General features: G+C 52.1%; 4 protein-coding genes and 1 long non-coding RNA gene across 8 annotated transcripts in view; 3 read left to right on the plus strand and 2 right to left on the minus strand.

Annotated features, from left to right (window-relative positions):
• Nucleotides 1–10150: 10150 nt before the first annotated feature.
• On the minus strand, nt 10151–46442 carry BCL2L1 (BCL2 like 1). 2 transcript variants are annotated; one of them, XM_007439311.4, is made up of 3 exons: nt 46234–46442; nt 41494–42160; nt 10151–12544 (listed from the first exon to the last, which is right to left on the minus strand). In XM_007439311.4, exons 2-3 carry the CDS (start codon nt 42100–42102, stop codon nt 12407–12409), a joined length of 747 nt encoding a protein of 248 aa, XP_007439373.1. In that variant the 5' UTR covers nt 42103–42160; nt 46234–46442; the 3' UTR covers nt 10151–12406. The 2 variants fall into 2 exon arrangements, with proteins under 2 accessions (XP_007439373.1, XP_088009570.1); XM_088153444.1 differs by lacking the exon at nt 46234–46442 and adding an exon at nt 43386–43538.
• A 3974-nt stretch (nt 46443–50416) lies between these two features.
• TPX2 (TPX2 microtubule nucleation factor) lies at nt 50417–80850 on the plus strand. 2 transcript variants are annotated; one of them, XM_088153581.1, is made up of 18 exons: nt 50417–50510; nt 51350–51455; nt 60927–61078; nt 61300–61422; nt 61984–62113; nt 63539–63667; nt 64980–65072; nt 66698–66831; nt 68267–68421; nt 68842–69013; nt 70027–70165; nt 72138–72357; nt 73664–73768; nt 74060–74236; nt 76473–76619; nt 77482–77593; nt 78660–78826; nt 80249–80850. In XM_088153581.1, the coding sequence occupies exons 3-18, from the start codon at nt 60982–60984 to the stop codon at nt 80357–80359; spliced, it is 2211 nt and encodes a 736-aa protein (XP_088009707.1). In that variant the 5' UTR covers nt 50417–50510; nt 51350–51455; nt 60927–60981; the 3' UTR covers nt 80360–80850. The 2 variants fall into 2 exon arrangements, with proteins under 2 accessions (XP_088009707.1, XP_088009708.1); XM_088153582.1 differs by lacking the exon at nt 51350–51455 and having other exon boundaries at nt 50468–50510.
• Nucleotides 80851–83139: 2289 nt separating this feature from the next.
• MYLK2 (myosin light chain kinase 2) lies at nt 83140–118776 on the plus strand. 2 transcript variants are annotated; one of them, XM_088153362.1, is made up of 12 exons: nt 83140–83425; nt 94337–94659; nt 99607–99932; nt 107073–107178; nt 107819–107912; nt 108886–108995; nt 109775–109916; nt 111958–112028; nt 112636–112764; nt 113188–113340; nt 114947–115079; nt 116305–118776. In XM_088153362.1, the coding sequence occupies exons 2-12, from the start codon at nt 94382–94384 to the stop codon at nt 116383–116385; spliced, it is 1623 nt and encodes a 540-aa protein (XP_088009488.1). In that variant the 5' UTR covers nt 83140–83425; nt 94337–94381; the 3' UTR covers nt 116386–118776. The 2 variants fall into 2 exon arrangements, with proteins under 2 accessions (XP_088009488.1, XP_088009490.1); XM_088153364.1 differs by lacking the exon at nt 83140–83425 and adding an exon at nt 83657–83798.
• LOC148214299 (uncharacterized) lies at nt 100026–103283 on the plus strand. The gene is made up of 2 exons (XR_015798353.1): nt 100026–101858; nt 101976–103283. It is a non-coding gene; the product is annotated as an uncharacterized LOC148214299 (long non-coding RNA).
• A 17842-nt stretch (nt 118777–136618) lies between the features above and the next one.
• The window catches only part of FOXS1 (forkhead box S1), a 6604-nt gene continuing 4150 nt past the window's right edge, over nt 136619–139072 (minus strand). The window contains exon 2 of the mRNA XM_088153741.1: nt 136619–139072. This exon is cut by the window's right edge and continues 40 nt beyond it. The gene's annotated coding sequence lies outside the window, so the exon portion shown is untranslated.

Here is a 139072-nt window from a genome sequence, read left to right on the forward strand (position 1 = left end):
CGGCCAGCAAAGCCCCGGGGTCCCTCCCTGCGGCGCCCCCCCCGCGCCCCGGAGGAAGGGAGGGAGCGAGGGAGAGGGGGAGAGAGAGAGAGGGCGACGTCGCGCCCTTTGCCCGGGCCGGAGCTCCACGCCCACCGGCTTCGCCAAGCGGACGCCCACTCGCCTCGCGGCGGCTTCCTCGCCCCAGAAGCGGGGGCGAGGAGCCCGGCGGGCTTCGGCGGGGCAGGGCGCGAGCGAGGGGAGGGGAGGGGAGGGGGGAAGGGGGGTCCGCCTGGCCGGCCAGCCGGCGACAGGTCGGGCTGGGGGACGAGGCGCAGGAGCGGCTGGCGGAGGAGGACCCCGGCAGCGGATCATCGCCAGCCGCGGGGTGAACTTTTCGTCGTTTTCGAGCGTCTTAACTTTCAGTCGAGGTAGATGGTGTCTAAATACGGAGGCTCCATTTGGGGCCACAGCCCTCATGAGGACCAGCTTCTTGCACCAAACCTTCGCGTGTTGCCCCCCCTCGACTGAAGGGGGAGCCGGGCTGAACCTGCCTTCCACAAGCGAGTGAAGGGCGCAGAACGGGTTCATCATTCCTGCAGCCTTCCCTCCGTGCAAAGAAGGAAGCCTTTTGGACAACCCCGTTCCCCCCACTCCTCCATTCCCATGTTCAGGGGTCCAATGTGAACAGTTCGCCTGTGCAAGAAGCAAAGAGAAGCCCCACCAGCAGCTCATGAGCTGCAAGTGACCTTGGTTGCCTTCAAGAAGCTAAATGGAGTCGGGTCTGAGTAGAACTTGGATGGGAGACCACTAGGAAATCATTCTAGAGAAGTGGAAAGAAAGTGTTCTAGAAGAAAGCAGTGGAAAGTCGCCGTCCTTCTGCCATGGGGTTGTTCATGAAATCACCAGTGGTCAAGCTTTAGATTTGCTTTTGGCTCCTCTCTGAGTGAGAGACCTTCTCTGACCTGCCCCCCTCAGAGGCCACGTTCACATGGTTACCCAGGTTGCATAAAGACCTAGTGGCTGCATTCATACACAGGCTGGGCTGGGCTGGGGGTGGTGGTAGTATGAACCTTCACGTTTGCTAGATCCATGGCCATCATACTATGTGAAGCCCAAAATCTGGTTTACTTAGCAATTGGGTTAAGTGCGCTTGTGAAGGCAGCTGCCGAGAAGCCTAACCAAGGGTTACCCTGGGATGCGATGCAGTCACTGAATCTCTCCCAGACGGAGAAACGTCTTGTGTGAACCCAGCCAGTGTGTGAGAACAAAGCTTGTGCCATCCTTTAGGTCAGTGTTTCTCAACCTTGGCCGCTTTAAGAGGGGTGGACTTCATGGCTGGCTGGGGAATTCTGGGAGTTGAAGTCCACCCCTCTTCAAGTGGCCAAGGCTGAGAAACAACGCTCTAAGGGCTTCATCGATAATGCCATGCAGCTTCATCCTCCTGGAATAATTGCGCCATTCTTTGTGGATGTATGGAGTCTCCTTGTCCTGTGGCAGAGACCCTGTTTTGCCCACGAGAGACGCAAGCAGATTTGAGGCTTCCTATCCCCCAGGAAGCTGGGGAAGACCTCAGCCTGGAAAGCTGGCAAGAGTGGGCTGATACGGGATAGGCGTCTTCACAAGCATGGGCTAGGAGCCCCACCAATGTCACCCCCATCCTAGCATCACTGTGCAGAAATGACATCACGTCACGGGGAGCTCCGTCTGAGGACCACCACGTTCTGCAGCTGGAAAAGCTCCCTATTTTCCTCCTCTTCCAGAATGCCAAGGCTTTGTGGGTTCTGGAACGAGGTTGTGGCGACGGACGGAAGAATGGCCCGACCAAATTATTATGCATTTGTGAGATCTTTTCTTCTACCCCAGGGCTTACTCCCTAGAGACAAGTCAAGATGAGAAGCAAGGGCCCGGTCCCCAGAAAATGTAACTAACTCTTTTCTGAAATAATTAGAAGTGATTTTCAGCCAGAAGTCAGCTGGCTTAGAAGCCCCGGGGGGACCCTGCAGCTCCGGTTGGATCTCTCTTAGCAACACAGTGGGAAGGGGCGAAAATGCGAGGCCCTGAGCTGCAAGTGTAGATTAATCCGCAGCAGGACACAAGGACTTTTTTTTTCTTTTTTGGCAAACTTTCCAAGTAGGTGAGGGGTCAAAGGCAGCCAAGAACCCTCCTTCCCTCCCCCTCAATTCCCACGGCGGTTGGACTGCTGTGGTCCTTGATGAAAAGGCACCGGTTGACCTAGAGTTTATATATTAACACTGTCGGGCGTTTTAAACATCGGTAACCCTGGCCGTATGGACTTGGATGGTAACTCATTGAAATGAAGAGTGCGCGGCTGCAGGGAGGATTCATGGCAATGAAAATCAGGGGTTGCAAAGGGGGCTGGGGGAAACGGTTGCTCTGCAGAAGGTGGGCTCTTCAAGGCGCCCTCCGCCCAGCCCCGGCCTCTCCAGGAGATCTTGTCAGCCTCCTTCCCAAGATTTCTGACCCCTCCGGGGCAGCCTTCTGTGGCTGTTTGGAAAGCTGAGCCCACACTGGATTGCAATTTCCCCTCCCCTCAAGTCTCTTGGTATCTGTCAGCTGTGCATGAAAAGTGCTGCTTTGAGCCCATAAAACTCGCTTTTAAAGAATGAGGACGCTATACTTGCTTAAGATTTATTTGCCAGATCCAAGGCTTGTAAAATTCACACTGCTGCTCCTTTTGTCCCCCCCCCCCATCCATTTCTCCTAATGCTTCTGCTGCAGCGGGATCTACCCTCCCGTCGTCTGAGTTGCTGCCTCTAATGTGACTGTGCCGGTTTAGAAACAGCGATGGTCGTGATGCTCACGGGGGAATGAGAATCCTGAACCATACATAGAAATATACATACCGAAAGGAGGGTCAGGTGATTCTGTAGAAACAGGATCCGTCCTTTTTGCCTAAAGAAATGGAATTTGCTGCATTTCCAGAAAGAATCAGCAGGTAGCAATGCTGAGCCGAGCTTGGAGGAGCCTGGTTGGACCAATTCACCCCTTGGGATGGAGCACCTTCAGGAAATCCCGGCACCCAAAAGGATTCCAGAAGGAGGCAAATCAGTTCTGCGCTTCTGCCAAGAAAATGGCAAAGTGGTCTGTGGAATCACCAGGGGCAAAGCCGGATTTCAGGCCATTTCTTCTCCTTTACCGTACATTTCCAAAATTGAAATTACGGTACCTGCCAGTCATCTTTCCAAGTTTGGGTCAGGTCCTGCTGCTGCTGCTAAGATCCCCTCAAACGGGGCCATTCTACACTGACGTCCCAGAAGTATAAAAGGGAAAAAAGAGTCAGCAAAAGAGTATGAGTGTGGGGTGTCTTTTGCTCCAATGTAGCCATTCCAAGTGCCACGAGTGTGCAAAGGGGCATTGCTCGAAGACCCCTTCTTCCTTTAAAGCAGTGTTTCTCAACCTTGGCGAGTTTAAGATGGGTGGACCTCAATTCCCAGAATTCCCCAGCCAGCTTTGCTTTGCTGGCTGGGGAATTCTGGGAATTGAGGTCCACCCATCTTAAACTCGCCAAGGTTGAGAAACACTGCCTTAAAGCGTTTAGGCAAAGTCAGGTCCCCAATCAGCCTCTGTTCCTGGTTTGGCCGCAAGAGGTCGCCAGTGCCCGGCCAGTTGTTTAGGGCCGGTGCAGATGTGACTCTTGGCCTCTTCTGGCATCCGTTAAAATTAATAGAAAAATTGGGGAGCGAGAGTGAGAAAAACCGCATCGGGAACAAAAGTGGAGGAACAAAGGAGGAAAGCTCACCCATGCTGGGGAGCAAATTACTGTAATAACAAAGACAGGAGCTCTATATTGACACAATATAATTAGCCAAACGAGCTACTCGGATCACACGTTCCTGAAGGCAGGACGGAACAGAGCCCCTGATGCAAATGTGCCATCCTGGTAATCACAGCCTGTAAGATTCAACACTGAGAGCAGGGACAGGCTGGTAATACTTCTTCGCATAATTAAGTCGTAACCAAGAATGACGATGAAACACAGACCGAGGGCCATACGCTGCGTTCTTGGCATTGTATTGATTTCCCCTTACGGTCGGGCGGATTTAGAATAGCCTAAAGTTGAAAGGGGCCATTTAGGTTATGAGTCTAACCCTCTGCTCCATGCAGGAATCTAAATTAAGCCTCACCCCCCCACCCCCCCCATGGCTGCTGTGATTGAAAAAATCAGGATTGTTCTCCAGGTTAACTGGCTGGCAGCACCCAGCCCCTCTTGGCTGAACTTGGAAAGCTAAGCAGGGACAGGTGGGGTTAGCCTTTGGATGGGAGGCCACTAGGACACGGAAGCTGCATCCTAGAAGAAAGCATGTTGAAATCTGGGGCGAGTAGAATTGGGAAGTTCTGTGAATGGAAATAGTTAGGAGAGAGGGGATAAGAGGCGGAAAGGGCGTTGGGTGGAAGACAGAGCATGCTCAACTTGATTTTGGAATGAATTTGTTTCAAAGCACTGAACTGAACCTTGAACTAATCCCGTGGGTTCCGCTTGCACTGTGTGCCAGGTCACAGAAGGAAACAATCATGCTTAGCCTGAGCAGGAATGCATCTGCTAGATCAGTGTTTCTCAACCTCGGCAACCTTAAGATGTGTGGACTTCAACTCCCAGAATTCCCCAGCCAGCTGGGAGTTGAAGTCCACACATCTTCAAGTCACCAGGGTTGAGAAACACTGATCTAGATCTTTCCCTAATTAAGCGTGCAGTGAACTCAGTCATAGAGAGACGGTGCCCCGAAGACCACTGTTTTTTCTTAATGGCATGGTTGGTTTGGAAGATCTCTCTTCTTCCCCATGGAACAATTCTTGAGGCAGCTGGCAAAAGAACCATGTTCTCCAACCCCAGAGGTCCACCTGAGATAGCCTAGTAGCCTCTCCTTCCCTGGCTGATGGGTGGAGGCTGAGCATCCTTCTCCTTCTCCTTGCTTCTGCATCCTCAAGGTGCTGTCCAGGACAAGTCTCTGGGCCTTCCTGCAGGGAGGGGGGCGTGACACCCCTACAGCCAGCTCTTTCTTGGCTGACCAGGCAAAGGTTCTCCCCTCCCTTGCTAGGATACTACAGTCCCACCAGAGAACCTGCAGGTGTGAACCAGCGCATCACAGATCATCCCACCGGTCACTTGCTGGGTGGGGAGATTTGCAGAGGGAGAGGGAGACAGCAAGAAGGCCATCTCCCAGGCCATCTCCCATCACCAGCAATCCTACAGAAGAACCTTCCTCTTCTGAAAAAGGTCCTGTTGCTTCAGAGCAAAGGCCTTTGGAGTCCAGCATCCCCAGTGGCTAAGCAGGTGCCTCCTGGAGGCCTTCAAGCACAACTCAAGGTCTGTGGCCCTCTCCAACCACTGCCGCCCAACAGCTGGGGTTTAATGCTGCTCCACCTGTTCACTCCATCACCATCAACAGCCTTGGTGGCCTTAGGTTCCCAACAGAGTTTGGCCAACAAAGGCAATCCCAAGTGGAGTATCTACAACCAGCGCTTGGGGGAAGTTGGAGTCCCAACCAGGTTTCTGGTTGGAGGCAGCAGCATCAGGGTCAGACTGAGGGTGCTTAACTGAGTGCTTCCCCACGAGGTGTGGCATTTAGATGCTTTGGTTCAGTCACATTTTCTGGAGCATCCATACAGCCCTCTCATCTGGGCACTGCCAGCCTCACTTTTCCCACAGTGTATTTTTGGAGGCCAGAAGAGATTCTTCCAAAAAATATCTCCTAGTACTTCCTGTTTAGCTCCTTAACTTGCTTGGCTTGGTGGTGAAAAGAAGAAAAGGGGAGAAGAGGTCAGAAAACACTGGAAGCGGCAAGGAGAAATTGACTTCCTGCAAAATTCCCCCAACGAGGTAGACCAAGCTCAACCACGCAAAGTCCTACAGAGAAGTAACCCGTGGCCTACAAATTTAGACCCTTCCGTGTCTAACTTTCTTTTTAGTAGATGGGGCTCTGAAATATCGTGAAGCTAAAACAAATCAGCGAGCATCCTTTTATTTATTTAATTATAAATCAAATTTATACGTCGCCCATCTCACTATCAGTGACTCTAGGCGGCTCGCAAATAAAAAACATAAAAACATTTAAAAATTATGATAACTTGCTTTCACATAACCATTCGACTGAAAAAAACATAAAAACGTTTAAAAATGTGCTTTCGCATAACCATAAGATTGGGAAGGGTTGCCTTAGTTTCACCCGTGTCACGTGCAGCATTTCCTGCTAATGGTAAGGACAGAGGGACATTTGCACCAGTGTGCCACAAGTGCAACTTAAAAGTGTTAACCTGAGTGTATGCACACTCTTCTGTGCAAGCTGGGATCTCTCATCCAGGAATTCCTTTGCATTTGGCTTTAATGGTGGCTTTTCTTCCAGGATTTGGTGGTGGTGGTGGTTTTAACTCTATCGTGTGACTGTTTTGATTGCAGGCCACCTAGAATCATTGTGGAGTTGGGCTGCCTTAAACATTTCTAAAATAAAGACAGTAAAGACAGACAGACAGACAGACAGACCTTGCAAGCCAACATAGAAATGCCACGATATACTGACACACGTACACAGACAGAGAGGGCACTAATTGTGCATTTCTGTAAGTGTAACCTAGATTTAGCTATAGTTCTTTTTCCTTATATCTTTAATTTCTTTTGGTTATTGTAGTGTTTCTCATCCTCGGCAACTTTAAGATGTGTGGGCTTCAACTCCCAGAATTCCCCTGGCTGGGGAATTCTGGGAGTTGAAGTCCACACATCTTAAGGTTGCTGAGGATGAGAAACACTGGCTACGGCAGCAGCAGATCAGGGAGAATCTGGTAGCCCCTTTTCCGACTAACACGATTCTATTAAAAATCATAAGCCGCAGCTCACGAAAGCTTCTGCCTTTTAATAAAAATGGTTCGTTGGAAAAGGGGCTGCCGGACTCTCCCGTGATTTTTTTGATCCTGTTAAGGAGAAAAATATGCAAAGTTATCTCAGCGTTCGTTGCAAAAAGGGGACTTGAGCATGAAATCTTTCCAGGGCTTCAGGTATTATGCCCGCTGGTGGGAATGGCAGCCAGGAAATGCAGCATTTTCAGGAGCACGGGAGGGCCATCGGAAGGGCCGGGCACAGCTCCCTGCCCGCTTCATGGCAGCTGGAGCAAAGCCATAAAGGCTCAACCATCGCTCCATAGTTGGGGGCAGCTGTGGGGAGCCTGGCGCTGCCCTTGTGTTGCAACAGGGCCAAGGAGGGCCACTGAGCCTTCGGGCAGGCCATTTCCCTGGGTGGGGTTCACCGCCTGGGCAGAAATCCAACAGGTGGTGCTTCTCTGCCCCTAAGTTGCTGTGCCTGGCGTCTGCTTCCCCGAAATGATTCCCCAATGATAGCTACATTAATGTATTGAAACTACATATGCCTCTGAATAATATTTCCCTTAGATAAAGATACATAGATCTGTAACTATTTCCTGTTATAATGATATATCACGCTAAGTTTTTAATTTTTTTTGTTGCATTTTTGTCCCTTTTATTTGGGGTTTTGGTTTTCTTTTCTTGTTATTGATTAAAAAGCAATTAAAAACGTATAGCTATAAAAAAGGGTCACCTCGCGTGGGAGGACGACAGCCACCGGGGAGCCCCGCTGCCCAGCAGGAGAGCAGCGGCCCTGGGCTGCATCGACCAAGCGGCGGCTGGGTCCATAACCCGGCTTGGCCCTGAGCCGGACCGGGGGCCCACCCCGATCCGGCCCCCGCGGGAGCCGCGCCCCTTTCGAGAAATGCGCGGCTGCAGCGGGAGAGCACCCCGGCCGGCCCAATCGAAGCCGGCGCCGCGCACCGCCCTGGCAGCGCCGGGGCACCGCTGCGCCGGAAGATGCTTTCCAGCAGGGGGCGCGCGCGCTGCGCCCAGCTGCCCCCCGCCCCCGCCCCCGGGCCAGGCCTCTGCCCGCAGCTGATGGATGGCCCGGAGCTGCGGGGAGTAAACAAGCCCCGGCCGGCCCTGTCGGCTCGCGGGGGGAACAAAGGGCTGCTGTTCGGCTCGCCTGGGCCGGTGCCCGCGGAGCTGTTTGCCCGGCGCGCAGGAACAGCCCCTCTGCCAAGGGAGGGGCGCGCGGAGGCGGCGAGCCGGCACGGAGAGCGAGGCGGGCGCGGGCGGTCTGCGCGGCTCTCTGCTCCGCGCTTCCCGGCTCGGGCGGTCCCTGGAGCCCGCGGGGCCCGGGGAAGCGCCAGGCAGGCGGCTAGCCCGCGGGGTCGGGAAGCCCGCCTTGGGCAAGCTCGGCTCCCGGGGACGCGCCCGCGCGCTGTCCTTGGCACGGGGCCCGCGCGGCCCTGGCCCAAGGCGAAGCGGTCCGGTCCGGCCCTGGAGCTTTGGGATGGGCCGAGGCCGGTTGCGGGATTCTCGGATGCAGACGCGACGGGGGCCGGGCCCCATGTGCCGGGGTTCCAGGCTCCCTGCCAAGCTTGCTTAAACAGGCATGCGGGAAATCCGCTCTTCTGCGGCAACGCGCGGGCTTTCTCGCGGTTCAGTTTTGGGCGAGAGCAGAGATCGGAGACCTCCCGCCACTTACCTGAAAGGACGCGGGAGCGCCCATTTGCACTTTTATGCACACGTGATGGAGCCCCCCCCCATAACCTCCTCCAGAGTGATGCCGCCTCTGGCCCCCCAGCCAGAGCAATTCCCGTCACCCAGCAGCCATCCCCAGGCTGGGATCTTTCTTACGCTGCTCCGAAGACTCTTAAGCGAGGGAGCCCAGAGGTCAAGCCGCTCTCCTGTGATGTGCCAGGCGTGCCCGGCCCAGCTTGACCACAAGCGCGAGACAGACATGAGACCTCCAATAATGGCCCTTTCCGGCTTCGGAGCGCATCCCCCTTTGGTGCCCATTAGAATCCTGATCTCTGGAGTCGTCCAGTGGAGGGCAAGCTCAGGTGGGGATTATTTGTCCCTTTTGACAAGCCGGCATGAATGGACACCGAGTCCTTTGCCAGTCCATTTCGTGCAAGCACGGGGCCTCTGCACCTGCATGGATCCCAGCTGTACAATTTGTTAATGCACACATGCTTCATTTCCCGTCAAGGGTCTCCAATCAAGGCTGTAACTTTTTAATAACCTTTCGAGATCCACTATCAGGAACAGCGTGACTTGGCCAAGGCTGTGGGGTGCCTCGTGCCCAAGGGTGAGAGGCAGGGTGGCTTTCTGGGTTACAAACCCAGTGTCCTGATGGAGCACCTGCAAGTCTGACCCACGCTGGCACATGCAGCCTCCCTCCTCCCTTGGTCCCTGTCCCCGCTTCCCCCAAAGTCACCTATGAAGAGTGAAAGGCAGGGAAAGATCTTGACTCCTTGGGGGACTCAGAAGACAAAGTAAGGTTGAGCAAACAAGAAGGTTCAGGCCTCCCTCCTGCACGACCTTCTTCCCACCCTTCCTTTTGGTCATCTTCCCCAGCCTGGATCCAACCCACGTGCCTTTGCCCACATCCACAGAAGACGCGAGACGTTTCCTTGGCCCCATTTAAGCTGTTTGAGCCTTTTCTGCCCAGAATAAAGCAAGAGTTCAGACTGTGCGCGTTCCTGGAATAGCTGCAGAGAAGAGCTTGGGCAACCAAATGCTTCTGCCCTAATTTTCACCGGCAGCTCCACATGAGATGTCCCTGCAGCTTAGCAGAGCTACCTGGAGACCTTCTCCAGAGCCTTAACTCGGTGCTCCAAGCCCTTCGAGGGCCTCAAATGCCCTCGGCTTCCGTGAGGCGAGAGGAGCGCTGAGATCCTGGTGCTCCCTGCTGTCTGAGCGCAGGGCTTAAGATGGAAACATCTCTTTTCTGCTCCAGGGAGGAGAGGCAGCCCAAGACGGCCCTTTGCGTAACCAGCTTGTGCTCGTCTGTTGGCGATTCCACAGAACTGCCTCCCCCAACCCGGCGCCCACCAGGCCTATTGACTACAACATCCACTCTCTCTGGCTATCATGGCCCAAAGCTGGAGGTGACGGGTGCTGTAGTTAAAAGCATCTGGGGAGCACTGGGCTGGGGAGAACTGCCCGTGGCCCCTGCAGAGTTCCTCTACCTTTGCCAACCCCGCTGCATCTGGCCTTCCCCATTACCCACGAAACCAGAGTTGGCCCAGCCAGCGCTTCTGCACGGAGAGCCAAGGGAGTGGCCTTGGAGAGCCCACTGCTCGCCCTGAGAAAGGAAGAGGACCCAAGAACCAGACCAGGAAGCACCGCTCAAACACCACAGTTTTATTAAGGATCGAACTTCCACCTTCAAATCCACCTTCTTTTCTCTTCTCTAATAATGGGCTTGTGTGAGCCTGAACACAAAGGGAGGGCGGGCAAACTCAAGGCGCAACATCCAAGCTTGGGCCCCAAGGACTGGCGGGGGCGAGCTGGGCCCCCTCTGGGCTGGGTCCCCGTCAGGCTGCCTTTGCCATTGCTTGGGCTGGGTCACAAGAGGGGGATTAGGGGGGCGCAGGGCTGGAGAGGGAGAGCACAGCCAAAACACATAAATACAGACATACAGTTAACAAAAATAGTATTATTGTATTCACAACTGAATAAAAACTACTCTTCAATATATACAGCTGATCTTGTATATCTTCAGGAAGGGGCAGGCAAGCTGCAAGGACTCCCTGGTCTTTCTGTGGGGGGGGGGCTGGGCCGGGGAAGGGGGTCATCTGAATCTGCAGGGGGTGGAATGGGGCCCCTTGCTGAGGAAAGCTGGACTGGAGCCCCCCCTAGACACAGACCTGGCTGCCCTCTCCCCAACAATGCCCCATGCCCTTGGCTGCTGCAGAGACCAAGGGAGACGCAGACGCTGCCTCTTCCTCACGCTTCCAGCTCTGCCCACGGCTTGGAGGCTGGTTCCTCTGCCCTACCCTGGCAACCTTCCCTCTCCACACGTCTCCTCTACTATCCCTTCACTCCAACAGACCTGATATGCCGCCCCCTCCCACATCCTCAGATCCCACAACTCTGTCCACGATCTAACACTTGCAAGAAAACCCCAAAGTATAGTCCTCCCCCCGACTGCCAAGAAAGTAGCTTCTGACCCCCGGCTTCCTCCGCAGAGCCTCAGAAACCACAGACCTGCCCGTTCCTGCCCCACTCCTTTCTCCCCAGCACAGGGAGCCCCTCTTCCCCCCTTGCAGGGACCGCCGAGGTCTGCTCTTCCTGGAAGTTCCTTGGGCAAATGCCAGGGAGGGTCCCCAGAGGGCCAACACTGCAATTAGCAGCTGACGGTAAACACCTTCCAGAGGCTGCTCCAGATAACACAGCACAGCTGACCCCCATCCCCACCCCCCCACAGCCTGCCATGCGCCTGCTCTTTTCCGCAGCCTGTCAGGGAGGGGAACCACCGCCACATCCCAGATAACACCAGCGCTGGGGCAGGGAATTCAGGATCCCCCCCCAGGGCAAATGGGCTTGAGGGTCTGCCTCAAGGGGACTGGCCCGTGGCCGTTCCGGGGCTGCCACTGAGGGAAACGGCAACTGGTCCAGCCACCATTCCTGGCCAACAAGGACACACAACTGCAGGCACACACGCGGGGGCCAGATGGGCAGAGCCAGGGAGGCTCAGCAGGCTCCTCGGGCCTCCCAAGAAAACTGGAAGCTGGCGCCTCTTTCCCACTGGCCATCCTGGGGCTCCCCCCACACTGGCACGGAGAGTCCTTAGCAAGCCAAGGCCACGGCCGCCGACGCAGCGCTGGAAGGGGCAGCCCCGGCCCCCGTGGGCAGACAGCAAGCCGGGCGTCAGCAAATCGCCCTGCCACGGCCAGGACCCGGTAGGGTGGGCTCTGGGGCAGAGGAAGTCGGGGCACAGGCTTTGCAAGGCACGGGGCGCCTGCCTCTTCCTCTCCTCCTAGTGAAGTGCTGCCCCCTGGAAGGAGCCCCTATCCCCTACAATCACCGGATTCACGCCCACGGGCTGCGTAGTTGTCAGTGTGTTTCCGAGTTGCGGTGCTCCCCACAGGGAGATGCATAAGGAAAGTCTGAGGTTAACGGTGAGTTGGGGGAAGCCATGCGAGGGGTGCCTGCGAGGCATTTCCTCCCTTGCCAAAGCCTTGGGCGGCAGCCCCTCCCCTCCCCTCCCCAAAGCAACCCCCCCAAGGGCTTGGCCTGTGGGAGAGCAGGGCAGGGAGCGGCTTTCACCACCACTGCAACTGCAGCGACTCCTTGCCGTGAAGTCGAGCAGAGGAGCCTCCTGGGGACACGGGAGGATCAGGGGCCGCCCCCTCCGAGGTGTGTGCGCGGGGTCTGGGAAGCGGTCCCTCGACTAGGGACTGTAGGCCTTGGGGGGAGGGGGCAGGAGGCACCAGAAAGAGGTCTGTGAGTTGCGTGGAGGGGGGTGAGCCTGGGGTCGGAGTGGGGACTGGCACTGCAGACCCCTCCTCCCCACCCCCTGGAATGATTACAAGGCCGAGGTCAGAGTGCTGGAGCAGGGCCGGCTGGTCGAGACGGGCAGGTGGGCAGTCTCTAGCTATTTGCGGCTCAGCAGGGAGCCGAGGAGGACCACGCCGGCCACGGTCGCCCCCGTCCAGAGCCACTTGTTGAAGCGCTCCTGGCCTTTCCGGCTCTTGGCGGCCGCGTCATTCCCGTAGAGGTCCACAAAGCGCTCCTGGAAGGAAGAAGAAAAAGGAGGGTGAGGCGAGACGGGATTCGGATCACGGTGGGAGGCGAACAGGAGGGCACACGGAGGACCCCTCTCGCTTGAGTTTCTGCAAGAGGCCTCGATCAAGACTCTTTGGGGAGGGGGGCTCTCTTTGCTGGGGTGCAGCTGTCAGAAGCAGAGAGTGTCAAGCACCCCCTCTGCACACAGCTCCTCCCATGTGCTAATGGTGCAGGAATGAGACGTTGAAGCGTCCCACGCGGGCACCTTCAGAGCCCTACTCAGCGCTGGGCAGGGGGCTGAGGACTTCTCCCTCTGTGCTCTCAGATCCTCTGAGATATCACATGAGGTTCGGGGACTGGACTGTTCAAACCTGGATGGTGGACATGGGCTTCTTAACATACTCCATTGGTTTCCCTCCACGCGATGATCAGAGGTGAAAGCAGCCTTGAGAGAACCTCTTGGGTGTTCTGAAGGGCAGAGGATGCCCTCGAGGCCAACCCAGTGCCCAGAACACGGTGTTCAGGAGACAGGCCTGGGGCACTTCAGGGCTGTCATTCATGGTCCCCCCACAGCCAGTCCTGAGCGCAGGCAGCTTCCTGCCCACATCGAGCGGAAGGAAGGAAAGGCCCTGGGGGGGAGGAATCGCTTTCGGCTGTTTTGCCACTCACGGAAACGCCGACAATTTACTGCCTCGATGCCACTTTCCCAACAGTTAAATGGCCCCATGCACTTTGCATTCCAGGATCCTCCCTAGGAAGGGAAGTGTGAGGGCTGGAAAAACAGCAGATCTAAAGATACCCGGTGAGTTCATGCTGAAAGGAATGTTTTTCTTTGTCGGGGGAGGACACCTCTGCCCTAGAGCTCAGGCCTTTCGCCACGATGCCAGCGCAGAAAAGAACCCCAGAGGTGCTGTCTGGTTCACCCTCTGCATCAATGCCCCGATAGAAGGGACTGGGTGGGCTCATCCAAGGCTCTCCCGGAAAATGAGGAGAGCCTAGAGCTCGTGAGCTTCCCCCCCCCCTTTTACCTTATTTTTGCTGAGTGAACGGGCTCAAGAGAAGAGGGGCTTTTCGGGGCCGCGCTCCCTCTCGGCAGGCCCTCCCCAGGCAGGCTCCCCTGGCGACTTCCCTGCAGGCCGTTCCAAGCAGCCAGAGAACCCTCCTGAGGTTCCCGAGAAGCCCACCGGCTGATTTTCTGGCGGATTTTGCTCAGGAACGCCAGCATCGCTTTTACTCCTGCTGCTGTTTTTCTTACCATTTGCTGTCTTGTATTTTATGTTTTTAATTTATCTAAACGTTACCCAGAGACCTCTGGTTATTGGATGACACGAACATGTAATAAAATGAATAAATTTGCAGAGCCTCCGTGTTTACCATTTGGCAGTGACAGAAAAGGCCTTCCATTTTCTTTTTAAAATCACGCCAGACGTTGCCGGGAGAGAACGGCCGTTTTTCTGAAGCATCGAGGCTGCCAAAGAAGTATACCACCACCAAATGGCCACCACCTCCCACCAAATTTTTGGCATCTTCTCCATTCCCTCCACTCAGACCTTGCGGAAATATCCTTCCAAGTCATCATCTGAGAAGGGGTGGGCGAGATTTCCTTCAGCTCTAGTTCAAGGTAAGGGGATATTTGGTCCCCATTCCGTCCCTTCTGGAGCTTCTTCCTAAGCGCTGTTGGGTCAGTGTGCCAAGCCATTCCAGATTTTCCTGTCTTTTCCCCCAAGCCTTCCAATATCCCACCCCAGGGTCCAATTTCACAGCCCTGTCTCCTTATTTTCCTCCCCTAGCCCGGATTCCCCCACTCTGAATGCCATTCTTCCCAAACACTTCACAATCCTCCCTGGGTACAAGGTTCTGCCTCAACGTTCTTCTCGGGCATAATGTTCCTCTTCCCCACAGAAGTCTGACTGTGAACATCCTAACAACGTTTGCCCCTTGGATGCTGGGAAGATCGGTGAAGACTCAGCCACTCTGGGAGTCCCACCCGGCACTTCACCACAAGTGCCGTGCAGTGTCAATGGTGCGTGTGAAAGAATGCAAACGCCATGCTTTCCAAAACTGGCATCGCTTTCAGAACTTCTGTGGACACAGAGAGAGCGGCAGAGAAGAGGTCCAGGCCTGTGCCCATGCTGGGTGACCTAGCAAGCAGGGCTGCAACACTCGGAGCACAAGATTTATGACGAAGGGGGGCAGAGGGAGGAAAAGGCGCGTGGCAAAGGCAGGAGGCAAACACGAGCCTCACCACAAGGCTGCCGGGCGAGAAAGGAGAACTTCATTCTGAAAGCACCCAGCCCAGTTGCCAAGCGTGCCCAAGGACAAACATCCTGTGACCCCAAGATTCGGGCCCAGAACAGAAGGGCCAAATGGAGGAGGCATGGAGAACCAGCCAGCATGCAGAATGACACCTCTGAGTCGGGGGCCACCCCCTTGAGGGCCATCTTTAGAAACAGGGACCGACACATGGCGAGTGCAATGGCATTTGCTGCAGGGACCCCCAATTTCTCCAACAGCTCTCAATGCCACCTTTTTAAAGCTTCCTCTTCCAAGTCTAACAGCATTTGGGAAATCCAGATCAACGTGGCCACCCCATTTTTCAAGGAAGGAGATGAGCTCTTGCTTAGTATCCAAACACCATGATGGGGCAACCCTAAGAAAACAAGCCATTGCCTCATCAACTGCTGATATATTGCTTCTCGGGCCGCAACCAATAGCCAAGTCTCTGTCCTGTCCTCCCATCTCTGTGTCACATGCACACCACACACACAGCCTGCGAAAAGACCCCCCTCCGCCCCCGCCCCGGCTCATGATTCCCTTGTGATGTTTTAGGGCCACGGAATCCCTCCCCCTCCCCTGCTGGCTCATCGGCTGCACGTTGGGTAACGCCACCCAGCCCGTCCCTTAGCAGCCCTGCTGTCCACAATGGGGGGGGGGTGGTCCTGCAAGCGGGGATCAGCAGGACAAGCTCAACTTGAGCCTGGCTTCCAATCCAGCCTCAGAGAGATGGTTTCAAGGCAGGGACCCAAACCTGAGCAATGAAGGGAGCTGGCAGCAGGGCTTGGCAACCACAGACACAAACTATGGGCTCTGGAGGCCCGGGATGTGGGTGGGCATGGAGGCCATGAGTTCAACTCCCTATTAGGCGGAAGAGCCCAAATAAAGCATCCCAAACTTAGAGGAGTCTGTGCTCTATTTGGACACATTTAACGAAGGGAGCCTAACGTCTCTTGAGCTAACTGGGACCACTGCCAAGGGTCTTCTCCTGACTGCCCCCCAAGTCTACCTTGGAGCTTGCAGTGCCAACCCTCGGCTGGGCGGGCTGGCTGGCTTCCTGCAGGGTCACCAAAGAGCACGGCAAGACCACCAGTGGCATCAGGAGCCAAGCGGGGGCTCTTCTCAGGGAGGCTGGCAAGGCCTCCTTCCTGACGGCTTCCTTGCCCAAGGATCTGTGCCCGGGGCTTCTGCTCCAGCTGCAGAACACACCTGCCCTCCCACCATCACGGCCCCTCCCCCCTTCCTGCCTGCTCCAGGCCTTGGCCACCGTCCAGGTTGGCAGCGCAAAGAAAGGAGGCCTGCAGCAAGGGGCGGGGGATGGGGAAAGGGAGGCTGCCCGGCAGCAGCAAATTCCCTGGTCCTGCTGCCACGGTCCCTGGACTCCCGCAAGGGCCTGGTGCCTTTCTGGGCTGAGAAGAGAGCCAGCTGCTTCCTCTGCTGTGGGGTGGAGTCCCACCCGGCCAGGTTGGGGCCTTCCCGGGAAGGAAAGGCAAAGGCGTGGGCGGCTTGTCAGTTTACCCATGCAACCTCAGGAGGAGGGGAGACCCAGGCCCCCCAGCTGTGTCGGGCTACAACTCCCAGCCCGGGCTCTAGGCTGCAGGCCACCCGTCCCTGCCAGAAAAATTAAAAAATGAGGAATGCTGTGCAGGAAGTGGAAATGTTCCTTTTCCTTCCCAGCGCCCAGCCCAAATTGGGTGGAGCGGATTCTTCCTTTGTTGGCAGCCCTCCTGCCAGTCATTTCCTCCGGATGAGCCCATGTCCCAAGACCCGGGACGCTCGGGCCCATTCGTCTACCCTCCCCAGAACCACTGGGTTGCCCCTCCTTCCATGGAGCTGCTCCTCAGCCGTCCTCATCAAGCGCAGCCCCGGTTTTCCGAGGGTCGCCATGCAGGGATCTGGCTCCAACAGGAATGACCACGGGCCCCGTGCCGCTCTGACCATCTGCCTCTGGTTGTCAGAGCGGCACTTGGCTGCCTTGGCGCTTCCCTCTCCTGTCCTCTGCGCTCGGCGCTCCTCGACTGCCAAGGCCCCGACGGCCTTGGTGAGGTTCTTCACGAGAGCCACCCAGCAAGGCGAGCTCTGCCATTCCTGGTCTGTGGAAAGTAATGGGAGGACTTGCCGGTCCCTCAGCTCAGGGGCGCCTTTTACCCGCTGTGCTCTGTGAAAGTTCACAAGGGGGGCTGGATGGAAGGAACTGGCCCATTGTTTTGTCTCCAGCAGGTGAGAAGACAAGGAAGAGTGGTGCGTTTGGGGCCCAGGGCCCTTCAGGGACTCAAAGGCAGGAGTAGGACTCTGTCCCACAAAGCTATCCCTGTCCCACTGAGCTGCTTCCATGCCCACTTTCCTTCTAATTTGTGGGGAGCGCATCGCCTGCCACTGAGTAGGACACCTGCAGGGATGGGGGTCTGCTTCTAAGAATGGCTGGCTTGTACTTTCAGGCCGTGGAAGAGGACAACAACACAGGGAAGCCACTGGCAGTGAATCGGCAGGAGTCCAGTTTTGAGCAAACTGGGATGATGCTGAGTATAAAAGTTTTGGAGAAATATTTCTGCAGGACCTACATTTTCATCCAGCTGCCTGCCAAGGTGAGCCAGCTGAGTTGAAAAGCAGGTTCTGGTCCAGGGCCCCAATCGAAAACAAGAAGGCATTCAGAAGATGGGGAAGGGGCATGGAAAGGGAGGGAGGGAGGGACCTGGTTCCTCATGGGCAGAAATCACAGGCTGGGCTGATCGTCCCTTCCAGGAGCTCTTTCTCCATCTCCAGCAACAGAGCGCCAGTCAGCAGCAGGAGCCGGAGAAGTTCTTCCCTGTTGCCCCTCTTTACCTGCCTGTGGAAGGGTGACATCCCAGGATGTCCCCCCTCTACCAGCCTTGGTCCTCCAGGACCCCAGTTCTCTGGAGGAACCAACTGAAAAGCTGGCAGTCCAAGGCAAAGCTTAGGTGCTTTTCCTGGCAGGGCCCAGCTGCAATCGAGGTGGGGGAGGGTATCGCAGGGAGGTGTCGTTCCAGCCACTGGAGGTACGAGATAGTGAGGAACATCCATGTGGCTCCTAGTTCCCTCCCTCCTTCCCTCCCTCCCCAGGCCGGATTTCAGCCAACAACAGGAGGGGCAGAAGGCACCACCCGGTGTCTGTAGGCCACCCAGCATGCAGGACCGCCCGCCTACCAAGTGGGGGGGGGGAGGCGGACCTTTCAACGAAGCAGGGAGAGAGATGCTGTGCTCGGAAAGGCAGATGTTGGAGATGACGAACCCTTTGGACAGAAACTCCCCAGATTTCAAAGAGAAACTGAGCACGAAACCTTGCAGACAGAAACGGGGGTGCTTCTAAAAGCAGCTCTCGCGATCCCTCCCATTCATCCATCGCATGGGTTTTCCCTCTGCCAGCAGGGCTGGTAAAGTGGGGTAATGGCACAGCAATGCCAAGGTGGAGAGAAGGGCTGTGCTTTTTGAGGGAGCACTGACCCTGAGACGCACAGGCATCTATTAAACCGAGACCTCAAAACCAATGCCGGTCCCTGGGTTGCCCTAACACACATGTTGCCTTGTGAGGATCTGCTGAAATCCTTCAAAACAGCTTTGAAGTTTGCAGGTCCAAGAGAGCAGAGAGGATGGCCCCCCTGCAGTGCTACCAACCATGGCCAGAGAGAACGAAGTCCTTGTCTGGTCTCCACCCTTTCGTTGTTCTTTTTTTGTTACAACAACTATTATTTCAGACAGGAAGCGTATCTAAAATGCAGAATTTTGCCTGCAAGGAAATTTAATGAAGTTAATGGAAACTGAGAAAGCAACGTTTCCATCAAGGAGCCGCTGCCCTTCTTATGTGTGGACATTCTGAGACCCAGCCTTGAATCTCTTGGGGCAACTGAACATGATGCTCAAATTCTGGGGTGCTACATCCACAGGCCCATGTCAGGAGGACCTCCAAAGTGGCCTCCCCCTGGAAGCAGCTCCACCATGTTCGCAAGGAGAAGCATGGTTACAAGTTACCGGCTGCGAATGTCTGCAAGTAGAACCTGTGGATGAAAAACGGGGCTGGGGGAGTCTGGGAGGTGCACGAGCAAGGAAGTGCCAGCTTCACCTTTGTGGTGCTCTTTAATGGAGAGCTACCAGAACTGGGGCACCCCCACTGAACTGAGAGGGATACTTCTGAAAGAATACCCTAGGGCGGTGTTTCTCAACCTTGGCAACTTGAAGATGTGTGGACTTCAACTCCCAGAATCCCCCAGCCAGCACAGCTGGCTGGGGAATTCTGGGAGTTGAAGTCCACGCATCTTCAAGTTGCCAAGGTTGAGAAACACCGCCTTAGGGCCTCTTCTACCCTGAAGGTGTAGAGCAGGCAACCCTTCAGGGCCAATGTCTTATTTATGTGGGCTATGATTAAAAAGATGGTTTGAGGAAAACAATACTGGAGCCTTGAAGCCTGGCCACGCCGATGACAAGCAATAGGCAACCCAGAAACAATCACATTCATTGCGTCACCAACTACCTCCACTGTCATACACAAGGGCTTACTTTGTATAGAGGAATAATACATCTCACTTCCGCAAGTCATAAATTGCCTTTCTTAGGAAACACCGACTGGATGCCAAGGAACTGATGTAACTGCCACAGACGCGCTTACCAAACATGTACGGAAAGACGCGAAACCCACGAAAAGGGGGCCAACTCTTCATCACTGTGTTCGAGAAGGTTTTCGAGCTCATCGTGAAGAATGGCATGAACGAGAAGGGAAGTGACTGACATCATCAGGGGAGTCAAAATTGTAGCTCTTCTAAAGGGAAAAGAACTGTGTTCTTCAAAGGGTGAAGGCAATTTCTTAATTAAGGAAGAAACCACCTTATTGAAATCTGGAAGCAGCTGATACTGTATACACAATCTTACAAAACAATGGTGCTTAATACTCTACTAAGTATGATGCTACCTTTCTTCTACCAATGTATTCTTCTCATTCCAACCAGAGGCTCATTATAGGTAAGGGAATAAGACAGCTAAGAAACTTGATTAACATGACCTACATAACTGCACCAGGTACAGCCAGGAAAACGCTGCTAGTCTGCAGCCCCTTAGTTAAAATGTATTGAAGGACAGAAGGAAGGATGGTTGATTCAATTTAGTGAAGAATAATTACAGAACTGCAAGGTCCTTCCATTTGATTAGGACTATTCTACAGACAGTGTGCTAAGAAAGACGCCAACAAAATCTGGAGAAATTGTCATTATGGGTGGAGGGGGAAATATCGAGGACCCTTCCAGATTTCGTGGATAAAACGGGAATGTGACCAACAAATGGCTTCAAAGACTGCATCTCAATTACCTTGGTCTGGAGAGCCATTCGGAGACCACGGGCATTATGAAGAAAGCAGAAAAGCTGTTCTGTTCGTAATGTTAGCAGAGCGAAAGAGATTGGAGCAAAACAATTATGATGCAATGCAGCCTTCCCCAACCTGGTGCTCTCCAGATGTCCGGCCCTTCTTTTTGAAAGCTGCTTTGTTAAAGATGGGTATGAGCCAGAATGACCAAAGCAATCTGCACTTCTTTATGCAAGGGATCCATTGATGCTGCATCTTCTCTTCCCTCCGAAAAGGCAAATAATTTAGAAGCATGGGTGTCTGGATCCAGACCCTGAGTATCGAATGTGATGAAGGCCCATCCCTCGCAAGGTTGGCTTCCCTTGTGCAAGGATTGACAGGACTCGAGGAGGCAAAGTGACTCACGCCCTGAGCCTTCTCAGCCCGTCAGTCTCCTATGTGGCTCTTTATGGTGGAAAAGTATCTGGACCAGCTTCTTCGTAGCTGCCTCCAGACTGCTGAGTCACACGTAAAGGGGGAAGAATCGGGATTCTCCCAACCATGCCAATACCTGGGGGGGGGGATTAATGCTCACCTCTTAGCAAGCCAGAGGCTACCTCTGCACAACAACTTGGTAACCGATTTAATCCAGTGTTCTGGAACTGCATGATACAGCAAACCACTGACTCATAAAACAAGCTGGGTTTGCACTAAAGACTAAAGGTAGTGTGAACCACAAAACCAAGGTTCATGCTACCTCAGTTGAGCATGTTGTACAACCCCCCACACGGGCTTCCTTGCTAGCCAGACCTAAACCCTCTGCCTGGAGATGGCTTTGGGATGGAGTGGCTTCTGAGGAGGGCGCCCTGCACTGGCTGGCCAACACAAGCAAACACAGCCAACCGAATGGGGCCTGGTGGTCCATTCCATGTGCCTCCCCAGCTCTGAGTACGCAGAGCGCAACCTCGCCAACGGGCCCCCTCTAGAAACGGGGAGCTGGGGTAAGTTTCTGCCCTTCAGAGCATGTAGTCCTGTCAGCAAGGAAAAGAAGGAGAAAGATCCCATTATTGGGCAATCTGGAAATACTGGCAAGAGCGCGGCTCCTCCCCTGCCAAAGGCTCTCCTTCTAGGAGAGATCCAGGCCCTTGATTGTGCAAAACAGATTTCTTAAGGACAACTGTTTCCCTCCTGCCTCCCTGCCCGCAACTGCCCCCTCCCTGCTTCCTGAAGGGAAGCTCCCATCCTTTGTCCTCCGCAAGACCAAGAGACAATAGCCGAGGGGCGGGGCGGGGAGGGAGAGGCTCCGGATCCGAGAGAGCAACCCTCTTGTGCCCAGGGCCCACCGCACCTGCCACAGAGGCGTCACCCGGGGCTGCTTCCTCTGATGCCCCCCTGGGAACATCATGTGCCCTCCTAGCATGGGCCGGGGGACACGATCACAACCACCTCCAGGCTGCCAGAGGAGGAAGGAAGCCCTTCGGCTCTCCTGGTCCTGCTCCTCCAAGGGGAGCCTCACCGGCAGGCAAACATTTTATGCAGCTCTCCACCAGCCTCGCTTCCTTTCCCCGGGAAATCTGCTGCACGCAAGAGGCACCAGAGACCATCTTGGCGCATTTAAAGATCAAGCCAGCAGTGTAATCGCTCGCAAGGGTATCCCATCGGACGGCCACGGGAGTCGTAGCTGGCGGGCAGGGACGGACACTGAGTTGTCCAGGTGTCGCTCACAAAAGCTTCTGCCTTTTAATAACATCTGTTAGTCAGAAAAGGTGCGACAGATTCCTCCGGATTTGGGGCTATTAGAGACTAACACGGCTCTCCTCCCAGAAAAGAGATGAATGGAAGATGAAGGCAGACTAGGGCGGATTCAAACCACCGTGACTTGCACCCTGTGACATGACAGCCCAGCGATCTGAAACTCTTGTCAGGCAGGGTCTCATAACTGAAAGCTCTTGTGTGGAAAACATAAAGTCCCCTCAGACCAGTCGCTTAAAGCGGGTTCCTCAACCTTGGCAACTTGAAGATACGTGGACTTCAACTCCCAGAATTCCCCAGCTGGCTGGCTGGGGAATTCTGGAAGTTGTCCACCTGTCTTAAAGTTGCCAAGGTTTAGGAACCCTGGCTTAAAGGCTGTCTGAATCCACGGGCCAGGTGGGGAGATGTAAAGGTTTCTCTGCTAAAAAGCTGGAAAGTGCTGTGAGGCATTGTGGAGGACAAGGAGGTTCAGGAGTTTAGCTGAAAGAAGACTAGGGGTGTGGGTCTACAGTCCTGTAGGCCTGCAATTTCCCATTGCTGGGGATGATGGGGGTAGGAATACAATACCTCAAGCACGCCTCAAGTTGCAGAAGGCTATAGACTACGGTAAAGAAAAGTCGGTTGCTTTGAGTGGTTTTGATGGTCCTATCCAGTGTCTCTCTCTGTGCAGGCGCTAAAGAAAGGTCAGAAACTTGTGGCTGCTTGAGCAAAGTGGCTGCGCGCCTGTGTGTGCACATGGAGGGGTGGGGGCGGTCAGATGCACCAACTTAGAGGCACAAAGACAAGCTCTGAACTAGGCGGCGGGATGGGTTTCCGACTCTTTGTTCCACGTGGTCTCCGGCTCGTGGAAATCAAATTCTAAGAAAGCCCTGCTCGTCAGCTGGAGATAAACCTCTCCTGCCAAGAGCGCAGAGCTATCAGGGGCTGCAAGCTGTTGGGAGGGACTGCGCCAGAGTCAGGCCTGCTCCAGCTGCAAAACGGGGATGTGTGTGGAAAGCGGCCATGGCTAGTTCTCTGCCCTGGGGCAGAACCGAGCATGTCCGGTGCTCCTTTCTGTGGGACTGGGGAAGAAGAGACCCGTTTCTTAAGCACCTTTCTCTTGCCTCGTCTGTCGACACTGCATTGGGCGATGCCGAGGGTGCAAAGCCTCACGCTAAGGAATGTGCCGTGGACCTCTTCGAAAGCACCTGGCCCATCAAAAATGTTCTCTCTAGCAATCCTGCCACAGCGCCCTCCTGCCAAAAGAGAAAGAGGCCTCGATCCCAAACCAAGGCAGAGCAGCTTATGGGCACACACAAGTCACCTGCAGTTACAGTGCAAGGTTGGCGCGGGGTCACTTGCGTCCAAGCACACTTTTATAGAGGAGCAGAACTAGAGCCAAGCAGACAGCGCCAGTCTCAACCAGGGCCGCTTCCAGCGCAGGCTAACCAGCCACCCAAACCCAGAGAAGCGGGCTAGCGAAAATCAGGTGGGCACTGGGCAGCCTGGCAAAGGAGAAAGCACTCCACGCTCTCCTCCTCTGCCAGGAGCTCTCGCTTGCTGCAACGCCGGGGAGACCAGGTACTTAAAGACACCGCTGAGGGGAATGGAGATGCTCTCTGCAGCCAACTGTTTTTCTTCTAGAGAAGGCACGTTTCGAGCGTGTAGGTTGATCTGCAGTGATTGGCTGGGGAGCACTCAGCTCTGGACACTCTTATCTTCCTATTCAAGGATGCCCAAGCACACTGGCTGCTAATGTCTGTTAAAAGGCTTAATAAAAGAAACAAGGAGGACCCAAATGCCCACGGCAGCTGTTTATTTCAAAAGGCCAAAAGTGCACATCTGCTCTCACCCCACCACAGCCGAGGAAGGTGGGAGAAAGTCACTCTTGGAGAGTCCTTTTGGGAAGCCAAATCCGAGCTAAGTGGGACTTTGGTCTGATCGGAAACATTCTTATGCTGCTCCTCTTAAACCACACAAACATTTAAACATATCCTGACCCCTGGAAATATGAAGCCTGGGGCAAGGAGGACAGGCAGCTTCTCTAACAGCACTGTTCTGGAGTGCCAAGTGAACCGTGCGCGAACTGTGGCCAAGCATTTGGACCCGAGACGTGCCTGGACGTGTCTACGTTCTGAGAGGAAATGTTTGGAATTCCTGAGTTACTCAACCAACCCTTTGAGGTAGCAACAGCCTGTCTTGGTACACAGGGTGACTAACCCACATGCTTATTTGCACGCCCACTGAGAAGGGTTAGGACATTCTGCAATCAGCTGCAATTCAAGTGGCTTCATATGACTGTGTGGTCATCTCATGACAGCACAGAAGAGGCCTTGCTGGAGAAGATCAAAGGGTCAGCATCCTGTTTCTATCGTGGCCAGTGGGATGTCTACAGGAAGCCTCTAAGCAACGTATTCAAGTCCCCCGCCTGCATCGGGACTGGTGTTTACCACTTCGAGTGCCAATCATTCTGCATAGCCATCTTCACCAGCAGGCCCCGATGGCCTGATATTAATTTGTTCAACCCCTTCTCAGAGCTGCATAAATTGGCAGTCATCGCTCCGTCACTGGCAGCCAATTTCACAATTTAACTATGTGCTCCCTTCTGCCTGTCCTGGATTTCCTATATTCAGCTTCACAGAAAGATTCTGCAGGTACTATTAAGTATTAAGAGAGGGGAAATCTCCCCATAAATGTTTACAGGTCACGCATGTGAGTGAGTTGGGTTTCCTTGGCAAATTTCCCTTTAGATACAAAATTGATTCTGATCACCCTATGGTGCCACAACTTCCACAGCTTAAACAGGCCTGAAATCCCTGTTACTCATTAAGGATTAAACCTAGGATTGCCTCCTACCTGTTTAGCTTAGGGACTCACCTTTTTAAGGGACAGCTGTTTAGGTTAGTGAGAATTTTACTTCTTTGCTGTGACTGGGGACACGTCTTTAACTGGACTATGTGAATGGCCCCGTGCTGTTGGCCTTTGGACTTTGAACCTGCTTGTTCTAACAAGTATTTCAGTCACCAGCCTCTCCGAGTTCAGCTTGTCCGCTGCAGGCTGCCTCCTTGCAGAAGAACTCTGGGCTGGATTTCTGAGGAAGAGCAGATGCCACCTCCAGCTCCCCACAGAAGTGACAGAAGCAGCACAATAAATCAAAATATCACAGGGCAAAGCAATGGCCTTACCCCAATCTATTTTGCCTCCAGAGGAAAATAGCCACATCTTTCTGGAACATGTTGCTTCCTGGATTCACCAGATTCCCATACTGTAGCTCAATGTTTCTCAACCTTGGCAACTTTAAGATGGGTGGACTTGAACTCCCAGAATTCCCTGGCCAGCATTCTGGGAGAATTCTGGGAGTTGAAGTCCAGGAGAGAAACACTGCCATAGTTCACCTCTTTTTCTAACTTGTCCCAGTATCATGAACATCTTTGGGGACACAGCAAGAGTGTCTTGTCTTTGCATTTTCAAGCACTCTTTGGAACCACCTTGTCAACCGGAGGGCAGCTGTGAGACGACTGGGGATGTGAGGAGAATGTGAGCCGGATACAGCCTCTGTTGCAATGAAGGGTGTGAAGGGTGTGGAATGGGTGCAGGCGCCTGGTATTGCAAGGAGGAGTGCTTCAAGCAAGCGTGGAGCGCAAGAACGAGGCCCCTCCTGCAGAGGAGGGAACGCCAGCCACGGACAGGAAGAAGGAGGCTTGAGCACAGGCTGCGGGCCAAAAGCAAACGGCACTTGGAACATTCTCTCCCGAGAAAACAGGCCACCCTGCCGCCACCCCTTGGCCCATCGGCCCTCTGACCTCCTGCTTCCCGCTCAGGCTCCTTGCGGGAAGGAGCCACTGCCCAGTTTCCTCCGGCTCCCGACTTGGAGGCCGAGCCACTGACGGGCAACCCCAAAGCAATCGTGAGAGCGCACAGGCCCCTGGCAGCTGCTGTGCTCGTGTAACAATCTGCAGAGACTCTGCCTCTAGCTCTAGCAACCTCTCCCCACCAGCTGGGAAGCCTACGTTTTGGGCTGACCCTCGTAAACGCAAACGGTCCGTTATACTGTTCTCTGTGCGCTTCTATTGAAAGCGTTTCCCTGCCTTCTTTCAAGGAACTGGATGGCCTTGACTTGCAATCACAACTCATGGCTACAGAAGCACGCCGAAGCACATCAAACTAAACATGAGAGACCCTTCCAAAAGCTCACCTATCCTGGAAAGACTGCTCCGGAGCAAAGGTCTATCACTGGACAGAAACTGGATCAACTTTTCCCAAAAACTGTCGGGCACAGCAGGCCCTCCCACCACTGTCCCCCTGGCTGACTTGGCTGAAGAACACTTGATGCACCAGAGCCTCTCCACGGCACTCCTTTTAAATTTAAAGAATCAAATGCCTCTAAAGTCCACGAAGGGAAAGGTATGAGGAACAGGCTCCTGGCTGCATATGTTGGGCTTCTGTTTGCAACCAGGGATGGAACTGGTAACTCCGCCTGTGGACAGCGCTGGCAACCAGGGTGCCCCCAGGAGCCAAACCAGCATCAGGCCAAGCCTGCTGGGCAAAGTCAAAGTGAAAATGAATTTCTAGGAACAGCAAAAGACAAGACAGTTTCAGGACTACAGATATTAATGTGCAAACATCACCCCGAGTGAGCAGCTAGGAGTCCAAGATTCTCCCTGCTCCCTTCTTCTGGCTCTTCTAACCCATCTGGATTAGATTTCTAGCCTGCCTTTCTTTCAAGAACGCAAGTATTTGCACCCTGCTCCCACTTCCAGTGTTCTGCACAACAGCCAACTGGTGAGGTTGCTTGGTTTGAGACCGTGACTGGCTCCAAATCACCCAGGGCACTTCCACGGCTAAGGGCACCTTTGCACCTGGGTGTCCCCTGGGAACCTACAGCACTTTATAGAAAGCAAGCCAAAATGGGGCTCCAGAGCAAGCTTGGCACTTGCACCATGCCCGTTGGCACCTCCTTAAGGAGTCTGCATCTTTTCCTGGGCTCACACATGCAGGAACACACACTCTTCATTTAAGGATTTGCCGCAGGACACAGCTAGGTGTTCTGGAGACTCCTTAACTCATTGGCCTGAAATTGCGCAGGTACCGTTGAGACTCCCCCTCAAAAGACAGCTTTAAAACACACCAACAGGTACAGCAGGTGCACGCAAAGCACTTTTTTGGCTTCATATCCGGAGAGTGCCCCAGCCCCAGCCCTGCGCTGTACCGCAACAGTTAGGATCCAGCTGTGATCTCCCAAATTTAAAACTTTCTGCAGGTATGAAATGCAGGCACATCCCCACCTTTCAGGTTTGATCTCTCTCCCTCCCCTGCCCTTTGCAACATGGCCCACCTTACAGGGTGGTTGTGGGCTCAGAAACAAAGCATGGTAAAGACGGGGAGAACTGTCAAATAAGTTTCGTTACCCCATTAGGCAAGGTTGGCTGATCTCGAAAAACTATGCAAGTTGGGCCTGGTTTGTACTCAGCCTGAACACCACAGGGAGATCCCAGGGCTGTGGGTGGTTAAAAAGTTAACATGGGGGGTGGGGGGTAATGTCCGCTAGGAGTTTCCAGATGGCCACATCTATTTTTTCCTCTGTGATACTGGGTTGGGGGGGAGGAGTCCAAAGCCTGGGGAGGCTCCTCCACCACCATCCCTTCCAAGCTCTGGTGCTTGCCCCTAGGCTGCCCCACACCTAGGGGCTGAATTAGCAGGGCGACACCCCAGTGAGCCGGCAGAGTGCAGGTGCACTGGGGTTTCAACTGCTATGCAAATGACCTCCACGGGACCAGCTGGTCTCTTTCAGTGACGGGGCAAACAAGCCCTGATTGGTGGCAATTATGTTTTGACTCAGAGGTGAAAGGGTTAAAGCATCGGGGAGGGGGCTCTCCCCGCTTCCCTGGGGTTTCCGAACCAACCCTTGCACGAGCCAGCAAGACGCCTGGCTTCACCCTAGCGACATTCAAGCCCCAAAGCCCTGGAGGGGTTTGAGGATGCCCAGCCCCCCCCTGACTCCCCCAGCTGCCCATCCAGCTGCGTTTGCCAGACAATGGGATCTCTTGGCTGGTCGGAAGCCACTCCCTGTGGGCGAAGCCTATCCATGGAGGCCCCCCAGTTGCAGCGGCATCGGTGGCTTTCCTCAGCACTGGGAGGGCCAGGTTTTGCTGATGACAAGGGGGTGGACCTCGGTGCGCAAGCAGGGAGCCCGTGAATGCCAGGAAAGGGCAGCCAAACGGTGGGTTCCCCACTGATGTGCCAGCAGTGACACGCTCAGGGGCCACAATGAGCTTGCATCTCCTTCACCCGCTTCCAGAGGAGAGGTGGGATGTCCTCATTCCGCCAGGGTGCCTGCAAACGAAAAGGTTCCTTCTGGAGCCCAAATGACTGAGAATCACCCTGATGGCCCATTTTCCACTGGAAAGGACTACCGCACCTCCCTGCAAGGGCCAGCCCTGCTTGGGGAAGGTTCCTGGCCCTCTGGGGCCCACTGCAGGCCTGGGTTTAGCTTTCAGGATGCAGAAACCTGAATTTCTAATCTCAAGAAAGGTTCAACCTTAGCACAAGCTGGCAAGGAAAAGGAGAGGAGTGCCTAGCGCAGCTTGCTGAGAAAACGTTAGGCCAGTTTTGGGGAGGGGAGGCCACTGTATTACACTGGAGAGCTGGCCACCATGCCCAAAGATCCTAACTCAGAGCAGCAAGGGGCTTTTGGAGCTGTGACCCCCCCCCAAGGAAAAGTGACTGCGCTCAGCGGATGGGGGAAAGGATGGTTGTATTTCAAACTGGAGCCTTGAGGGCAGTCGGGGTGGGGCGCTGGCAGAAGGGCTGGCCTAGAAGCAGGGAGCCCTAGGTCCTAGTCCCCCCCTCAGTTAGAGACACTACCTGGGGGATTTTGGGAGAGTTGCTCTCCCTCAGCCCAGCCTGCACTGTAGGGTTATGGTGAGGCAAAACAGGAGAGAGTGCTCTAGAGCAGGGTTTCTCCACCTTGGCAACTTTAAGAGGTGTGGACTTCAAATGGCTGGCTGGGGAATTCTGGGAATTGAAGTCCACACCTCTTAAAGTTGCCAAGGTGGAGAAACCCTGCTCTAGAGAGCACCCTGACCTTCTGAACAAATGGCAGGATATAAATCCAATAAATGAATTTGATCATGATTCAGCTGTTGGTACAGTTAACTGTAGTAGTGCACTGGGCAGCTACGGTTGACCGTTGTGTGAGACCCAGGAAATAATTAGTATGGTAACCAGGTTAAGGGTGACGTGTAAGGGCAGGTGAGGGCCCAGGACTCCTAGATCCACTGCCCAACTGTTTGTAGTTGTGGGACATTTTCTAACCGAACCGGCCTTCCAAGTTCAATCCCTTACTTTGTGGCCAGTAGGGTTGGGTGGGAGGTACGCAGAAAGAAAACGGGTCTTGGCCATTCTTTCTCCCCTGGGTCTTCTCCCACATGCCCCTTAACTTCCAAAGGGGAGAAGGAACATCCTGGCAGCTGCCATGGAGGAGGGGGTGGCAAGAGGGCGTCTTCTTTGACACAAAGGCTGCTCTTAGAGATTAGCACCTGCTGGGTTGGGTCCCCCCTCCCCCCGATGATCCCAGTTAATGCCCTTTAAAAACATGCACTTTGGCTCTGGCCCCCACCCACATTTGTGGACATATGGTGTCTGAGCCTCCCTCGTGAGCCAGAGGGGCCCTAGGCTGTACGGCTTACCTGCACCCAATAAGATGCACAAAACCCAAACCTGCAATGGGGACTCCGTAAGCCTCTTAGTATCTTTTGCTTTAGTGCAGCTGGAGTAATCTGGGGGATACGGAAAGCAGAGTCTGATCCTTCTATTGTATCAGCTCGCAAAACGACCCTGCAAAGGAGGCTAGCGCTGCTCCCAACTCAGGGCGAGAGGTGGCACGTTGGCCAAGCTGCCAGCGTGGCTTCAAGCCTAGGCCCGTTCAGGGCACCCTCGAGAAGATCAGGTACAATTTTCACCTGGGTTATCTATCCATGCAAAAGAGGGAGGAGGGCTGGGACAAGTCCTTAATAGTTTCAAATATAGCAAAGACTATTCTATAGTTCAGACCTCTAAAAAATCCCCTTCATTAAGGTATCAAACAAATATGTCAATGTTCATGGCCATGAGAGATGCTCTCACTGTATAGAAAACTCTTCCAATTAATTCAGGGGGAGTTTCCAACCTCCTGTCTAATCTTTAGCCTTAGGACAGCTTCAAGGAATGACTTCCTGCTGCTCCTTTGCAGAGCTCAGATACAGTAGCTGGGATCATGCTAAGTCCACATACGGAGGGTGAAAATTCAGGTGCCTTCAGCCGCACGTCACCGGCAGCTCAAAGCTTGTTGCTGGCAGCTAGCTGGGGTCGAATGGTGGATTTTGGCACCACCAGTGACAATCCCTGCCACTGATGTTAGCTGCTGTGGTTCAAATGTGTAGAGAGAAGATGAGCCAGAGAGAGGAAGGAGGAGGAGGAAATAAAGTGAGAAAGAACCCAGGAACCCACCCGATAAAACAGTCTTTCTCAATCTCAGCAGCTTGAAGATGGGTGGATTTCAACTCCCAGAATTCTGTGAGTCGGAGTCCACCCATCTTCAAGCTGCTGAGGTTGAGAAACATTGCAATGAAAGATTACAACTGGGTTCCATCTTGCAGGCTGGAGTCAGTGCTGGATCTGAAAAAGCGTTTTGTCCTTCTTGGGGGACGCATGACCTCCCGTGCGCTCTGCTCCTTGTGACAGTGCACACGTGAGCAGTTCCGGCAACCTGCCAGAGCTTAGTCTGGCCTGTGTGTCTTTTGCTTGCTGGTCTTGAGATGGGCCGGGGAGCCAATGCTCCAGACCAGAACGCGGGCACAGCAGAAGGTCCCAGGTTCAACACGCAGGGAAGGAAGCAACGCTGGTTGAAATCTCAGAAGCTGGAGGTTGATTAGTTTTGTCGGCAGCAGGAAAAAAGGCTTTGTCTCAGCTAGCAAGTTGGAAGGCAACATGAAAGAAACTTTGCTTCAGCGTAATTTCTTTGGGATGCAGCCTTCCATTTTTCTTGGTGCAAGACTTAGGTCAACAGAACACCTGTTTATTTTCCTCGAGTACAGAAGAACCCAGCTCCAATGATTTATTGTCTCTGGCATTTCATCAGAGAAATACAGTTCCTTTGTCACTCTTAGAAAACAAACCCGGGTGGGTTCTTCACATCTTTCAGAACTATTTTTTTGTAGGCTGCCCGGTTCATGGAGCTGATCGGTGTTGGCAACGCTTGCCTTTCATTCTAAGCAACAGAAGTCCCTTTCCCTTGTTCTGAATACAGGCATGAGATTTTTACGGAAGATACAATCTTGTAGAGACTTCCTGGACTATGGGAATCAGGGTCCCTTCAGCAAACTACGGGCAACCACTCTCTCCACTCAGCTTTCAAGGCAAAGGGGTTCACTGCATGGGCCCAATTCCAGAGCAGCTCCTAAGGACAATGTGGAGCGCAGTGGGGCTGGAGAGGAGATTTGGCTTCAGGCATCGGGAAAGGAGGACGCACGGGAGCCCTCTGGTTTATGCTTCCTGGATGTCGCACTATGGAACGTGAGCAGAAACCAAGAAGCTCTCCAGGTGATGCCAAGAGAGAAGCAATAAATAGGGAAGCGGGGTCCCATTCCTTGCTGCAAACTGCAGCATCTTTTCTCCAAGTGCCATCAAACCCTTATTCAGGACATCTTGGTTGCTTCCAATCTCGATTCCTGTAATTTCAACCCATCATTGCAGGAGTGATTTAGCTCAGAAAACCACTCTGACCAACGGTGGGAAAAAAGAGGACTCCCCCTCCCAAGCTCGGCTCAAGGAAGAGGGTAGGAAGCCATCTCCTGAGGTTTGTGACTCATGGCCCACCCGGACCCCCTCACCAACTGCAGCAGCGACCAAGGGGGGCACCCACCAAGGTTGTCCTAAGAGTGGGCACCCCCCCACCTGCCCTTGCGGAGGTTCTACCTGCTCCCAGGCTTCCGGGAGTCCCAAGTCTCAGGTAGGGTAAGGTCATCAAACCCCAGAGATAAACTGCTTCCTCATTACTCCACCACACCTGGGCCATTGAAGCCCATAAAGGCCATCACAGGAAAAAAAGGACTCCCAGCAATTTGAGGCGTGTTTACTCAGAAGTAAGTCCCACTGGGTTCAGAGAGTGCGATTTGCAGGTAAGTCAGCCAAGGCCCGCAGCAGCCTTGGACTTGCTTCGCCGCACACGACGAAAGTCCAGGGGCGAGGGCGAAGTGCCCCGCGGCAGGGAAGAGCAAGCTCAGAGTTCCAGGCCCGCCTGCAGAAGCCAGAACCGGCCGATCCTCTGGACTCTGCTGAAACCAAGCCACCAGTGCAATTCCCTGCATGCCTCGGAAAGGAAAAACACTGCACCGAAACCACCCCAGGGGTTTTGGGGTTGCAGCCTGGTTAACTCCCCTTTCGCTTCTCCTCTGTTCCTCCGCCCCCACGCTCCCCAGAGATGCTGCTGCGGCCGAGAGCGGCTCTGATTCCCCATTAAGGGAATCCTCCGGGATGGCGCTGGCAAAATCCACGTGAGTCAACTCCCGGGAGCGAGCACGTGGAACCGCACAGATGAGCAGGCTGCGCAGAAGAGCCGCACTGGGTGTTCCTGCCTGGAGGCTGTCCTCGCTTTCCTTCCTTCCTCCCTCCCTCCCTCCCTCGCTCGCGTGCTCAGCCTGGTTAAAATAAAGCAGGAGATAAAATAAGCCAAACGCCTAAAAATAAAAGGAAGCCTGGCGTCTTCTGCACAGTAAGTGGGTCAGGCCAGCTCCTGGGTGTCGCAGGCAGGCAAGCGATCTCGCCAAGCATCACTCGGGTGCTTGCTGGCTGCCTCTCAGCCACACACCTGCTCCTGGTTACCCCCAGCTGGAACCATCTGCCAGCTAACGGTCCGGCCCCCCAGCGAGGCTCGCCGGGCCCCCCTTCCCCCCAGCTGCTTCGCTTGTGCAACTAAGTGGAACTTTTCATCACCCCTCACCCCACCAACCTCCTGCTCCACACCCGGGCAGCACAAAAACAAGCCAAACCCGAGGGGGCAGAGCTCCAAGGCAACCCTGCCCAGCGGAGAGTGGTCCTGCGTGCCCCGCGTTTGGAAACACATGCCACCACCTCTGCCGCAGCGGAAGGGAAGGTGGGCAAATGAAGGTGGCGACGGGGAAGGAAGGGGGTGCACAGGAGGCCGCCGCAGCAAGCGGCCTCGCTGGCAGGCTCAGGCTGTGAGGGGTGGAGGACGCAGGACTCGCTGGGGCCCAGACCTGCTTCCAGGGAGCCCTACTGCCAGGACGGCAGCTGCGTTGGTGACGGAGCGAGAAAGGGGTGCACCTCAAGCTTTGCCAGGGGACGTCTTGGTTACCAGAGGCCAGGCGTTCTCTGGTGAATGCGAGTCTAAGACCGGCTGAGCAAAGCAGCCTCCCTGCTTCCTGACCACGAACCTGGGACAGTAGCTGGGAGGACGTTCTGGGTTCCGATGGGACATCAGCCGCAGCCTGCGTGGTGGCTGTCGCGTCTTCTCAGCCTCAGTCCCCCACCTGTGATGGGACTGAGCTCCCTGCTCCTCACACGTGCGGGGGTGTCTGCAGGGTATGGGCAAACAAGTCACCACGCACATAAAAAAACAGGCAGAGCTTGGGTCACACCGTCAGGGCCACCGCACTGACTCTTCTGGCCATGCCGAGGACACCCCTGCACACGTGGTTCTTGCAAGGATGACGGGGACAGTATAATCCCACCTTGCCACACTCAAATCCCACACCAAGCCAGGCCAGGGCAACGGCCACAACGGGACCCAGGTGGGGCTTGGCTCAGCAAAAAGGAGATTCGCTTTGCAGAGTGGACGGCTCGCTGGGTGCTTTGACAATGTTCTGTGAAAGGTTCTTGGGAAAGAACCCTGACCTGCTTTAAGGCGATAAAGCTGTTCCCCTGGGAACAGCTATGCTGGCTGGGGAATTCTGGGAGTTGAAGTCCACGCATCTTAAAGTTGCTAAGGTTGAGAAACACTGATCTAGGATAACTTGGAGGGACCCCCGATCATCACTACAGCTGCGAGAAGCCGGACCTGTTGCCCCTCACCAGCATTTTTGTTAAGGCCCACCAGCCTTCTTCCTGCCCCACGCACATGACAACTGCCAGAGCGAGGCTCACAGCCTTTCGAAAGAGAGAGGTTGAGCGTCCGCAGCTTTCCAGGTTTCCCAGCGAGAAAAGAAGAGCGAAAGGAAAGAGGGCTGCTCAGAAGTGACATTCGCCTCTGCCTCCCCCCCGCCCCCTTGCCCCAGGGCTCCCTGAGCGCATCCGCATTCCTGTTATATAACGGCGGCTTACATCATTTTCTGAGCAGCGGCTGGTGCGCCAGGCCCCCTGCGCTTTCTCCTCTCTGAATGAAGCTGAGTGCCTGCCCTCATGCGCTGCTGCTGCTGCAGCAGCCGCCACCACATCCTGGAAGCCGCCTCCAGGCTCAGAGGAAGAGGAACAGCCTGAAGACAACCTGGTTGCCCCGTGAGAAGCAACAGGGGCACGCTTTTCACGCTGAAAGAAGTGAATGACAAAGCCGCATTCGGCCAGGCTGCAGAAACTTCGCATGTTCCCAGCCCCCAAGTGGGACCACCAGATCCCAGGCTCTGAAACTTCTTCCTGACTCAGAAAGAAATCAAGCAAATGTGCGCCCGCCCTGCGGCATCGGTCCCCCCAACAAAAGCCGAGAACCAAAGCAGAAAGGAAGAGGAGCCCTGCACAGCCTCTTTCCACCACTGCATTCTCCGCGTCAGGAATGCGACTTGGGAGAGGAAATGGGGGGGGGGAGTCATTCCACTGGCATTTCCTGAAGAGCTGCACAGAAACCCCTCCCACTTCCGAATCGGCTTGGGCGGCCGCCAGCCTGGGAAGGGAGCGCAGCCCCGTCCCGCCCCTCCAACTGCAGAGGCTACCTGCGGCTGACTGCGTGGGCTCTGCTTTGGCGCTGGGAGGCAACCGCCATTCGGGCCTAGGACGTTTGGCCAGGGACGTGGGTGCAGCTGAGCAAGGAGGCAAAGGAGACATCCAACGGTGCATCGAAACCAGAACCAGGATGCCAAGCACCCTCCTGGTGTCAGGAATTATCTCTGGTGGAGAACCAAAAGAGAAAACTCGTATTTCCAGGAATCCCCCAAGCTGCCCACGCAGCCATTTAAACAGCCAACGTGATAACCCATTCCTGATGGTATCCAAAGGTTGATTTTCCAGCCAATCGTTTGTCCTACCTACGGTGTGTTGATACCACCCATGAGTATCTGTGTTTTATTGGGTAATGGAAAAAAACAGCTCTTTTGCCTTGCAAAGTTGGAGTGCCATAGTGTCAGAGGTGACCCGGTAGGTGGGCCTCCTCGTCAGACAAGTCAAATTCTCTTCCATAACGCCCTTGCATGGATCACGTGCCAGACAGGCAACTCTGCTTGACAAGCACAAGCAGCGATACGGATTCTTCTCAGATCAACACGCCAGGATTCAACCCACAGTTTTGATGCCAGCTTCAGTCAAACTGGCTACTCCTCAAAGAACAGAGCAGGCGGTTCAGGACTTCATCGGAAGGTTGGGGTGTTAAAAGGCATCTCGTCACAGTTTTGAGTAACCCAATTCGCAGACACACCTACAATACCTTCTCACATTCCAACCGAATGAGACAAGAGGCCTGCCTCCTTGCCAAAAAGACATTCTGACTGAGCTTATGAAAAGCGGCTAAGTTTTAATTCCAGCGCTGATTCAACATGATCACGGGTATACATTTAATATTCAAAATGGCAAACTCTACCCCCTCTATGGCTGCCTTACACTGGAACCCACGACTGCCTTTCAGTCACTGGGATTACACGGTGCCCCCCTGCTGCTCAACCCAGCCACTCCTTTCATAGCCCCCCAGCAGCCCAGAAGAGGCAGCGTGGCTGGACTGAAGCCAAGAGTATAGTCCAAAACTCAGGGGTGATCCCCGCTACCTGTCCACGAGAGGCCCCCGATGGAAGAGAAGAGGACAACCACAGTCTTTCCAATCGGCCCGCACAGACCTGCCCACCCAAACTGTCCTCTCCACCCTCCCTTACAACATCTCTGTTTCTTCATGACTCTGAAGCCTGGAAGAGCAAGAACATAAAGGAACAACTCTTCCAAGTAAACGTCTTCTTCCTGCTCCCCTCTTCGCCAAGATCCTTCCTGACCGTAAAAAGCTGGGTGGCTCGGGGGAATGCATGCAATGCTGCTCCCTGCCAGGGGCAGGCCTGCCAGAACACGTATGCCTCCTGGTAGTTCTTTCTTGGCAGCTACGCCCTTCCCACAACAGCATTGTTGGAGAGGGCCAGGCAAAGGTTGCTCCCTGTGCCTCAAGAGTTGGCTATTCCCATGCTAACAAGGCCAGGGCAGGGGCAGGTTGAGAGTGGGCTTGCCCGGGCTGCCACGTGCGGGTGTGTCTGCAGCTGAAGGAAGACAGCACAGCCCTCCCCATCCCAGGGATCCTCCAGGGCGTAAGCCCCACGGAGGGGTTGCTGTAGGAAAAAAGCTGCTTCTTCTCCCACTGAGAGCAAAACACTTTCTCCAAGGGGGGCAGGTGGCTCCAGCGTAGAATGGCAAAAGTGAAGAGAAGGGGAGTTGCTGGGAATCTGGACCCAGGTCAATGCCAGGGGACAATTGGGCTCCTGACCTGGTCATGGCAACAATCAAGACCTTCTTGTTTTTCAGGTCAGGGCAGTGCACAGCAGCCATCATTACTAGCCAAACGCTGGTCAGGACGACCGAACAGCTCAGGATGGGATCCCAACTGATGTGCGGTCTAGCAGAGAAAGAAGCCCGCTTTCTATCACTGTAACTGCACTTGCAATCAAAGCTTCTCTTGGCCCCGCTAGAGAAGAGTGTAACTGAAAAAAAGTGAAACGTTGGAATCAGGCCTATTTCTGTTGTGGTGCTTCTTCTAAGGAGATCAAACTAACAACTGTCTTGGGAAGACTCGGGGGCAGGAATCCACCCACTCAAATCCTCAGTGAAGGTCCACAGCCAGAAACTGAATCCAGCCCTTCCTGGTCCAAGGCAACAATGGGGCCACCACCAGAACAGGACTTAAGTCATAACAACATCTTCCTTTATGGCTGTTTGGCAGAACAGACGCAATTAACAGTTACTCTTCTTCCTAAAACTTTATTCCCATTTCAAACACTTGCAATTCCCTTCTCCATCCCTTGGTTTTGTACCAGGCACATAGAATGGTGCAAGAAATTAATTTAGTTCTGGTGGTCAGCCACCAGATCCACTGCAGCGAAACACTGCAAAGCTGAGCATATCTTCTCTGAAAACATGAATGTCTGCACAAAGAATTAATACTTAAACTAGCTTCACAAAGGCTATGACATTTTTAGCACCTTTTGATTAGTCAGACTCCAGGCATATTTCTGGTGGATGGTAACTCCAGAGAACTGCTGGCAGGTGGGAGAAAGGTCCCAGTTGGGCCTTGCTAGATGAGCAAGTTGAGCCCGCAGGCAGGTGAGCTGGAAGCAGATTTTCCAGATAGCTAGGTGTGTCCATGTAAACACAATTTATAGAGACTGCCCAGCCTATCTAGGAGTGAAAAATTAATCAGTGAAAAAATTAACAGGGCAGAAAAGTCTTGAAGAATGCTTTCTTTAATGATTGTTTTTTTTTTAAAAAAAAGTCTCATTTTTAATTATATCAGCAAACTCACTCCTAATAGTTGATCTCCACACACACACACACACATAAGCACTTCTGGATCCAAATGCTGAATACTAGTCTCAGTGACCTTATTCGGGCACCGAAGCTAACCAGGGTTACGCCTGGTTACATCTTGGAGGGGAGACCACAGAGCACTCGTGCTGCAGGCTTGAGTGGGAAATCCAAAATTTTAGAAGGTGGCATGACTGTCCTGCTGCCAAGAAAACTACATGGACATGGGCCAGGAGCTGAGCTCAACTCGAAGGAGACTTTCCCTGCCCAATTTTTACTGAATTGTAAAATACTAAAGCTGTGGTCTTGCTCCATAAAAGCACAAACGTACTTATAAACCAGGTGTACTATAAGCAGGCCCCATAGACAATTTATTGTATAAATTATGTGAAATGTTTGAATTGATTGCCATTTTCTTCTAAACCATTCCTTACACGTTTGATGCATGACATGACACACACAAAGAAACATTTTCTCTGGGAAAAAAAAAATTAATTAAAAAGACATACCGGGATTGGCCAATGGCTCCTGAGATGGGGTATACCCTATATAACTCCCCATGTTTATTGGGGCGGGAGACTAATTCTGTTTTATGAGGTTTTTTTTTTTTAAATCCTTATGTTGCTTTCATGTTCAATGCTTTCTTGTTAATTGTTATTTTTTTTTAAAAAAACTTCAGTAAAAAAAATCTAAAATTGCACAGGAGTTGTGAAACGAAGCCAAGTTTCCTGATGCCAGACTTCTGAAGTCAGGCTGTGTAATTCCTCTTCAAGACTGCCCTGTTTTTCTTCCTGAACCCAATGCCTTTTTGATACACCATAATTAGAACTTCCAGGATGGCCTACAGGATGCAGCCCTTAAACCAGTGTTCCTCAACCTTGGCAGCGTTAAGATGTGCGGACTTCAACTCCCAGAATTCCCCAGCCAGCCATTCCCCATGCTGGCTGGGGAATTCTGGGAGTTGAAGTCTGCACATCTTAACGCTGCCAAGGTTGAAGAACACTGCCCTAAATGTTTGTAGGGCACCAGGAAGCGAGAAGTTGGATTAGAGCATCTACATATGTGGTCGCTAGGAGTCAAAAACAACTTGATGACATATAATCAATCAATCAGAATTGCAAACTGTAAAACTCAGCAGATGATTCATTCTCTTCGCTTAAACTTGTCCTAGACAGACTGTCTAATTGGCCGGAGCTCCTTGTAGAAAAGGCGGGATAAAAGTCTTAAGATGCTAAATGCGCAGGGCCCTGTTCCAAAGTCTTCGAAGCGGGAACTTTTCTGCCAGTCGCTTTCTGCCCTTCCTCCATGCAGCTGCCCTTCCCTCCTGGAAGCCAACATGATCAGAAGAGATGCTGCCGCCCAGAGCAGACAAACTGAGATGGAACAGCAGGACCCAGAGGGGATGTCACCCTGGAACTATGCTGCTGCTGCTCCTCCTCCGACAAATGGCTTGAACAAATATTTGCCCAAACAATGCATTTTGTGCTTAGACTCAAAAAAAAAGGAACACTCTCAGAGGGTGGTACAAGCCGAGGGGGAGGGAATGGGAGGGGGGAAATTTTTCCCTCTCCCCTTGACAAGCAAGGGCCAGTGACTTTCCATCAGCAGTTTAATCTAAATCCCCCCAGGGAGTTCGTTTACAAAATCAGATTACATTATCGCCTTGGTCTCCAGGATACAGCCCAATCGTCACCAGAGCGACAGGGCAGTGGAAAATCTCCACCGGGTCCAGGACTAATCTCGGAAGCTGGAGGTTATGGGTGGGGTGGGATAACCAGAGGAGAGAGGAAAAGAAGGTCCAAATGGGGCCTGCCCCCACAAAGTGCTCCGAGAGGAAGAGGAACCAGTCCGGTCTGTTTGGCCAGACACACCCCAGGCTGTGCTCCCAGGACACCTGCATGCCAGACATTCCTGAGTCCCCCCCCCCAAGCTCTCCCTGCCTTCTCACCTCCTTCTCTTGCCCTGCCTTGGTCCCCTTACCACAGGGTTTCTCAGCCTTGGCCCCTTGAAGATGTGTGGACTTCAACTCCCAGAATTCCCCAGACAGCAGGGAATTCTGGGAGTTGAAGTCCACACATCTTCAAGCGGCCAAGGCTGAGAAACACTGCCTTACAGGGAATCCCCCATCTGGCTTCTGCATTATTAGGTGCTTACACCAGCAGGGAGAGTCCCCTCTTCACCTCTACTCCAGGGCTTGGAAGGTAATGGACCAGAAGGGAGTCCGAAGCCCACCCAGGCAAACAGCGTTTCAAGAGATATGGGGAGGATACCTTTGGCACGCTGGCCGGTAGGGGCCTCCTTTTCCAGTAGGCCATAGTTTCAGCTGAGCTCCACCTAAGGGCCCTACGGTGGCCTTTGGGAGCACACCTAAGTCTGGGCACTGAGGCTTCCTTTCTCTTACATCGCAGCTAAGAGGTGTAACTGGAGTGTCTGCCGGAGAGAGAGACTTCAGGGGCCCAAAGAAAGTGGAGGGGAGCCCAAGTGAGTCTCCAGTTACCCCTTGCCACTCTGACCTCCCCAAGAGGAAGAGCATATGGCAACGCCCCTAGGGTGAATGCTGCCTTGCGCATAGCCCCAGTGATGCACAAGGCTTCCAGGAAGCGACTCAGCCCCTGGAGCTCCTGCTGGTCAGAGGCAGGCTGACCAGTCATACTTGCTGGGCGTGAAACACAGGATGGGCTTGCTTCTAAGGAAGGGGACGCCATATGGTGAGGAATCTCAGACTCAGACAATGTCTCCTCCATCTCTGAGCCAACATGCATCAAGAAGCCAGGGTTGCCAGAGACTCTCAGGCCAGGCCACCTCTTTCCAGTCATTGGCCTCACCTCTGGACCCAAATCCAGTCCCAAAACAAATCAGAGGAATGAATTCTGAAACCACGGCAACAACAGATGTTTAATGACAACCAAGGTGTTCTGGAGGCAAATGGTCATCAGGGAAATTCAGAACAAAAAAGTTTTGAAATTCCAAGGTGTTGCCTCTTTCCCATCCCATGTTGCAGCTGTAGAAGAAACAACATTTTGGAAGCTTCTTTATTCAAAATTTCCCTGGTCTGGATAGTTCAGGAACAACACTGAATAACCGCAGCTGTGCAATGGTCTGCGCACCCTGGAAAAGCGACTGCTTGTGACCATTCACAGTTCCGGCTAATGGATAAGCTGTGATCCCTGGGACTCTACTGTAACGACCAACATGGGCTCTGGGGTTTGGAAATGAACTCCACTCAAGCCCATCTGGAGGCTAGACAAGGGTTTAACTGCTTCACTTCGCTCCTCAGCCTGAAGGAGAGCTCTGGAAGCCAGAAGTGGAAGCTTGGTCCAGTGTGCTGGCCAAGAAGTCCTGTGCGTATGGAGGGCAAAAAAAAGTCCGAGCTCCGCCATAACCTTCACTGGAGATTGGGGCTAAGTTTCCATCTTTCTGCATCCACGGTCGTTGCCAGGTTAAACAAGATAAGGCAGACAATGGGCCTTTGAGCCTGTTCCAAGGAACAAGATTTTGAGGCAGTCCTGCAGCTGGACGGAGGGCAAGACAGCACCTCCCACGTTTTAATTCTGCAACTGAGTAAAGTGATCTTTGCATGTGAGGCAGGCACAGGAAGCAGAACAGTCAGCCTGGGGTTCATCAGTGAACAAGATGCTGCCTGGCAGGGTACCACCCTCAACCCTGCAGGCCATTTCTGCATACCCGGACAGAAATGCCAGATGTACCATCTTGCTGAAAGGGCACAGACTCTCCCACGTTTTGCAAACAGAAAGGGAGGAATTCCCAGAAACAAGGTGCCATGACGACAGATAATTACCCCTTTTCTCTTGCCACAAGAAAGCCTGCCTCTGCGAGCAGCACACGGCTACACCTCCACGTTCAGCCCACTCTAGGTCGGAATCAGATGCTGCTAGAAATATAGCGCAGCTGGCTTTATATGGCAACTGAGGAGGCACCGTGCTCCCCTCCCGTCCTTTGCAAATGCTTACCCAGCCTCCGTTATCTTGGATCCAGGGGTCCAGATGGTCAGTCAGGTAAGTAGCCATCCAGGTGGCGATCCGCTCCACCAATCCTCGCATTTCCTTGTCAACGCTCTCCACGCACAGGGCCCCGCCGAAGGAAAAAAACGCCACAATCCGCCCCCAGTTCACCCCATCCCGGAAGAGTTCGTTCACCACCTGCTCAAAGCTCTGGTACGCGGTGCCAGGGGTGATGTGGAGCTGGGAAGTGAGATCGCTAAAGGCCCGTCGGTACCTCAGTTCAAACTCGTCCCCAGCCTCCCGCAGCGTTTGCCTCACGTCTGACTGGGGGCCCTCTTCCGGACCTTCGAGGTGGCTTGCGTGGCCCGCGGCCCCGTTTACGACGGGGCTGGGACTGGGGTGCCAAGAGGGGCTCCCGTTGAGGACGCCCCCCATCTCGCCGGCCAGCTCCGTTCTGTTCTCGCCGTCTCCCTCGATCTCGCTCCAGCTGTGGCCCCTCTGCGACAGCTTGTAGGAAATAAAGTCTACCACGAGGGCTCGGTTACCACTCGACATTTTCACACCTCTGGGTGTCTCAGTGAGTCCATGGTCTGGAACACGAGCTGTCCGGGTTACCATACACGGGCGCTGCTCCTCCCCATCTCGGATACAGTCATCCCAGCGTCAGACATGAAAACTTCACAGCAGAGAGAAGCAGAAAAAAAAAGTGTTAAAGGGCCAGCTGCGGACTTCATGCCCTCTGGTGTGCGGCAGCGCTGGACCTCGCTGCCCCGGGAGGCTCACGCGTTCGTGCGCAGCATCCCTGGATCTCGTCCCACCAGCAGCCGCCCAGCAACGCGGCCCTGGCTGTAGATTCTGCCCGCAAGACAGTCCCCGAGAGGAACTAGGGACCCGCCGCCCGGGCAGGCCCCGGGCCTCATCTCCGAGCAACCCCCGAAGCCAAACCAGCTGCGACCGGCGAGATGCTGCAGCCTGGCAGGCTGAGGAGAGGAGGCAACCCCAGGAGGGCTCCCTCTGCCACTTTGATTGAGTGCTGCGGCTCTGCTGCAGCAGTAAAGCATGGAGACCCCTCCCTCCGCACGCCCCCGCCTCTCCGCCTCCCGCCCACCCCTCCTCCCCGGGATCAAAGCACTTCCTGGTTGTCGAGGGCAGCTTTTTCCCTTTTTAAAGCGACAAGGGCGGACCGGGGCCGCTGCAAGAGCTTCCGGCCGCCAGCGTCGGCCAGCAGCGAACTCCGGTCCTCCGCTCTGCGGCGGCCGGGAGCGCTTCCCGAGAGCCGGAGCAGGAGGGGCGGCCGGCGAGGAAAGGCTCAGAACGGCCGAACTTAGCCACCCCGGCCGGGAAGGCGGACCCGCGGCCGGCGTCGAGGGCTCGCGGCCCGGGGGTCCCCCCGGGCGCGAGGCTGCAGGAGCCCCAGGGCGCCTCTCGACGACGCCGCCCCCTCCTCCTCCCGCGCTGCTGCGTGGCAGCTCCGGAGGAAAGTTTCTCGCCGCCGCCTCCGACGGCGCTCCGGCGTCGGGCTGACTGTCCTGACCGGGGCGGGCGAGCGGGTGGGCGACGGACCGGGAGGTGGAGCCCTCCCGGGGAAGCGCCAGGGCAGACTCGGAGCCCGCTGCTCAGCCCCACCGCCACGGGGTGAGTCATCGTGAGGCCAATTCCGAGAACCGATGAGGCAAGCGGGCAGGCACGACGCGGAGGGCCGGGCCCCGCGTGACCCAAAAGCAACTTCCCCGGGGCCGCCCCAGAGAACAGCCACCGGCTGCTCTGCTCTCCTCTGCCCTGCCCCCCGGCGCCGGCCCTCGCCTCCGCCTCCTGCAAGGGCCCAGGGCCCCTGCCCAGAGGTCGCCCCTCGCGGCGGGCTGGCCGGGCGGCCCCGGGGAGCCGGCGCGCGCAGTACTCACCCCTGGGAGGGGAGAAGCCGCTTCGGCCGGGGATCTCGGCAGAGGGCGCTGGGCCGGGGAGCGGGAGCGGACGCGGCGGCGGCGTCGGGCGGCCGAGCGTTCCAGGCACTGGCCGACCCTCCTTGTCATCCGCATCGCCCGCCTCCCGGAGGTCCCGCCCCCAGCGCTCCAGCCGCCCATCTCCACCCAGATTTGCAAATGTCACGGCTCTGGCGCCTGGGTTGCAAAACCAGGTGGGTCCCTTTCCTGCGGACGGCCGCTCCGCGCAGAAGTTTTAGGACTGGCTTGTTCTCTCGCGCGCGCCCTCAAACAACCCCCCCTTGGCGGCTGGTACCCAGTGAGGCTCAGCGCCCCACAGCCGCCCGCGGCTTCTGCCGCGAAGCAGCCACAGGGCTGGAAGCCGGCCTGTTTGCAGGCGCCTGGCGCTTCTCTGACCGTGCAACCCGCCGGACTTTTGAGGGGATGCCAGCTGTCTGAGTTCAGCCGGCTGGAAAGGGCCTCCTGCTCCGGGGGATCAAGAGGAACAAGGACGACGCAAGCCTAGGCAGGGCTGGGCAAGTGAGTCCTCCTCCGCCATCAGGCCAAAACAGCCTTCCCCAGGCTGGTGGGGAAAGATGGAAGCTGTAGGTAGAAGCTAGCAGGCCGGAGAAGCTGGGCTAGGCACGCTGCTTACAAGCAACATCCTCACTGCTTTTCTGATTCTGGATCTCGGTGGGAGTTTTTCCGCCTGCCTTTTACTGTCCCAGGCTCTCAAGCGCTTTCTCCCAGGCCTGTGCAGTCCACAGCCCACCTAGCAATGGAACTTCTCTGACGCTTTGGCTGGGGGCAATCAATCAATCAATCAATCAATGCCCCTCACATCAGTCATGCATGTCATTGCCACTCCAGACTCCCCTCTGTTTTGCTGGAAAGCTGCCAATAAGCTGAAAGGTACCCAGACTTGGGGGTGGGGGGAGAGGGGGAAAGCAGCATGCATCTGGAGAGGTTTTAGGAACTGGGATGCAAGGGGACTATACCCGCCTCGGCCATCCTCACCACCCGCACCCTGCTCAAGACAAAAAGTAGCGGACGGCTTTGTTGTAAAGGTTATGATGGAGAGAACTCAAGAAGAGCAGTTAATGGAAAAGGGCGAGCTGGGCACCACAGCTGCTGGAATCTACTTGGCTCTTACACAGAAGCACCAGGGCACAGAACTGACCGCCCTCCAACAATTCAGTCCCAAGCCATCCTCTCTAATAACTGGTACCGCCCTCCAACTTGGAAGCATTCTCATGTGCATCAAATAGACTTGTGCAGAACCAAACACTCTTCAGTGACAGGCAAGACCTTGCTCCGGTGTCACTTGCTCTGATGGCTTCTTGCTACAGTGGCCTCTCCAGTATCAGAAAGAGGCCTGGTTTTCTCTTGAGCGTGGAGGAAATTCTTCCTGACCTTGTAAACAATATCCTTGCCGGTGATTTATTCATTTACAGAGACCCGATTACATCCGGCCATTCCTTTGTTGTTTTTGCTATATTAATAATAGAGCCACAGAAGAATGTGTCCTTAAGGGTATTAGCATATCTCAAAGTCGGCTACAATGTGAGCAATTAAGATATATGTGTAATAAAAGAGAGTAATGAAAACAGGGTGTGTTGTATAAACACAAGAGATGTGAATCTGGATTCCCTGCCCTGGAACAGTCCAGGACCAGTGGGAGGATTTCCCTTTGGGGGATCTGGCTGCTCACTGGAGAACCGAAAGCTTGTCCTGTTCAGCCTCTGATCAGACCCAGCATGGACTTCCCTCTCTTCCTAGGGGCAGAGACTCTTCCAGCAGGGAAGCTACCTCTAGGACAGTGTTGTCCAAACCTGGCCACTTTGAGTGGACTTCAACTCCCAGAATTCCCCAGCCAGCCATGGGAGTTGAAGTCCACTCACCTTAAAGTGGCCAAGTTTGGACAACACTGCTCTAGGAAGATTATCTTGTAATTCCTGTGCAGCTGCCCCAGTGGTGGGCTTGGAAGGGCACCTAATTCTGCAAGGGGTCCCGAACGCGCTGGAGAGGGCCACAATTTTCCCTTGAAAGCAAGACACATGAACCGTGTTTGTGACCAGAACTTTGCTGACGGCGAGGGCTTGATCGTTATCAACGTTAAATGTGCGCTTTGCCTTCCTATTCCAGCCCATCGTTCCTTCTTCCCAACTGCAGCCAGCCCATTCCCTCCCACCTTCTCAGGCCCACCAGCCCCCCCTTCGTCGCTGGTCTCCCCCTGAAGAGGCCAGGAGAACATTCCCTGGACGGCGGGGGGAGGGCCCCTTCCAGAAGCCCCGGTGCCCAGTGCCCAGCTCAGTGACCGAGGCCGCAGCAACGAGGGCCTTGCAGAGGGCAAGGCTGCTCCCGGCAAGGCACCACATCCCGGCCTTTCTCCACCTCGTTTCCTCTCCTGCCCAGCCCGGAAATGCGGGGCCTGATTAGCTCCCCAGGAGGCGTTCTGGAAGCGCCCTTTGTTCGGCCCCCGGCCCTCCCCTTTCCCCCCACGTGGCACTTCTCCAGACACGTGGGACTACAGCTCCCATAAGCAAGAGCCTGCTGGGAATCATGGGGTGGTGTCGTCCAACACCTCCAAAGGGCCCCATCCTGGAGGAGCTGCCCCAAATACCCCCTCCCCGTGCTCCCGATCACACCGACTCCTCCTCCCACGATCTCCATTCATTTTTCTCAAATATTCAAATAGGGCAAAACGTAGCCCCGCTTTCCCCGCGCTGAGCCAATCACAGCGAAGAGAAGGAGAAAAGGGGAGGGCACACGGCACGGTTATTCCCATTGGCCGCCATTCCTGTCAATCTTGCCCAATCTCCGCCCTTACCTCGAAAACTGCCGAAGACGCCCCGCCCCCGGCCCCGCTTCTCTTTACCGGCCCCGGTTGCCGGCTACCTCTGAGGGGAAGCGGCCGGCTCGAACGGCTAGAACAAGACACCGAGGGGGGTCGGTGGCCTCAGCGGCTAAGGCACTGCTTTTTTCCTGCGCACTAAGCGCCGGTTTCTCCGCGAGTGCTGACTCGTTCTGACCGGCCGGGCGAAGGAATAATGCGCATGCGCCACAACCGCGCCTTCGAGCCGGCCGGGCGCATGCGCGACTTGGAGGGAATGCGCATCCGAAAAACGTAGCGTGGATGGGGCGGAGTCCTTTCCCTATGAAATCAACGCGCTTGCCCAGAGGAACCAACTGCCCAGAGAAGGGTTGTGGCGCCCTCTGCTGGCTGAGTGCCTAAACCTTAGCATTTGTGGACTCCCTAGAATAATTTTTTTGTCTGTTTTTTTCCTCCACCTTTTAATAACACTAATGGCTCAGGCAGAAAATCTCCAAAAAATCACAGGGAATCTGGTAGCACTTTATTTCCGGCTAACAATTTTTTATTAAAAAGCAAAAGCTTTTGTGAGCTGCAGCTTTTGCCTTTTAATAAAATTTGTTAGCCAGAAAAAGTGCTACCAGACTCCTGATTTTTTGCCGGCATAGATTTACACAGCTCTCCTCCTAAATGTCCAGAAGAAAAAGAGAAACCTAGTTAGGTATAATGGCTCTTCTGTTGTGGTTCGGTTCTGCGGGTTTGGGCTTAGCACCAACATCCCTTTCTTTCCAGGCCCCCATTGTGGAATATGCTTGCAGTCCCTGTTCTCCCAGCTGCATGTCCATCCAGCAGAAATGCAGGTTTGAACCTGGCCTTTTCACTGGAAGAGCAGCTGGAATCCCTTCCTCTGCCTCCCCAGAAAGGCTTCGCTGCAAACGAACATTTTTGACAGCTGTAAACAATTCTGCAGCTTTCTAAGGCGTGTGCAACTCCATCAGCCTCAGGGTTGTGCTAGGCTTTTGCACCTCGTGTTGTGGGTCTGACTGCAAAAATGAGAGTGCCAAGGAAATGTTTCAGCCCGATACTTGTGAGATGCAAGCCTTAAGGCACCCATTTGTCCTTCAATCTTGCTGAAACTCCCAAAGATGTAATGAGGAACAAGGAGAATGTTGGATTTCACCCACTCTGGGGATCATGAAAGGGACGTTGCTGGGCTCCATGTGACTTTACACCCTTGTCTAGACCAGGGTTTTTCAAACTTTTTTCAGGCCACAGAGCCTATTAGTTGAAAAAGAATCCCAGAGCCCCTTATCAAGAGGCAAAGCTCTCGTGCAGTGTTTCGCAAGCTCAGCAACTTTAAGATGTGTGGACTTCAACTCCCAGAATCCCCCAGCCAGTCCACCCATCTTAAAATTGCTGAGCTTGAGAAACACTGCTCTAGTGATAGAAAATTAGCTGGTTTGAGTGAAGAGGATTGGGGTGGGGGTTTTTTTGGCTTTTAGTCTCTCAGAGGACCCCATCAAGTTCTTGTGGAACACTGAAAAACTCTGGCATTAGTGGGCACCCAAGAGAATTGCCAACTTGGCAGCTGTTATCTAAAACCTTGTTCTTTAGGGACAATCTCTTCATGTCTGGATCTGTCTTCGGGGGTGTCATGAACCCTGTTCTAGAAGGGTTTGTTGCAAGTCCCTTCTTTCATTATGATAAAATACACACATACTAATATTGTGGGAAAATGTCAGCAAGGAGGCAGAGCATTCCAGGATTTCTGTGAAAATGTGGAAATACAAAGGGGAGCTGATGCAGATAGCAAGATGGTGCGCCTGCTGCCAATTACTGCCGCATTTGGAGGAGGTGCTGGGGAAGGAAGAACAGCTGAAGTGGAAGGGTGTGATTCTCAGCAATAAAATAATGAAAATATATTTTGTGCCTGCCACATTGCTGTAGCGCAAGCGGCATATAATAGTGTTGACAAAATTAGTTGCTATATATTTTTGTTTCAAAGCAGGTCTGCTGCTTTGCAATTCAAGAAGTAAGAACTGAGTGAGCAGCACCAGATTTCAGAGGCAGCAATAGCCTTGTCTGTGAAAACAGGAAAATGAAGCTCTCCAGCTCCTCTTGATGTCTTTTCCCGCATATTCAAGCTGTGGCTTCTCTAGCGTGGGAAGCATCCTTTTGATCTTGCAGACGGCATCGGGTGCCAGGACGGGGCTGAAGAGAGCAATAAAATCAGCGAGGCCCAGTAGATTTCCAACTCCTTTACCAACAGTGGCCATCGGAAGCATCTGTATTTTCTTGCACAATGAAATTATGCACTTGTGTGCGTGGGTGCATTCCTCCCCAGAATGCGTGCCTCAGTGTTGCCTGGGTCTCTGTGAAGGCCTGGCCAGGATAGGCGCAGATGCGTTGTCTGTGTGTCTGCATAGGTACCAACGCTTTTCTACGTGTGCGCTGGGAAGGACACGGCTGGCTGGCTGCCTCCCCCCCGCACTATGGGCCATGTGACCAGGAGAGCGCTGGCTTAGAAGGATCGCTTGGCATCTTTCCAAACTGCCCCCCTCCAAACTGCCTTTTTTTCTGGATTATTTTCCTCTGCAGCCCCAGTTGCATTGGGCCATTTCAAGCCACGTCTCTCTCTTGCCAGCTTCTGCCCCCCCCCCATTTGGTCCTGTTCCATTCAGTTTTTGGAGAGCGATCCTGCTGATGAATCCTGTTATTCCTAAGAGGAGCTCCTTTCCAAGAGTTCCTCTCCTCCATCTGCTCTCCAGCTCCTCTGCTTGGAGCGGCCCCATTCATCTTCCCGAAACCAGGCAGCCCCAGCGGCTTCTCGCCTCCTTCCTCAAAGCCCACCCGGACTTCCCCCAGCTTCAAAAAGGGCCGCCTGGTTCTGCTCGCTTCCCGCTACCCCTGGGGATAATTAGGGGATGATACCTGCCGGCCCACAACGCAGACGGAGAACAGAATCACAGACACCGGAGGAGCAGGTACCCCAAAGCCGCCGGGGGCTTGCAACGTAAGAATCCAGCCATCGTCTCAAGCCCTGAGGGCAGCGTCTCTCCACCTCGGCCTCCTAAGGGGCGTGGATTTCAGCCCCAGAATCCGCTGACACCCCGCGTACGGGGTTCATACGTTTGGGCAGCGCACGATGTGTGCGCACCGTGACTGTTTTGGGAACCCAGACTGAGCACAGGTGTGACTCCCGCTGGAGCATTCCTTCCGACATCAGCTCCTTCGAACGTGGGCTGGCGTGCGGTCAGAAGGGACCACTGTCACCTGTTTCTAGACAGGCCACGGGGGCGTCACCAAAAGCCACTCGCAGGGCCGTCCAGCATCGCTCCTCCGAGACCAAATGGAGCCTCCCACTTCAGAGGCAGTCTATCTGTACTTGCCGGGGTGGGGGGGTTAAAGGGAGGGGAAGAGAAGTTCCATCTACTCAGTCACAGGAAGGGTTAAGAATCAATCTTTATAGATTTTAGATCCGTTTTATAGAAAATATATATATGTGGTGAGATGGGCGCCTCACTGCAGGGACTCTGGGTGCTGCGCAAAGATGGAAACCACGATGACAATCTAACCCTAACCCGCGACATCGTGGCTGAAACCAGCCCCGACGCAGAGCCAAGCCGGCGGAGCTCGCCTCCTTCCCGGCCCGAAGGCCTGGGGGCGGGGGCGGGGGCGGGAGGGGAGCCCCGGCGGACACGCAAGGCCGCGATCCGCCCCGCTCCCGCGGCGGCTTTATCAGATTTCTACGCTGCCTCCCATGCAGGCCTTCGAGGCGGCGCACACGGCACCCGCCCCTAACTTCCCTAACAACAACCCTGCGAGGTGGGCTGGGCTGAGAGGGCGGCCCCAGGGCTGGAGGGAGACCAACAGCTGGCTCTCCCGGAGGCCAGCCCCCCCACCCTGGCCCTGCCAGCTGGCAGAGCGGTGCCCCCCCCCGGCAAGAAGTAATAGGCAAGAACGCTTGAAGAAGGCCGGACTAGGCAGCTGAGGGGCCCCCGCAACTCCCGGCCCGGCCTTCGTCCCGGGGCCCCGCCAGGGCTCGCGGGCTTCACCTCCTCCGACTACATTTCCCAGAAACCCGGGGGCTGCGTGGCGCGAGGGAAGATGGGAGGGGCGCGTCCCCGCTCCCTCTCCCGCCTCCCTCTGTCCCCCGCGCCCAATCGGCTGGCGGCAAGGCCCGGCGGGCGAGCGGCGATTGGCTGCTTCGGAATCGAGGCCGAAATTTGAAATCTCTTAACGGCGGCGGGCGGCCAGGGAAGGACGGCGGAGCGGGTCGGAGGCCTGCCGGCGAGGTAGGGCTGGCTGGGGGGCGACGGGTGAGCCCTCTTCCTCCCTGGAGGGCGGGGGCCCTTGGGGGCACACCGCGATGGGGAGCGGGGGTGCAGTTTTCCCCGCGGTCCGCGGCTCCCTTTGTTTCCTCCTGCCCCCACAAAATGGCAGGCAGTTCCGCGGGTCAGCCGAGGAGGAGGAGGGGGGCTTGGACTACAACTCCCATCGCCTGTGGCCCAGGGGGTGCTGAGGGTCGCGAGGGAAGGTGAAACGGCACCAGCCTATGTTATATGTGGAAAGAAGGAGGCGATGGAATGCATAATATTATAAATAATATTATAATATCAATAATTTATTTTAGATATAGCATTATTTATTTTTTATTATTATTATCATTAGTTATTATTTATTAAACTTGCATGCCGCCCGACTCTCAATGGGTCACAACAATCCAACAAAGAAATTACAATAAAATCAATACAACATAAAAAATATAAAAGATGACAAGCACTTTGAAGGGAGGGGTCTCACTCTCCCTGGCAGAGATACTGTATATAGATATATGCAGACAGACACACACACACACACACACAGCATACAGAAACAGACAACGTCATGTCTCTGTCTTTCATACATGCATTATTTAGTAAATATTATAATATGTGCTGATGGCTTAGATGTTAATGGGTGGGGGGGTGCTGGAAATGAGATTTTTATAGGGTCCTCGACTTGCTTTTCTTTAATTGTTGCCCATGTTTTATTTTTGTCTGCCGCCCAGAGTTCCACTGCTAAGAGGGGCAGCCATATAAATTGCATTCAGAGATTAAAAGATAAATAAATATTATATCTCTCCTTCCTTCAGTGTCTGCCGTTTGTCCTCTGAGTCCGTGCAGGCTCTTAGGTCTGAAGTCAGCTGTGGAAGTACGTCTGGCCGGCCAGCCCCAGCACCCTCTGAACTGGCTCACTAGGTATCTATTGGCCCAACCGCTAACCTGGATTAGCAGCACCTTCCTTGCTTGGTAGGGGCTTAGCAAGGGGTGAGAAGTAGGTTTCTTCAGCCGGTTTTTGGTTTGGGGGTATCTTAGCATGGGAACTTGGGCATGGGTGTATGCATCTAATGGTTTTATGCTTTTATGGAGCCTCAATAGAGTTTTAGTTGGTTTTTTGTTTTAACAATTTTCTTATTTTGCCGCCCAGAGTTTCTTCAGCCGTATAAATTGGATTCATAAATAATAGGTTGATAAAATAAATAAACCCACAAACTAGTTAATTCAGTAAGCAGGTCCCAGGGTTGGGCAAACTCAGCCAAACAGTGACATGGAGCTCCTTAAGAGTGCTTAGACCAGGTGCAATGTTCAGCTATAGGGTTTGAAGATGAAGATGATGTTATGGTTGGTCGCACAGTTGGCCAGGTGTTTAGACTAGATTTGGCATTTTTGTCCACCCATCGAGTCCTTCCCAGGGACCTGGGATAGGCAGATGTTGTTGTTTGATGGCGTTAAAGGTATCGTGGCAGGATGGAAGCGGTTCCAAGTAAAGCTGCCTTTTGCAATGGACAGATGGCAATTTTGATTGTTGTTATTAGGCTTGTTATTTGTGCTCTCTGATCATGTCCAACTCTAAGCAGCTTAGAGATTTTAGGCAATCTTGATTTATTAGAGAACTTTTTCCTTGCTTTGGCATTCTGTGCATTCAAGGTTGCTTGCAGCCAGGTGCAAAGAGTATTGTATTGCTGTAAGCTGATCAGGAATCTGGCAACACAGTTTTTTTTATCATCATCATCATCATCATCTTCTTCTTCTTCTTCTTTTTATTTCAACTTTTTAAATATATTTGGTTAAGTCAAGGTGGCGTACAGGCCTAATACTGCTGCCTCCTATTTTCCCTGCAACAAGAACCCTGTGAGGTGAGTTGGGCTGAGCGAGAGAGACTGGCTCAAAGTCACCCAGCTGGCTTTCATGCCTAAGAGAGGACCAGCATTCACAGTCTCCTGGTTTCTAGGCCAGCACCTTCACCCCCCCGCCCAAACAGACTAACCAATTTTGTTCAAAGGCCTAAGGGGTCCCTCCATCCAATGCATGATGCAATTGCAAATGGAGGTTATTCAAAAACAATAAGGGGTATCAGTTTAAAAAACACTTGAGAGAGACCAAAATTGATGATAAGGTGCTGGGCGTGGGAAAGGACCAAGCAACCCCCCCCCCCCCCCATTGCTGTACTCTTTTTTTCCCCCTTTCTGGGGTGATTTTTCTCTTCAGACGGCTCCTGAGCTCAGCAGCTTTAAGGGGCCGTCACTTAGCGTTGCTCAGCATTTCTCTGAGGTGCCCTTTCCCTTCCAGCACTGGATGCTCTGCCTTTGCGAGGGAGGAAGGCTGTTGCTAAGGGTTCTGCTTTGGGGCTTCCTGAAGGCAGCTGGAAGACCTTTGTTTGAACAGAGATGCTGCTCTGGAGGTCCCCCTTGGCCTGCCAACTTTAGATAAAGGAAGCGCGGGTGGATTCTTTGAACTCTCTGCCTCTTTTCCTAGCATGAATAGAAGTGCCAGTTCGGTGCTTGTTTCAAACAAGGTCTAGACTGGTGTTTCTCAACCTTGGCCACTTTACGACGTGTGGACTTCAACTCCCAGAATTCCCCAGCCAGCAAGTGTCGTAAAGTGGCCAAGGTTGAGAAACACTGGTCTAGAAAGTTCCATGGTGGATGCACACATTTATTTATTAAATTTACAGTCTTGGAGCAAAAGAATGATAGACATCTGAATGAATTCAGCTACATACTGTTGCTTTAGGGCGATGGGCATTTTTGCAAAGGTCGAGGTCTCCCCTTTGCAAACATGCTCTCTTTAATTTCCCAATGGATCTGTAAAGCCCGTTTGCAGGATTTTGCGGGTGGGGGGAGCAATCAGTTGAACATACTGTGAAGGACTGGATGGGGTTGGACTGCAAGTGTACGGTAACAGGAAGGAAGCTGGGTCCACCAGTGGCCTGGCTCTGCATGTTCTCTTTGAAAGGAAAAGATGCAAGGCCATTGCAAGAAAGGAATGTTGTGCGTTGCAAACGTCCACATTAGATTTGCGCTCTGTGCTATCATAAGCTAAAATGAATTCAGCCTGTTATGGGAACTCAGCGATGTCTCACCATGTTTGGGAACCTGATAATCCCATTCAGCCTTAAAATGGCTTATTTATTTGTACATATTATTCAAAAACAGCACTTGGGTTTTAACCAGGATTAGTCACGTTGTGGACATCTAACTCTTCTTTTCTAGGCTGTTTAGATAAAGTTGGATGCTACGTTTGTACTAATTGTCTAGTTGTACTAATTGTATTATGATGTGTAAAATAATTGTCTTGGATTATCTGCTCCAATTTCCTGCAGCAGCAGCAATAGTAAAAGCAATATGTTTTTAAGGCTTCCAAGGCCTATTTTAATTTTTGGGGTTAGTTTGGTGTAAAAGCTGAGGAGAAGATATCTTTAGGAATTTGCTATAGATTTGTCGAAGGCTTTCACGGCCGGCATACAATGGCTGGTGTGGGTCTTCCGGGCTGCACGGCCGTGTTCTGGAAGTTTTGTTTCCTAACGTTTCGCCAGCACCTGTGACCGGCATCTTCAGAGTGCAGGAGCACAGACAGGAGCAGTTCTCTCTGTGCCCAGGGTGATGTGACCCTTTTTGTGGGTATTTATAGAGACAACACCAACAGCCACTATACCAGGCTATACCGGGAAGCCATTGAGATTCACAAACACCAGCACAGTTTCAATAAAAAAGAGGAGAGTCTAAAAATCAACAAAACCTGGCTACCAATCCTGAAAAATACAGCCTGCAAAAGGTCAACGAACTCAGCTCAACCACCAGGACATGTGAACAGTTCACACAATGAACTTGCTAATCACCCCCAGCAGCCCCTTGTTAACAATTCAGTAGAAGAAAAAACCCTGCCTAACCCCCAGGAAGGTACACACAGATGCTGACACCAAAACAGGCAGCCACTCAGTAACCCAACCCCCCCCACACACCCCCATCCCCCCCTTCCCCCCAGATCTCTATAAATACCCACAGAAGGGTCACATCACCCTGGGCACAGAGAGAACTGCTCCTGTCTGTGCTCCTGCCCTCTGAAGATGCTGGTCACAGGTGCTGGCGAAACGTTAGGAAACAGAACTTCAAGACCACGGCCACACAGCCCGGAAGACCCACACCAGCCATTGCTATAGATTTGTTGTTGTTTATTACCCAGCCGTATTCTGCGTTCCCGAAGTAGGCAAAGGCAGAGCCAGGCAGGGCTAAATGATTTATCTTCGCTGCAACATTGTGAGAAGGAGGGAGCGAAGCTAATCCAGCCTCCCTCAGTCTGGCACCCTCCACTCCACCGGTGTTTGATTGCAGATCTCACAATTGTATGGGCTGTGGCTGGGAATGATGGGCAACGTAGTCCAAGATAGGGTAGGCCTAAAAGAGCCCCGAGGTTTACAGAAATGCCAAAGGTGCACAGGGAAATGTCTGCAAATGAGACAAAATTCCTTCAAAACATCTCAGTGAGGCTGGTGTTTGTTCAGGGGCTGGAGGAAAAATGGAAAGCTACGGGACTGTACTCTCCAGGGCAATTATTTTCTACCTTGGTGGTTCCGCTTCTGAAGCAGTTATTTTGCATAACTAACTTGCACAAGTATGCATGAAAAGGGTCTTGCAATTGTGTAGTTGTAAATGTGGGTCAGCAATGGAATATGCAACCCATTTTAGATAGAATCCACAGAACTATACTTTCAAAATTGGGGGCAGTAACAGCCCTGGTCAGACCCTGTCGCAAATAATGTGTGCAGTTCTCAGCACAATTTTTAAAAAAAGATTAAGAGGAACCAGAACAGGTTTAAAGAAATAAATCCTGCAAGGACAGATGCCACATTTAACCCTGAGAAAACAGGCCTGAAGGGAGATGGGGGTATTCCTTCAGGTACTCAGGAAGTGCTGCTATCTAGATCAACCTCAGCAACTTTAAGATGTGTGGACTTCAACTCCCAGAATTCCCTAGCCAATATGTGTGGACCAACTCCCAGAATTCCCCAGCCAGCATGGCTGGCTGGGGAATTCTGGGAGTTGAAGTCCACAGGTCTTCAAGTGGCCAAGGTTGAGAAACACTGCTCTAGTCTTAGGCTGCCTGCTACAGTGCTGCGAAGCTTTGGAACTTGATTCAGCAAAGCTTAGGTCAAATCACCCCATCAGAACAAGGCTGCATCTCCAAGGGGGGCCCCCTTTGAAGCAGCAGAGAGAGAAAGATCATGGATGGGGTGGCTTTGCTGCTGCTGCTGGTGCTGGGAATGTTCCAGACAACGGGGAGCACGGGTGGACCAAGTGCTGCGATGCGTTCTCCGAGATGGATGTAAGCAGCCGCTGAGTCTCCCTTGCTTGCTGACTTCTATGCCTTGGGGAGCTTGTCTGGGTGGTCAAGCTTGCATGACTGCATCTTCCTGAATGTGCCCCCCATCCCCACCCCACAAGCCTCTCTCTTGTGTTAACAGGATGCCCGTGCTGGTCCTGCCAACACATTTAGGAGCTCAGTTCTCAGCACTCTGACTGTGGGGTCAGGGCTGCCACTTGGCAGATGCTCTCGTGTCGAGCCTTTTAAAATTATGCCTTGCTGGTGCATTACTGGCACAGGTTTAAGCATCAGACTCAGGCCTAATTTGTTTTGGAGGGGGTAGCAAGACAGCGAATGGCTCTTTCTCTGTGCTTTTATATCTCTGGCATTGTCCTTCTCTGTGCCTGCCTGCTTCTGCTGGCTCTGCTTACTGGCATAGCGTTGCCAGCAAACCACAGATCTGACGTATCTGAGTCCTGCCACCGATTGGGGGTGGGTGTCCTCGAGAGCAGCCAGCTTGCCAATCCTCCTAGCGGCCCACAGAATCTGGGGCTTGGGGGCAGCAAAGCCACCCAGGAGCAAGAAGGACCACGCTGGTGCTCCTTCTTCAATGTCACGTCACGCTTAGCTCCTGAGAAAGTGAGAATGTGGTTTTTGCAAGCTCTTATTTTTAACTGGGAGTCAGGCATATTGTGCGCATTAGCCCTGTGCGAGGCTGACCCTCGATGGGGATGCGATGCTGTCCTTTTCTCATCCTTTCTGTCTCTAAGAACAAGTGCAGGGAGACCTTTCAAGAAATGATTGGGGTGGACAGTCTTGACAGCATCCAGCTAGAATTTGGTGCCTTTTATTTTCATCCATTCTGCCCCCCAATGAAGGCGTTCCAGGCACACTGATGCCTTCCTGTTATGACCTGGGGACGAACCCTTTTTGAGTCCATCTCGATGCAGATCAGATTTTCAACTCCAATTCAGGAGTGTCCGCAATGCTACGCGTGAAGCTCCTCCCGGCTTTTCACGCTCATCCCACGTTAAAAAGGCAGCGCTTCAATCACGCTGCCACGGCCGCCATCTTGACTTTTGTGGCTCTGCAGGCGCTCCTGCTCCAATTTAAAACGGGGCAGATTTACACTTACCGCTGCGTTGTTTAAGAGACGCTGGACGGAGGTGATAAGAATCCGGAGGGTGACAAGTGGCAGAAGACTGGACCCTCCATTATCATCACGTCACAAAACGGGGACAGCTTAACACAAAGCAACTGCAGTGGTATTTTAAATTCCGGCTAGAGGAGCGTGGAGAAGATTAATGTATTCTGTCCAGCCATCAGAGCTTGATTGGAAAGTGTTAGATTGCTAATTGAAATGTTTCTGCTTAACAAGGCCCGTCGTTACTCACCTCGGGGGCAAGCGGAGCAAGATGCAACTGGAAAGAATTCTGTGGCTCAGAATAGCCGGCCAAATCTTTGGCTGCCTGGCGTTTCGCAAGGGCCGCTGCGTTATGGAAATTAAACAGTGATTTCTTTGCCCTCTTCTGCCAGCTAGATAAAAGGTAGCCTGTTGTTCCCAGCGCGGCCTTGGGTCAGCTTGGGGACTTAGTGGCTTGGCTTTGCGGGAGGCTGAATATCTCCGGCCCAAAGTCTCTGCTTTCCCTTTAATGCCTATTTTTAACTCGTTGCATCTTGATGTCTCCTGAAGCTTGTGGGGGTCTGAATTACAGGGCACGCAATGTCAGGGGCATTTATTTTTGGGTTGCTGGGAAGGGAGACACGGATCTATAGCTAGGACAGGCTGGGGCGGGGAGCGAAGGAGCCTGGGAAATACTGGCACAACTTTGATCTTCCCCATCGGACTCTCGCCCTGCTCCACCAAGGGCTCCGTTGCAGCTTCGGGTGCCCTGGCGAAGCCGAATTAACCAGGGGTTTGATCGCTGATCCCGTAAGGCTTCCAGGCCAACCAGTCACAACTTGCAATGTGGGCCTTTGGGGCAAAGGGCCCTCCTGATGTTTTTTTGACAGGCCCTCGCATTCTGTACCAGCAGGAACAGTTTGCATTTAGGCCACAAGGAGGTGACCTTCCAGGCTGTTGGACCATCCCTGCCAGAGGGTGCCAGCTACGGACGCCAGGCTCAGACCGGGGAAGAGTGACAGAGAAAGGCTGGGGAAACCTGCAAGAACAGCATTTTTATAGGTGAAAAAGCCTGGACAGGATGGGAAACTCCTCATTTAGACCCAGATTGGTAACATCTCAGGAAGCAGCTTCCCCCCCACCTGCGGCCTTCAAGATGGGTACATTTCACGTTATCAAGGCATGCTGATAGCTTGGATCGCAGTCCCTGTCAGGAGGGCAGAAGGTGGCTGTCAACAAGACCAGAATTAATGGCCTGATTAGGTTTTCCATTCTAAGCCATCTCCTTCTCAACGTGTGCAAATGTTCCCCATTTCAAGAGCAGAATATTGTGTCGACATTCTCTTCTAATTGCAAAGTTGGGCTTCTACCTTCCAAATGTTTGTGCCAGCTGTTCTAGCAGGTAGTTAAAAGAGCAAGAATTTAGCAGTTGAAATGACCTGAAATAAAAATCAGAAGACGTGTGATTCATTAAAATAACACATATTGTGAACTGTACATGCCAAAGTTTTCAGTGTGTCCGAGTTTAAATGAGCAAGTGCACTGACCTCAATTTTGCTCCAAGTCTGTTTTTCCCCCAGCCCATTCATTTGAGTTTTAACTTCCCCATACATCCGTTTCTGGAACTGATAATGTAAACCCCAAAATGTGCTTAACAAAGAGCTTCTAGACCATCAGTTGTTCAGGCGGAGCTGAAACTATCTCTCACTGATGGTAACCTGCAAATTAACTTTATTTCCTGAGGGCTGTTCAGTTGAGAAATGAGGACCTAGGTGAAAAAAATGTGACTGAAATTGGCCGGACAGTTGCTGTTTCAGGAGAAATGGGAAATCTTGGATCTACCTTGAAAGACTGGATTTCTATCGAGATCTCCTTACCAATAGAAGAGAATATACGTAGCTCAGGTTGAAAAGTGGAGTCCTTGGGGTTCTCTGAGCTTGGTTCTTTTCTTGCAAAGCTGAGAGAACCCCAAGGACGCCAGAGATCTCCTTAGTCTGAAAATAGCTTTGCTGTTGAAATTTGAATCTTTGGCAATAAAAGACTGTCAGTTGTCTTGGGGGATTTAGACTATCCAATAAATGGTTTGCGTCGCACCTTGGTTTTTGCAATTGTTTTCGACCTGTAGCATCAGTTGCTGCTCCTGTTGCACAGCAGCCCAAGCTGGGCAAAAATTTGTTGACCTACTCTGGAAATGACCTGGTAATGAAATGCTCCTTCCAAGGGGATTCCTTCCATGAGTCCCCAGAGGTCTGGCTCCAGTTGCCTCTCCGGCTCTCCATAACGAAGCAGCCATTGTCACTCCATCACCAAGCAAGGGCTGGAGCCGAAGAGAGATTGCTTTTGGCCCAAACGTTCCTGAAATGTAATGCCCGCTCCTCATACTTGGCAGCTACACTTGTTGAGCTGAGTGGGCGAGAAGAATGCCAGTGACGCATTTATTATTATAATTTTTTTTGAAGGGAGGGGTGTTGACAGAAATGTGATCCCAATCAAGGGGGTTAAGAACAGATCTAATTCCAGCCAGGCTGTCAACCTCGGTTCCTCTACTTTGGGTCTGCTCCTTTCGCTCTCTTTGGGGCACTTTGATTTCTACAATCTTGGGGGAACGTTGGCTTCTTGTTGCCAGCCCTTCTGCCTCTTTTCAGTCGGGCAACACTCCAGGATTTTTCTCCCCACCCAAGAATGGCAGCGGGCCATGTTTCAGCAAGGGGAGGCTAAGTTTAAGAATGAGAGTGGCACCTGCTAATGGCATGGTAATATACACCTGGGCAATCTGCCCACATGTCAATGAAGCTAGTTTAGCAAAAGCATATAAATCCATGGTAATGCCATCCTAGGCCCCAGCTGTCTGGGGAGGCCATGCACTCAAAAACCTTTCTCCAGAGATGGCAATGCTTAGACCTCAATGACTTTGGGAAGCTCTCGCTGCGATGTTCTTGTGCCGTGGAATAGCAGCCTCCTGGTGGAGACTGAGGCATCTCCAGCCTCTGGCTTAGAAAAGGCCTGTTCCTCTTGTCTTCTCAGTAGAACTGTCTCCATGGGTGCCTCTGTCTCCTCTGGGACTGAGTCTGTTCTTCCAGGATCACGCCCTGGGGGTTCAGTACCCAGCAAGCCAGTGGAGTTTGTGAAGGCCTCAAAGTCATTGTTAAGATGGACTCAAAGCTCGGGAAGAGGGTGGTCTTCCTCTGCAGGCTTAGGAGATCATGTCTCAAACTGCAGTTAGCCTCCCCCAATCTAGCATAATGCTGGCTGAAAGTGACAGGAGCTTTCAGCATGGTGGGGAAGAGGAAGGAGAGGAAGTGTTGCAAGGACAGATAGACTATGAAAGAGCGAGCTTCTGAAGAGTGATTTACCAGAAAGCCTGGTGTGATCCTTCTGGGGCAATAAGTTCCCTGTTACTATTCTTGGCCACTTCTATCACCGTGGTTTGGGTCATCCCAGTTGCGATATTCTTGGACTCGGAGTAGGATGATGAAATACTGGGGGCCTTTGGTCGTGGTTTCGTATCTGTCTAAACCCAGGGCTGCAGAAGTTGAATACGATTGCACCTGTAGGTAATATGCCGTGCTATAAATTGGGCATAGCAGCCCTTCATGTGGAGGGCATGTTGAGTGTGGGGAGAACGAGTGGCTGGAGCCCTTGTAAATGGCTGCCATAAGGAGTCTGGCCAGTAGGGAAAGACCCATGGATAGGAAGGCAAACTGCAACCCCCCCACCCCACCCCCCACTGCACTCTCTGCCGTGCCAGTGAGAGCTTTATGGCCCCAAACCCTGCACTTAGGATTCTGAAGGCTGGTGCTTTATTTGTAGCATGCAAGCTTCCTCCTCATGCTGCGAAAAGATTTTACCAAACAAGGGAGGGCAGAGAGCCCAACAACCCCAGAGGAGTATCAGACACACTGGTGCCCACAGGCATTATGCAGCCTTCCCCCTGCCATCAATGGGGCGTCCATTTTCTTCTGCAGGTCCTTACTCCGGAATTGCTGGGCAAGGGCTGCTCCAGCAGAGGAGGGGATTAAGATGTCTCAGGAAACCTATTCTTACGATGTCCCTGATATATGCATCAACTTCGAGGATATGAATGAAGATGAGACGCTTGGCGTCGATGCCTGGTTCGGTGAGTACGCAGCCCGCTGCCGGATGGAGGCCTTGCTTTCTGCAAAGGGTCCAAGAGACTAAGCTAACCGCTTGTAGGGGGAAGGAGCAGGGAGCTTTCTGAATGATGCTCCAGAGTTGTTGTTCTTCCAGACCGGGACAGGGCACTCAGTGGTAGGTGGGTGGTGGGCGGCCTACCCGATAGCATGGGGGACCCTGCTCAGATGGTTACTGTTTCTGCAGATGTCCGATCTGCCCTCCTGACGACCCCGAGAGAAGGGATGGGTACGCCGGGCATCCTGCCAAAAGCGTTGTCATCGAGGGCTAACCTCCCCCGTGCTGTTGTCTCGCCAATGATGAAATCTGGTGAGTTGCTACCTTCGGAGCAACGGTGTTTTATCAAGTTGCAGGGCTGAAGCAAGGTCCACGTGCAGGTCCTGTCCACCCATGACGCTTGGGCCCTTTGTTCTCTTAACCCCAGCAATATCCTTATGGGGCAAACACTCCTTGAGAGCTGAGACAGCCCCCCTCTTCTGGTGGTGTCCTGGAGTTCACACAAGCCATTTGACTTGGGCACAGCAAATCATGGGAATGCAGCCTCTGGGTACTACATCTCACTTGGACCTTAAAGTGCAGGATCTCCCCCATGGAGAACTTCAGGCTTGCCCTCTCCTGCTGAGGCCACCAGAAGATCTCTTAGTGCTGATAGCTCCTCTTCAGTGTGAGGAGAACAGACTATGAAAGGGCTACGAGTCTCCCTCAGTTTTCGCGGTGGTCTTTTCCAAAGTAACTTCATTCTTCTCTGGGAGGGTAACACTTCTGGTGAGGAACATGCTTGGTTCTATAACTTCATTAGATCTCTTGTCTGGAGTGAGCAACTGGGGTAGCAACACCAGAGAAATACCCTCAATGTCTCCTTACCTTTAGGTGAGAAAGACAGCGAAAATAAAGAGATGGAGCTGGCCAATGAGATACCATCAAATGTGGTTGGTTCTATGGCAGAGTGGCACCACGCATCGCAGGAGGCTGCAGCACCTCCAACAAGGGCCCCAGGAAGGTAAGACTCTAGTTCTTAGATGGAGTCCCAGATGGAGTGATGTTTGTTCGGCTTTTAAGGTTTTTTGCTCCATAACTGCCTAGCACTCCTCCTCTTGGCTGTCCTCTCTGTGTTTCTCAAGCAATGACCTGCTGAGCCAGGAGCCCCCTTTGGACCTTCCTGCTGGACAGTTCATGGGCTGGGTTCTCCTTCTTCAGTTCAGGGGGATAGCAGACAAAGGAAGGGAGATAGAGAATGACCTGGGTCTGCGTCACAACCATTTGCCGGAATTGCAAACAAACTTCAGTTGGATTGATTGGTGGCTTTTTTAGGTAAAAGATATAGCTTCTGTCCTTTCATCAAATCGGTTAGTCAGAGAAGGTGCTTCTAGACTCCGTCTGATCTGAGGCTTTCTTACTGCAGCATTTCAACCAGAAACACTGATTTGCTTCTTTTAAACCACAGACTGCTTCTGGTTTAGCCACAGACAATGTCTTAACGTTGCACAGGCCTTCTCATCTACCAATACAGGCTTCTTGTAGGCTAGCCAATATAAGATCAGACATACGTGATAGGGGACTAGAAGCTGAGAAGACAAATGTTTTCCTGTTATGGCTCCATCCCTGTGGAACATCCTGTCCCCAGGGGCCTGGATGGTTGGTACCCTCCCTGGCCTTTCCAAAAGCGGCGGAAACAGCTCATTTGTAGAGCTTTTGGCTCTTCGTGTCAAATTCAGAACCAAATTTAAACGAGTTTAATCTTGTTTTATGCTTGTTATTAGTTATGCTGTAAACCACAAGGGTCTGTCAAAGCAGGAAATAAATAAATCGAAGGACAGGCTTCTAGTCCTCACGAGCACTAGGGAGCTCCATTAGGGCAGCAGCCTGCTCGTAACTCTGAGAGCAAATTCTTCGTTTAATTGAAGAAATCAGCCCCTTCTCTGGGGCCAAGGTTTTTTTAATGCATCTTTCTTGGATCCAATTTCATGTTCCAGGGTTAAAGAGGATCTTTTCCATGATCTCATTCAAACGTATAATGAGGGGTTAGCAACTGCTCTGTTCCATGCCACAGCTTCTCCCCGGGAGATCAGCAGGTGCTCCCCCAGAAGCTGTTGGCATCGGAATGGCATTGTGTAAGCAGTTCGCTTTTATGCAATGAGGCACCTTTTGAAGCCAGAGGTGAGAAGTCAAATCCAGTGGTGTCCATAGGAAAAGGATAGCAAACAATGGCCTGGTTTCCCACATCGTTGCCTGCAGTGCTTTCTAGTCTCCAGCCGGGGCCTCTCAGCAGTTTGCCTGCTGGCCGCTTGATATCCTCCCGAAAGGCTAAGGCTGTCTCCCTTCTCGCAAGAAACCGAAGGGCCTCCCCATCCTGGTGCAGCAGAAATGAAACGCCTGGCCCCTCCCTCCCTCTTTTGGTCAGGGGATCTTTTCTTTGCCTCTTTAGGGTGGCCAGAAAGCTCTCAGCTCGGCGAAAGAGTGCCCAGCGCCGGCTGATGGCCAAAAGCCAAGCGGAGAAGTGCACTACCGCCTTCGCCAGCAAGCAAGAGCCGCCTCCTCCGAAGAAGCAGAAAATGTAGGTCCTAGATGCCACCGAGCGGGATGGGCCTGGATCAGCTTTGCTGGCGGTGGGGCTGCAGCCTCCCCCGTAGAAAATTGGTGGGAGGCTTTGGCGTCAGATCTGGGTCAAACCCACCCAGCAGCCGCCCCATTGAAACAAGGAGGGCGGTGCGGAGCTTGAGGGGAGGGGAATGAGCATAGAACGAGATGGTGGGCCTAAAATGCAAGGGGCCTTGAAGGATCTTCAGCAGCAACCTAACCAGTCTGAAAAGGTGATCTATGAATCTTTTATGTTGCAGCTACTTAGATTTCATTTATATATAGGGAAACATTTCCTGATGGTAAGGTCTATGCAACGGTAGAACTGCCTAGCTCAAAGGTTGCGAGTTCTCCCTCTCTGGATGAAGAAAGTTAAGGATAGCAAGAGTTTCCATAGGGTATAGTCAAAAAAGTCAAAATGGTATCCATGATAGTGCAGTTGAAGCTCTGCCTGTATTCCTGCCCCACATTCCTGCTCCACTAGCTGCATCTTTACACTGCCCTTAATTTTTTTCCGTTCACCCAACTTTAGGTAGTGCTGGGATGGGGGGGGAGCATGTTAATATTACTGGGGAGGCCCCAGCCATGGCATCCAACGTAACTCTTCAGAATTTAGCTGACAGAGGGTATGCCAGGCCTCTGCTGGTTTGACTGCTGGCAGTCAGCACTGCCTTGGCGGAAACAGAACGCAGCAATCCTTGTTTTGCCGCGGGAGTCGATGCTGAAGCACGGGATGCTGTTCCATATGCAGGATTGCTCTTCCCGACAGAGCTAAGCTTTTCCCAACAGTTTGCGCCACTTTTCGGTTGTAGTAGACAGCCCCTGTGCAAATTAGGGGGCGCATCCTTGGACAGAGAATGTCTGTGCAACTGGGGGGCCTGCCGTAGTCAAAACTGTCAGTGAGTCCTGTGTGGTTCCCCCTCTAGCTCAGCCAGACTTCCCAAGAAGTCTGGGCCCCACGAACTGACCCAAACGTTGAGGTAAGGTTAGCATCAAGGGTTGCCGTCAGCACTGGTGTTTGGGGTCCACGCACAGTGGTGTCACGGGAGACTTCTTGTTAACTAAGAGGAACATGCTGCGGCAGTGTTTCTCAACCTTGGCAGCTTTCAGAGGTGTGGACCTCAACTCAGCTGGCTGGGGAATTCTGGGAGTTGAGGTCGACACCTCTGAAAGCTGCCAAGGTTGAGAAACACTGCGCTGGGGAGTTGAAGGCCTGACCTTGACCACTTCTACTTCTTCTTCCTTGCTTTCCTCCTCTCTCTATACCCTCCACCCCCACCCCAAACCAGGTCTAATAATCAGGAGAAACTGGGTGAAATTGATTTGAACAGAAATGCCTCGCCACTGAGAGCACAAGTCCCTGTCACCCCTGCCGCACTCAAGTAGGTGGCTTGTCTTAGATGTTTTTTTTCCAGGATCTCTGTGCGCGCGCGCACACATTGGGGCAGGTAGCCCAGGAGGTTGGTTGTAACTAAAAGCCCGAGTCTTGATATCTGTTATGAAGGTAAGTGTTGGGAAGGGAGAAAGAAGAAGAGGCAGGACCGGTAGGCTTTTGAAATAAGTTGGAAAGGTAGCGTTTGCTTCCATGCGGCAAATAAGATGACTAACAGAGTGGAGGACATCATGAACAGACTTTCCCAATCTGGTGTCCTCCAAGTATGTGGACTACAGCTCCCAGAATTGCTAGCCTGTGTGACCAGCAGTTAAGAATTCTGGTAGCTGAGGTCCCAAATGTTTTGGAAAATCCGTGGTTGAGGTCTAGTCTGACATGACGGCCTAGTGGTGGTGCAGTGCTTGGATTTATGGAAAGGAGTTCTGTTTAGAGCTGTTATGCTTCAGGAAACACATGTCATATCATAGGAACTCTGAATGTCGGATGTTATAGAAAATCCTGCCTATAAGGTTTTAAGGTAGAAGGCAGCAGAAAGCTGTCCAGGTTTTGTGTAGCAGGATGGATATTGAGGACATCTGAAAGGATCTTTTGCTGCCCTGATGGTCTATCATGGTGTTTCTCAACCTCAGCAACTTTTAGAGGCGTGGACTTCAACTCCCAGAATTCCCCAGCCAGCATGGGGAATGGCTGGCTGGGGAATTCTGGGAGTTGAAGTCCACGCCTCTAAAAGTTGCTGAGGTTGAGAAACACTGACCTATCACATGGTTGCAGTTCATCTAGCAGGTGGGAAGGGAGGCCACTGGGTTGGTTCCCTCTTCCTTGGCAGAATCCTTCCATTCCTAGAGAAAAGCACATTTACCTGTGACTGTGGTAGTGAGAGTTGGCCCTCAGCCCACTTCCATTGGTTCTTGGCTCCAAATAGGCTTTGGAACAATTAGCTGAGCTCACCCAGCACGCTTAACCAGATGATGAAAGGGCCAAGCTCCCACACTCCCCGACAGATTGAGCTTCGCTAGCGTGAACCTTACGAGGGGAGGAGGGGCATTAGTGTCGGTGTTTGTGTGTGTGTGTGAGACCCCACCCTGCCTCTGATTCCATGAATTGTGCAAACCAAAAATATGGGCTAATTCAGGGATCAGCAGAGGCCCTTGGGAGTCTACCCTCTTCCAGAAGCCCATCTCTCTGGTTGATGGGAAAGGCCCTTCTCCCAGGCTGGGGGATGCGTTGGGCCCTTCCTCTCCCACCATTTAAGAAGTTGGTCAAAGCACCTCTCTTCGCCTTACCCTTGTAACTGTTGATTTACTTTCTCCTAATACTTGGTGTAATCGGGAGTTTAACTGTATTGCTAGTTTTAGTTTAACTTTTGGATTTGTACGGGCAGAAGCCGCCTGGATTATCCAACAGCTAGAAAGGCAGGGTATACATCCCATAATAATTAAAATACATAAAAATAAAAGAATAGCTCGAAGCATGTTGTGTGAATCCAGCCACTGGGTAGAGGAAGAAGACATCCCGCACGCTGGTCTTCTGTTACGGGAGGTGTTCTTGAAGTATACGCTGGGTCCGCACGGCTCGTTGGTTCTTTTGAAGACACTGTCGTGTCGTCGTCTTCAGGACGAGGGGTCCCTCCGCCAAAGGGAAATCCACGGAAGAGCTGGAGCTGGAGAAGATGCAGCAGCTGCAACAAGAGGTGGCTGAGCTGCGCAGGAAGAATGAGGAGTCTCTCAAAGCGGCCATTGCTGGACCGGGTGAGATCTTGGTGTGGTTGCAAGACAGTTTTATTTTATTTATTTATTTTATTTTATTTATTACATTTTTCAACCGCCCATCTCCCCCCAATGGGGGAACTCTGGGCGATTCACAACAAACATTAAAAGCATAAAATATATAAATACATAAAACCTTAATTAAAAACATTACTAAAAAGGAGAAGGCGAGTCCAAGAGAATGAAAAATCTGAGGCTGAAGGCAGAAGGCCTCTATGGGGATAGCCATCCCCGTGCCTGGGGTATTCCCACCCCAGGCCAGGTTTCCTCCGAGGGCAAAGAATCCTTGGTTCTCGTTTAAACAAGATGTTCTGCTTCCCTACTTGCCTCTGCCCAAAGCGCTGGGATTTCCTTTAGGAGAGGTCTTTCAAACCGCGTGTTCCCAGATCAGCTTGCAAAAACACTGTAATATTAGGAACTGGTGTGGCAGCTAAGATGGAGTGAGACACCCAGTTGTCTGAAAGCATCAGGGGAGTCCAAAGAGAAAGGAGGCCCTCTATAACTCAGGTTGGAGGGTCTGGAGAAATAATGGGGCTTTTGGTATTCAGAAAGTTGAATCTGGGGACTAATCAAGCTGCCACTTTCCTATGCGTGATGGGGTTGCTTGCCCATAGCTTCCATAGCCAGCAATGGTGCCCTAGACAAGATTGCCCCTCTGGCTTGCTCCAGAAGGCAAGGCCAATGGATCTTCATGTAGCAAAGAGAACCCATTTCCCCCTGCAGAGAGCGGGAGGGTCTCTGAAGTTGTCCTAGGCTGCTGGCAGATGGATTCTCCCTGGTGCGTGGCCAGTTGCTAGGCCTGCCAGTCGTGCCACGATAGCAACTGAAGCTTCCAAATGTCTTGGGGGGGGCAACTTCTCGGGGTTAAAGTGGCTGATGGCACGGGCCACGGTCATGTTTCTTCAACTGTAATCTGGGGATGGAATTAAGAGGGTGCTCATCCTGAACCAGTTGCCAGTCTGCTGCATTTCAAATGCTCGGATTGCTGGAAATGTTTTCTCTGACCTAAGTGACCCCCTCCCCTGTTTCTGGATGGCTCTCATCTCATGACTGCTTGCTTACCGCAGAACTAGACTATGCCAGACACTATATGGACATTCCTTGCCAGGTCTTTGCCCTTCAGCCTACCCATCTAGGCATAAACAGCTGCCCCAAAGAAAGGCCTTTGTGCGTGCCAAGGTGGAGGAGAGATCTGTGTGTGAAAAACTGCCACATCCTCTCCACCTTTCCAGCAGCCCCGTGGCTCTCCGACTCCTAACTTCTCCACCGTTTTTCCTTCCTGGGAGATTGGCTGGGTGTCCTGGGACATGGCCGTACCCCAGAGAGCAAATATACGTTGATGGAAGGGCAATCCCTGCTCATTTGCGTTTGAATTGCGGCCTTGCTTAATTCTCCAATCTCCCTTTCTCCCTTCCAGGGCAACCTGTGAAGACCGCGAGCCACGTAACCAAGCCGATAGATTTCCACTTCTGCACGGATGAGCGGATTAAGCAGCACGGCGAAAGTCAGCCAGGCCCAGAGTATAAGGAGATGGATTTCGCAGCCGCCCTGAGGAGACACCCGCCTTCTCCGGTGAGAAGCTTCAACTAGGATTGGTGGGTTAGTGCCAGGTGGAAACAGCTGCAAATAGCAAAGGCGACAAAGGGTACGAAAGTGTTGGCACGGAAAAAAGGGTCAAGGCGGGTCTGTCTTATACATGTTCCTTCCCCCTGTTAAAGAGGAGGAGGAGGAGGAAGAATTGTAAAACCTCCAGTCACGTTGTACCAAATTGCACGCATTCTTAAATAAGAGGCTGGTTTTTATAGATTCATCCCTTCATCCCGTAACTTTTTGGCCCTCACCAGAGTTATAGCTGGGTGAAATTTCACTTGCAGCGAAGTGGAAGAATGGGGGTTTTAGCATCTAATCCAAGCTTAACTGGTGAAAGCCTGTTCTGATTACGGTGGGAAGAAGCTCGACCGGTCAGTCAGATGCAAACCTGTCCCTTTACAGTCCCGGGTGGGAAAGGGACCCACAGTCCCGAAGCCGTTCAATCTCTCCTGCGGCAACAAGCGGAAGCTGGATGAGCCCCCCACGGAATATGTCTCGCTGGCCCAGCAGGTGGAAAGCTTTCAGAAACGCACTCCCCTGCGGTACCATCTGCGAAGCAGGAAGGAAGAGGAAGGTAAGGCGGGGTGGACCCGTTGCCGGCTGGGAGCTGCGTTGTGGGCCTTCGGCATCGTGTGTTACGTGAGCCCGGCCAATTGCGGCTTACTCAGTCAATCAGGGCCAAGGGAATGAGGGCTCTGAGTGGTTTGGGAAGCGTTTGTTCTGAGCATTGAGCCCGTGCCCAGCCCAGCTGCCTTTCTTTTGGGGCGGGGGCGAAATGGCTGCGATGGGTTAGGTTTGTTGGCAGAGCTGCTTGAAAGGTCTGATGGGGAACAGGAGGATTTGCTTCACGGAAGGCGCTAAGGGTCCAGCTACTCTCCTCACACCGTGGGGAGATGCATGTTTTTTTCCCAAAGACCAGCTGTGAATTGTGGGGAAGGGGATTTACCCTGATTGAGAGTACTTCAAGCCTGCTTGAAACAAATCCATGGGGGGGATGAGAGTGAAGGGGTGCAGACATCCCTGATGAAAAGGATGGAAAGCCTTTGCTGAGGTTGAGCCCCCTCACCAGGGCTTTTCACTCCGTCTCCGTCCAGCTTCCTCTGCCTGCCTTCATTCAGATTTCATATCTCCCTTTCTCAGTTCCCGGCCTACGTTTTGTCTTCCTTTTTCCTGCTCCTTCTGGAAGGAAGGAGGGAATGTATAGGTGTGTGGTGTGCATAAGAAAGAAAAGGCTTGCTATTTTGCAGGTGGGAATTGATTACATGACCGAGAAACCCACATATACGACGCAGTATCACACAATAGAGTGATGTGGTTAATTGGCAGAACCTCCAGACATTATTTCAGCTGGAACGGGCAATTGGATGGGATTTACCTCTTTTCTCATTCATTTCTGTCTACTTCTGTCCCGGGAACAGCATCTTAAATTCAGGCTCATGGTTTAGGTGCAAGCCTTTCTTTGAATAAACTGTTTTTCCGTTTTTTCCCCTTTCTCTCTCTCTGTATGTGTAAAACTCACCACGCTTAGCTACACCCCACGTTTTAAATTATATTCTCAGGCTCTGCTTTTCTCTCTGCTCCTTGTAGGCACAGGTCCAAGCAGGCCCTTAAAACCCAGACTGACCAACCCCAAAACTCCCCGCCTTGAAACCAAGAACCGCTCGAGACCTGTGACTTGCAAGAGCACTGTTGAGCTGGAAGACGAGGAGGTTGCAAAACTTCAGCAGTGAGTAGTTTTTATTAATTTATTGAAATTCATTGGCCGCCCAACTCCAGTGGACTCTGGGCGGTGAACAAAATGTAAGAAACATAAAAACAGCAAGAAACATTAAATCAACAGGCAGCCCAGACTAAAATACTCTGCTAATAAAACTGTGATGGAATGGAATTATGAAGGCCAAGCTCAGAGAGATAAACATTTTCTTAGCTCGCCGGAGGAGCGTGGGAGCTACAAGAGGATGAGGCTGGCACCTCCCTGAGGAATTCACACTGTTGTGGCTGGAGGACTTTGGGAACTGGGGTTTCAGTCTGGGAAGATTCTTGCTAGAGGTTGTAGCTAATAAACATAGCTGAACTGAATTTGCATTGTCTCTTGGAGTTCCTTGGGCTAGGCCTGACATCAATCTTCCCAGACTGAAACCCCAGGTCCCAAGTCAGCCAGCCACAACAGTGTGAATTCCTCAGGGAGGTGCCAGTCTCATCCTCTTGTAGCTCCCACGCTCCTCCGGCGAGCTAAGAAAATGTTTATCTCCCTGAGCCTGGCCTTCATAATTCCATTCCATCACAAAAACCCACAAAACAGGAGCCATTAAACAATCAACCCCAGGCCTGGGACTAGAGCCAGGTTTTCAAGTCTTTTTGGAACCCCAGGAAAGAGGGTGCTGTCCTTATCTCTTGGTGGGATGCCGTTACAGAGGATGAAGGCCGCAACAGAAAAGGCAGGCTTCCTACGTCCTGGAAGATGGCAATGTTTAATGGAGGGGACCTGGAGTGCACCCACTCTGCTGGAACGCACTGGGCGGGCAGAAACGATTGGAGTAGAAGTCCTGTTGCGGGTGGCTGTGCAGGGCAACACTCTGGGATGAATGCGTTGCAAGACTTGGAGAGGCAAAGAGCTGGAAGCTGGGTACCAGGAGGATCCACAGGGTGGGGTCAAAAAAGGCAAGAGGGTGGCCACAGTGGCATGACTTAAGCTCGTGCACTAAAAAGTGGGCAGAGCTTAGATCGCACCGTCATGGCTGCCATCTTACATTTTTTTGTCCCCACCCTGCGGACCCCTCGCTTGGTACAGACTCTCATGGGACTGACTTCTGTTTTGATCTGTTGATCCCAGACATGGGATAACAGAGAGATGGTATTCAGAGGCTCCTTTAATCCGGAGGGCACAAAACCCTTTCAACATCTTGGAATGCTTGATCACTGCTAATTCATTGGGTTGGTTAAAGGATACTATGACTTCAGGTATTGCTTTGAGATCCTCCTGCAAGCCAACATGGCTGGTTGTTGCATCTGCTTCTAGATAGGAAAGGAACACTGGGCTTAACCAAGAAGCCCCTTCTGCTTAATAGGTTGGAAGATGGGCAGGACCAGCCAGAGGTACGAATTGACTGACACTGTAGAAGACGCTAGGACATTAGACTCATGGTGCACCATTCTGGCTGAGACTCCAGAAAGGTGACCAGACTTCCTTGATTTTGGAGGCCAGGGGCAGTGATGGTGGTGATGATGGAAGATCAGCCCCTTCACCAGTACTGATTCCTTGGCAAACTCCCTGATTTGTTTCAGGTGTGGCCTCCAAAACTGGACAGAATAGATGGAAACAGGTTCAGTCCCTGAAAGATTAAGCAATGTTCTGATGCTGTGAAGATGGCAGCTTTGACCACTCCTATCAAATGGCTCTAAGGAAGTTGCCTAGCCCAGCCTTAGCTGGAGGAAGTAGAACCTTGTCCTGTCTGTGCTTCTCTGTTAGTAGGGAAAAAGATTCTTCTGGGGTTATCCTAGCTTTTTTTGCCAATCTGAGCTGTCCATCAAGCTGTAGTAGGCTTGGCTCGAGCAACACTTGGAGGCTCTCTGCTAACCTTTGAAGTGGAATAATTTACTGTCAGCTAATCGGCTGGATTCCCGAGTTCAGTCCCCTGAGTCACAGATCACCTTACTTTGTTCTGGAGAACCTCACCGTCTGCTCCACTGCCCAACAGGTACAAGTTCAAAGCTCAAGAACTCAACCACCGCATTTTGGAAGGAGGGCCCATCCTGCCCAAGAAGGCCCAGGTGAAAGAGCTCACCAAGCCAATTGGCTTCAACCTGGAAATTGAGAAGCGGATCCAGGAGCGGGAGAACAAGAAGCCACAGGAAGAGGAGGAGCACTTTGAATTCCATTCAAGGCCATGTCCAAGCAAGATTCTGGAAGATGTAGTGGTAATTGTTGTTGGGTTCACCTCTTCTTACAAGGTTTCATTTGAGGTGTCTGCTGATTTAATGCTTGCAGATAGTGAGATAATAGCTTTTGTTAGATACTTCTGCATTTCATTGTTGTATTTTATTGTTTTTGTTGTATTTGCTGATCTCAATAACCTAGTAATCCACCCAATAACTGAGTTCTCTGGGTAGATGAAGAATAAATAAGTAGGCTTCATAATCTTGTAATAATCCCATTGCTGAACTCTGGGAATTGCTTAACATGTGTTGTGCTAAGCCATTGTGTGCTTCAACCATGAGTTGTTCAATGAACCACAATGGCATAGTTGGTTCCTACATCCTGCTGTGTTGTAATGTGGTGTCTTGCTTCTTGCCTGTGGTCTGTTTTATCAAAGGCTTCCTTTTGATTATGTTGCTTATGTAAGACAACTTATGATCCAGTTTTAGTAGGGCCTTCCCCAGCCTGATGGCCTACAGATGTTTTGTGGTCCGACTCCACCTCCCATAATTCCAGGCCAGAAGGGCCAAAGGCAGTATACAGCTCTTGGAGGGGCAGCAGTTAGAGCTGGCAAAGTGTGGGCATCCCACAGATTTCCAGAAAGACATGTAGGATGCTAAAAATTTTATTTTTGATCCCTTTCCTTGCGAAGGCGTGGCATTTGTCTCCAAGCTGCCCTTCATATGATCATGATTTTAAGTGAGCCTTCCACCAATGTCCCTTTTTGGGCCCATCACTGCCAGCTCAACATCCACCTGCTATTTGCTGCTCTTCTCCAAATATGGCCTTTCAACCAGTCTCTCTCACTCTTTGCTTGTTGCCCAGCTTATTTCCATGTCACTTGTATAACGGCTCTTCTCGTGTTTCGGCTCCCCTCCCCATGTTTCCTGCAGTGCTGAGCAGAGGAGAAGGACGGGGTGGCTTTAGGGAGCGCTGACACTGAGCAGATGTGACCAGTGCCCTTGCAAGCCCTGAACGCCCATCCTCAAAAGATTTCTGGGCACAAGGGTTTCATTGAAGAGGCCCAGGCCAGACAGAATGGGGAGAGAGCCATTGCAGAGTGATCCTGCTCCAATAAGGACAGAATATTCTCCTGATGAAGACCTAGGTTGTGGGGGTAGTCAGTGCTGGTCTGCAAAATGAGATCTCCTTTTGTGCTGAGATGGCCACTGGTAGCACAGCCTGTCTCCAGCAAGGAGTTTTGAGGGGGAATTTGCTTGCAGTCGCGGGTGCCGTGGGAGTGTCTTCTCCATCTTCCTGCATGACCAGGCAGCCTTCCTGTGGCTCTCTACCCTTCCTCTCCCCCAGGGCGTTCCAGAGAAGAAGCAGCTGCCCATCACAGTTCCCAAGTCACCAGCCTTTGCCCTGAAGAACCGAGTTGGTGCCCTGCTGAGAGAGGAGCAGAAAGAAAAGGTCTCTGTCTTGCCCTGCGGCTTGGCGCCGGGGTATCTCTACCCCTCGGCTGAGCAGCTGGTTCCTCCCCTCAGGCTGTTCTGAAGCACTGGCTGCTTTCCCTGGGCTGAGGGACTTGAGGCAGTCTCCCTGGACCAGTACTGGGACTGGTGCCAGTGCCAGAATGAGCCCTCCCAAGGCTCTGTCCCTGGGTCTCCTCAAGGAGAAACGGTCCACATCGCGGGCTGCAGAAAAGGTGGCTCCGATTCTCCCATTTTCCTTGCAAGGTGCTGATGCTGGTGTCTCTTGTAGGTCGAGGAAGCGGCCCCCGTGATTAAAGCCAAGCTGATGCCACACTTTGGGGTGCCCTTCAGGCCAAAGGCTGCCGAGCCCAGGCAGGTGGAAACGTGCCCTTTCTCTTTTGACGCCCGGGACAAGGAGAGGCTGCTCCAGAAAGAGAAGAAAATTGAAGAGTTGCAGAAGGAGGAGGTAACTGCAAATTAAAGTTGTTCTTCCGGGGGGGGGGGCGCTGGTATTTATTTATCCATTCATCTAATTTATACGGCCACCTGTCTATTCAAGAAACTCTGGGTGGCGAACAAATAAAAACACAATTACATTAAAGCAAAAACCAGCTAAACTCTATCGAGGCTCCATAAACGTCAGCCTTTCAAGAGAGACCAGACTAGGAAACCAAAGTTATGAATGCTAATACTACTTTTATTGTACGGTTACAGTAACAGAATCTTGCAAGCCTGAATGCGCCCCCCCCCCTTTTATCTTCATGTGAACTAGGGAGGGTCGAATCTGAGACGCTTTCTCAAATTACACTCCTGCTCTGGGCTCAGATTTCTCTTACCTGACCGTTGTCTTGGTTATGGCTCTTCCTCCTGTTCCTCAGGGTCATTCCTACAGCCCATTACAATAAAGCACACACCACTGGATACACACACCTGTGCTAGAGCTCCCAAACTAATGTCCCGCCCCCGATGCCTGGGGAAGAGCCAGGTCTTCACATCCTTGTGAAAGGCCAATAGAATCGGGCTGTCAGTATTCCAAGGGGTAGGTGGTTTCACAGGATAAGTGCCATAACAGAGAAGGCCCACTTCCTAGGCCCCACCCGGTGACATTGCCTCTTTGAAGAGACCTGAAGCGTGCCCACTCTGCCTGATCTCCTGGGCTGGGCTGAAACCACTGGGGAGAGCAGTCCTGCGCGGAAGGCTGACAACCAGCACCCTGAGTTGCACCCAAAAGCCCACTGGTAGCCAGTGGAGCTCATGTAGGAGTGGTATCATGTGGGCGTGCTGTGAAAACAATTTTCTCCTTCAGGGTAATTTGGCAATGTTTAAAAAGCAGTATAAACATCTTAAGGTGAAAGCAGTAAGAAAGGCACATTTACCTGAAACAGCAACCGTAGAGATCAGACAGAATCGGGGGAAAACATTACAGCATAACCTTTATTAACATTTAGCCCAGGCTCCCTTTCACCAGCTGCCCTAAAGAGAAGCTGGATTCTAGCACGCTTACAGTGAAGGATGCCTGTTTTCTCCTGGGCTACAAAAACACTCTGACTATTTGCACTGATAGCTGGCTGGGATTCTCGAAGGAGGCTCCCTTCACTTGGCCCCGCCACCTGCATTTCCTGTAGCTCTTTCAACACTTGTGCAGAGACCTCTTGGCTCTTCGGCTCCTCGTGCTGGTTCTCAAAATGTCAGGAGATAAGTGAGTGCCAGTCTGAATGCGAAGCCTCTCAGAGTGAGTTCCCATTATCAGCCCAGGTTGAATCTGTTCTTCCTCGCTGTTTGCGTGTACCAAATAGCGATTGCATTGTAAATCTTTGTCACACTTCAATGCGCTGCTTTGTTGACTCTGTTCCCATCTTGTCCCACCACCGCCTTCTTTAAAAGGACATGCCAGCCTCAAGAATCTTCAGTGTCTCTGTTTGCCCGTTGTCCGGATGTAACAAAACAATGATTCTCTTCCCAGCTGTGCTGGGATTAAATTGAGACATGGCGCTGTCCTGACTCTCATGCTCAGCCCTGCTCGTAGGCAGGTGGTAGAAGCCATGAAGATGTCATGACGCTCATGACGTCATCATGGCTTGCGTTACCTGCCCGTGACCTCGCTAATCAGAGGAGGCGCTTGCTTCTGTCTCTGATGCCAAGTGGGCTGTTCTAAACTGCTGCAGCGCCCAAGGTTCTTAGATTCCCCAGAGAGCTCCCACACTAAGCCGAGGGGATGGAAATCTCTCACCTGTCATGTGTTGATGGACTCCGTCCTATCAGCCACCCTCTGTATGGGCAGTGGTCTGAGATGGCGGGGTGTGGCCCCATTCTGGGGCACCCCTCCAGTTCTCCATCCCTGGTCCCTGTGGGCCTTATGAGCTCTTCTTGTTCCCAGAGATGATTCTAAGAGCACTGATTTGCCCCTCTGGCTACTCTTGCTGCCTTGGGAGTCCTGGGTTAACTGGGCAGCAATGGCTGGCAGTTCAGAAGGTGGTTCTGCATAGGGGAAGGGAGAGCTGAAAGCCACCCCAAATCATGTTGCCAAGTCTGGCTGATTATCCATCTCCTGGCCCCTGGGGACAAGGGAATAATCGTCCCATATCTTAGTCCCGTTTCACTTATCACAACTTGTGATCAAAGTAAAAGCACTTCAGAAGCAACAGCCTCACAGTGGCCAGCAGCGTTGCTAAATCTTTCTCTGCTGCATTTCCTGTCTAAAGGTGCCCAAGTTCAAAGCCCACCCCCTGCCTCAGTTTGACCACATCAGCCTGCCAGAGAAGAAGGTGAAGAGCGCCACCAAGCCAGAGCCCTTCCAGCTGGCGATCGATGCGCGTGGAGCTCTCCGGCAGGAGATGTGGCAGCAGCAGGTAAGACGCAGTGGTGGAGGTCCTGGGTGTCGTTTTTGCCCGCAGACAAGAAGGCTCCGGGGCTGGGTATTGCCCCCGGGCCATGGCTTTGGGTGGAAGCTCAGAAGCAGCCCTCGAAACTTGGGAACATGGTGATCAGGTGACGGTGAGGCTGTTTTCGGTTCTCTTTTCTGACCAAAATTGCTCATCCCTGAGGAGTAAAGATGTGAGCGGGCCTTTTTCCTTAGAGGCGGGCAAGGAGAAGGTGGATAGATGACTAGCCTTGGGGAAAGCATTAAGTGTATGCACACATTATGTCCAGTTCAGAAGCCCACCTCCTCCCGAAGCCCATCTTGCAGTCACTAGGAAATGGATTTGCAGAAATGTGACAGCTGTACTCCAGGGCCCGTGAGACCTGAGTCAGGAGTCAGGGCTTCCTGTCAAACGGCTTTCAGGACATAGAAAAGGCTGGCTCAGATGCCCCTTGTGAGAGTATGGCTCCAGAACAGCCCTGAAGTGTTCGTCGCCCGAACCTGGTCAAGGGTGTTGTGTTCAGGCGCCAACCCAAATCGTTCAGGGGCCTGAGTGGTTTGCATTTCCCACTCAGCCAAAGCAAGCTGCAGTTGGGCTTAGTGCCGTTGTACTACCCATTGAATAAACAGGCCCTTTGCCGGTTCGGCAGAGTTGACCATCGGCACCCAGTCCTTCCAAAATCAAGCCCAAATCTGAAGCTGCTCTCGGTGTGCTGAGATCTCTGGAGATGTGCTGGCTACTAGCTGGATCACACTACTTTTCTGTGATTGGATGTCCCCTTTGATTCCCCTAACCACACACCTACACACTCCCCTAACCACACAACTACACAACCATCTCTCCCACCCAGCTGAAGGAAGAGATGAAGCGGCAGAAAGAGGCCACCTTGTTCAAGGCCCAGTCCAGCAACGTGCTGCACCAGGAACCTTTCGTGCCCAAGAAGGACAGCAAGCTTCTTTCAGGTGAGGTCTCCTCAGGAGTGATCCCCCTGATGTTGCCTGGCACGAGATCTCCTTGTGGAGCAGAGTCTCTTCTCCAGGCACCTTCATGGGCACTCTTTTGCAAACCCACCCCTCCCTCTCTTTTACTCCCCCCAAAAGTTGACTTGTTGCTGCTTTTTCCAAGCCTCGCCCCTGAGGTAAGCCCCTTTGCTACCTGGTGCGAAGTAAAGCCAAAGGGGATGTGCTGGGAGCAATCCAGCTGCGTCTTTTCTGCCAGGCAGGCAGCTCAGACTCTCAACCATTCAAATTTGGGATAAATTCAGTAAACAATATTTATATCTGAAAGTTTACTAATGAAAGAGACAAGCAAATGGTTCTGTTTTCAGCCTCCATGTGCATGAAGGTATGTGGTTTTTACGAATTCCACATGTCTTGTCTGGAAGGCCTAATCCCTTTGTACAGTAATAATCTAAGCCAGTGTTTCTCAACCTTGGCAGCTCGAAGATGGGTGGACTTCAACTCCCAGAATTCCCCAGCCAGCAGGGAGTTGAAGTCCACCCATCTTCGAGCTGCCAAGGTTGAGAAACACTGATCTAAGCTTTCCCGTTTTCTCCACTTGCGTACCCATGCACAACTAAATTATGTGCTGGTCCGATGCCTCGAGGAGGGAGGTTTGCATTCCTACAGGACTAGGACAAATAAACTCCTTGGCATTAGGACTTCCTCATTGTGCTTTTAATTGGTGTCCTTTTTGGGGAAGGGGGTTAGCAGCAACCATCTTCCATGTACGGCTTCCAGGAAGGACACCACCTCAGAGCTGTTCCGTACCAAACGCTAATTGGGCCCATGAAATCCCAGCGGCTACTTGAGAACCGGCGTTCTTTGGGCCTGAACTCACAGGCCTGTTCTTAGGTTACCTCGTGCAGCTGATAGAGTTTGAATGGAAAATGTTACCAGTTTCTGACTTGAGAAAAAAAAGCAGAAGGAGAGTTTTTCACCGGCTAGCTTTCCGAGTTAGTTCTGGGGACGGTTCCCATCTTTGTTGCCTCGTTTCTCCACTCAAAGCAAGTCCTTTCTGGTTCTGCAGCACCTGAAAACTTTGAGCTAGCTACCGAGCGGCGGGCCCGGGAACGGCAGGAGTTTGAGAAGAGGCTGGCAGAGCTGGAAGCTGAGAAGGCACGCCTGCAAGAGGCAGCGCGGCGTGTCGAGGAGGAGCGGGCGAAGGACGAGATGGCGAAGCTTCGCGAAGAGCTGGTAAATGGATCTGTGCCTTTGCAGCGGAAGGGCTGAGCCTTTGAACCTTCCTGTCTCAGAAACCTCCTGGGACTTCATCCCTGGTCCTGCCCTTGGGGGAGCCGCTTGGTCGTTGCTGTTGCCACCCACTAACTACCAGAAGGGTGACCTGACCCCTCCTCCTAACCCAAGCACATTACAGAGATACGGCACCCGCCCTCTGTGTTCCTTTTCTGGCAAATTCAAAAGAAAAAAAAACAGTAACTTTATAGCCTTTTAACTTTATATCCTTTTGGGGAGCCAGACCGATCTCAGAAGAGATCAATAAAATCAAACTTTATTGAACAAAAGGAAAATAGAGAACATAAACATCTGTTTTTCACTTTTAAGTAGTCACATGAAAAACATTTGGTGGCAAAGGCAATGAAAATCACAGAGCTGTTCAAATCATAGCTAATGACTCAAAAGAACCTCACTTAGAAAAAATGTATTTTCCTTTATATTTTTGTGAACAGACCACAAGGTGATGCTGGTCTGCCCCTAATTTAGAAGCAATTCTGCTATAAAGAGGTTCCAAGGTGCATAAAACACAATTACTGAGCTCGTACAGAAGGAATTTTGGACTTAAGCACACAAAATCAAAATCCATCTTAAGCGGTATTTCTAATTAAACATTTTTACCTGTCCCCTTCAGAGCTAATGGCTTTCTGAAACAAATTTCCCTTGACTGCAGTTATTCCTGGACTTCTTCAGATTCCTGGGAATTGTAGTTGGTTAATTCTGAGACTGCTGGGGAGAAGGAACACATTTTCTTTCTCTAATTGTTCCAACTTCTCCCTTGGCAACCCCCTTTTCTGCGTTGCAGAAGTTGAAGTGTCTAGGGATAGTCTTCCTTCCTATGTGACCCCAAGCTTGTGCTTGTTCGGCTTGGTGTGGATCGTAACTTGGGCATGACGGGCTCCCTCTGAATTGGGGGTGGGAGCTTGTCTGCCCAGGTGCTACGGCCTTACTGTAAAAACCAGAAGGGCCTGAAGCGTCCCTCCCTTTCTGTGCAGCTGATCTGGACTTCGCTAGCCTGGTTTGTTTAGTTTTGCAGTAGCCATGGACTTTCACAATCTTCTCTAGAGATGCCTTGGTGGGAGATGCTGGGCTGAATCGGAAGCTGCTTTTGAGGCAGAAGATGTGATACCACAGGGCAGCGTTGCTCAAACTTGGCAGCTTTAAGAGAGGTGGATTTCAATGCCCAGAATCCCCTAGCCGGCATCTATGGACTTCAACTCTGGCTGGGGAATTCTGGGAGTTGAAGTCCACCCCTCTTAAAGTTACCAAGGTTGAGAAACCCCACCTTAGACGGTGTCTTCAGCAAGCACGTCTCTCTAGGGCAGGCAGGGCCTTCTGCTGGGGAATCACGGCCACCAGAGCTCTCCTCCTTTCTCACTGCAGGTGCACAAGGCCAACCCCATCCGCAAGTACCAGAACGTGGAGGTCAAGCCCAGCGACCAGCCTCTGACCGTTCCAAGATCTCCCAACTTCTCCGACAGGTTTCAGCGTTGATGTCAGATGATCCCGCGCCCGTCTGGTTGCGAAAGGGGCAGGGGGAAGCCTCCCCCTCCCCGGCCTGGGTCGTTTTTCACTTAGCTAGTCCAGACGCAAACTTTTCTGAACTTGTGGCTCAGGCCCGAGGCTCTTTGGGGCACATTTTTACTAGGCTCGCTCCTTTGGGATGAGCCTCTTTTTGTATTTAAGTACGCCAATAAACAATTGTATACACGAGCAAAATGAGACACTACTTCTGGAAACCTTTCTCTCGGCCCTTCGGGAGGCCCAGCTGTTATTTCCCTGTGTCCTGGGTATGAAACCTAACCCTAAAAACGTATCAGGTGCCCCCACCCGCCCTGCTTTGTAAATAGCCTCTTGGCTGTGAATGGCCAAGTAAAGAACTCCTGGTTTTTGTGAGTCCCGGTTTCCTGGCTGGACATCTGTGTCTTCGTTGCTGGCTAGGGGCCGTGTTTTAAATAAACCTGTGCAGTGTTGTGAAGTTGAAACGCTTTCCGACTGCGTGCTGTCTTTCTCTGGCTGGAGTGCGTAGACTGAGTCTGAGGGGCGGGGAGGGACCCTAGAAGCTGCTCTTTCCTTTTGGCAGCTGCAACAGAAGCACGCCCTTGCTGGGTGGGGCAAACTCTGGATCTGTTTCTGAGCCCACGGGTCTGGGTGCTCCTCCCCACCGGCCGCAGTCCGATTAATGTTGCCGTCTTGCATTCCACCCCTTTGAATCGAGCTCATCTCCTGGTGACCCCAGGGGCACGGCCCAGCGGTTTTCTTGGCAACGCGTGTGCCAAAGTGGGCTGATCTCAGGAAAGCTGAGCAGAGTTGGATCTGTGGATAATCACAGTCGTAGGATTGTGGAGGTGGAAAGGATCCCAAGGGTCATCTAGTCCAACCCGCTGCAGTGGGCAGGAAACCAGCTAAACCATCCTTGGGGGGGGCTGACCACCTCTTCTTAAAACCTCCAGAGATGCCTCATAGGCAGATCGTTCCACCATCAACGTTCTTAACCTCAGGAAGTTTTTCCTTATATTTAAATGAAAATCTAAGTAGCAGCAACTTATACCCATATGGGAGGTCATTAGTAAATCCCAGGGCTTCATACTAACTGGGAAGTTGGGAAGATATTTGAAGACCAACTGGAAGCTACAACTGGTCCGAAAGCTAGCAGTGCACACAGTGTTGGATGCCCCTAGGTTTGCCCACATTACACCTCTGTTGCGCAAGCTGCACTGGCCCCCGTTTACTTCCAGGTGCAATTCAAGGTGTTGGTTAATACCTTTAGAGCCCTACGTGGCACAAGACCAGGTAATCTGCAGGGCCCCCTCTCCCTGAGGGCATCTGCCTGTCCCCCCAGGCCCGTGGGGTCCGGATTCCTTCCCTACAGCGTTGCACCTAGTGGGACCTCGGAAGCATGGCGTTGCACAGCTGCCCCTCCCTTGCGGAACCCCCTCCCCCGGTGATCTGGCAGGTCCCCACCCTTCTAGCCTCCCAGGCCTGGCTCTTTGCCCAGGCGCTGGGGCAGAGGGATGGGAGCCTCTAGCTGGCTGCTGGAGCATCCTAGGAGGTGACTGAGGCACCGGTTTTCTTCTTGCTTTTCGTTCCATTTTTTAGGGTGTGCAGTTCTCTCATTTTTGCCAGCTGCCCAGAGTTGTGCTCTATTAAATAAATAAATATTCCGGGAAAAGACAGTGGCAAACCACTTCTGCACTGATGCTGAAGAAATCCACAGAATCAGCGGAAGTCCCATTAAACGTGAAGGAGGTTTTACTCTTCCGGTTCCACCCTCCTCTCCTGGAGCCGATCAGAGCAACGCTTGTGCTTCGGGGGTTCCTTGGCAGGTCCCAGGGTGAGCCCAGGCCCCCCTCCTGCCTCCTTTGAACTGTCTCAGTGCTCCATTCAGTCGCAAACCCCAGTTTATTCCAAGCCTCCTTCAGCCCTCGTATGCGGGAGGACTTTTGGATGCCGTGTGGTTTAGGACTCCCTGCCTCTTCATGGCAAGCTGTGTCTTCCAAACCCAAAAGTTTTTGCTTACTTTATGCCAGTTAGAACTAAACCTGCCCTTGTGATCAACCTTGCCTTGCAAGAACCTCCAGGATGCATATGTTGAGTTTTGACTCTCGTTAAGGGGGCATCCAGCTGGCTCTGACTGAAAACCTCTGCCCGCTGCAGGCTGGGCAAGGGTAACCCTGGGCCAGTGATTTAGGTTCAGGCATCAGACTCGGGCTGCTCAGGAACAGCCACAAACAGATGGCCAGACCTGATGCTCAGTAGAGGTGACCGTGAGGATGTGAGAAGAGAGTCTGGACAAGCCAAAAGCCGGAAACCCTCAGCCCAGCAGCACCCTTCATCTTGGCTCCTTGGCATTCAGAGATAGCCTGGGTCTGGAGACAGACGGTTAGCTAGAACTTGGGGCCTTCTCAGCTTAAGTTCCCACAAACTCATCTCGTCCACAGCCCAGCGTGTCTACAAATAACTTTTAAATAGGCAGTTCCCTTTTCTATTTGTACAATTGGCGTCCCCACTTTGATACAGCTCAGGGCACGGTCCCTCCTCCATTTTTCCCTCTACTACCATTGCCTTCCTAGGAGCCACTGGCCGGGGCCCTTGAACCTGGTTCTCCCTAGTCCTAGACCCAGCCTCCAAGCCCTCCCCTTAGGAAAAACGTTGGAAAGCCAGCGCCCTGGTTCTCCACGCTGCTGCTTTTCGCGCCCCTTGGCTTCGCCCTGGATCCGCATGACAAGGCTGCCTGATGCCAAAGCCAGAGTTTGTATGCATTCCAGGGTATAGAAAGGAAAAACACTGGGCCGGAATGTGTGCAGCGAAAGACCCGAGATGCTCTAGAGTCATAATGTGCTGGCGTGGAGAAAGTTTCTTTTTTTAGTGTGCCGAGAGGGCACTAAAGCATTGTTGATCGGCAGGAGGGTGGCCAACGCGTTCTTGCACCTCCTTGAATCGTCCAGACGGTCCCCACCGCTCTCCTTGGCCGGGGAAGCCCCCCGCGCCGATGGGAACCGCATCCTGCCCGTCCGGGCAAGGCGCTGGAGTCACAGCGCAGCAGCGGCTGGGCTTCAGGTAAGGGTCACGTCTCCCGTGGCGCGTGTCCCACCCAGCCGCCTCACAGCGCGGCCGGATTTAGCAGAGGGATCAGGTTTCCCTGAGAAGGGGATGAGGTCTGGCTGCCCAGCCAGCTTTCTCAGCCCCATGGAAAGAGCAGAAAGGTTAAAGGGTGCCCTGCTGCGGGCTGTGACGGCAGCGTAGCCAGGGGAACGGGCATGCTTGACGCCGGGCCAGCTCTCCCAGGACAGGGCGCTCTACGGCTGGCTTCGTTTCCCTGCTTCCCAAAGAGTGAGCTTTTCGGGGTTGGGCCCCGGATGATCTTTTCAACAGGCAGAGGGGGAATGCCATCTCCAGCCCTTTGCTTAAGGGACAGAGGTCTTCGCTTAAGGTACAGAGTGCTTTGTCCTGGAGGCTCGACTGGGTCTGGTACACACACACACACACAGAGGGAGGGAGAGGCCTTCACCACCCCCCTTGCAGAGCAAAAGCATCGTTTCACTTTGCTCCTTCTGTCTCGTGGCTGCCAAGTTGCTGCACTGTTGCTCAACCTTGGCGGCTTTCAGAGGTGCGGACTTCAATTCCCAGAATTCCCCAGCCAGCTTTGCTGGCTGGGGAATTCTGGGAGTTTAAGTCCACACCTCTGAAAGCTGCCAAGGTTGAGCAACACTGAGTTGCTGCTTTTTTGTGTACGGGTACTAAAAACAAAACGTTAAGTTTGGCATTGCAACCGGGCTCCGTTGCTTTGGCCCTTGGAAAGCCCCTGCTAATTAGACAATAGCCCTTCACCGTTGTTTCCAGCTGTCGTCGGGATCTGTCCGATTAAGGCTAATGAGGCGCAGAGCATCGGGCCAGGGTGTTAACTCGCTGCTATGTGGCTGACCACAACCCCTGAACCTTTGCTGTTTTCTCAGCTGGCTGGAAAAATATGTCAGAAGGTTCTCGCCAGGGACTGGGGCACCCTTTGGAATAACCCGCCATCGCAGGACGGCAAAAGCGGGCTCAGTGCGTACCAGGAACTTCAGATTTTCCATTTCTCTTTTTTCACTCATTTCCACGCCTTGCTCTGTAAGGGAAAATCCTACAACCATGTTGATTTTATCAAGCTTCTATTTACCAAAAGGCTGCATTTCGATAAACCCGAGACTCGCATCGCTGGCAATTTTATAGAGTTCCGTAAAAGAAACAGGTGAAGTCTCTAAACTTTGGTGAGTGTGGAGTGAAGGTCAATGCACCGCATAGGCTGTATTGAGACATCGCCAGCTGTGGCTTTCTCAGTAAACCACAATTAAGCGAACGGACTTTGCATGAGGTGTGGACCCAGTCAACGGGGATTTCTTTAATAAACCATAATAAAACCATGGTTCTGCATAATGTGTAACTCCAGTTTACGGTTCAGTTAAAGGAGTCTCTGTGTCTCAGGGCCCGATGAATTGTATTGCGTGCTGTTCCAAGATGAGCTAATTATTATTTTTTTTCCTGTTTTGGAAAATCAATGCATGTAGCCCTCCGCGAGGCTTCTGAATGGTTGCAGTGTGTTAGTGAGCTGTGCTGACTGATGCATGCACACGTGACGTGTGTGTGTCTGCAAATGTTTAACAGTTTTATTTGGTTCAATAAACAGATACAACTAGGAAAGGCCCCTCTCCTTGTTAAGGAAACAGATGGGCTGCGTTTTGCACCACAAGGTGAAGCTCGTTCAAGCCAGTGGCTGTGTTTGGACAATATTCTAAATTTGGCTCAGGTTAACCTTGCCTGGCATGTTTTTCTGGCTGAGTGCGTTGTGCCAACCCAGATGGTTTGGAGAGTTCACTGTTGACTTCATTGTGGCACTTCAAGCATTGGCTTAATCTTGCAAGCGCATGAGGTGAGCACAGCCCCTGGGTGGCATCTGGGGGAAGGTGGCTGGCCAGGTTCACCAATGCCACCGTTGCCACAAGGGGCTCCCCTCCTTCGGGCACGCCCAGGGCTGCTCCGGGCCTTCTGGAAGGCACCCCCAGAGCACAGGGGCTCCATCCTGCTTGTCCTGTGCCCAGCCAGGTTTTGCTGCCCTGCCAGGGCATCTCTCCTCCGGCTGCTCATCTGGGGTGCTCCTAGTCCAGATCCTGGGCATGAACCCAACACCCCACACAAGAGCAAGAAAAGCAGGCGGGTAACTTGCTTCTCAGGCTGGAGCTGGCAGCCGCCTGGGATGAGCTCTGGCTGGGCCGGGCTTTGCCTGCCACACCGGTGTGCTGGGGTGGTCGGCAAAGGACGTGTGGTCCCCTCTGAGATGCCGCCCCTGGGCAGGAGGGGTCTCCAGGCAGCGTTCTGCCCCTCCGCAGCAGCCCCGAGGTGCCGGGCTAGCGACCGAGCGCCGGAAAGGTCATGATGCCCCCCTCCACCCCCTTTCCATGAGGATGATGACAGGCAGCCATTCTTTCCCAGCCTGGCCCCGCTCAAGGGACCCTCCGCTCTGCCCCGCCAGGCTTATTTTGGGCCTCGGCTTCTGAGCCAAGAGATCCGCTGCAGAAGTCGTCGTGCCTGGCATTTTGCAAACAAGGGGTTTCTTCCTGGGCGGGCAGCCGTGCGAACTGCAGCTCCCCTGCAGGGCAAGGTCTGCTAAGGACAGCCGGGCTCTCCTGGGGGCTTGGGGGCCCCTGCCAGGAGGGTGTTGGGAAAGAGCCAAGCCAGTGGGGAAGAGCCCGTGGGGTGCAAAAGTTCACGCCGGGCTGCTAATCTGCATGGGACGGACGCTGCTATATCCCGCCGGGAAGGTCGCAAAAGGACAGGATGGGGCAAGAAACCTCGGATTGTGCAGCGTTTCTCAACCTTGGCAACTAAGATAGGTGGACTTCAACTCCCAGAATTCCCCCATTAGATGGGTTTCATTTAACGCTTAGGCGCTGGACTGGCATCGGGGAGATCCGGGTTCTAATCCTAAGTGACTTTGGGCCAGCCCCAGAGTCAGGATGATCCAGGGGTGAAGGCGCTGGCCTGGGAGTGGGGAGACCCACGTTCTGGTCTCCCTGGGGGTCAGTTACTCTCTTGGAGCCCAACTTACCGCACAGGGTTGTTGTAGGGATAAAATGAGGGCAGCGAGCACTACGTGTGATGCCTCAAGTTCCTGAGCAAAAAGGGGGGAAATATCAAATCAATAGTCTCTAGGACACAAACCGGACAGATAAGATAAATGCTAGCCTATTGATTTGTTTTTTTGCCAGTTTCATTGATCAGCTATTCCAGTGAGCTCAGAGGGTGCTGGTTGTAGGGAAAAATCTGAGGAGAGAGTGATATATAGAGGGACTCCTCGTTTAGCGACCACAATTGGGACCAGCAGCTCGGTCATTAGGTAAAGCAGTCACTAAGTGAACCCATGACTGTGCTTGCAACCTTCCTTCAGCTTTCCTTTGCTTTATAGACCTGCAAAGGTCATCAATGCAAGGATTGGTCACTAAGTTACTTTTCATCACCGTCATAACTGCGAACAGTCACTAAAGGAGGCAGTCACTACAGGAGGACAACCTGTAAGCTTATATATGGATAGGCAGGAAGGCTAACTTCCTTGGAGATTGTGGCTGGGGTGGGGCAGTGGGAAGATGCTGGACTAGGAGTGGGGAAATCAGCCACGAAAACTCCCTGCATTTTCTCTTGACCCGACCTACTTTGCAGGGATGTTGTGGGAAAAAATGGGAGAAGCAAGCACTAGGTATCCTACCTGGTGGACTCGAATGAATGGCAGGATATACATCAAATAAATAGTAATGCCGCCTTTGGGGCAGTTCCACATCCACTCAGTTCTGAATGTGGGACCCAGTTGATGGAGAAACTCTGCTTGGGTTTGTTCCCCCGAAGTGGGCGGCTGCTGGGTGGGAGCAGGGCTGGGTTACTTGCACCCCAGGGGCCTTTTAGCAGCTCAGCTTGCTCCGGAGAATTGGCTCCCGAGGAAAACCTGGAAACCCTGGAGCTTTCTATAGCTCCCAGTTCTGTTTTTGGGGTGCCCCGGCACTGCCCCTCCCCAGAAATTCTGTAGTAAATTCTTGGAAATGAGCAAATTTCTCACCCTTTTCTTCTAGAAAGCCGTGAAGAAGCAATATGCGTTTAAACTTCTGGGGGGAGTTAACACTTCAAAAATAGCAAGAAAACAAATTGGCTGCTATCACCCCCCCAAACAAAACAGCAAAATGATCAAAATAAAACAAACAGCCACATAATGTTGCGAAGCCACAAAACGCATCTCCAGGCATTTGCACGACGCTCTCCATTCTCCCCCCTGCCTCCTTGTTGTTTTTGCCACCGGAAAAAATCCCACTCCAGAAAATATGTGAGCCCCTTTGAAAATGCTCGTCTAGCCCAACCTTCAAGGAACCCCCTCCATCCAGTTGCCACCCAGATGGGGAGGCCCACAGAGAGGCTGTTCGTAAGGCTGCAGGTCTTTGAGCTGGTCCTCCTGGTCTGGAAAGCGTTGGAGTTCTTTCCATCTTGGCTTCGAGCTGCTCATGAGCATCTGGGATTGTTGGAAGGACTCCTTGGAAACCCCACGGTCTAGAGGTCAAGGAGATGGACGTGTGGCATGCCAGCTAAACTAGGCAGAGGAAGAGGGACTGCCAAGAGGGCCTTCCTTGGTAGGTTGGCCGTCTGGTGTCCCTCCCCAACAGAACACCCAGGGTGGGCTTGGTGGTTGGATCCGCTGATGGGAACTCAGCCCTGCAAGGCTTACACAGCTTGGCTCTGAGTTCCTCCTTGGAGATCTTTCACCAGGTGCCCTGCGATCTGAGGTTACCCGCAAGCAAAGCCCCGCAACTGACCTTCCCCAACATCAGGTACAGATAAACCCTGCTTAGATGTCCAAGATCAGCCAAACTCAGCCGGATCCTGTCACCCCAGCTGGGCTTCGATTTGGTTACCTCTTATTTTTCAGGCTGATCTGCAAATGTTTTACCTTGAGGAGCTTCAGCCAGGAAGAGCCGTTAGCCCTGAAAACTGGATTGACACTGGAACGGCTCTTTGTTCTCTTTGCCAAATATTCAGCTAAATTCTGCCCTCCAATTAGCTTTAGGGCTGTCCTCTGGACTATGAAGGGAGAGAAATTCCTAGGATGGGTCGAAAATTACCTGCATGTTTTCAAGTAGGAGCCACCTGACAATCATCTCTTGGAGACAGAGCCCTAAGCTCCTGGCATCAAGCAGAAGCTCAGATTAGATGGCTTTGTTGAGCCTGGATTTGCCCAAAATTTCAGCCCTAAATACTGCAAGAAGGTGTCTTCTAGCAGGCCCAGTGGGACGTTAACTAAATTAGGCAATAACTGGTTTGGGTGTTCCTCCTACCCTGATCTTTGCAGCATCTTTCCCCCACTGTTGTTGATTCTCAGGCTGCTCCCCAACTTCAATCGTACATTTTATAATAATTGTAGAAATGGTATATTTTGTTCCATTTAGCACAGAATGACATAAGACAGTGTTCCTCAACCTTGGCAACTTTAAGATACATGGACTTCAACTCCCAGAATTCCCCATGGCTGGCTGGGGAATTCTGGGACTTGAAGTCCACTCATCTTAAAGTTGCTAAGGTTGAGGAACATTGACATAAGATGAGACATAAATTACGGGGGGTAAATGGCTTGCATGACTGCAATCAAACCAGCTAGATAAGATTCCTGGGTCTAAGGCCTTTGGACAATTTAGCACTGGACTGCCTCCATGTTCACTTTCACAAGGACTGTCAGCTCCAGAAGAGATCTAACTAGTTGTCTTTAGCAGCCATGGTGCGTTTGAACCGAGGACTTTGTGTGTACAAAGCACATGTTCCGCAATCAAGGATGATCTTAAGGACTTGTGGTGTCCAACCCCTTACAGAAGGCTGTCCTACCCAATTCTGGTTGGATAATCAAGTTCTACAAGAGGGAGCAGCAGGATCCTGAAGGACCATCATGAGAAAGAACCTGGACACAAGACCCAACAGGCCTGCATATCTCCTTGTTGCCTTTTTCTGGCATCAAGAAAATTCTTGCAATGCTTTCTAAATGTGGGACCATAAATCAGAACACACACCTTTTATGGAGAACCGTATGACGTTTTGTCCCCTTTGGGAGCAAGAAACACATGGCATGCATGAATGTTATGTATACTTATCATACTGTTCCTTTGAGGGATAAGCAAGCTGCAAAATGCAGAAAAGGAGCAAGAAATAATAAGCCAAGGAATTACATGTGCTTTTGAACTTTAGTGTTGGAGAAGACTCCTGAGAATACTGTGGATACCCAAAAAGAACAAACCCATGGATATTGAACAAATCAACCCAGAATTCATCCTTGAGACTCAAATGACCAGGCTCAAATTATCCTACTTTGGACACATTATGCGAAGACCTAGCTCCCTAGAGAAGGCTCTGATGCTGGGAAAGGGGGAGGGAAAGAGAAGAGGAGGACGACCAGCAGCAAGTGGATGGACTCAGTTATGGTGGTGAGAAGGGCATCGTTGGAAGATCTGAAGGACCAGGTTGGGAACAGATTGTCATGGAGAAAATCTATCTGTGGTAGCTAGGAGTCAAAAACAACTTGATAGCACATCATCACTCAATTTATCTTATGCCAACATTGTTCACCCTACCACTCCAGACCTTTCTCTTCTTGTAACCATCCTTGCTTCCATCACATCCATAAACCAACGTTGCCTTTTCTTCTTTAACACAAGTGATCCTTCTTTAAATATTTGTACAAAAAAAGATCAGCTGAGTCCTTCTCCCTCATTCCTCCCTTTGCAGGTGGAATAGGCAGGCAGCTGTTTTCCAGCCCAACAGAACCTCGGAAGGAAATGATGGAAACGGGGTCAGGGCTGGGTCCATCAGCGGGATAACTCTTCAAAAACAGAAGAGGACTGCATTTGGTCTTCAAGGGGAGCCCCACGTACAGAACATTGCAACAGTCAAGCTGTGAGGTGACAAGGGCATGAGTGACTGTCTGGAGGGCTGTCTGATCCAGGAAAGGGCACAATTTGCACCCCAGATGAAGCTTTGAAAGGCGTACCTGGCCACGGCAGCCCCCTGCTCTTTAAGAAGAAGCTGTGAGTCTAAGAAGATCCTGTTTGCGCACTGTTTTATTTTATGTATTATTGGATTCATCTGCTACCTTTCTGGCTCTTTTACAAAGTGGCTTCCATCAGTAAGAATACTAAAATGAAACCCAAACCAAACGCAGTACTATTAAAGTTCTGCTGCTCTGAGCAGGCTCCTAGCAGGAGAAGTGACCTAGCTGGCCTATCCTAAGCCATTTAGAGCCACCTAGGCCAGCAGCAACACCCTGAATTGTGTCTAGTAGGCAATTGCTAATCAGCGCAGATCTTTCAGTACAGGCATTGTGTGATCCTGGACCATAGCCCTCTGCCCTCTTTTCTGGAAACTTTTCAAGGGTGAGAGAGAGAGAGAGTGCATTGCAGTAATCAAGAGATGCATTGTAACCAAGATATGGACATCTTGCAGAGTCTGGTCACCTTCTGTAGGGGTGCAGTTAGCACACTATTCATAACTGTGCAGGGAGTTGAAGTCCACACATCTTCAAGCTGCCAAGGTTGAGAAACACTGGCTTGGATCCAGCCCTTCCCCATCCAACCTCCCTTTCCTTTTCCTTCCTGGTCTTTGGACAGTCCCTTGGGAGCAGCCCTGACCTTTGTTTGCACAACGTGCCGGATCCAAAGATTTTGCTTCAGGAGCCTGGCCTAACCCAGAGCTGTTGACCACCCCAGGTGGGCCTGGGGTCTTGGCCGGGCCCTGACATAACCCACCGCCCGCTTGCACGTCTTGAGCGTTGAACTGGTGGCGGCGGCTGCGACAGGAGGAAGAGCCCCCTTTGGCGGGAGCCGAGGGTTGAGCAAGGGTGGCGCGTCATCTGCTTTCTGTTTGCTTGAATTCTCCTCTCCTCCAGCAAGGCAGCAGGATGGCGTGTCCTTTGAACCGGGGCCAGCAAGAACAGGTGGCCACAGAGACAGCGAGCAGTGGGCTCATAATTCTGCCCAGCTCCCAGGGTAAAAGATACTGCCCTCTCCCTTCCCTTAATCCAGCTCTGTTACACGGGGGATAGAAGGGGACACTGCCGACGACCCTCGCCGACAGCGACGGTGGCGACTGCTGCTCGGCGGCCTTCCCGAGGGGTAGCGAGAGGGTGAGCCCCCCGGCCACAGAGAGGGCCCAGGACATTCCAGCCTCCGCCTTCGCTCTCGGCCTCTCGGTGAGTTCGTCTGGGGAACCTCTGCCAGGGCTTCTCACAAGGGTTACCTGCCCAGGTCATCTCCCATTTAGGTGGCCCAACAAGCTGGTTTGGGGCTCCCTGGAGGGAGCGTTTTCTTGCCCAAGCCTGGCTGATTTGGACAGGCACTGATCAGGGCACTGCTGCCCACGTGCGCTGCTGGGGCCTCTGCCCCAAGGGCTCCAGAGGCGCCTCTGGAATTAGTAGAAGGAAGCCGGCAGAAGGAGGTTGACCCTCCTGGAATTCCCGGGCTGTTGAGTCAACGTCCTTCCACCGGCAGCTGGGCAAGGTGAGGGAAAGCCAGGGCTGGCTCTTTGCTGAGGGTATCCTGGGATGGGCCTTTCCCTCCACCTTCACCGTGGGTCTCGCGCGCTTTTCTTGCTGGACTCCGGCTGGGAGAACGCAAGGCCCAGGCCGGTGCCTCTGGTTGCCCTTCCAGCCAGCTTCTGGTCCTACCACAACCTAGTTGCCAACATCTGAAACCTGGAGTGTGCCCACTCTCTTTTAACTTGGATGCTCTGGCATGCACTAAACCGTACTTCTCTGGATTTTCTTGATGGGTTGACTACGTGCCATCAAGCTGGTGTCAACTCCTAGCGACCACATAGACAGACTTTCTCCGGGAGTGGATTTTCTAGAGAGTATTACAAAGTTTTGGAAAGGTGGACGTGGTCTGAGCCTTGGTTCCGAGATCTCAGGGACTAGATTGTCTTACTTTCCTGAAGCAAGATGGGGCTCTTTGTGCCATAGAATGATTCCAAAATAGCAAGTATGTGCCCCTGGAAAGGGAATAGTTGCAGACCAAGCAATCGCTAAAGGAAGACAGTGAAATTCAGCAGCAACCTGAGGCAAAATCCAACTTTATGCAACTGAGTGTTCCTAAGATGCCTTTGGGGTACGGCTGGCTGCGCTGATGGTGGTATAATGCAATACCTTAAAAGGGCAACAGGTTGGAAATGCTGCCCTAATTGGCATAATTTATCAATTAATAATGGGAAGTTACTTTTAATCAGCAGGGTGGCAAATTAAAGGGGCAGATTTGTTTTCCTTCTAAAATAACTCTGCACCTGGTTTATTGATAGAAGAAGGAATGGCAAAACTATATTAAGACAATCTCGCCGAACAATGCTAGTTGTTTGTTACATGATGTCCCCTCATACTCGATGTCATTTCATACTCTTCCAGAATTAACCCTGTTCTAGAAACAGAGCGGCTTTGGAGGTGCTTGTAAGCGGCAGTTGAATTTCAGCAGACGTTGGCCACACGCACGACATTTTGAAGGCGCCCTTGATGGGAGGACTTGTTTCGTGGTCACCTGGAGCACCTTTCCAAACAGATTCGTCCTCCTCTTGGGGGCAGCAGCCTTAGAGGCTGGCGAGTCCTGCCATCAAGGTTTCCTCACCTTGGCACTAGCTGTGGTGTGGCCTCTTTGCTTCTCCAGGCCGAAGAGAGAGGGCCTTGGTGCTTTGGATCAGGGTCAGCAGTAGTGTTGAGAAGTTTACAAAGTTTAGCTGTTTGAAAGTGGGGTGGCTTCTGCCGTTCGGGACCACGCTGCACAACTCTTCCAGCCTCCGCTGCATTTTTGGAACGGAGACAAGTCAGATGCATCAGTTGACCGTTCGTCTATAATCAACATGTCATCATGTTATGGTCTTCATCAACATGATCGCAGTCTATGATCAACATGTTCTGGGAGCAAAGGGGTAGCTGGAGTTACATCATGTGGACAGCAGAGCTGGGATCTTACTCCCACTGCCAGAGGTGTCCATGGGAAAGGGGGCAGTCAAATGTTAAGGGGGCGGCTGCAGCTGGGCCATATGGTTTCTACTGCAAATGTCTGAGAGCCGATCATGTTTCCCAGCTCAAAACAGCAGGGAACCGTTTGGCTGATCTTCTGAAGTCCGCTACTGGGGTTTGGTGGTGCAGAAGTGGAGGCTGGAGCCAAAAGTTGTCCATCCAACCAGACAGCCTTCTACCTTCCACACTCTTGGGTCCTCCTGCTGCCCCGAACCCACACCCCTTGTCCCCAGTGATCGCACCCTTGCAATGAAGTCCAATCCATCTGGGAGATTCGGGCTGGGGAAGGGTGGATTAGGAAAGGAAGGGTGCGGTGTAATTAATTTGCCCCAAATAAAGGAAGGCACATCAAAGTAGATCAAAGTCTGTCCTCCATCATTCCAGAATGCAGGACAGGGAATCAACGATTTAAGTTATATGAAGGTAGATTCAGACTAAAAGTTGGGAAAATCTTTCTGAGAGTAAGAACTGGATGACGGTGGAACCAAATAGGGGGCTTTCCTTTGGGGAGGGGGATCTAATTGGAATAAGACAGGAAGCCTTGGGAAAGGGACCTCGGGAAAGGGAGGTGCAGCCTATCCTTGAGCCGGGTGGGGTGGGAATATTACAGCCCTCCCACCAAAACCCCATTTTTTTCAAGGGTTAATTGGTTATAGCTGCATTCACACAACATACTAAGGCACAGAAAGACTAGAGTACTCAAAATAACACTGAGTTTTCCATGTCATGTGAATGCAATCACTGGGAATTATTGGATTTATAGTCTGGTGCCCCTGGAGGGCTCCAGGTTGGGGAAGGTTGGTACAAAGGCTAGTAACTTGCATCTTGCAACAACCATCATCTATGTTACCTTGGCTGTTTGTAGCATGGAGAAACATACTGACTGACCTTCGTCTGTTTTCCGTCTTTTGCAGAAGCTGATCTGAAGTCCCAGGAAAGGAGAGGGGGCAGTTTGGGAGATGTCTACTGGGCCCCCACTGGTGGAGGAGACTCAGCAGAGGATGGAGAAGGATGGAGAAACCTGCAGTGTGCAGGATACTGGGGGAGGGGGGGGGGAAGTGCTTCCAGGAGACTCAGCCCAGCAGCAAGGCAAGCCAACATCACAGGGCCAAGCTGAGAAGGAAGGGAGCCCAGGTGAGTCCAAGGGAGCGAAGGACCACCGAGGCCACCAGAAGGGCGTTCAACAGAAGCCACTGCCTTTCCTACAGAGCTTCAGCTGTCCAGCAACGGTGAACAGGTAATGTTCTTCCCCAGTGCACCCACTGATTTGGGTTCCTTCTAGAAATGCGTCCGCCTGTACAGTGTGCATGGAAATTGGTGCATATTTGAAAATGGCCGGCGGCGGCGGGGTTGAAGTTGAGTTAGAAGATAGTCAGCCAGTTGGGTGAGGAGGTTTTTGCAAGGCCAGGGACTCCCCTTGAACGGGTTCGGCAGTCTGGGTGGATCCTGCGTGGAGATCGCTCCTTGCGGTCTTCTGCTCTGGGCTACATGTCCTTGGAGACGGTCGCACTGGGACCCTGAGCTGACGAGGAACCTGTTGAAGGGGCACATGAGGAGGAGGAGGAGGAGGAGGAGGAGGAGGAGGAGGAGGAGGAGGAGGAGGAGGAGGAGAGCTGTGCTGGGGCGGTCAGTGGGGGCGGGAGCTCAGTCTTTTACATGTAGACGATTTCAACCTCAATAGCCGGATCTCCGAGAGATACATGGAAAGATTCTGTTTGAAAACTTCGCTTCGGTCGACACCATACTTTCCCTTGATTGTTGCCCGTGATCTTATAAATGTCATCATGGAAATGGCTTCCTTGTAAGCATTTTGCTATGGTGATGGCAATGATGATGACAATGACGATGCTTTTGCCCCTTAGATGCTTATAGCATCTCCTTAGGGTTTTGTTTTTTTTTTTGGTGTGAGAAATGCATGCTAGAACGTGTTTAGACTACGGGTACAGTAACCTTTCTCTTTATTTTTAACCCCTGAAATGCATGGCTATAAGAATGTGATAATGGAGAATCAGAAACCAGGAAGAGCCCTGCTACGTAGCCTGTCCCGAGGTGGCCTTTCGGAGGCAGCCCACGGATGCTTCCTTTCAGCATAATAGATTTCAAAGCTGGATGTGGTATAAAATAATGCTCAAGTGAGAAAAAGTGTTTTTAAAAATGCCTCGCTGATCCAGTTCGTAAAAAGGATGCATGTGCCTGGGTGAATTAAAACAAATTGCACCGAATTGATAACAACGGGAGCATAAGATCAACATTATGGGCAGTGACAAATTTGAAATATGAATAACTAAAGAAAGGAAGGAATAACTCTGGAGCACATTTGCACTGGGGCTTGTGCCCAAGCGAGTGGGCTTCCCTTGCAGATGTTCTTAGACAGCTGCAGTGGCAGATGCATTTATCTCGAACAGCCTTCCGTAGCCAGAGGGGTTAGGGTTCAAGTCCCATCACGGCATCTGGCTGGAAAGATGGGCATTCGAATCCAGAACTTCTAGAAAGTGCCAGATGGAGGAAGTCTGCTGCTTTGGAAGAACAAAACCCTGCTAACTGTCAGGTTCAGCCCAAAGAACTCCACGAGACAGTACAGATACAGTTCTGTTGCATTTATTAGCTTCCACCTCCAGACAGAAATCTCCCCAGACTGAACCCTAGTTCCCAAGCCAGCCAGCCAGCCACAACACCGTGAATTCCTTAGGGAGGTGCCAGCCTCATCTTCTTGAACTTCCCACGCTCCTGTTGCAGGCTAAGAACACGCTTATCTCCCTGAGCCTGGCCTTCATAAGTCCATTCCATCACAAAAGCAGTGTTTTTCAAACTCGGCCACTTGAAGATGTGTGGGCTTAAACTCCCAGAGCAAGCTGGCTGGCGAATTCTGGGAGCTGAAGCCCGCACATCTTCAAGTGGTCAAGTTGGAGAAACACTGATCTAAATTCATCTGGACCTCGGCGTTTGCCACATATCACCTTCCTCCTAGAAATCTGCCTTCCACCGCCAAAACACTGTGAATTCCTTAGGGTGGTGCCAGTCTTATCTTCTTAACCTTCCCACGCTCCTGCTGGGGGCTAAGGAAACGCTTATCTCCCCGAGCACGGCCTTCACCAAACCATTCCATCACGCTAACTGATTTACTTCTTTATTTCCATCAACGGATATGGTCCACCATCTCACAAGCAGCGACTCTGGGAGGCTAACAATATTAAAACATCAGAAAAGCAAGCAGTCACAATAATATACATAGCCTGGCAGACAAGAACCACAGGAGTCGTGACCGTAGCAGCTGTCCCACAGGCCCCCTTAACCTCCTGACCCCCATGCTGGGAAACAGTCCTGCTCTTAGGGCTTTCTGGAATGCCAGCAGAGTCAAGGCCAGACGTATCTCAGGGAAGAAGGGGGTCCCAGAGGGCAGGCGCTGCCCCAGAAAAGTCCCCTTTACTCAGTCCCACCATATGATATTCTCAGATGGGACTGAGTAAGGGGGACTTTTCTGGGGCAGCGCCTGCCCTCTGGGACCCCCTTCTTCTCATGCCCACCTGCCTGGCCCAACGGGATGGGTAGAAACCATTGGGGAGTCTCATCGTCAGCATGAAATCTGGGTATGAGCCTTTGGTCCCTTAGCATCTCCAGCATCCAGGGGGTGTAACTCGGTTGCACGTTGGCAAGGAAAATCTGAAAGTGGGAAGGACCACCTGGAGCGAAAACCGGCTGTTGAAGTATTCCATGCATTACAGCTTAGACTAACCTTGTGTTTTTCCTGCTCTTACTGGACAATCTGGCTTACTAAACAGAGTGGGAAGCAAAGCCTGGAGCAGGCCTGACAACGACCTGGCTTTGCATGCACAGACAAAACCCGGTCCCTGAGAGGTCCGTGCTCCAGGTGCGACGGAACGCCTGCAAACCCCAACAGCATGTAGGAAGGAGCAGGACCGTTCCGGAAAAAGATTCCTGAGTCCAGGGGAGGGAGGAAATGGGAGCAAGGGACTTAACTCCACTTTCATTACGCTAGGTATAAGTTGATCTGGAGAATTGCTTTGGCAGGCTTTCGTTGTCCTGCTAGCAATCAAGATCTTTCTAAAAATCCCAGTGGTTTCTGCTTCCTGAGTTTGCCAGCCTTGAAAGCTTCCCAGCTTGTCCAGGCAGAGCAGGGAAAATATGCATCTTCCCTCTAATTGTGTTGCAGAAACGGGCTTCAGTGGCTATTGAAGAAGCTCCCTTCTGTGGATTCCTTTGGATAGAACATGGTGTGCAATGTGCATAGTGGGTGAATAATTCTCCCAAAAAGTTTTGTATATGCATAGGCCTATTTAGTTCTTCAGGACACACGCCCCATCAACCCAGTTACATCAACCCAGTTCTCAGCAGAAGGGTGGCCACTGAGTTTAGGATTGTAGAGGGTGATGCGTCGCTAGGAAAGCCCTTAAAATTGCTTTAATTATATAACAGGACACGCTATCAGCAATATTAAAAGGAGGGGTGGTTAAATAAGGAAAAAAATGTCTCTAAGCACCAGTGTCACCCCATTCCAGTGGGATACCAAGTTTTTTCTCTTTATGCCTCCAGTTCCAGGGGCATCCATTAGGGGGCAGTCAAAACAGCAAGATGGCGGCTGGAACTGTGTGATTAGGGGTGTCTGCAGGGAGCTGGATCAAGAAAGTCAAGATGGCGGCCAGGACCACGCAATTGAAGCCCTGCCCCCTTTTTACGTGCGTCACAACGCACGTAAAAAGGGGCAGGGCTTCGATTGCATGGTCGTGGCCGCCATCTTGACTTTTTTGACTCCCCCTGCATGTGATCGAAGCTCTGCCCCTTTGTCATGTCCATCACATGTCCATCACATGACAAGCTCTGCCTGTTGCCTGCTGGGACACCCTCTCCTATCCCGTGCGGAGACCCCCCTCCAGTTCTTGGAGTCAACCAGGACCACGTTCCATTCTGTTTTCTAGCTGCGTGAGAATTAAAGGGGAAAGAAGCAATAAGGGCACCGTTGCACCGTGTGCTCCAGGCCACCCAGCCAAGCAGATGATATCGATGAAGTCTCCACAAATCAGATGGCCCAGGGTTCCAAAACACCCACCCCTGTGATCACGGGGGATTTCAATATCCGACATCAGCTGGGGATCAAACTCTGTGGCCAGCGGGAGATCCCACGGGTTCTCGATGTACCTTGCAGGCAATTTCATTGTTCAAAAGTTGGAGGAGGGAATTAGGGATGGGCTGTAGAAATGGTTGGGGAAGGGGAAGGAACCGGTGGGGGGTTCTAGAACTTCTAGAATTTGCAATATCGCAGGCGGGGAGAACCAGAGAGAGCCGGACCCATTTCAAGAGTGCCAACTTCAACACACTCTGGGAAGAGGCAGGAAGAATTTTGTGGCTGGAAATGCTGAAGGGAAAAACAGTTCAGGAGGGAAATTCTGAAAAATGAGATAAAAGCAATGCCGAAGAGGAAGAAAAACGGGGGACAGCTGATGAGACCGGCTGGTAGCATAAGAAAATCTCTAATAAGTTGAGAAACAAAGAGGAATCATCATCATCATCTTCATCGTCATCGTCATCGTCATCAAACAACATCTGCCTATCCCAGGTCCTTGGGAAGGACTCAATAGGCAGATAAAAATGCCAAATCCAGTCTAAACATCTGGCTGACTGTGCGACCAACCACAATAATAATGAGAATAGCCAGTTTGGCACAGTGGTTAAGGTACCAGGCTAGAAACCGTAAGGCTGTGAGTTCTAGTCCTACCTTGGGCCCTGTTGAATTAATCATGCTGAACGTTACCTTTAAAATGCATTCCAGTTTATCTGATTTCCTTAAAGTTAAGTATGTTTATGACATTGCACTGGGAGAAGACATAGATGTGCGTGCAGGCAAAAAATGCAACTGCAAATAAAAATAAGATCAAATCTATCAGTTCTGCAGCATTTTTCAAAAAATTAAATGTGTTCAAAGCCAAAAAGAAGAAGAGACGCGCTAAAACAATGACATGCGATGAATAAGGAATTCGAGGGGGAAAAATCTCTCTTTTCTTGAGTGAAAAGCAAAACAGCCTTATTGGGGGGGGGGCTGAATTGAGCCAATTTCCAGGCTAGTTCTGTACTATGGGGGATGCCCCTTCGAGGCTTCCTTCAATCCTGCTGGGTTTGGGGGGTCTTTTAAAATCTGCTTGGGGATCTCAGCCCAGTCTCCCTGTTTCAGCCTAGCAGATATTCCAGAAGAGGCTTCGGCTGCCCCCGGCGCGGAGCGTCCTCAGGACCCAGCTGCTGCTTCTGCGACTGGCAAAGACCCTGCGCCCGGACACCCCAGCCGCGAGGAGGCGGCCCCAGGGCCAGCAGCAGAGCCCCCAAGCCCCGCAGCCAAAGAGGGCCACAGGGCTTTGGCTGAGGAGCCCCCTCCTCTTCCTGCTCCCGATGCTGCTGGGGCCCCTCCGTCTCCTGGAAGCCAAGCTGCCGCCAGCTCTCCAGACCCTGAGGCCGGCCCCTACCTCACTCCGGACTTTGGCAAAGAGGATCCTCTGATCCTGGGTAAGGTTGTCGGAGCTGCCGGCTTCAGGCCCAGGTTAGAGCAGGGCTCTGGTGGAATGAGATGGCGTCCTTTTGCAAGTTTCTAGTCCCTATTGTGACGGCAGGCCACAGCCGGCTTAATCTCAGCATCTGAGTAGCAGGAGCCAGAGAGCGGGAGCCAATTATAACGAGCTAAGCAAATGCCCGCCTATTTACTTCGTTACTGTAATGCATCGTTGCAAAAACCTGTTTTGCGGGCACAGGGTTGGGGATGGGGCGATGCAGAGTTTAAAGCGCGAGATGCGTCACGGTTGCGAAGAAGCCAAGGAAGAGACACAGCAGCCTGATATGCCAAAGGTGGGCCACTATTATCCTTCAGCAATACAGACATTGGCCTCCAAGGAGCGCTGCCCGCCCAGGGATGTGAGGATACCCTCAAGTCAGGGACAACTCCTGGTGGTCTCCCGTTCAGTTCCAACCAGATCCAACCCTGCTTAGCTTTTAAGCCCAGACAAGGTCCGCCAACCTTCTGCAAGGAAGGGAAAGCCTTTCTTGTGCTGAACTTGACCGCTGGTAACTATATGGATGTGTTAGAGCGGGGTTCCTCAACCTCAGCAACTTTAAGATGGGTGGACTTCAACTCCCAGGATTCCCCAGCCAGCATGAAGTCCACCCATCTTAAAGTTGCTGAGGTTGAGGAACCCTGTGTTAGAGGCCCTGAGATTTCCTAGTGGTCTCCCATCCATGTACCAACCAGGCCAGAGATGCTTATGAGAGTTATCCTTCGATGGGCATGGAATGGGCCCGCCTGAGAAAGGCTGACTTACAACATTCTGCTTTCAATATGCTTGAGGCACGTGGTTAAAAAAAATGCCTTGGCCCAGTCTGCCCTTGTTTGTCCAACAAGGGGCCGGTTTTGATCCACAGTTTTCTAGTTGCTGACCAGAGTCATGGAGGTTCCCCTAAGCAGCTGGAGAGGTCCACAGCGGCCAGGTCCAGGACAAAGCGGCTTTTTTCCCTCACCCATCTGGCCCGCCCTCTCGTTCTGTTCCTGCTCCTGTTCTAGAAGCGCCAGTTGGCACGACGGGCAGGCACAAAGCAGGCAGGGTAGGGTCCCAAAAGTCAAGACTGAAGCTCTGCCTGTTTTTTCTGTGCGCTGTCGTGGCCGCCATCTTGACTTTTGGGACCCTCCGCTGCAGTCACCGCTGAAAGCAGAGGCAGCTGCTATTGCCTTATGACGGGAGGGAGCGAGGCGGGGGTCTTGCGAGGCCTGCTGGCACCCAGGGAAAGCCGGAGGATGTCAGGTGGGTGGGAAGTACAGCACAGGCCAGAGGAAGTGGCTGAGAGTTTCGACGTTGGTTCTTCTTCCAAGCAACCAGGATGCGCTCCTTTAGCCCCGGTTCACCTGCTTGCTCAATTCACCCCTTTACTGGATTCCCACGATACCCTGAACCCTAAAATAAACCATAACATAAAACAATGCACTCGGCTAAAAACAACAGCTTCAGCAAAAACCCACAACAACTTTAAGATTAACCGTACACCCAGGTTAACAGAAACATGGCTTAGCCTAAATCAAGGCTTGTCCCTGACCGGGTCAAATGGCTGGGTGACCATCGCCCGTGTCCTTTCGTTTTGGGAAGAGGGTCCCTGTTTGGCAACGCAGGGAGTTTGGGGAAGAAAGCGTTGTAAAGCGTAACCACAGACCGGATCGTCTCTCCAACGTAGCACAGTATTCTCTGCTCCAGCGGGCACAGCCGTCCAGGGTGGCAGGCACAAATGCCAAGGGGTGACCTTGTGAGTCATGCCAAGTCTGTTTCCTCCACATCCAGCCCCAGAAATCCTGTTTATATAAATATCTATGCGCCTTATCCTTCCATTTAGGAACATCCACATCAGCTCGTTTTAATCCTTGTGTATCATCTTACCTGGTGCATCTAGACCAGTGTTGCTCAACCTTGGGAACTCTAAGATGGGTGGACTTCAACTCCCAGAATTCCCCAGCCAGCATGGCTGGCTGGGGAATTCTGGGAGTTGAAGTCCACCCATCTTAGAGTTCCCAAGGTTGAGAAACCCTGGGTTAGGGAGCTGGGAGCAAGTGAGATGTGCTGAATTTGTTTTTCTCGAATGCAATGTGTGCACTGGAATCTGTACGTGCGAAGGGCCCAGATGTATGTGTGAATATATATACAGTGCACATCTATGACATGCACACGTGGGTGTCTGTAAGTTTCCTCTTCTTTTGCACTTTTATTAAACAGTAAGGGAGATGCCTAAACAAGGAAAGGGAACATGAAGGAAAGTACAATTGAATCCATGAGGGATTTTAAAGAAGTCATCCAGGTTATAATTTTCCAGTCTAACATGAATTAGTTGTAAAGAACGAAGCACATTATTTTGCTTTAACAAATCGGGAATCACTCTTCAGCCCTCAGCTAAGAATGGACATCGAGCGCTGAGGTCAACGCTGCATAAATCACCCAGGAAAGCTGGAAGCTGTAATGCTTTTGATCCAGAGTACTAAAAAGCTGCTCTTTTAGATATTCCGTAGAATTAAAATACAGACTCTGTGCATAGAGAATAGAAAAAATTTGGATGTGGCACAAATAACTCTCTTAAGCTGCAATGGAGGAATGGTTTCTACTTTAAACGGACTTCTGTGTCAGGCTTACTTTTAAGGGACGAAGCGATGCTAGACCTTGAAGCAGATTCCCACAATTTAGTTAGCCATTCTTCTGTTGAGGGATCAGAGGAACTTTCCAGTAAAAAGCATGTAATATCCTTGCAGCTGTTAAGAAAATACAGTGTTTCTCAACCTTGGCAAAGTTAAGAAGTGTGGACTTCAACTCCCAGAATTCTCTAGCCAGCATGCTGGCTGGGGAATTCTGGGAGTTGAAGTCCACACACCTTAAAGTAGCCAAGGATGAGAAACACTGGCACAGTGTGTTTCCTCTTTGATATGCCCCACTTCAAGTCAAGCAGCACTAAAAAACTAAAAATGCACATTGTGACTTTGGACACCCTGGAAAAAGTGAGAAATGAGTTGGGCAGTCTTTGCAGGCTATCACACATAATATCAGGCAGAGGTTCAGTCCCATCATCACCGCGGCCCTCTTGACTTTTTTGACCGTACGCTGCTGACGCCACCCCGGCAGCCAAGTGCCTGCTGGAGGGCAGGGGGGCGAGCATCTGCTTCCGTTGCAGATATCATGTGGAATGATCCATTATTTTAAAATTCGGAGCTCCTGCTGTTTTAGGGGTGGGAAGGGGTTTCCTATGCAGAGAGACCCCGGAGTTGAGTTGAGGGAAGGTGGCCAAGCTGGAATTAGCCTTGAATAAGGGTGAGCAACAGGGTCGTTTTTATGTTTTCAACTGGCCTCCAAAAACTGCTGGGGGGGGGGGAGAGTCAGAAACCCAATAGTTTATTATTATGGTTGGTCGCACAGTCAGCCAGTTGTTTAGACTGGATCTGGCTTTTTTGTCCACCTCTCGAGTCCTTCCAAGGATAGGCAGATGTTGCTGTCTGATGGCGTGAAAAGCATCGTCGCAGGATGGAAGCTGTTCTAAGCCTTTTGCAATTGATTGATGGTGATTTTGTTGATGCCGAGGGTTTTCAAGGGGTGCTCCAGATGTTTTGGATTGCACCCAAGGCACCTGTTACTGTTTGTACTATCTCTGCTTTCGTTTGCCACAGTCGTCCTACTTCTATTTGCAGGTCTTTGTATTCTGTGCTTTTCTCCAGTTCTTCCTCTTCTCTTCTGCTGTCTCCAGGTATTGCAAGGTCCAGTGTCCACTGTCCACTGTCCAGACTGTTTTGTCTTTCTTATCCACAACGGTTGAGTCTGGGGTGTTGTGTGGCAGGTGCTGGTCTGTTTGAATCCCAGAGTCCCAGAGCACTTGAGCTTCTTCCTTTTCGATGACTTTGTCCATTTTGGGGCCCCAGCAGTTCTCGCTTGCAGGCAGATGGTATTTCTTGCAGATCTTCCAATGCACCACTGTTGCTACTTTGTCATGCCGTTGTTTGTAGTCGGTCTGTGTGATCTTCTTGCAGCAGTGACTAGGCGATCCACTGTTTCTTCAGCTTCTTTGCCCAGGCGGCATTTTCTGTCTGTTGCTGTCTCCTCGATTCTGGCTTTGTATGCATTTGGTCTTGAGGTTGGTCTTGTGCAGCCAGAATTAGCCCCTCTGTCTCTTTCTTCAGCTTTCCTGCTCTTAGCCATTGCCAGGTCTTGTTGTCATCTGCTTTGCCTGCTAAGTTTTTTCTGTACTGGCCCTGTAATCCTTTGCCTTGCCCTGTCTCTTTTCTATTCTTCATTTGGTGTTTCTGGTAGGCCAGTTTGGTCTCTTCGGTCTTCAGCAAGCCTTCGTGGTGTACCAGCTTCAGTGCATCTTCTTCGCTGCCCTTCAGATATTCTTCCAATGCCCTTTTCTCTTCTTCAGCTGCCTGGAGTACTTGCCACATTCCACGCCCACCTTTGCTCCTTGGTAAGCAGAGTCTGTCAACGTCGCTGCGTGGATGAAGGGCATGATTCATTGTCATTACCTTTCTGGTCTTCCTATCCAGGGCTTCTAGTTCTGCTTGAGTCCAGTCCACTATTCCAGCTGTGTATCTAATGACCGGAATTGCCCAGGTGTCAACTGCCTTGATGGTATTTCCTCCACTGAGTTTGGACTTTAAGATCTTCTGCACTCTCATGATATATTCACTACTAACCTTCTTCTTGACTTCAGTGTGCTTAATGTTATCATCATCATCATTATTATTACCCTTTTCCTGTTTCTCTTTTTTATTTTTATTTTGGTAATTAATTCTTGTTAAATTTGCTCTGTTTATCTTTTTTCTTTTTATTAATATGTGATAGATAGACAGATAGATAGATAAATAGATAGATAGATAGACAGACAGAGACAGACATACGTACATACTAGGTAACAATACAAGGGAGACTTTAATAAGTACAGTAATCAGCTTAGGATCGAAACCTCTACTTTATAACAGTTATTTTGATGTGAGCTGTAGTGATTCTTTTTCAACGTTATACTCAACTTTGGGTGAAAAAGCCAAATAATTTCATGCTTGTAATACTGACACCCTAAATATTAATAGAATAATTTTTTCTTTCTCTTTTCTATTCTTAATATTCTAAGCTATCTAAATATTAATTTAGATATTAAGAAAATTTAGATATCAAGAATGTTAATAACTTTGAAACATAGACAAGCATCAATGCATAGAAGCAACACAGTCTACTAAGATTTATAACAACGCAGGAAATAGAGGAAGAAAAAGTAGGAATGAATGAGAACGTGTGCATCCTGATGTCATCACACGCATGACATCATGGGGTGCGTGATGCAATGGTCGCTTGCACCAGGTGCTTGGGTGACATTGTGATGTCACTTGGAGGCGGAATGGCAGAACTGAGTAGGGCCATTCCGCAGAACCAGATGTGAGCTTTTTATAAAGTGAAATAGAGGCGTGAAGGTTTGGAGGGCTTGGCATCTGTTTTTTGCTGATTTTTTCCCTAAAGGAGAACCTGAAAAATAGCCCTGTTGAAGATGCACCTCAAAGGTGTGTTCACTTTTGCACACCTGTCTCTCACATCAACAGGACTCACAGGAGTGCATTTCTCCCTTAGTTAAGGCTCTAAACCAGCGTTTCTCAACGTTGGCAACTTGAAGATGTGTGGACCAACTCCCAGAATTCCCCAGCCAGCCATGCTGGCTGGGGAATTCTGGGAGTTGAAGTCCACACATCTTCAAGTTGCCAACGTTGAGAAACACTGCTCTGAACTGTTCTGTAAAAGCCCATCTGCCATCGCCTTTCGAACTTGGAATCGCCCAGTGGCCTTGCTGAGTGGTAAAGTCAGAATCCAACTGCCCTCCCCATCCCTGCCCAGTTGCAAGGGACTACAAGCCTCATAATTTCCAGCCAGCGTGGCTGGTTCACGGGCTTCACTCTTGCAAAGATGTGCATTGCCCTGACTGGGCCTCTGCTCCCGGAAAGAATCCGGCCCCGACGGTTAGTTTCAAATTAAGGCATGCATTGTATCAGTGATGACACAAAGGTCTGGATTCTCTGTATGAGAATTGCTGTGGCCGAGAGACCACTGTCCTTGATTCAACCCACTGTTCCCCTGGTGGCGTCTGATAACCCACTTCCAACCTCAGCTGATTCCCACATGCAAGATGATGGCCAGCAATCCTGGCCTGGCTCACAGCGTTGTTGGAGGGATGGGGAGGGTGAAATACGAGGTACATACATGGCACTTGATGCCAACAATTTTATGGTGAATCATTCTGTGGAAATCTCAAAGGATTGGGAATTAAAGCAACCCCACACTTTGTGGCATTGTGGCCGAATCCAGAGCAGCTTTGAGGACTCTGGAAAAAGGAGGCAGCTCCTTGGTAGATGTGTTTGAAGCAAAGCTCCGGGTTGGGCCAGCGTGCTTTCTGGTGACTGCAACATGCGCGTGATTTGGGAGACCGGGGCGCTCTGTGAATCGGGAGACTGGGCAATGGGGAGGGGTGGAACTGAGGGGTGGGCAAAAATGGTGCTGTTTTCCATGTGAATTTACTGTGGTCCTTCCAGAATCCATCCATGCTCTGCGCAGAGGAGTTTGCACAGTCAGGCCATCCTTTCCCACCCCGAGGCCCTGGTTCATCTGCAGCCAGGAATGGGGGTGAGGAATTGCCTTGCGAGGTGCTCTTCTTTTCCTGGAAGACAGCAGGCAAAGTTCCCTTCTGTCTGTCCCCAAGTCCCTGTAGGCATTATGGACCGGCACTACTCTCCCTCCCGAACAGAAGCCAAGGGAGCCGTGCTGAGCCCCGAGTTGAACGGCTGCATCTGGCCGCCAGCTGCAGCCGTGCCCGGCGGAGGATGGCGAAGCCGGGCTGTGTCCGCAGCCATGCCCAGTTGGAGAATCCTGGGGGATGTTGCAGGCATCCTGGGGGAGCGCCAGCCTTCTGGTGCCCTGGCCCATTTGCACCCGCCGGGTTAATCGAATCCGACGTGGGCGCTGCAAGCGAGGGGCCGTCCCCTGTGCGGCCAGTAGGTGTCGCTCTCTGAGCGTGGCCAAGGAAAGGATGCTGGGCAGGAGGTAGAAGCGGGGGGGGGGAGCAGGGGGGGCCGCCCGCATCAACCCCCCCTTTCTCTTGCAGATGACACGCCCCCGCCCCCTGCGCCTTTCACCCACCGCATCGTCACACTGAGGACCGGCGACTACAAAGATGCCTACAACCTGAACACTAAGGAGATCCTGGGAGGGTAAGAAAGGGGAGCGAAGGAGGGCAGCTTTCCCCACCGCCAGTTAAAACTCCACCACCTTCCGTATTTTATCCCTCCATCGGTATAAGCCAGGGGCATCCATGGGAAGGGTCAAAAAGGTCAAGATGGCGGCTGCAACCGGGCAGTGGAAGCCCGGCCTTTTTAATATGCATCGCATAAAAGGGGTGGGGGCTTCCACTGCCCGGTCGCAGCCGCCATCTTGACTTTTTTACATGCCCTGCCTGTCCGGTAGACGTTTTTGGTGGAAATAAAGCTTCATTTAACCCACTTATTGGATTAATTCATTTTCTGGAACTGGCCTTACCCTAGTCCCGGGGGTGGGGTCTGCAGAACGCATTAAGCCCCAGGACAAAACTAATCTTCAGCCTGTGCTGAAGAAAATGCAGCTGACGGGACTCCCATTGACCCAAGTTAAGGAGGTTGTGTGAATCCGGCCAGCTCTCTCCCCCCACCTAACTCGGAGACTCTCCAGTTTAGCGCCGGATCCCGGGGACCAAAAGCAATGAGCAGGAAGGTTCAAGGACACGAGTTTGCAGAGGGCCCCCAGGGGGGTTTTGAGAAGAACTTTAGAGGAAATGCCCCCGTAGGCCAAGGTTTCCCTCCTCCTCTCTCACCCCAGGGGGAAGTTTGGAGAAGTCCGTACGTGCACGGTGAAGGAGACGGACCTCAAGCTTGCTGTGAAGATCATTAAGAAGCAGGGGCCAAAAGACAGGGTAGGCCTTTTGGGGAGACCCGGGTTCACACCCACCCTCCGTCATGCAGAACTTCCTGGGTGACTGTGGGTGCGCCTCTCTCTTTGCCCAACCTACCTTGCAGGGCTGTTGTGTGGGGAAAATGAAGGGAGATCCCTGCCTTGAGGTTTTGGAGGAAAGCCGTGATATAAATCTAACAAATACATAAATAAATGTTCTGGGTTTAGTTCAGGCCGCAAGCTGCAATTTGGGTTTCTTAGTGAGGGACTGGTTTTGCTGCTTGCAATAAAGGCAAACAGACCTGGTTGGGGATTATGGTACCTGACATCCAACCCAGCTAAAATGCTTGAGGTTGGGAAGGGCCCTGCAGGAAAGATTTTAACCCCCAAGAGACCTCTAAGCTGCAGTTCAAAAATGCAGAATCCCCAAAGCTGGCTGAGGATTGTTTATCCTAATGAGCATACACTGTCTACTATTCTACATTTTAAAAAATCAAATTTGAAGGTTAGACTAAAGTCTATCAGAAGTCGGCAAAAAGGGACAGCATGCATTTTCTTGCTCTGGCAGAAGGAAAAATGCATTCCCCTTGCCTGAAGAATGGCAACTCTTCCCTCCGGAGAACTACTGAGTTGGTTTTTAATCTTGCTGCTGCCCATCCTTGCTCACGAGGATGAGGAGGGCTGCTCTGAGAGCTTGTAGATGTGGTGGTAAAGCACCGCTGGGCTCTGGGTAAGGTGGCCGGAGGGAGAAGGGAGCATTTTCCACCTTCCCCTGAGCATAGGGCACTGGTGGAACAGGAGGGGCTTTCCCCTGAGCGCAGGATCCTCTTCTATCTCTCTGTGACCCCTCTCAGAGGGTTCTTCTGAATGCCTTGGGAAGAGGGCAGGAGCCAAGTGGGAGATGTCATGGCCGCTGGGGTGGGGGTGACCTGCCAGGGCAACTTGTCTCCTGCCAGCCCCACTTCATTCCACATCATGTAGCCTTTCTCCTGCAGGAAATGGCAGAAGTGGAAATTGATGTGATGAACCAGCTCAACCACCGGAACTTGATCCAGCTCTATGATGCCATCGAGACGCCCCGAGAGATCATGCTCTTCATAGAATTGTGAGTGGCCTGAAGAGGGGTGGGGAGAGGGGGGAGTAGACTCAGAGGCAGAGCCCCTGTCCTGCATACAAGTGGGTGGGTTCCAAGCTTCTCCTCTTTAAAGGACATCAGGAAGCAAGTCATGAGAAGCACCTCTAGAGATCAGCAGAGCTTCAGGGTCTTTGAAGCCGAGGGGCTCACCTCGTGTGAGCCACATTCGCTGATGGGAGGACCGTTTCTAAGGCATGCTCTTCTGCAGCTGCTCATACACTAGTCCTCAAGATTGCAAAGACAGGATGCGGAAAGGAGTAGGTGATGCCTGGAGACCTGGAAGCAAGATATTCCTTAGTGAAGGAGCGAAGGCTCTGTTTCAGATCTTTTTCCTCTGATGAAAGGACTGTGTGGATTATGTCAAGCAGTGGGTCAGTGGCGCTGTGGTAAGAAGCTCACTGGGCTGGCCTTGAGGAAGGGGTTTTCTCTCAGCCTAGCCTTCTTTATGGCATCGTTGAGAGGATAATATATTAAAAGCCGCTTCTTGGAGAAAGCAACATGGGCAAAAGGGTGAGCTTGTGCCAAATTCTCCCTAGGACGTAGAGAGAGAATTTAATTTTTTCCAAGGCCTTGAGAAGGAGCGAGGGTGGGGTGAGGTGGGGGGGTGGAGGGGTGGGATTGGACACCATCAAGAAATCTTACCCCCCCAATAAAAGCAAGGGGAAGCAAGAGCCTCCCCATATGGTTCTGACGCTCCTTTGAGCGGCTGCCTTTTGGCCGTCCTGACGCAGCCTCGGTTTCCCACCCAGTGTCCCAGGTGGTGAGCTTTTTGAGCGGATCATCGATGAGGATTACCAGCTGACTGAAGTGGATTGCATGGTTTTTGTACGGCAGATCTGCGAGGGAATCCTCTTCATGCATCAGATGAGGGTGCTGCATCTGGACCTTAAGGTAGGGGCCCAGGGGGGCCACTGTCGGGCACCGCAAGTGGGAAGGGCCAGGTGCTGCATAAGAGGAGAGGCCAAACCGAGTGGGAGGGCTTTGGCTCAGTCAAGGGTGGCAGCGTGCCAGGGGTCCTGGCATCTCATCAGGGCTTCCTGCAACCTCCCAGAGGGGACCAGGGTGAATATGCCAGATCCTTTTGCTTTCTGAAGTGGGGGGGGGGCTTTAAGGGGTCAGATGAGTGCTTTAAGCTTTGCAGAAGCTTAAGGGCTCCTTATCATCTTTTCAAGCTTCTCAAACTAACACCCGCCCCCCGTTGTTGGGCGAGGGTTAGGGGCTAAAAGACTCTTAAAGGGTCTGTCTCCCCTTTAGCCCCCCAACCCTCACCCAAGTCAACAAACAGAAAATGAGGCAGTTCCAGACTTTGGGCCTTACTTCCAACCTTGTGTGGTGAACTCCCCCCGCCCCCCCGCGCTCCATCTTCTTATGGTCATCGGTCCTTTTGCATCAGGTTGCATCTGAACTCATGGATCGGCCCCCCCAAACTGAAAAACTGTCCAGTTCTTCCAGGGCCAACCCCTGTGAGACATCCACGCGCTGGGCCCCGTCGCCCCGTGGTTTGTCCCGAAGCAGCCAATACACTGGGGCAGACACTGCCTGAACATGGAGGTTCTACGGAGCACCCGCTAACAAGCACGAATAGACCCTCCTTCCGTAAAATTCACTCTCCTCCCTTAAAGCGGATCGCTGTCCCCTACAGCATCTGTTTATTCCCTTTTATGGGGGGCGGAGAGTGGGTTCCTTTTTATTCTCCTTTAATTTTCGGTTGTCCTTTTCGGTCGGCTGCCCCCGATTTCCAGCGTAATGGAAGGAGGAGGAAGGAGCGAAAGGGGAGAGCAACTGCTCCTTCTCCACCCCGATCCTCTTGCCCCTGAGAAGCAGCCGCTGAGGTCGACCCAACCCCCAGGTCAGGGCGACGATGCGCCAGAGGGGCTGTTCACACCTTCAGCTGTGATCCCACACAACAGACAGGATGTGAAGCCTCTAGAGCAGTGTTGTCCAAACTTGGCCACTTTAAGATGAGTGGACTTCAACTCCCAGAATTCCCCAGCCAGCATGGCTGGCTGGGGAATTCTGGGAGCTGAAGTCCACTCATCTTAAAGTGGCCAAGTTTGGACAACACTGCTCTAGAGGAAGGAAATGAAGACCCAAATTTCCCCCAGGCCTTCCCCGTGTGAATGGGAGACGCTGCTTTTTAAAAATACACATTTTATTCTCTTTCTTCTCCCCTTCAATGTACACAGTTTATATCAATTATTTTCCTATCGCTGTTTCATTATTGCTCACCTGCTTTGCGAGACTTTACGGGAAGCGTATATTAAGGTATCAGAGAGACCCGTAAAACGATCAAGGCTGCCTCCAGTTCGGGTCAGGGCCGTGCAGCTTTTGGAGTCCCCATTTTTAGTATAAAAGGGCTTTGCCGTATCTTCCTTCAGGTTTGAATGTTGGCTGGTCGAGATTTCCTGGTGGTGTCTCATCCCACTATTAATTCGTTTGACCCTGTCTAGATAAGACAAGGCTCAGTGAGTGCCGCCCTGCTGTACCGCAAGCCAAAAATAGGTTTAACTCAGTTTAAAATGGAGAGGGGAGAAATCCTGGCCTTACTTCTTATCTTTACATGCCCCCATTGACTGTGAATCATCATCGTCATCATATTATTATTATCATTACGGTTGGTCGCACAGTCAGCCAGATGTTTGGACTGGGTTTGGCATTTTTGTCCACCTCTCGAGTCCTTCCCAAGGACCAGAGATGGGCAGATGTTACTGTCTGATGGTGTGAAAGGCATCGTCGCAGGATGGAAGCTGTTCCAAGCAAAGCTGCCTTTTGCAACGGACCGGTGGCGGTTTTCCCAATGCCGACGGTCTTCAAGGGGTGCTTATTGGACAAGAGTTTTCCTTCCCCTGAACGGTTTCCGCTGCTCTTCTGGCCCCCAAAGACCTTTCCAGGGCACGTTATGTGGACGCCCCCCTTCCTTCTCTCTCCGCAGCCCGAGAACATCCTGTGCGTGACGGCCACTGGCCACATGGTCAAGATCATTGATTTCGGATTTGCCCGAAGGTAATGCTGTGATCGAGGTGGCCAGAACCCCCTCTGACCAGTGCCTCCTCCCTCTGGGCTTCGAAGCCAGAACAAGACCGACCTGCCCATCTCTCCGTCTCTCACGGAGCCTCTGTAACTCGCATGTGTTCGATTCCTGACGCAGAAACTTAAAACGCGCCAGCATTTGTGTCCATTCTGTGCACATTTTTCTAACTAATTTTTCTAATTTTTCTCTTTGCCCAGCAAGTGTTTTGCTTGATGGGCCTGGGTGTTGCAGAGTTCCCCCAAAACTTCATATATTTTTGTCTCATTATGCATTTGGGGACAGATTTTCCCCTAATATTGAATTGTTTGACCAGGGAACAGGGTTATGACATTTGGAGAAGGGTACTGAAGTTTTGACTTTTGTACTGAAATTCGCTAAGTTAGTTACTAGATAAATAGGGTTCTCTCCCTGCTCCCATTGAATTGAATGGATACCTCGCAAGGCCACACTGGAATACCATCGGGGCTAAAGGGAGTTCCAGTTTGGTGCACTTTTTCTGGTGGGGGGGGGGAAGGGAGAGGCCTGAGAGGCATATTTCAAAAGCGCCAGAACAAATGCCGCTTTTCCTCCCCTTTCCAGATACAACCCCCGAGAGAAACTAAAAGTCAACTTTGGCACCCCGGAATTCCTGCCGCCAGAGGTGGTCAGCTACGAGCCGGTGTCCTACAGCAGTGACATGTGGAGCATGGGGGTGATCACGTATATGCTGTGAGTGGGGGTGCAGGAGAGCCTGGGGGCAGAGGGACCCTCACACTACGGGTTCACAGCGTGCTTCCCCATTGCGCCGTCTCTAAAGCTGGGCTAAGTTAACTTGGACTTGGGGGGAGGGGTGTTAGGATGTTGGGCTCGCCTGGGTCCCCCCCGTGGGAGGGGATGAGAACCTGGGTCTCCCCGCTCGGAGTCCATCACCTTCCCCGCTAGACCACCCTGGCATTTGAGTTCTGGCCCAATGCCAGCCTGTAGCAGTGGGTTGGGCCAAGGTTGGCATCCGTTCCAGACGCACAAGGCCGCCCTGTCAAAGGCTCCTGGCAGCACAGACCCGGCCCTGTGGAGCTTGACTCTGCCCTGGCCAGAGGTCCCCCTCTGCAGGAGGCTTTGTCTCTCACCTTCTCCCCCCGCCTCCCCTTTCAGGCTGAGCGGCCTTTCCCCTTTCCTGGGGGACAACGACACCGAAACCCTCAACAACGTCCTGGTGGCCGACTGGTACTTCGATGAGGAAGCCTTTGAGGGCATCTCTGACGAAGCCAAAGACTTTGTCTCCAATTTGATCATTAAGCAAAAAAGGTCTGTGCTTGCCTGGGGGCGGAGAAAGGGCAGGGAGGGCTGGACTTTCACCCCTCCCCCAGGAGTCCCTTCACCTCCCCCTGCCCTGCTTCTCAGTCTGCCAGCAACAAGGAGAGCTCTAGAAAGTGGGTCAGGCCAGAGTCCTCCAGCATGGCACGGCCGGTTGTTTGGAACTCCAGCTTCCGTTGTCCCGAAGCAACGACCGCGTTGGGTGGGGATAATGGGACCTGCTGTATTTCTATTTGCCAGCGGGCTGGGAGAGAAGCACATTTGGTTTCTGCTGCTGCAAGCAGATTTGGGGAAGTGTGATTTTCTTCCCTTGGCAAGGGCTCCCGGAATCGGGTCTAGATGGCACCAAGGCTTTGGAGTTTTTGCCTCTTGGCTGACCTCTGGGAGTTGTCTGATAGTTGCCGACCAGCTCTGTTACCCCTGCCCTTGGCCATCAGCAGGGGTGACTGCAAGGTATGGTCAAAAAAGTCAAGATGGCAGCCGCCCCAGTGCAATCTCACTCTGCTTGCTTTTTATGTGTGATGCACTGTCACGACCCCCATCTTGACTTTTTTGGCCACATCCTGGGGGGTCGCCCTGGCCACCAGTAACCTCAACTTTTAGGAGGAAATATCTTCATTCTTGATTAAGATATAGAACATAATTTACAGAACGTCACTTTGTCGGTTCCCAAATTGGTTGGGACTTTTTGGGCACGGTGCCTGTGTAGAACAGGCTACACGCCTTCAGCTGAGGTGGATCCTGGTTTCACCCAGGTCTGTTAGGAGGAAGAAGGAAGCAAGCCACAGCTGAAGGTGTGTTTTTAAAAGTACAGGGTCCAGCTGTTCTCTGGATCTGTCTCCATCCTTAGACACACAAGCTAGGCCATTTGTACTTATTCCATACGTCATTCCTTGTCGGGTGGATCGGTTATTATTACTGTGGTGGTTGCTGTTATTATTGATATACAGCTGTGGAAAGGCTGTAAAACAGTGTATCTCAACCTTGGCCACTTGAAGACGGGTGGACTTCAACTCCCAGAATTCCCCAGCCAGCCATGCTGGCTGGGGAATTCTGGGAGTTGAAGTCCACACATCTTCAAGTCCCCAAGGTTGAGAAACGCTGCTGTAAAAGAACACAATTGCTTACCAAGAGGGTTTTCTGAACAGCTAAGGCAAGATTCAAACCAGAAGATTTTTTGTTATCCTTCGTGAATCCTTCTTTTCGTTGTGATGCTCTTCCAGCGGAAAAACCTGGGACTAAAATAGAGCAAATTTGGCACCTGCCACAGTGACTTGCAAAGGGAAGCGGAGATGTCTGCCAGGTTGTATTCATTTAGGGGGTCATACTCAACGCTTACCAATTTCCAGCTGGCTGGAAAAGCCTGCTTTGAAACGACAACAGAGGAATGCCAGGGTACAAAGAAGTGAAACTGGCAGAACGTGGCGGCGATCGGCTTCCGTGCTGAGCACAGAAGCGATGCCCGTTCCGCGAGGCTGGTTGGCCTCAATAGTGGAAGGCCCCCTTGCAGATGGCAGTGCTTCTGGCATCCAGGTTTTTAATCGCCAGGGGCTCGTAACTTCTCCTCCTCCTCCCCTCTTCCTCCCACCTCTCCCAGCGGGCGGATAAGCGCGGCACAGTGCCTGCAGCACCCTTGGCTGAACAACCTGGCCGACAAAGCCAAGCGGGTCAACCGGCGCCTCAAATCTCAGGTCCTGCTCCGGAAATACGTGATGCGGCGCCGCTGGAAGGTAATAGCGGGTTGAGGGCACGTGAGGAATAGAGGTGGCCAAGCTGGCAAGCTGCAGATGCCTTGCGGGGGGCCTACAGGGTGGAGTCGAAAGGTTCAAGGTGGTGGCCATGCCAGCATGATCAGATCTCTGCCTGGTTTTTAAGTGCAGCCCTAACCTCGCTGTCACAACCACTGTCTTGACTTTGGACCCCCGCCCCCCGGTTGCCTGACGTGTTTGACTCAGTCTCAGAAAGGACCTTGTCTGCAGGAAAGCTTCACCCATATTTGCAAATCTCTTTGGCTCCCCCGATGACAGCCGAGGTGCATCCGGGCAAATTAAATTCAGGAATCTACTTTGCTTCTCCCGCTGTAGCCAAACAGAGGGATTGCCCTTAAAAAGGCGTCCATAAGCTCCCTGTCTGCCGTAAATGTATCCACGTCCACTAGTTCATTGCTTATTTTACAAGTATGTTTTTGCAAGTGTGAATTCCTCCAAGTGTGAATGGATGTTTCTGGATGACAGCATGGGTGCTGGCCAGCGAGTCTCTGCACAGCCAGATATTGTTGTGAATCTGGCAGAACTGTTACTCCCTGTTCCCTGCATAATCTAACCCCAGAGAGGAATTTGGGGCTGGATGTAAGCGAAAATGGTTCCAAATCAGCCTCGTTGGTCTAAAAATGTTACATCCGGCTTCATCCTTATTTTCTGGACCTCGTACCATCTTGATAGGTCCTCCCCGCTGGAATAGAGTGTCTTTCACACAACCCTATAAATAAACATCCAAGAGCAATCTGATCCTGGCCGTCAGAAATGCCCCTAAAAGAAACCCACAGCAACGACCCCCATTCCCCGTCCCCCAACCCCGAGGGCTTTCTCTTCCACTCATCCACAACAGTTTGGTACAAGGACATCGTGTGCCAGTTGAAATTGCTTCTGCCTCTCTCTTTTTTTTAGACAGCCCAGAGCTAAATTTCCGTCCCTGGAGAAACTCGCATCTGAGGGCCAAGCAAGCTCTCTGTTCCTCCCCAGCAGGAGCAGGAGCTGAGAAAAATTCTGCCAAATGCATTTTAAAAAATGCAAACTCGCTTGATTTGCAGAACGTACGCATATGGCCAAACGCTTCCCCGCTCCCCCCCCCCCACACGTCACATTCGAAGGGCTTCTTGGAAGGCAGGGTTTTCCGCTCTGCAGTGTGACGTTTCTAGCCGTGCCTGAATCCTGACTGTCCTGTTCCCTCCAACAGAAAAACTTCATTGGTGTTTGCGCTGCAAACAGATTCAAGAAGATCACCAGCTCCGGATCCCTGACTGCGCTCGGGATTTGAATTGGGGGCTGGAACCGAGCGAGGGATGGAACCACCAGCCAGAGGCTTGGACGGTGTTGTGTTTGGATTGAGTAGCGGGGAGGAACAGCACCCTTCACGGATCACAGGACAGTGGGGCCCGGAGCATGGGACCTTGCGCAGAGATGCTCCACCCCTCCGTACAAAGTCTGCCCATTCCCCTGCCCCAGGCCCTGCCCCGTCCCCCTGGGCAGGTTGCCCCCTTCCCCTCTGTGCTGACTTGAGCCTCGCCACCCTGAGTGCTGCTTGTAAGGATTTGGCTGCTGAGGGCCCGTTAGGACTCAGTGCTCCGCTCGAGCTGCTTCTGCGGAGGCCGCGCGGCTCCCCTGTGCTCGTTGTGCGCCGTGCCACCCGTGCCCCCGTCGCCAGAGCCCTGGCTGCTTAGAAGGACCCTTCTCGGGACACTCAGAAGGTGCCACTCATCCACAGAGGCAGGGTCCCGGCACCCCCGCCGTTGGGTGACTGTCCAGTTGGGTGGGTGCCAAAAGAAGCTGCTTTGAAATCTCGACGCTCTGACCCCGCCGAGGGCATGTTCCACCTTCCGGGCCACGGAGTGAGCCTTGGTTTTCCCCGGTGGAGAAAAGGGCTGTCAGAACCTTGCGATCCAGTCCAGCTCTGCCCGTTTTTCCCCGACGGAGGGTTTCTTCCCCTTTGCTCCCTTGTAAAATGTCTTCTCTGCTTAAACGCAGATTTGAACTGGAGCTGGTGGCATGGATGTAGGAAAACTCAGCCCCCGCTGACCCCATGGCCGACGGGCTTGGCCAGCCCCTCCTGGCCCTGGGCAGCCCCGCGACTTCCCTCTTCTGACCTTCAGCTGGAGGTTCCTCAAAAGGTTGCTTCTCCTTCGAGGGGCTCCCTCGCGGCCTCCCTGCTCCCTCCACCCCACGAGCGCTTCCTCTTCTCCCCTTTCTTCCCCCAAAGGTTTGCGGGTCGCTCCTCTGCATGCCGGCAGGAGAGACCAGCTGTGGGAAACTGATCTTTGGGCAGGAAGCGGAGCCCCGGGCAGGAGGTCTTCTCTGCTATGGGCAGGCTGGGGGTGCAGGAAGCAAACTCCCCGCCAGATGGGCAGGCGGTGAGGAAGGCGCCCTCGTTGTGCAGAGCTCTTGGCACGAAGCTCTCTGCCCCTCGGAGCTGCCGAAGGAGCCCCTGGAAGGCCAGAGTCAAGCAAACTGCCTAATGGAGACCATCTGTGCTCCCCTTCCTCCTCCTCCTCTTCCTCCTCGCCCATTTGAAAGGGCTGCTTGAGAGCCGACCACCAACAGACAGGAACTGTGGTGCGTGCGGTGTCTCTTCTCCTCTGCTGGCCCTGGCTCAGCCTCCTGTTGGGAAGAGGGCCCAAGAAGTAGGTCTCCACCGGAGCCGGAGGCAAAAGGGAGCATCTTTCCCCGGTGCCTCGGCCATTGGGGTCAAAAGCCAGCAGGAAGCGGCTTTTCCAGCAGGAACCTGGATCTCTCCTCCATCCGGCCACGCACGGGCTGGTTCGAACTGTTTCTGAAGGCAGCCTTCACAGCACACCACCCTCCGAGGCCGTCGGATACGGCTCCCGTCCGCCACGACGGAGCAAGGAATTTGGTCTGCCTTTGGAGGCGAGCTTGCCTGATTTCACAGTTGAAACCAATCCACGGTCCAGAACTGGACTGCGTGCAAAAGCTGCTCTTGTTCTCATCCGGCACTGCAGTCCGGCAATTTTGTTAAACGTAGATTTGGGAAACGCTTGGAGAAAACAGCCTCAAGTTATGAAAATAGCACCCAAGAAGGCGTTTTACTAGGGAAAATGGTTAGCCAAACCTGGGTCCCCTAGGCAAAACTCCCGGCAAAAATACATCTCTGGAGAAAGTGCCCCAAAATATATACAGATTTTCACACAAACTTCTAAAAGTAATTTCTCCAGTTTGAGAAAAATGAGGAAAGTGAAACTGATGTCTCTAATCTTGCACATCTGAAGCACACTAGATTGGGCAAGTCTGATTGGGTGGCTGTGTTCACACTACACGTTTAATTAAACCAGCTCAAGACCAAACGGCTGTACAGGTAGTCCTCAACTTATGACCACAAATGAGACAAGAATGCCTGTAATTAACCAATGCGGTCATTAAGTGAGTCACGCCCAATCTTACATCCTTTTTTACAATGGTCATTAATCAAATCCAGCTTCTCTGTGGACTTTGCTTGTCAGAAGTCCCCTGGGAAGGTCACAAATGGCGATCACATGACCCCAGGATGCTGCAACCATCGTAAATACATGCCGGTTATCAAGCGCCCAGATTTTGTTCATGTGACCGTGGGAACGCAGCAACAGTCGTAAGTGCAAGGACCTGTTGCAAGTTACTTTTTTTAGCGCCATTGTAACTTTGAACGGTTGTTAAACGTATGGTCATAAGTTGAGAACTACCTGTATTCGCACAAGATGATAAGTTTCCTTAGCGTTAACCTTAGTTAGGCTTTTGGGTGGCATATCATGTGGTGTGAACTTAGATTGACTAGTTTGTGGTTTAATGTCTTGTGCAAAGCCAGAAAAGAAGCCTATTTAATAGCCAAACAACGTCTGTTGTATGATTCCAGCCAGTGCCATCTGGAACACGTCCGGATAACATCACTTGTGTAAAAATGTCATCATGCCAAAGTTGGCGATGACGTCATGGTGCATGGGACATCACATCCTTAGTGCCCTGTGGATGTTTACAATCACTGCCACGCTGGGTTCAAGTCTGCATCATGTCCTTTTTCCAATGGGGGAGCTGATTTGCAGCAGGGGGCCTGGCTACTTTGATGCGGGGGAGTGTAAAGTGCATGTGAAAACACACTGGGAGAAACTGAAGCATGCCGTTGAACCAGCTCCCCCGCTTCCCCCACAACCTCCTGGCTGGCAGGGACATGGATCAGAGCTGGGAAGATGCTTGACACATGAGGTCATCCCATACTTCGTTCCTATGCTTGACCGGAGAAGAAGAGAGGAGGGGTATCTACACCCCCCCACACTGGTGTCTCTTGCCTGGGGAGGGGCTTGCCAGAGGCCACAGGTCCTCCAAGGGTCTCCTGGGACAGCCGCAGCCCCCCCGCCCTGGGAAGAAAGGGTGTGCCTGCCCGTTCAGCTCATAGAGGCTGCGTTCACACAGCACACTTAACCTGCATGCCAAATTCACCCATTTTCTGGCTTCCCATCTACGTGGAACCATAACTGGATTCCAAGTGCTGGGGCAGGCTTTCTCAACCTCGACAACTTTAAGACGAGTGGACTTCAACTCCCAGAATTCCCCAGCCAGAGTTGAGGAACACTGTGCTGGAGATGCAAAAAATCCCCACCCAGCCTCCAAGTCATGGAGAAAAGAACCCCAACCAGATCTTAGCGTGTTGTGGGAACGCAGCTGCCAGGTTGCTAAGTCACCTGGATGAGTGTGTCACGCAAACCAGCAGGTGAGACGCAGGGCACGGGGCCATTCAGCAGGTTTTGCTCCCATGAATTTCCTCGGCCGCACTCCTGCCTTTTTTTACTTAGAAAGAGCGTCTTAACTGGAAGAGCGGCTGGGCAATGGAGCCGAGGGTATCCTCAGGGTGTGGTCGGAAAAGTCAAGATGGTGGCCATGAAGGTGCAGTCAAAGCTTCATCTGTTTTCTACCTGTGTCACACAAGGAAAAAAAGGTGGAGCTTCAATTACACCATTATGGTCAACATCCTGACTTTTTTGACCACACCCTGAGGTCACCCCGGCATGCTGGGTTAACAAAGCTGGACGTTGTTCAGTCCTCAACTTTGAGGAGTTTGACCCCCCACCCCAACAATAAGCAAAGTGGGCTAGTCAAATTTGAGGGTGAAGCACAGTGTTTCTCAAACTTGGCCACTCTAAGAGGTGTGGGCTGCAACTCCCAGAATTCCCCAGCCAGCCTTGCTGGCTGGGGAATTCTGGGAGTTGAAGTCCACACCTCTTAAAGTGGCCAAGTTTGAGAAACACTGGTGTAGCAGACTGGAAAGTGGATTGCGGTTTTCAGCCAAACAGCTAGGGATATCTGAGGGGGGGAGGGAGGTCAAAAAAGTCAAGAGGGCAGCCATGACCATGCAACTGAAGCCATGCACCTTTTTTAGTTAATCACAAGGGGCGGAGCTTTAATTGCACGCCTGCCATCTCCACTTTTTTGAACCCCCCATTTCCCTCCCTCGACCTCACAAAAAAGTTCTTGTTGAGTCTGGGGTATTTTCAGCAACTAGTTGTGCTTTGAAAGATGAACCTCTCAGAGGAACAGGAGCTTGGCCCGGATGCTCACAGGGTTGCTCTTTTCACTCTGCAGAAAGCGTCTTTCCCCTCCTCCTCCTCCTCCTCCTCCTCCTCCTTTATATTATTATTAAATTCAATAACAGTGAAAATCAATAAGGTCCACATCATGAAACAAAATATAAAAAACCACAATGTGATATAACGACACAGATACGCATAAGCGCTGGAAGAGAGGAAGAAAAAACTCACCCAACTCCCACGCTCCGTCCTTGGAGGAAGAAAAACCCAGAGCGTTGAAGGCAGGCAGGCAGGCAGGCTGACTCTGGAGGCAGGGAGGAATTGCTTGCTTTTGGAGGCGCACTGGACAAACCCTACTGACTACCTTTAATTCACCCCTTTAATTTCTACATATGACAGCCTCAAGACGGTTCACTTCTTTAAACCCAAGCCCTATAAAAATAAGTAAGGAACATTTGAAGGGATGTGCAGAACTTTGAATCCAACCACGCTGGGATTGCAACACCCTGTTCTGAACGCGAAGCGGCCGTTTTCGGCACAAGGGCCTTCCCAGGGGCCCAGAACAGCCTCTCTCGCGCAGTTTATTTCGAAACACGTCAGCTGTCACGGTTTGCAAGTACACGGGAGAAATCTCCGCAGAGGAGGAAGATTAAACTGGACGTAACGCCTGCGTTCGTGCGTCTTTTGCCCTTTCTAAAGATGGTGTTTGGCAGGGCGTCCCGTCCCACCCCGTTCTCTGCCGGGGAGACCAAAAGTCTGGGCACGCGGGCAGCAGACGCCCGGGCGGGCACGGGTTCTCCAGGCAGAGCGCGCCGGGCAGCGCGCTACGCTCAAGCGCGGCTCTGGCGACCCAGGGCGTTTCCTGGGCCGCCTCTTCCAGCAACCTCTCGCGGCTCCCCTTTCGCTCTTGGCTAAAGAAGCAGGGCAGATCCCCTTCCAGATGTCAGGCCCAGCTGGCTAGCTGCTCCGAATTATCCAGGATGGGGAGGGGAGGTGACCTCTGGAGATCTTTCCTCCCAGACCGAGAGACACGGAGATAAAGGGGCTTTGTGAAGCGGGCGAGGGGCTGCCGGCCCCGAGAGAAATGCTGTGGGGGAACCGTGATGCCCCTTACTTTTTCGAGAATCCTTTGCACGCTCTCTCTCTCTCTCTGCAGCTAACACTTTTTAGAGTTAACAGAAAACAAAAGTTTTCTGAGGAATTCAGGAATTGAGTCAGGAATTGAGTCAGGGCTGCGGAGAAGAAGAGATAAGGAATGGTGTGGGTCTGTGTGGGTGCACCCAGGACTGTGGCTGGGGTCTCCGAGACCCCCCCGAAACTGTGGCTATGTCACTTTTGATACTAGCTGGGTTCGCACAACATGCTAAACCCAGGTTAGCTGAGCCCAGCCCCGTTTTAACCTAGACCAGCGGCTTGTGTGAAACTATCAAAAAGTCATATACAGTAGCCCAAAATTTCATGGAGAGGCGTTCCTGTTCTATAGCTGCCCTGGAATGGAGTCTCAGGCTTCCATTTCTCTTGCTGTCAGTCTTGATGGAAAAGTTTCACTATCACCCCTTTCTCCCTAAAGGCTGATGGGAATTGTAGTCCATCCCCTCCAGAAAGCCATAAGTCGGGAAAGATGGCCCCGTGCCAGAGGGGATTGAAAGGATTTGATCTGCTGAACAGTCTCAGGGCTGCCCTGAACAAGCTTCCTCTCTTTGCAATATGCAGGGGTGTCAAGAAAGTCAAGATGGCGGCTATGATGGTGCGATCAAAGCTCCTCCCGGTTTTTATGTGTGTGCTGAGGACCCCCTGGCTCTGTGCGTGGGAAGACCAGCCCATCTGCCAGCTTAGGGGAGGCAGGCAGGATGGCACCATGAAAGGCAGGGCTCAGGGGCCTGGCTGGCATTTATTCTACCGTGAGAATTCATGGGGGAATTTCAAGCCTCCGTAGGAAGCAACAGCTTAACAAGAGGTTTCGTATGCTCGCAAGTTCCCTGGAGAAGCTAAGGCACGGGGTTTAAACCCCACTGAGGGGGATGGAGGAGTTGAGGACGTGATAGGTAGATAGAATAATGCGAGGTGTGACTCCTGCCCCCTCCTGCTTGGGTTTACCCAAGCTAAACCCTACATCTGCATTAAGGAAGCCCAGTGGTTGTGTTCACACAGCACGTGAACTCAATCACAGCATGGCTTGAGCTGAGAACCAATTTGGTGTGGTGGCTGAAGTCACAGGATTAGAAGCTGGGAGACCATGAGTTCGAGTCCTGCCTTGAGCACAAAGCCAGCTGGGTGACTTTGGGCCAGTTCCTCTCCCTCAGCCCCAGGAAGGAGGCCAGTGTTGCCGAGAAAACAGCCTGGATTTATCCAGGCAGTCGCCAGGAGCCAAGAAACAACAGCAGCAAAAGGAGTTAACATGATGCCTGGTTCACACGACCCAGTCAGTCTTTCCACAATCGGCTGAAGTCCTGACACCCCTGCTTAGCCTAGGCGTTGTGCAAATCGAGCCAACCTCAAAGACAGACTGCCCGCTTGCCCGTGAGAGTAAGCCAGCATGGACCAGATGGCACAACGCAGAGTGCCCCCAACCCATCCGCAACTCCCAGGCGCCAGAATAGCTCAGAGGGCCTGAAAAGGGGACCAGCCTTCACGGAGACCGTGATGCTTTGGTCAGCCTCAGAAGAAGCAAGGGGAAGAAGGCCTTTCCCTGGCCAAGTGCCCGGCAGCTTTTATTTCGGCAACGTATCAGGCTTTCTCCAAGAGATGGGAAGACGCAGGCTCGCTGCCTTTATATGGCAAGGACCAGCTTGCTGTTCTAATTGTTACTCCTTTTCCCCGGTGGGGAGATTAAGATTAATCTGCCAGAGAATCTGCTGGGAATGCTGGTTCTAGATTACTCCACCTCCCCCATTTTCTTTCTTTCTTTTTTTTTAAGGAAGCAAGAAGATCCCCATCTGCGCAACAGGTCTGGGGGAATCATGAAGGGCTTGGACAACTATCAAAAGTGTGGGGATCCCAGGAACCCCGAGGTCTTTTGCAATGTCCAGGAAGGATTGCTGTGTACTAGCGGCTTCAACTGTGACGTGCTTATGACTTCACCAAGTGCAAGACAGAGAATAAAACAACAGCTGGTTTAGTAACAGGCGATGATCCATCCCAGTTTCAAAATACAAAATCAGAAGCCTCTGATTTTAAACTGAAAGGTTCATAATGTATAACAACGGTAACCTCCCTACCTTTGAAGGAACAAGTGAGACATTTTATTAATTTATTTCTAAGCACCTTCACAGCAGCCCTTGAAAAGGAAGGGGAATTAGGGCTTTTTGAAACATCATCCTGGTGGGAACCTATTCCAAAGAACCAGAGCAGGGGGGAAACACTCTGGACCGTGATGTGGCTGTTTTAGGATGCTGGAGAACCAAATTAAGTTGGCTTGATCATCCAGGCGAGGGCACAGGGTGGGGCGTTTCCAGGGGTGGAACAAAAAGGTGAAGATGGTGGTTGTCACTGTGTGATCAAAGTCCAACCTTGTTGCAGATAAAAAGCAGCTGGGCTTTGATCACAGAGTGATTGACCACCAACTTTTTTGATCTCCTCCCCATGGAGACCCCTATACAGAGGAACGTGGTTTTTCAAACAATCAGCCGTGCTCCTGGGATGGTTTTTATCCTGCTAAACAAAGACCAAAGGGATGCATGTATCCTGCAGAGGAATCTCAGCTCGGCCTGTCCTTCTTTGAATTAATCAAAGGTTGATTGCTTATTTTGTAAGTGTGCAGGGGAGGGAGGGTGCAAAAAAGACCCAGCCCCTTTCCAGCTGCTGCGTCTTGCAAGCAAGCTGGGGCTCAGCACTCCCGCAACCTCTGGCCGCAGGTGAATGCTTTGACAGCCTCAAGGTTCCCCTTGCTCATGTGACCCTCTCATCTACCAGCCCAGCATTTTAAAATTCTTATGTCTTTGCTTTCTGGAATAGAATAAACACTGTTTTCTCCCCTGAAGCTGTCCCACTACAGCTTTGCAATGGGTTAAAGCAGTGTTTCTCAACCTTGGCAACTTTAAGATGTGTGGACTTCAACTCTCAGAATTCCCCAGCCAACTCCCAGTGGGAGTTGAAGTCCACACATCTTAAAGTTGCCAAGGTTGAGAAACACTGGGTTAAACCTATAGCCCTTGTCCAGGCGCTTCCATTTATTTAGTTGCTTATATAATCATTTGAAGTTGTGAGATGAAGCCAAGCCGAGTCCTGACATTACAGAATTGCACAAGTATATCAGGCCCACCAAATCGGTGCTGTAAGACCTGATTCATGGATATTTCCCCCTGGGTGGTAATGTACAGCTGGCGGACAGCGACAAATTCAAAAGATAAAAACTATGAACAGACCCCCCGCTGCTGGTGCACCTGGTGTGGAGGACAATGTGAGATGGCATGAAGTCCAAACCGGTAATAACAGATCCTAGGCGGAGTCAGCAATCAGTGCGACCAAACAGATGTTGCCAGTTTGGGACTGACATGGGGTGGGGCGAATAAGGCTTGCAATCAATATTAGAAAAACGGCTCCTGGCGGAGTGTGGCTGATTTGAGACCTACAACTCCCTCTTTTAACTGCCCAGCCCCAGATGCCCAGAATTCTGGATTTCTGCATCTGCCCGCGGACACTCCACGCTTCAGCTCAGAAAGCAAACGAAGAAGGTCCTGGAATCCTAGAAGGCTGGCAGACATGGATCCACCCCCCTGCATGGTGCAGGACTGCAAATTCAAGCACACCAAACTCATCCACCAAAGGAGAGACCCCCACCTTGCCCCATAACTAGTTCTGCTCTAGGTACACCTACTAACCCCTAGTAGCTTTTCCTGACGTTCAACTGGAATATGCCTTCCTGTGACTTAGTCCTCTTATTGAGAAAGAGAGCAAATCTTCACTTCTGGTTTGGGGTACATACTTTCCCCCAATTGTCTTTTTCTCAAACAGGACTACCTCCTTCGATCGCTGCTCAGAGGGCTAAGTTTCTAGGTCCCCAATAAATTATCTGATTTTTGTCCTGGTTTCTCTGAATCTGTCTTAAAAAGTCATGCTTAGAATTGGTCCCAGATTCAAGTGTGGGGGGGGGGGCAGTCTGGGTTAGGGTTAGAAGAGAGCGAAACAATTCAAAGGCATCCTCAGAGGGGTGTCAAAAAAATCAAGACACCCCTGGAAAAATTAGTTCTTGTGATTTGGGAACTATAATTTGGTTGATGCGTTTTACTTTTCAACAGTATAGCTTGTTTGAATCAGCTACCATTGCAAGATCCTTTTGACCCATTGAATGACCTGGCCAGAGATCTCTCTCTTTGAAAAGCTGTCTGGTCAATCTTTAGTTGAAAAAAATAAAGATTGAAAGAAGGAACAAGGTCAGCACCTGGACAGTGCCCGGTTTTAGCATCTGGAAAACAGATGACCAACCGCAATGCAGCCGCCCGGTCACTGTTTTTGCATTTTCCAGTTCTGTAATTATTCTGATACTTTCATTTATTACATTGTTTTTTTTCTGCTTAGATTCTTTTTTTGGGGAGGGGGTGATCCATAAGAAGCCACTTTCATTATCAGATGAAAAGGGAATGGGGGACGCTTAAGCAAAAATCCCCAGTGGATGTTTTCACACAACTTTCTTAACCTGGTCAGTTAGTGAAGTAAACTAAAGACCAAACGACGACGTTTATACTGCACGCTAAGTTTGGTTAGTGGTGGCTTTGGGGTCTCAGCATGTTGTATGAACATAACCTGTTGGCTTAGTTTATCATTCAACATGTTGTGTAAAAGCAGAAAATGGTTTAATTCAGGTTAAGCAGGACTGCCTTGTAGGACTGCCTGTAGAACTGTCTTGCAGGGCTATCTGACCTGGGCTGCAAAACATCCAGTCAATCACTAGGTGGCACCAAAGAGCCATAATTGTCCACATCTCTTTTCTGCCATCTGCTGGTCGTCTGGGATGTTGCAACCCAGATGCAGCAGCCTTTATGTTTCAAACCAGCGTTTAAACCAGTGTTTCTCAAACTTGGCAACTTTTAGATGTGTGGACTTCAGAGTTGAAGTCCACACATCTAAAAGCTGCCAAGTTTGAGAAACACTGTTTTAGACTATGGCAAAGTTTTTCTTAATTTCTCTGCTTCCTTCCTCCGTATGGGTAATGTGTCTGTCTGGGAAGAGTTGTCTCGGTGTACTGCCTTCCTGCAGCCCTTCGGTGACTCACAGCCTTTAGCACAGCAGGAATGAAAAGAGATCCCTCAACTTCTCCCAGCTTGGCGGCCATCTCCAGCACATCACAGACTCCCTTCCAGTGACGTTGGCAGAAAGGGAGCCAGCCGCTCTCTCCCTGTCACGCTCCCACATTCCCTTCCCCGCCCTCTGATGCCCACAGAGGAAGACGGGTGACTCAGGGACCAACCGGGCTGTTCCAGCTGCGCTTTCCAGCCAGAAGAGGCTGTTTGAGCAGGGAGAGGAACTCGCTCGCTCGCTTGATCTCCAGCCAAGAAGGGCCCAGGCGGTGCTGGCTTCTCCCTGGGAAAAGATGCCCAGGATGGCTTCCCAGGGCCCTGAAGGGCCTTTGGGACTCTCTCGAGAATGGGCCGGGCTGCTATTGAATGGGGGTGCAAAGCAAGGCGTATTGCACCTGGAAATATAGATGGGCGTTGCAGAACAGAGGAGAGACCCAGGTTCTCGTCCATCTTCACCAGGGGCATCTGCCAGGGCGGGTGTGTTTCCAAAAAGTCATGATGGCAGCTGTCACTGTGTGATCGAAGATCAAAGCACTTTCCCCATTTTGCCTGCATTTCATGACTGACTTCCTGACCTTTTTTTTTATTCCTCCCCCCCCCCCCCCGCCCCACAAACCTTGTCTTCAGCCCTGGAAGCTCACTGGGTGATGTTGACCAGTCTCCCTTTCAGTCCAACCTACCTCACAGGGTTGTTGTTGTGGGAAAAAATAGTGCTATATAGCCTTGAGTGCCTGAAGGAGCAGTGCAGTATAAACTGAACACATCTCCTAAAGTAATAATAAATAAAGGCATGTGTGATTCAATCCTTAACCCTAATCTCCTCTTGCTGGTTGAACCAAACCCTACCATGTTGTTTGGGTGCAGGTGTGTTATGTGAACACGGCAATTGTCTTTTGTTAACTCAGGTTTAGGGTTTAGCAGGTTGTATGAAAACAGCCCTTTTGTTCCATGCTGTCCTGCACCTGAGAGGGTAAAATAGTTGTGGGGAGCGGGGGGAGGACTAGTAGGTTGCCAAAAAGTAGCAATAAATGAAATAGAAATAAATTCCAGGACAGCTTCTCAGTTTTGCCTCTTTCTCCAGAAAAGGTGCAAGAGAGTTAAATGCTGTTTTGAGAGAGAGAGGGGGGATAGATGTAAAAGCTCCATGAGAATCTAGAAGAGCGGAAGTCCCACACATCGCAGGATTTGGTACTCTGCAAGGGATCGCACGCCTGTGAGCAAAGCCTGTTGGCGCCCAACGGCGCAAACCCCCCTAGTTTCTCCCCAAGTGGGAAGCAGCCCCCCACCCCCCGTCTCTCGGTCTCTCGGCCCACGCCCGGGCAGAAAAGCCGCTCGGCCAGACGTTCTCCGCGCCACCAGGCAGCATCAACGCCCTGGCAAGGCGGCGGGCTGCGCGCCTTGATACCCCCGACTTCGCCTCCGCTCTTGCCGGCCAGGCCGAGCCAGGCCGGGCCAGCAGTCCTCTGGGCTGGGCTGGGCCACGCGCGGCGGGGGCGCCTCGCCCGAGTCACCCGGAGCGCACTTCCTCCAGCGACGCGGCTGCCGCGCCTCGCACCGTCCGCTCCGTAGCCCGCTTCAGCGAGCGCTCGCCTCGTTGCCGCCGGCTGAGCGGGGACACAGCGCGCCCGGCCACGCCATCCGCGCCGCCTTCTCGGGCCAGGCGCGCCCGAGTCCGCACGGGCGCCCCTGAGCAGCCCCGCGCCGTCACCTACCCCCGCCGCCCGGGGCTGGGAGGCCGGAGGCCGCTCGGCCGCGCGGGGCTCCGCCGTGCCGCGCCTCCTTTCCCCCGCTCGCCTCCCGGTCCGCTTCCTGCCCCCGGACCAGTTCCTGCCATTGGCCACCGCTGCGGCCCCGGCGGGGACGGAGCGCATCTGGTTCGAGTTACCCCGAAGGCTGCTGACGTCGCCCTTCCTGTCTGGTTCCCAGGAGCTGGCCTGCCCCGCCCCGTCGCCCACCTTCGGGGCCGGGGGGGCCGGGAGGAGGCCGGGGCGAGGGGGGGGGGGCGGTGGCAGCGCTGCAGGAGCCCGGCGGGAAGAAGGGGAGCCGGGCGACCTCGATTTCTCGGGCCTGGGCAAAACCGGCGGCGGGTGGGCTCCCCGGGGAATCTGCCCGCCTGCCCGCTTCGGCGGCTGACTGACGAGCCCCCAGACGTGTGGTCATCTGGCCCACCAGGCCGGCTCCAGGCTAAAAACGGCCCCGGCCGGCCGCGTCTGGTGCAGCCGAGGCCAGAAGACGGGCGGCACCGCCTGCGGTCCTGCCAAGGCCGCGCCGTTGGAGCCCCGAGGCGTGGGAAGCGGGCCAGGAGCGAGGCGCTCCAAGCCGCAGGCATCGCAGCCCGCGCTCCGCGAGCCTGCAAGGGCCGGCAAGCCTGCGCTCGTCCCAAAGGGCATCTCCTGCCCGCTGTCCCCAGCCGCGGGGAGACGGGGCCCCAGCGGTTAGGGGGCCGGTGGCAGCAGTGAGGGAGCCTCTTGCAGATGTGACACGGGAGAGAGTCAAGTCCGGTCGGTGAACTGAAGTGCTGAGAAATAGCCCTGTCCTTTGACCCTAGCACCTGGTGAGCAGAGGTACACTTCTTATGTTCCTGGAGGTTCCCTTTAATAGCTCTTAGGTCAACGGGGATCGATGGCTCTTCGCCTGGATGGCGGCGGGACTGTCGTCTGCTGAGTTACCAGTGGGCTTCCTTGGGCAGTTGGTGGGCCACTGAGAGAACAGACTGCTGGACGAGATGGGCCGGGGGCGATCCAGCAAGGCACAGCCTCTGTCCTTATGCAAGCCACTTAGTCTTACTCCTGACCTTGCATCCCCCGATTTGTTCTGGTCCAACATCGTATGAACATCTTTTCCTCTGACCAAACCTGCTGCTGATTCAGTTAAGAACAGGGCAGTGGCCAGCCCAAGTCCACCCAGACCATTCACGGGGCAAGAGAGACATGATTCCATCCCTTCCTGGATGGGCAGGGGTTCGTGACCTCCGGAATCCCAGCCCGGGCTGTGCACATCTGAAAACACTGTGCGTCTGAAAACACTGAGGCTGCAGGGTCCTCTGCCCTGGGCTACAGAGGAAGACCATGGAGCCCAGGTAGATAGAGCGCCTCCCTGACCCTGGCTGACCTTGAAAGCCTAAGCAAGTTCTTATTTGGATAGGAGACAACCAGGAGATCTCACGGTCGCAAGCTAGCCTGGGAAGAAAAACGTCCCAGAAGAAGGTCATGGCAAACAACTTCTACGCTGTTGCCAAGAAAAATACATGAATTCCCCAGGAGTGCAGCTCAACTTCTTCACCTTTTACAAGCCTCTTGTAGACCGTGGGACTCACGTCCCCATCCAAGTGCTGTGCCTGGGTGTCTATGTGCTTAACACATGGGAGCACATAAATGCCTAACCTTGGGAGAAGTCCTCAAATGGAGCCGTGGGGTGGGGGTGGGGCGAAGGCAGAGGACCCCCATTCCATGTGCTGGTAGACTGGACTGTCCTTGGATTGCGAAGAGGACTGAGTGGGTGGGGCCCTAAGGGGAGAACTGGGCTTGATTTCAGGGGAGGAAAAGAAATTCAAAGCATTTCCTTTTCTTTCAGCATTTCTTCTTTTTGAAGTTCACATCTGCACATGCTGTAAGTTTCAAGCAGGGATGTGACTTTCTGCCGGCCGAGAAACCCTGTCTGTGAGCCAGAGAAGAAGCAAAGTGACCGATTCACAGGCTTGGTTTGCCCAGGATCCGGCGTTCTAGGTCTCAGGCCAAGAGCTGGGTTGGTGTTAGGAGAGGTCTGAAAGGAATAGAGCGTGAGGGCTTGATACAGGGATGGCCCGGCTTAAAAAGAACCGCACGAAGGACCGTCCACAAGAAAAGCAATATTTCTCACTCCACCACACAGGTCAGGCCACCTAACTTCCTGGCCCCAGAGCCTCGTTTCTAAGCCGGGGCCATCTTGGACCAAATCCTGTTTTGGAGGGCTGGCACTGCAACAGAGGTGGCATGTCTGCTGGGTCCCATAAATGACACTGCTTCACAGAAGGGTCGAGGAGCATCTTGCTCTGCCAGATCTCAAGCAGAGCTGGACAGTCCGGCTTTTGTTTTCTTCTTTGTGTCACGCAGAAGGTGGCAATGGAGGAATTGCCCGCGAAAGAAGGCTTGTTTCTTCTCTCCAGTGTAGTCCTGGGGTTAAGGGGTTGGGTTGGGACCAGTGAGACCCAGATCAAGTCCCTGGTTAGGCACAGAAGCTCACAGGGTATATTTTTGCCCCTTACCCTTTAGTCTAGCTCACAGGGTGGGGGTGGTGGGCAGAGGTGCCCTGAGATGGAGGGTTGGCTTTGCAGGGTAAACCAGAGAGGAATCACAACCAATGAACTAATTCTACTTTATTGTAAAGTGATATTGACAGAATCTTGCAAGTCTGAAAGTACAATTCCCACCCCCACCCCCCTTTACAGCCCGAGAAACTAGGGAGGGTCCCTTCTGAGCCTCCTTCTCCCATCCATTATGTAGCTGTGGGCTATGCCATCTCTTATCTGACTGTTCCCTTGGCAGCGCCTCTTTGCCCAATCTCCCAGGGTCTTTCCTACATACTACTACATGGGGTCAAAATTGGACAGATGGCAGATGGAGTGTGGGGATGGAAGCCCTCTCCTTTCATGTGTGGGGAGTCAATAAAAAGGAGAGGGGTTTTGCTTCCCTTGAACAGGTTATACAGTACCTCTGTGCAGTCCATCCTGATCAGTGTGGCGATCTGAATTAAAACACCCCAGGCTGTCTGGCCCCACTTTGAACACACTCAGTAAAGGAGAGCCCCCTTCCCCTGTGGGTTATGGGCTCTTCTGTCAAATTACTCCTACTCTAGGACCTTGCCAAGCCAGGTATTCCCCCTCTCATACCTGTGTATCTATTTCCTAAGTGGAGAATTTTGCATTTGTTTCTGTTAAATTTCATTGTTACCTTCAGCTCAATTTCCAATCTATTGTGATAATTTTGAATTATATTTCTCTCTTCTGGAGTGTTGGCTATCCCATCCAATCTGCATCATCTGCAAATTCAGCAGGCATTCCTTCCACCTCTACCTTGAAATCATGAATGAAAATATTGAAGAATACAGAAACCCAGACTGATCCTTGTAGCACCCCTCTTGATAGCTCTCTCCAATTTCATGAGGAACTACTGATGAATATTTTGGGATATGAGGTTTAAGCCAGCTAGGTATCCACTTAATTCCTGTGCCTTCCTGCCCAAAAAGCTGGCCAATGAGCATGTCACAGAATGCTTTACGAAATGCTTTGCTGAAGTAAGGTTATATTATGTCTACCGCATTCCCACACTCTATTAAGGAAGTTACCCAATTGGGATAAGATGAGCCTGGCAATTTGTTCTTAACAAATAAATGTTAACTGATTATTACATTATTCTTAAGGTGCTTATACCTACCTATGCCTGGCAATACACAACACACCTCCTAAACATTGGCTGGCTGCCATGGCCAAGTCATGCTTACTGCTGTGTGCCTGGCCAAGGGGGAAGGAAGTAATGATGTCATGAGGTCTTTTTTTAACTTTATTTTTATTTTACATTCTTAACATATGCAATTAACAATCTTTAAACTTAAAGAAAAAAATGAACAGACATCAAAGCAAATTAAGAAAGAGAAAAACAAGAGGGAAAAATCTACCTTATACATGTCAATATATTCTTTAGTTTATAATAAATACACTATTATAATCAATACAAAATATTATTGTAAAACAGAGAGACAGTTTGGTCTAGTGGTGAAGGCATCAGGCTAGAAGGCAGGAGATGGTGAGTTCTAGTCCCACCTTAGGCACAAAGCCAGCTGGGTGACCTTGGGCCAGTCCCTCTCTCTCAGCCCAGCCCACCTCACAGGGATGTTGTTGTGGGGAAAATAGGAGGAGGAGGAAGTATTAGGTATGTTCTCCGCCTTGAATTATTTATAAAAATAATACAGGCAGGATAAAAATTTAAAAAACCACACGCATTATAGAATTTCTGCCACAGTAACACATATTGCTACATCCTTTGATTAGTAGAAAATATTGTCTTTTCCAAAACAGTTTCTGACAGCCATTCCTCGGCATCTGGAATAATATCACTTTTCCAATTTCTCAGTATTATTCTGGTAGTCACTCCTGTCCATACAACCATAATTCCTGATAAACAGATTACAAAGCTTTGGTATATAATTCAACATCACATTATGGACTTCTCTAGGGAGCTGGGTCTTTGCATAATGTGTCCAAAATATGATAATTTGAGCTTGGTCATTTGTGCCTCGAGGGAGAACTCTGGGTTGATTTGTTTCATGATCTGTTGATTTATTTTCGTGGCTGTCCACAGTATTCTCTGGAGCCTTCTTCACCACCGCTGAAGTTCAAAAGCGTCAGTACTCTTCCTATCCTGCTTCTGCAAAGTCCAGACAATGGGTGGGGACCCTGGATCCCCGAAGAGACATCTTTGACCCACTTAATATGATCGTGTCCCCTCAGAAGCTCCAAAGTGGAGATACAACTAGGGTAAGCAAGCTATGGAACGCAACCACTGTCTCAACGAATGCCTGCACTTCAACTTTTGGATCTACGTCATTGTTGGGCAGATGTAATACTTGGAGCATCGTTTTGCTGTCCTACTGTTATCAACGTTTCCTCCACCTCCTCTTGTTCCACATCTTCTCATCAATCTAGTTGGATTCTGGGGAAAACTGGGAGTCGAAGCAGAGATGCCAAATTTCTTGTAGATCTTGGCTCAGCTTCTGAGCCCATTGGAGTCCGTAGCAGAAAGTTTCTGAGTTCCCAGACCGTGGCCAGCATGCAGCCAGTCCTTGGGACCTCCACCCAGATGCAGGAAGAAGCGTTGTGGGCGCCTCTTCGGTGCAGGAACCTATCCAGGCCACCCACCAAGAGGAAGGAGGAAAGGTGGGTGGGCAAGCAGGAAGAGGAGCCAAGACCTGCTGACGCATTGAAGTGATGTTTGGGAATGCTGCTATGCGAATGCACACACATGCATTCCACAAAGGAGGAGGTTGCACGTCTGTGATGCTTTCGAAATAATTTTTTTCTCCTTGGAAAACTGTTAGCCACCAGGGGAAGAGGTCACGGGCATAAAGTTTCACCCTCCCGCCATCTCCAGAGGCCCTTTTCTTGACCGCCTCTACCGACTGGGGTGGCCAGGGGCTCCTCCAGGGGTTTGAGCATTTATGGGATGCGCCCGTCTGTTCACGTCTTTTAAATACTAGGTTGCGCCATCTGTCTTTTCCCAGGCAATTCAGGTTTCAGATTTTGTGAGTTTAGCCTTGGAATGTTAAGTGTCTGCGTTTCGCTGGATTCCTGTTTTTTATATATTTTATTTTAGGCTCCAGACCAGGAAGAGGAGCGTTGATGTCTTCCAGGGCTCCTGCAGAGCAGTGCTTTGACTTGTCCTTGAACAAATGGCAGCCGTTCACTTGGCGCTGCACAATGTCACAAGGAGGTTGGCTGGGAGATGGAGGAGGTTGGGGGTGAGCCTAGGCCAGTCTCACAGTGGAGAGTCTGTGTCTCAGGTTCGCTTGTTCGATGTTCCTGAGTTTGATGCAACGCTGGCAACTGAGATCAGAAAGACTCTGGGGGCACCTTTTAAGACTAATACGTTTTATTACGAGCAGCAGCTCATGGAAGTTTATGCCTTTTCATAACATTTGTTGGTTTTAAAAAACGCTACCAGACTCTCTCTGATTTTTGGATTCCTGGTGCTTTTGATCTCTGGACTTGGGGAAGACTCCTGAGAATACTATGAATAGCTAAGAAGACCACCGAATCGATCGCTGAACAAATCAACCCAGAGTTCCCAATCAAGGCACAAATAACCAGGCTCAAATTATCATATTTTGAGGCACATTATACAAAGTCTCAACTCTCTTTAAGAAGTCCACCATACTGGAAAAGGTGGAAGGAGAGGGAAGAAGAGAAGGATCAGCACTAAGGTGGATGGACTCAATTATTGTTGGGATACTGGAAGGGCCAGGTTGGAGACCAAAGGTCCATATCTGTGTGGTTGCTAAGAGCTGGCAGTGACTTGAGGCACATAATCAATCAATCAATCAATCAATTGGCAAACCCACCTGTCCTTCAACAGGGTGAACTGGGATTTGTTTTATACACACAGGCTGGCTTTGATCTGCTAGAGAAGGAAAAATAAGGTTAGAGAGCTCATGGTTTAGTATGTTGGGGGAATCCAGCCATTGTATTTCAGGCTGTGCTGGAGGGAGGTTGTGGGAATCACTTGTTAAACTGAGCATTTTCAGAACCCCTTGTCAAAAAAAATCAGGTTGAGTAAAGTTGGAGCCATGTAGTATGGGCAGACAATGTGGAGAAGAGTGTCACACAGTGGTCTGCTCACATCCGCAGGGGTGAAGAAGCTAAGTCAGGCCTTGCATGGGCTGCTGCTTAATCCAGTAAGGGATGCCTGGTGGGAGAGATTTTGAGGAAGACCCAAGACAGGATGAGCTCACGCCTTGCTACTTACCAGCGTTAAGCACTCGTCTCTCTTGGTTTCTAATGAACAGCAGGAAGAGAAACAGGACAATTTTCTTTCTGACAATTCCACCCTCTTTCTGGCTGTATTCACATAACCAACGGAGCCACACATTAGCCAACTGCTATTCTGTGAATGTGGCCCCTGGGGTTAGCCAGTGGTTCAGCGAACTGTGGGAAGGTGCCTCGTGCGGACCCAGTTTCTGGGCATGTGGACGCAGACGTCCATTTGTCAGAGGGAAAAAAAGCCAAAAAAATGGAGCAACTCGGAACAGACAGAGAAGGAAGCAGCAAGAAAGAGAGCTGTGGAATAACATTTCTCTTTAGGAAGGAGGGATCCGATGGAAGATACCTCGGTGGCTTCTTACTAGTCATGCTGTAGATCTCTGCTTCCTCGTGTGTATGAAAAGAAGGCAAAAGTGCTCTTGGTCCCCAAGGCCTTCCCTCTTTCTTCCCAAACCCAGCCCATGTGGAGATGGCCAGTTTTCAAGAGGCCAAAGTCAGAATTGGGATGGGCCTGATGGGGCTGCAAGCAAGTCCTGGTCTGTTCCAGCTGGCAGCCAAACAACCTTGGGAAAGTACCCGGCCAGGGCCAGGAGGCCAGAGCAGGAGGAGGGCAGTGCCCTGGCTGAGGGCTGGCAGAGCTTCTGGGAGCTTTACAGCTCAGCCGGGACTCCAGATTCATCCCTGGGCTCCTTCCCTCCCCCAGGCCCAGAGATGAGGAGCCAAACAGATGCCCCCCCCAGCTGGAACTGCCTGCAGCTCCCTCTGTGCACATTGCTGAATTTTCAGTCCCAGGGGCTCCCATTTCTGCCCCCCCAAGTGCTGACTTCCCTAACCCGCTGCCCACCAGGTATGTTGGACTTCGACTTCCACAATCACATCCCCACCTTCCTTGGGGCTGTGAGAGTGGAAATCCAGCGCATCTGGAGGGCAATGGTGGGGGAAGACTTAGGAGGAGCACAGCTGGTTGTCCAAGAGCTGTCCCACCCCTGCCGGATGGCCAGGACTTTTGGGAATGCTGCAGGAAGGAGGGTTTTAAAAAGCCGGGGTGGGGGGGGGCTTTCTAACCGGATCTCCTGCAAGTCTGGGCGGCCAGCGATTCCCAGGTAGCCCTGCAGGAGGACCCGGGCGGGGGGGGGGGCGGCCGGAGCCGGCGCTCCGAAGGCGGCGGGTCCACCGGCCCCCTCCCGCGCCGCCGGGCTGCGCAGCGCAGCGCAGCCCGGCCGGCGGCTGGCCGGCTCGGGGTCTGCGGCGCGTTCCCAGCGCTGGGAGCGGCGCGGGCGAGCGAGCGAGCGAGCGGGGCGCAGCTGCAGCCCGGGCCTGCGTTCCCAGCGCTCCGGCGAGGGAGGCCGGGCTGGGTGTGTGGGAACCAGACAGCCCGGGCACAGTTCATCCGGGCGGGCTTCCTCCAGGGCCCCCAGGGAGGGGCCGGGGCCAGCGTTCCTCCGCAGGCGGCGCAGCGGACGCCAGCATGAGCTCGGTCCCAAAATATTGTTTTCGCCGGCGCGAGGCGAAGCGAGGGAAGGGGCCGGGGCGGGGAGCGGAGCGGAGGGGGCCGCCTGCCCCAGCCCCTGTCCCTGCCTCCGGCGTGGGCGCGGGCACGGGCCTGGCGGGCAGGAGGACGAGGCAGCCCGTCCGAGCGAGCCCCGGGCTGCCGGCTTCTTCGCTGCTTGGTCGGGCGGCGGGGCTCGAGGTCAGCCGGCCAGGCGCCCCCGTCCCCGCGCCCCGCGCTCTTCCGCTCTGCGCGTTCACACAACTCGCTGAGCCCCGGCTGCTGCCCCCACCCGTTTCCCGGCTTCGCGCAAAGCATAAACCAGCCCAGCCGGCGAACAGTCCGCTTACGCGCACGCAGACCCAGAACCGGAGTAAGGCCAACCAGGTTTCGCGCGTGGTGGGAATGCAACGTCGCGCGTCTTGCGCTAATCGAGACTGGTTCCCCCGACCCGGTTGCCAGCGTGATCGGCATTAAGCTCTGCAAAGCCTTGGCAGACAAGCGGGGCTGCCCAAATCATTCTGAACGGGCCAGGCGGCCGAACCCCGGCGGGGCACCCGTCCGTTGGCCTCGCTCGTGGCTCTTCCCTCGGTGGTTCTGGCGCTTTGGGGTGACCTGCAGTGGCCCTCTCAATTTCAGCATTAATTCCCTCCCCCAGCTCATAAAATCTTTCCTGTCCTGGGGGTCTTCTCCGATGGCCTCAGCAGACGGGCTTGTTTGGCAACCCCTGGATAAGCTGTTCTACGGTGGCCCTGGAAGGGGGGGGGGGGACTTTCTGTATTTCCATCTGTCGATTGATCGATTGATTGATTAGGTGCCATCACAAGCTGGTGTCTGCTCTTAGCCAGTACACAGATAGGTTTTCTCCGGGAGAATCTGCCCTTGGTCCTTTGGGGCTTCCAACGGGGCCCCCATCACTGCTGTAATTGAGACAAGCATCTGTCTTTAGCACACCTGGACTTTTCATCCTTCATCACAAACCAAGTAATTGAGGATCAAAACGAGTTAGCATTAACTTGAGTTAGCAACCTGTCTTTGCATTTTTTTTTAAAGCTTGCATGATAAATGCAAATAGCCAAACATATCAGCTTGAAAGAGAGATTTTCTTTAGGAACACAGCAAGTAGGTAAGACATTAAATTACTTGCCCATCACCAGGAAAATAAGTTCAAGTCCCCTTTAATTGTATAGATTTTTTTTTTGAATGGCAAGGATATGGAAGTGGTTTGCCACTGTCTTCTTTCAGAATGTTTTTCCAGCTCTGCAACCCAACCTGCAGCCTTGGGACTTCCTCGTGGTCTCCCATCCAAGTACTGAAACCAGTTCCAACCTGCTTTGGTTTTTAGCATCAAAAAGTGCCACCTAGCTGGGCTCTGCCAAGTATTCTCTGGCTAGTTATTAACCACCTCACCCCCTCCCTCTGATGATACTATCTGCATTATGTAGATAACATCTTTAAACACATTCGACTTGGCGTTTATTCCGGTCTGGAGGAATTCCCATTACAGCATCCTTAATTAAAGCAGGCAATTGGAGAACATGGACAGAAACGTTCAAAATCACAAATGTCAGGCATTTTTAAAAATCCTAAATGGTGTGAATTTTGCAAGACTTTCCTATGAATGTCCAGTAAAAAAGTAAATCTCCCTAGTTGTGTTAGCAAGACACAATTGTCTATTTTACTGAACCGTGGTAAGCTTACCACCAGGTTTCATATGTCACCCGGAAGCATAAAAACCGGGTTGTAGCTAAAGTCAATAATCATTCAGCTAATCGCTTAACAGTTTGATCTTTTACATATCTTCTCCAGGGCAAGGCTTCCTAAATGAATGGGATCTATTCCACAGAGGCATATGCAGGAACAGCAGTCAATAATAAGAATAATAATAGGCTATTCCATTAGCTCCAAGGACAGTGCTTGTTTTTACGATAAGACATGCACATTTGGTAGCTGTCAGGATTTGAGGAGGGCATTTCTTTGTTTTCCCGGCCAAAAAGAACTTTAAGGTGGTGCATCTTTGGAACACTTGGACATCTAGTTTAGCTGAGGGCCCCTTAGAGCGAGGGCCAATGTATGCAAACGCCTCTCCCATTTTCAAGGAGGTCAGCAGAGTTCCAGCTAAGCGCTGAATCACCCAAGATTATCCAGGGCAGGCAACGGATCAGATCGGGCAGCCGTTCCTTGGCTGCGATGGCTTCTGGCTTCCT

This window comes from Python bivittatus, unplaced genomic scaffold, assembly GCF_059951505.1.
Source record: "Python bivittatus isolate LINGU-HERP-01145 unplaced genomic scaffold, Pbiv_v1 ctg000700_np1212, whole genome shotgun sequence".
NCBI lineage: Eukaryota > Metazoa > Chordata > Lepidosauria > Squamata > Pythonidae > Python > Python bivittatus.

What these genes read in the sequence shown, in the direction of transcription:
- BCL2L1 (XM_007439311.4), bottom strand. Translation starts at nt 42,102, where the DNA reads ATGGTAACCCGGACAGCTCGTGTTCCAGACCATGGACTCACTGAGACA. An exon ending in TCCAAGATAACGGAGGCTGG is followed by an intron (nt 12,545 to 41,493) that starts GTAAGCATTTGC and finishes TCTTCCTTCCAG; the next exon opens with GAGCGCTTTGTGGACCTCTA.
- TPX2 (XM_088153581.1), top strand. Translation starts at nt 60,982, where the DNA reads ATGTCTCAGGAAACCTATTCTTACGATGTCCCTGATATATGCATCAAC. An exon ending in GAGAGGAGCAGAAAGAAAAG is followed by an intron (nt 73,769 to 74,059) that starts GTCTCTGTCTTG and finishes TGTCTCTTGTAG; the next exon opens with GTCGAGGAAGCGGCCCCCGT. An exon ending in CGAAGCTTCGCGAAGAGCTG is followed by an intron (nt 78,827 to 80,248) that starts GTAAATGGATCT and finishes TTCTCACTGCAG; the next exon opens with GTGCACAAGGCCAACCCCAT.
- MYLK2 (XM_088153362.1), top strand. Translation starts at nt 94,382, where the DNA reads ATGTCTACTGGGCCCCCACTGGTGGAGGAGACTCAGCAGAGGATGGAG. An exon ending in GATTTCGGATTTGCCCGAAG is followed by an intron (nt 112,029 to 112,635) that starts GTAATGCTGTGA and finishes TCCCCTTTCCAG; the next exon opens with ATACAACCCCCGAGAGAAAC. An exon ending in TTGATCATTAAGCAAAAAAG is followed by an intron (nt 113,341 to 114,946) that starts GTCTGTGCTTGC and finishes CACCTCTCCCAG; the next exon opens with CGGGCGGATAAGCGCGGCAC.